A 135,571-nucleotide genomic window follows, 5' to 3' on the forward strand; every position below is an offset into this window, starting at 1 on the left:
GTGGAATTAACGCTTGCTTTAGCTGTGCTCTCCAGCCACGAGCAAGCGTCCCTTGCGCACCGTCTCCAAGGGGGTTTGCTCCCTGAGAACCGTATGTATCTGAACCAGCAGAAAGCAGGAGGAGGAGAGACCTTGCTGCGTGCACAGCACCAAGGGGAGCACCATGGGAACAGGAGCCCGTTTTGGCCCTAGTGCCTCAGACATCCTGGTCCTGGGTCTGAAAAGCAAGGTTTGAGACCACCTGTGAGGCAGTGGCTTGTGTTTGGTTTTTTCCTAGGAGGTGGGTGAAGAGAAGCTGCCTGGGAAGGAGGTTCAGAAAGTTGAAGGGGAGATCAGGCATCGGAAGCAGCAGCCATGCTCCATCAGAAGAGAGGTAAGTGAGTGTTCCCCACCACAGTGGGATTTTTAAAGCCCAAGTTGACACTTAATGAAAAAAAACCCTCGCTCCGCCTCAAATGACACAAGATCTGGGCGTGATTTGATTTGCTGGCTCGCAACGTGCAGAAGACCTGACGTTGGAAAGAGGCCTCCAGCTTTGACATCTCTGAAACAGAGCAGCAGGAGAGCTCCAGGGTGGCGGCACAGGCCAGGCAGTCCCTGACACCCTCCCTCCTGTCACAGGCCACCCATGGGGCACTCAGGCCAGGTTTTGTGCCTGAAATGATGAAGGAGGCAGAATCAGAGAAGGGGGACAGGTCAAAACAGCTGGGGTTCCCAGGCATGTGGACTGTTTTGCAAGGAGTGAGGAGACCATTGGCTTGAGCTGGAGCACAAGAAATACATCTCCACCCTGAGATTGGAAAAAGAAAGTGCAGGAAGGGACACAGAGCTCCTAAAGTACGAGGCACTGGGAGCCAGCGTAGATTTATGAGGCTGCCTGTGCAAGTGTAATGCCGGTCCCTCTGTCCAGGGGATGTGCTGTTCCTTGCAAGGTTCAAGAACAGAAGTTCCCAGATGAAGTACAAAATGTATGGGAAATTGTTTTAAGAAGTAACCTTAACAGCTCTTTTTTTCTTTCAAATGTTTCACAAAGCTGGACTGGCCCAAGTGCAGATGGTCGTTTCTGGTAGAGTCTGGAGTAAGAGAGCCGAGTGGGAGACAGAGGGTGGAGAATGAGAGAAGCCCCCTTTTCTGCAGAGGATTCCTACCTAGCGCTTGGTAAAGCTTTCAGGAAGAATCCTGCTTGCCTTCAGTATTGCAGGTCAGAAGCTGTTCCGTGCGCAGGCTGGTGAGGACAAGGACAAGGTGGTGCTGTAGCCCCTCTGCAAGGGGTCTGCCTGACCCCTCTTTCTGGTGGGGAGGGGTACAAGACTTGGCATGTAATGGAGCTGCAGGGAGTTTTGTAAATCTGTTTCCTGCTTTGTATCCAGGAACATGTCTTTTTTTTTCCTGGAATACATCAGTTTTCGTTCTCGGCTTGTCCCTGGGAGCAATGTCAGTCTTGTCTCTGAAAACCATGGGGTGGATCTGTGGCACATGATGGTGAAGGCCTGCGTCTCTCCATCCGGGTGCTGGGATTCCTCCCATCAGCGGAGAGGGTCAGACAGTGCAGGGGAATGTCCAGCAGATGAGCAGCACCTAAGCAAGCTTGCTTTCCCACTGGCTTTTAAAGGGTTGCAGGGGATTTGCTCAGAGCCTTGATCCCACCCTACACATCAGGCCGAAGGGAGTGCGTTCCTTTGTCGGTAAAGGCTGACGAGAGAGCCTGTGGCTCTTTACAGCTGAGACAAGTTTAGGGGTCTCAGGAATTGGTGTGTTTCCACTGCCCAGTGGGAGGCAGCGAGCGGCACCGATGACCAGGACAAGGTAAGATGCCTCTGGTGGCTTCAGCCCCGGTCAGTCCGCTCCGTTGAAGTGAAGTGGGTTTGGGCAACCCCACTGGTACAAGCAGGTATCTTGAGGTCAGTGGCACCTGACTGGGGCATGTCCCAAAGGCAGTACGGGCAGGAGCTGGTCCTCTCTACCATGGGACAGGGTGTGCAGTCTCCATGTTAACCCATGAAGCTGTCCCCCTGCAGATGCTAATGCAACATGAAGCCTATTCCAGGCTTTTGCTAAAAACCTCTGCCTAATTTACAGCCTAAATGTATTCATCAGCTCATTTGGTTTTGCTCTGAAACATTTTTCACATTTGATATTTGAAGGATCCTGTGTATAAGGCACCTGCTTAACTTCAGGCAGTGTAAGAAGCACCAATACATTTGATAATTAAATGTTTGCTGCCACCTAATTGTCCCTTATTACACATATTCTTTGAGCCGAAAGCCTGTCTACTGGCACTCTCCCCAGAGTGCTGAGCTTCAAAGAGAGCTGGAGAAGAGTTTCTTTTCTTAAAGCACAGTATATATTTAAAACGGAGCCAGCTCCAAAACTGTCAGGAAACAGATAAAGAAATTGAGAGAATAGCAAACCCAGCGGGCTAATTATAAACAGTCAAATATAGAAAAAAAGCAGATTGCAGCAAGCTGATAAAATGTTAACAGCAATAACCCTGAAAGAGCTAGCACTTACCTACAAAATACCAGAGCACTCGGATGAGCATGGTCTCAGCTCTAATCATAATTTTTGTCTGCAGATCTGAAAATCTGGCCTCTTTGTGCTGGCAGGATGATACGGATCTGTGTCCAGAGATCAGCTGCAGTCATCAGCTTAACTTCAGCCTAAAACCAGAGGAAATCTGGCCTCATGAATGAGTTTCCAACCACCTCTGTGCCTCAGGCTGGCTTTTCCCTGGATTTGAAAGTCCACCTCTGGGCTCTTCTCTGAGTGCTGTCCCCTCTAGGGTTGGATACAACCCGTCCGCCTTTGCTGCTGCTCAGGTCTGTATCTTGCCCGCTTGCAGAAATCCCAGGAGGAATGCAGAGGGCTGAATGAACTCTACGTGCTGGCAAGGCTGCAGCCACCTGGTGGGTTCGCGCTTCTCCATCACACGTACTGAGCAAACGGTTGCATTTACACAGGCTTTCAGCAAGGGAAGCAGTGTTTTCTCAGCTATAAATACAAATACATTCAAGGCAGTTAAGATTTTTTTAAAGCACGAGTAGCCTGTGTGTGCAAGCAACTCTATTTTCTGCTGCACCAACTAAGAAAGGTTTTGTAGTACTTTTAGCTGAACTTTCTGGTCGTTATCTTTTCTCCTCAGTTTTTAGCCTGTCTTGAGAAAATGCGGTTTATGCACAAATATGGGGTGTGCGATTGGGGAAGCTCATCCGAGCGGGTCACGGAGGGCAAATTAAGCCCTGGTTATGGGGTCAGTGGGGTGTCTGTAGGGCTGTCCTGAGACCCCACAGAAAGCATGTGAGCCGTCAGCAATCCCGGGACGTGTTGCTCCAGGGAATGGGCTACATCTGCTTTAATTTCAGCATCCAAATCTTGGAGATCAGTGTCTGAGCAGTGCGGGGTGGTGGAGAGCCAGGGGCACCTCCTGAAGGCGAGTCAGCTCACGCTGGGAGAGGTGTCTACTGCTCTGTGAGTCATTCCTTGCCACTGGCTATAAGGGGACCAAAAACTGATGAGCTCATTGGAGACATCTACTTTGCGGTTGTCTAAATTTGGATAGATGACTCTCACCAGTGGGCTTGACAGCCCTAGTGATGAGAGCTCAGTAGAGCTTCTGCATCCCTACAGGAGGGGTGGCAGGAGGCATTGAGGCTCTGAAATTGGCTCTACACAGACTGGGAGTCACAATGTTCCTGAGGATGGGCGCTGGGATGCAGTGGGATTAGCACATCTGTATTAGAAAATTAAACATGCCTGGGACCACCCTCAGGTATGGAGGCCAAATGGTAATGGGTGGGGGTTGTATCTGCGCCACTAAACTCTCTTCAGAATAGGATGTGCCCAACCAGAGCCTCTGGGGAACCAGACCCCTCCCCTGTGCCTGGAAATTGTTTGAGACAGAGCTGCCTTGCATGGCGTGGCGTGGCATGGCATGGCCAAAGACATCCTGGAAACTGTTCAGATGATGTAGTACTGAGAATGACAGAGCCCCTGTGCCAAGGAACACCTGACACTCCTTAATTTACTAGTGGAGATGGAAGCACAAGGCTGCACTTCAAGCAGGGGCCTGGTATTTGCCAGGCTGGGAGCTGTGATCTCCCTCTGGCCCCTGAAACACGAGCGTCACCTGCATCACATCTTCTAAAGGGCCCAATTTTGGGGAGCATCTGGTGGGAGCAGATTCACGGTCTGGGGCTCTGCTTGAGACATTTTGGTTGCAGTAAGCCTTCTTATAAGAGCAACAGAAATTGATTCTGGCTTAAATTTTTCACAGCAAACAGCAAAACATCCCCAAATGGAGACCTCACGCTCTTCTTCCTACCTGCTTCCCCTTCCTTCAAAAGGAGCGTTTTGCTGCCCTCCCCTGTCCAAAGGCAGGCAGAAAAGGTGTTGGACCGTTTGTAAATACGCTTTCGGGTCTCTGGGTGGCGAGGGAAAAATCGCAGTGTAACGTTTGAGGGCCCCAGCGGCCCCCGGCAACCGGAGGGTGCCCAGGGATTTCCGCCGCTGCCTCCCCGCATCCCCGTGAGGCGTCCCCAGGCCGGCTGGGCTGGCGGCCTCAGCCTGCCGGATCAGTGGCACACCACGGAGCTAAAATCTGGCAGTGACAGCATGCAGCCGGGATGTGACTGCACCTACAAAACCCACCTTTGGGTGGAAAAATCCAGCTTCCTCTGGCTGTAGCGAATGATGTGGTAAAGCTCTTCCCTTGGTGCCTGCCCCTGCTGTGCTCCGAGAATGAGACTGAAGCATCATATTGACTTGAGAAACAGCCAGATAAGGGCTTTATCTGGGATGTCTCGGTCTGAGAAGAGAAATTGAAGCATGTTTCTGTCTGGACATCCCACTCTGGTCTTCAGGGGCTGCCTGCCTGGATCCTTAACCAGCTTGCACTGTTATCGGCCCTGCCTTGCTATCATGTTCCTTAGGTGACAATCTCCTCCAACCGCAAGAGAAGAAGAAAGCAATTGCTTATCAGTTCAAACCTGTCGCATCACGCCTCTGTTCAAGGGACTTTCGATTGCTTTGGCAATTCCAGTAGTAAGGGACGTTGCAATGACGCATCCTGAGGATATTCAATTTGTATTAAATGCTAGGTGGTGAATGGGAGATTGATGCTCTCCAAAAGGTCTTTAGGAAAAACAGGTGGATTTTTCTAGGCACTGACAGACACTGCTGCATCTGTGACATCTGGACTCTGGCAACAGAATGAGAGACTCCAGGGAAAGGTGGACAAATGCAGGAAAATGACCCTGTTGTAAACACCAAATTACTGCCCTCCAGCACTGGAGATGAGCTGGGTGCCTGCAGAGACATCAGGTATTAAACACAAGATCATGCGGTCTGGCCACAAGTATAAAACAAGCCATAGAATTTTACAGATTTATTAATAAGCCCATTGGCTTTATGTGGCAAGGTTTTGGTAGTGGGGGAGCTGCACGGGTGGCTTCTGTGAGAAGATGCCAGAAGCTGCCCCCATGGTGGACAGAGCCAATTCTAGCCACCTCCAAGATGGACCCACCACTGGCCAAAGCTGAGCCCATCACGATGTTGGTAGCGCCTCTGTGATAACATATTTAAGGGGGAAAAAAAACCTGCTGCGCAACAGCAGCTGGAGAGAGGAGTGAGAATATGTGAGAGAAAGAGCCCTGCAAACACCAAGGTCCGGGAAGAAGGAGGGGGAGGAGGTGCGCCAGGCAGAGATTCCCCTGCAGCATGGAGGAGACCATGGTGAGGCAGGCTGTCCCCCTGCAGCCCATGGAGGTCCATGGTGGAGCAGATATCCACCTGCAGTCCATGGAGAACCCCACTCCAGAGCAGGGGGATGCCCGGAGGAGGTTGTGACCCCTTGGAGAGCCTGTGCTGGAGCAGGCTCCTGGCAGGACCTGCAGCCCCATGGAGAGGAGCCCACACTGGAGCAGGTTTTTGTGGCAGGACCTGTAGCCTCACAGGGGACCCGCACTGGAGCAGTTCGTTCCTGAAGGACTGCACCCCATGGAAGGGACCCACGCTGGAGCAGTTCGTGAAGAACTGCAGCTCATGGGAAGGACCCACATTGGAGAACTTTGTGGAGGACTGTCTCCCGTGAGTGAGACCCCACGCTGGAGCAGGGGAAGAGCGTGAGGAGGAAGGAGCGGCAGAGACAATGCATTATGAACCCCCCGTTCCCTGTCCCCCTGCACTGCTCATGGGGAGGAGGTAGAGAAGTCGGGAGTGAAGTTGAGCCTGGGAGGAAGGAATGCACCAGTGTTGCAGGATTGTTCAGACATTAGACTTCCATCTGATACCTTTCAAAGACGCAAGAAAAGATGCCCTTTCATATGTCAGGTTGCCAGGAAACTCCATCACATTGCTCATGGGCTGGGATGTAGCTTGTTGGTATCTGCTATCACGACAACATTTCATTCCAACTCCACAACAGAAATAGACTATTCAGCAGTAACTAAATCATCCCTGTGTTATCAACACTGTTCTGGTCACAAATCCAAAACATAGCACCTACCAGCTACGGTGAAGAAAATTAACTCTATCCCAGCCAAAACCAGTACACTGGAAAAAGCTTGAAGAAACAAGATCTAACTTCTTAGTAAGTGTCTGTAAGTTACTGTCATTTCATTGCTTTGCAATATTGGCAGCAGTTTAGGACAGAAACATCTTTTCCCTAAGAAAATTCTTCACAAGAAATTCTTCAAACTCCGCCCTTGAGTCTTTTCTGAGAGAGATGGTAGAGAAAGAAGAGATCCATTTGCCTAAAAATAATCTTTGTTTTTCTGTTTTATCTCAGATCTCTGAAAAGTGACTGCATTTGTGAATGCTCCTTGATAAGGTAGCTTTTCTTTGACACTCTGAAATCTGTTCTCACGTCTATTAGCTTTTAGCAGTTAAAGTTCACATGCTGACCAGGATAAATGAGCCTTGTCCCTCCAGGTGTTTCTAAATTAAGCACCAGCTACTCTTTGGGTCCTTGGGGAGCCCCTCTGATCCCGGGCACGGAAAGGGCTGAGAGAGGCAAGCTTCTTTCACTTCATTTTCTCTGGATTAGAGACATTTTTATACCAAGAGAGGAGTGATGTCAGAGACGACCATGCCTCCTGCTCCTGTGAGGCTTTCCTTGTGCTCCATCCCTTTCAGATCGATGCCTTGTACACACATAAAAAGGGTTACACAGCCCGTTAGCAAGAAACTTTTGGTGAAGTTGCACTAATCTCCAGTTTCCCTGTGACAGTGATATAGATGGACAAGTGAGATCGCATGTCCTAACACACTCATTTCAGAAACTCCAGCCTCTGTGCAACAACTTTTTCTGGCAAACTTTGAGGAGAGCTCTGTTTCAGGTGCCAATCACACATGCAAAAAGCTGCTATCTCATACTCTCAGTGAAGCCAGAATCAGACTCTGTCTGGCCAGAAGTACTTTTTGATGGGTGCTGGCTGCAATGGAGACACCGTCCCACTTTAACAGCTGGAAGCTGAAGCAAGATTGGCGAAAAGGAGCATGGCTTTACCAGTGAAGCTAATATGCTACTTGAAAAATGACCTTACGGATTAAATGAGTTCTCCATCATCTGGAGAGAAGAGTTCACTGTCTTTCGAGAAGTGCTCTGATTTAATTTTTGATGACTGAGTATGGTATAAGAGTCTCTGAAGGAGGTGCTGCAGCCCATGTTACTGTCAGACTTTATCCTTTTAATCCATTCTGACCAAAAATGTCTGTCTCCAGAGACGGTTAATGCCTTGGAAGTGATGAGTGTGTTCAGAGCACCTTCTCATTCCTGGAGGACAAAGCAGACAGGAACTGCTTGCAAGCTTTCAGGATCCCAGAGCAGTTGGTGGACCTAGAGCTGCTCATTCTACAAACTTGTCTGAGGTGAGATAAGGGCTTGCCACCCAACACGGTCAAGGAGGAACCCATGAGGCCAGAGTGGGGGAGCAGCCAGCAGCCACAGGGACCTTGCCACGAATTAAAGGAGTAATTGGGCATTGCCATTATACCTTTTGCATCCTTCAAGTTTCATCTCAGTCAGAAACACCTCCGTTGCTCCTGGGAAAATGGTACTTGCTCCAGTGGAAGATCCTTCTAGATCTACCATGCACAGCTGTATGTGTGTCTAGCCTCCATGCCATCCCAGGATATAAACTCCCTACCCCAATCAACCCTTTCTGCCCATTAATAACCTTACTGCGGATAATGTTGTTATAACCGTGAGTTATGACGTTGTCCTCTGAAGCCACTTGGTTCTCCCCTGTTATATCATAATTGTTCAAAGTACTGGCTAATTTGTCCATTATTATGGCGTTTATCAATTCCCCTGTTGCTGATTTGACATGCTGTGCTCAGCTCTGGCTGTTCTCACTCTTGGCTCTCTGGCAGTTTGCCAGAGCTGATGGAATCTGTGCAAGGCACAACAAGGATTTTCGGCCGGCCTTTGCCTGAGACCTCCCTTGGTATGTTTTCCACCTGACTGATGCTGTCCCTGGATCTTCATGACTGCAAAATTCCTTCTTTAAATAGGTTCCTGGTCCTCTCTGAAGTGATATGCACAGCAGTGGATTTGTTTGGATTTTTTTGTTCATGCTTTTGAGAGCAAATTCCCATCAGAAAACCCCATGCCCATCATTCATAATAAAGCTCTGCAGTCCCCTGCCAGGCAGTATGGTTCTGCATCATCCAGTGACAGCCAGCCCTTTGGCTTGTAAGAGATTTATTCCCTAGGAGATAGAGCAGTAATCAACCATCTCAAGACTTGAGTCTCTAGCATGTGGGTCAGGTTTGACTGGCTGGCTCCTTTTGGTGAGTTCACCAGTTCTGCACTGATTTATAATATCTCGCAGACTCCCAGCTCCCATCGGTCTCTATGGTACTGTTCACACCTTGCGTAGACCTTCCATGGTACTAATGTGGATTAAGCACACGGGGATTAGAGTCGAAGTGATGTGGCAGAAAAGGCTATTTCTGTCTTGGCTCAGCTTAGCGATCTGTTGAGAGCCTGATATCAAGCTGTTATACGTTGTCTTAGCTGATGATTGTGGGTGTACAGGGAACAGGCACTAGAAGAGTTAATTGATGTGGGTTATTATTTTTAATAAGGCAGGAACCAGTGTCGTATGCATGGACAAGGGCAGGGATTGTGCACTGCAAGGCACAGCCTGGTGTGAACCCGTTTCAGGGCTGGCTGCTGCTAGCAACAGACACATGCATCCATCTTCCTTCCTCTGCTGCTCACTCCCGTATCGTGTGAGTCCCCACTGGTGTATTTGAGATTTGCTTTAGCTACAGGCACAGTGGGGAAGCACAGGAACCTGCTGGATTGAGCAGCCAGGGGCTGAATTCAAGGGGCTTCTAGTGCCAAGGTGAAAACAGGCACATCTGCCCCCCCCCCCCCGACACCCTCCCACTGCCAAATCTTAGGCACACTCAAACTGTCAGGACACCATGGGCATGCCAAAAACCTCTTAAGCCTTTGCCACAGTGGGAAAAAATGCAAATGCTTCATGGCACTGAGCTCAGGGACTTGCCTGGCCTGAAGGTGTAGCATCCCAGCAGCATTAGCACAAGCCCCTGATCTACAGCATCAGTCGCAGCCCCAGAAGGGACTGACAAGAGCTGGGTTTCTTCTCAGCCCTTGATCCTGTGGTGCCTCCTCTTGCCCCCACCTCCTAAGACAGGGCAGGCTTTCACTGTGCAGGCCACAGATGGTACTCTATCTCATTCTGCCTTTGTGCTTTCCCTCACAGCTGCTCCCTCGTTTACTGAGCAAAGTCTTTCGAAGTGGCAGAAGGACACTATTTTGCCTTAATGCCATCCTTAGGGCTTGGCAAAGGTGCTCAGTCATGCAGTACCAAGGAAAGATGTGATGTTGGGCTGTCCGTGAGGACTGAGGAGACTGGGAACCTGCTTCCTGGAAGATGCCCTGATATTTCTACTGAAGAGGACTGGGAGCTGACTGTGAGGCTTGCGAGATCTCTACCCACACCACAAAGGTGGAGCATTGCCTCCTCTCTGAAATGGCCAAGCCCTGCTGCTTCAGGACAGCAAACCTCAGCTCTACATGCACCAGAAATGATGACAAATGTGGCATTTGAATCGGGTCAATAATCGGGTCAATAATATCAGAATGTGCCAAAGGAAATGACAAAGACACTTGGTGAGCTGCACGCACCCCATTCTACTGGGCAGCAGGCTCCTCTCCCTGCACTTTGATATCTGGCCTCAAGATGCCACAAAAACATCTCGTTCTTCTAATCAGCATCAAAAATGGTGTGACTGAGGAGAGCAAAATGGCGGTGCCCTTGTGATCACCCACCAACAGCAGATGTTGATAGAAATGCTGCAGTCCCAACCCAGAGGTTGCTTTCCTGCTGCAGTGCAGAATGACTGTTTTCCTCTGGAGTTTGGTCAAGGCTAGCCCAAACAGTACTGCTGCTCCTTGTGAACAGACTGTTGATCTCCAGTAAATTTTAAAATTTTCCAAAATTTACAATTTCCAGTACAATACTCTATCAGGTCTTTCTGCTAATGATAAATAGGAAAAAAAAAGAAAAAAAAAAAGGACTTGGAGAGGAACTTGAAGTAAAAAGCTATGAAGTTGCCTCATTTCAAAGAGTAGATAATATACTGAATCTTGGAGACAGAAAGGCTGGGGACATATAAGGCTGGAAAGCTTTGGTTTGCAGAATAAACTCACCCTCAGAAGTCAGGGCACTGCTATTTAAACAACAAACAGCTCACTTGCAATCCTATGCTCCCCTCATCAATAGTGGCCATGGGCTTGCAAGGGCTGCCTCGCCTCCTCTGTGCTGTCAGCGTGGAAGAGTATCAGCCCTGAAATGCCATTGCTGGAAAGGCAAAACTAGGAGAGTGCAGCAATGAACTTGCAAGAGCCTTGCTGGATGCTGTCCCCAGGCTATGAGGCACGTAGACGGCACAGCAGGGAAGGCAGCCTGGAAGGCGCATGTGGAAGCCGAGGGCACAGTCAGCGAAGGGTCTGGATGCAGCAGAGCTGCGTCTTTGCCACGGGCGGATGCCCCCGGGCAGAGGCGGGGGCGCCGCTGCCGAGCACGGTACAGCCCGGCCGGGAACCGGTTTCAGCCCCCGTCCGGCGGTGAGGAGGTCTCGGTCCGTCCTCTGGGCTGCGACTCCGCTTGCCCACGGCGGTGCCTGGGCGCAGGTCCCTCCGCGCACGGACGGGCGGCTTTTTCCCGCCGAACGCCACGTCCCTCGGGCAGCGCCCGCCCGCGATCCGCCCCGGGGGTCTGCACCGCCGCCGCCTGCCCTTCCCTCCCAGGGATGCTCTCCCCGCTGCCGCATTGGCAATTTCGTGTGCCCGCTCGGCCGCCGCGAACCGCAGCGCGGCCCGCGAGCGCGGTGCCGGGGGCTCCCGCACCGCGCGAAGCCCCGGGCGGCGGAGGGAACCGCCCGCAGCTATCGCGAGAGCGGCTGACGAGATCTGGGCGGGGCCAAGAGCAACGGCAGGAGATTTAAACGCGGTGTAACGGATGCCAGTGCTCGGTCGCCGCGGCGAGCAGCTCTGGCGTGGGGCTGGGGCCGGGGCCGGGGCCGGGGCCGGGGCCGGGGCCGGGGCCGGGGCCGGGGCCGGGGCCGGGGCCGGGGCCGGGGCCGGGGCCGGGGCCGGGGCCGGGGCCGGGGCCGGGGCCGGGGCCGGGGCCGGGGCCGGGGCCGGGGCCGGGGCCGGGGCCGGGGCCGGGGCCGGGGCCGGTCTGTCGTCTCCTGTAACTTCCGGCTCGATGAAGGAGCCATGGCCTCCGCCCGGCAGAGGCTGTGTCCGCGGCTGGCGCAGCTTTGCAGCAGCTCCGGAGGGATCGTGCTGCTACCCCGGTGCCAGGCCGCAGGCCGCGCCCTGCTCCTAGACCGGCCCCGGCCGGCAGCAGTGGGCACCCCTGTGGGAGCTGCGCCCCGGGAGAGGAGCTTTGTGGCAGAGCCCCGGGAGGAGGTGAGTAGGTGGGGGGGTGTCTGAGAAGGAGGTTGACTCCTGGAGCTGCACCCTGCCCTCCCCGGGACGGGCCTGTCCGGCAGACAGGACGCACGGTACGGAGCATTGCCTGTCCTCTCTCCACCCTGCAGAACGCGGTGACTTAAGGGACAGGGGGGAATGGCAGCAAGTCCTGCCCGGTGCAGCAGGCGCATCTCCTCTGTGACCACCCCGCCTTCCCGGGTGCCCTTGTGGAGTAGGTGTGAGGCTCTGAAAGTGGAACCAAACAACAATGAGGATGATGGTCCATCGAGGTTGGAGGTGTTGCTGAGGCTAAGTTGGCCTGTGCCCCATATGAAAACTGCTTCCATTAAGAAAAAAAGACGAGCTGTTGTCATAGGGGACTCTGTTCTGATGGGAACAGAAGGCCCAATGCGCTTGTCTAAGAACACGTACAGTACATGATTTCTCCTCAGATGTTTGTAGGTGGTTAATAATAATAAAAGTCATGTTGGCTTTCCACTTCCGAAGTCACAAAACAGATGGCTTATTTCATAAGGTTTATTTAAACACTATTTCTTGAAGGGAGTAAGAAAAGGCACTTGAAGAAGGAAAGAAAGGAGAGGAGGAACTGGCTGGAAGAGAATTTGGATGAGGAAGATGAAGAAAGGAAGGGAGCTGAGTATGTGATCCAGGAGAGTGTAAATATAAAACGACCATAGGAATTAGCACAGACAAGAAGGAGCTGCAGGGCCTAATGCACAGGGAGAGCGACAGCCAGTCCTGGAAAAAAAAAGACCTCACAAACAGCAAGGTATAACAGTGTCCAACTGTTTCCTAAAAAAAAAAGTTGGGGTGGGAAACACTAGAGGAAGGTGCTTAAGCTGGAGGACTATGCTCCCAAATGTGGACATATTACAAAGCAGTCAGGGTCCATTTGCACTGAAAATTGAATTCACTTTTCTAGTATCAGAAGTGGGATGCTGTGAAGCAGCTTCTGGGGGGCATAGGAGATGTGGCTGATGTGAAGGCAAAGACTGACAAGTTATGAAATTAATTATTTGATGTGGAGTCTGTGATGGCCAAGGACTTGACGTGGTGGGAGATGGGTATCCAAAATGGAGCATCCTCATCTGAGCTCATGTTTCCAAAAGAGGCACTAACCTTGCACAGAGCAGCAAGGGACCAGTTTGAGTGTCTGAACGCACCACAGTAGGCACTGGGTTTCCCCTAGGTCCTCTGAGTACATCTCATGTCATGTTGGACATCTGATCTGGTGTTAGGACTTGCTCCCTTATGACAGCAGGCTCCAGCTGTGCTCCGTGACCCCAATGTGCTCCTGTCCAGATGCTGAAACTCCCAAAGTCCAGGTGTTGCACCCATGCCCTGAGAGCTGTGCGATAATACTGCCCGTGTTTGCAGCCCCTGCTGCTCATGTGCTGTTTTGTGGTTTTCCTGACATTCTCCCTGTTCCTTTGTTTCTGTTTTTGTCTGAGCTTTTGTATGTGAATGTTTGAGCTTGTTTATCTGTTTCAGCTGAAAAACTCCACGGGCTCCAGCAAAATGCTAATAAGAAGCATTAGCTGCAGCTAATTGAACTGCTTCTATGATCCTCCATGATTATCTCCTGGTACAACACCTACCCTGAGAAAGGCTGTCTAAGAAAGGCAGAACGGATGCCAGAGATAATCAGATACAAGATCTGGGAAAAGCATTTAATTTTCTTATCCAAATTAAGATTTTTTGGATTGATTACCTCACTAAATATTTGCTGTTGAGAGCAAACTAAGCTGGTGCTGGCGGGGACTGCACAGGGAATGACGGGTGCTCAATTATTTACAGACTTGCTTGGCTAGCTGAGTGTGCGCCAGGAATGCAAAGAGAGCCGTCGCTGGGAATCTCATCGGAGATTTTTCATTGGGAGTAAAAAGCAAGCAATGACAAGGGGGAATGTTCTCCTCAGTCAAAATGCTGAAACTTGCCCTGTGATAAATTGAGCTGTCACCAGGGCTTGATTATCACATCCAGAGCATGCCTTCCCCCAATCTTTCCCCAAACTCCTTGAGTTTGCAGACAAGGAGCATATATTAGGTTGTCCCAGACCTTCGAGGTCAGCAGGTGCAATTGCTTGCAGTGCCTTTAGAAATCACCATTAATAAATGCATCAGCTTTGTCCTAACCTAGCTTGTAGGTCTTTTATTGGTGCAGCCCTTAGTTGGGTTGGATGTACTGCACGCTCAGCATGTGTGGCTGACGCCTTGCTGAGCAGTCAACGCCTTGTTTGTCCTGAACTTTCATGGATCTCTATAACTCACAGAGATAGAGACAGCTCATAACAATTAAAACCAGATTTATAAGCTGTGCAGAGGTGAAGCAAATTGTCACAACATTTTATGGGTGTGGTCCAGGAGAACTGCAGTCACAAACCATACAATAGGCTTGCAAGTGAAGCAAAATTCATGTATTCTTCAAAATCGGAGAGGGAGAATTTGGCAGCAGTAGCTATTAATAAGCTATGAAATATGGGTTGCTGTTTAGGAAGCTCAAATATCAATGAAAAGCTATACAGCCAAGCAGAGCTAGCAGTGCGAATGGTTTTCTACGCACATATCTATCTATCTCAAAAAGAAAAGGGATCTTTGCAGTGGCATTGCGTATCTCACTGGTTGCAGATGCTAAAACTGTTGTTAGAGATCTAGAAAATTTTAGATGGGTTGAAGTTGTGTATTTAGGAAGAAGCAGGATAATGTCATCTTACATCCACAGTAAAATAGGAGTCTCATGAACTCTAGGCTGCAGTTTGGGAGGGCTGTGGGGAGATCATTCCCCTTTTCACTGAACTGGGGCTGGCACGTAATGGTCCAGTCTGTTAAAAGCTGCTGATCAGGACAATGCCCTGTGAGGATTTGGACTTCTTCCCGTCTGTGCTTGTAGGTGCCTGACTGCACTGGCCCATGCCAGTTCCCGCTGTGGAGTCAAGCCTGGGACTGCCGCTGAGACCTTACCAACAAAGAGGTGAACTGTTTCATCCCTGTTACTTCATGCTGCTACAGACATTGCTCATGTTTATTCATCCCATTATGGTGTTTCTATTTGTTCAATTGTAACATTAACTAGGCAAGATGCCCAAAAGCATCTGCTAATATTAAGCATATAATTATAACAACGATATGATTGCAAGTTCAGCTTCACTTGCTGTTGTGAGATGGTGCTAGTTTGTCTGATACAGGGAACTGCATTGACATACTATATGCGCAAGCTTCTTTTAGGCCTTATTTACGCTGTATTTCAAGTTACTGAAGGGATCTATATGTTTATATGTATATGTATTTTCCACTAATGAGCTTTCATCCTGATCAGCTGGAGAGAGGAACAGCATGAGGCCATTGGTGCTGTTTGTGTTTGTGGAGTACTGCGTTTTTTGCCTGTGTTGATTACTGTGGCTGGCTGTTTGTGTGTGTGTGTTGTGTATGTGCCTGTTGGCAATACATGCTCAGTCTCACCACTTGCACAGCCTGGGATACGGAGCCCTGCCTCTCTCAGGCTGCAGGATGCAGTAAATCCTAACTCACACTTGTGTTCCCCTCTGACGCTTCTGCTGGACTTGAGGAATACAAGGGACAGTGAAGAGCAAAGGATCAGATGGGTGCATGTCCTGCAAGGCCTTGGGAAATTAATGTTTCTTGTGGATAAACTTTGCTTGCCCCTGCAGGACTGTCTCTGGGCCAGTTTGCACCTACTCCCTATGTCCTTGAAGATCTTCTGTAAACTGCCCCGAAAAGGGTTTCAGAGATGCTGTCTATCTGCAAGACCCCTACCTTACTGCAGTGTTGGACTATGCAGGCAGGAAGCACCTTGACCTACGCTGGACTCCTTCAGCTGCCTGATCCAGCTTGGCCCTGGCTAAGGAGGTGAGCCTCATCCTTTTGGTCCTGAACCTACCAGGACATCCCCTCCAAAGTACCAGCTCCTGAGCCCAAAGCCTTGCTCAGACCCCTTTCTTTAACGCACACCATTTTGAACAGATCAGAGGGGACCTCTCCAACAAGGTTCAGGGACAATCCCTTCATTTTGATTGAAGGAATGGCCCCATGAGGTCCTTGGCCTGCAGATGTGAAGGCAGAAGTTGGTAGCACACTACTTTGGTACTGATATCGTGCTTAGCTTAGATGAAAGGGCCAGAAGGTGCCCGCTGAGTTTGCTTTTTATCCCACCACAATGGCAGTGGCCTTTAAGGCACTAATAGGCCTTAATGACCCTGACCAGCCTCCTCCCACACCATCTGCCCATGGGCCCAGGAATCCCATTTCAGCTCAGCTAGGGGCACGGAGTCCCTGCCTGAGCTACCTCAGAGAGTGCTCTTGCTCAGCCACCAGCTGCCTGTCCCTAGGGTGTTCAAGCACTCTGAGAATACCCTAAACAGCTAGTAGAGTAGTTAGATTTGATGTTGTCTTAGTGCTTGAGTTCCCATGGCCAGGGAGGTTAGCTAGAGGACCAGCACCCCTCTACCTCTCCATTCTCCGTGAAGAAACAGTCTTGCTGTAGGAAAACTTTGCAGTACTGTCTCCATGGGTTTTGTGACAACCCTATTTTGTTTCTCAAACTTCCTCCTGTTTGGCTTGCCCTGGACATTTTTTTTTCCTGCTCTACTACAGGCTCTCACACCTGCTGCTTTGCTATTGAGGAGAAACATGGAGTAACAGTGGCACCAAGTGGGCATATATGGGAACAGAACAACTAAAGCACAGCATAAATGTGAGTAAGACTCGCTATAAAGCTCATTATGGTCAGGGCATCCCACAATATGATCTAGTACTGGTGGAAGTCCAGTCCTGAACAGGAGGTTGGGTTGTGGACCTCCAAAGACTCTTCCTCCAACATGGCTTGGGTGTACCAGGAAAGGTAAAGAGGGGATGTAAAAGACCAGTTCAGCCTCTTCTGATACAGCATCGTCTACAGAGATCCTTTCCACCAGCAGCAGAAAGGACAGAGCCCCAGTAAAATGGGGACCTGGCAGAGGGGATGCCCAGCACCCATGCAGACTCCTGTGGCCTCTTGTCCATCCATGAGTCCTGGCAGGGCATCAGTGGGCAGCACCCTCTGGTTCTGCACACCAGCCACAAGAGCTTTTGGAGACCTGTGAGTACCCCCTTTCAAGTCTCTTTAGCCTCAGTATTTAAATACATCACCTTTCTCCTGAAGTTGGTGTCTTCCAGAGTCATTTCATTCGCCAGTTATGGGATCCGCTCTGGATGAGAGGAGAAAGCAATCTTGCTGTTCCTGTTCAGCATCAGCAGGGTTGTGCCTATTCCTGCTAGCCAGATAAATGCCCAGGGCTGAAGACCTTTGGGCCCACCGCTGTTCTGCAGCAATGAGTTTCACAGGTGAAACCCATGTGAAGTTTGCAGTGTGTTGCTGCTACTTACCGATGTGTCTCCCTGTTGCTTTCTCCATCCTCAGAAATCTGCTGGCCGCCCTCCGAATCCTTTTTGGCAGAGGCATGACTGAAGGCAGCTGCTATACTTGCATCCGTGTTGCTCCCCAACAGTTTGCTTTCCTGGTATTTGGAAATGGAGACATTGGTCTCCTGGGACCTGGCCACAGTGCAATTGCGGACGTAACAGATGCATTCAGCTTATGTGGAGGGAGGATGAATTTTTCATGCTGTCCCTGTTACTGCAACAGCCACACTCAAAGTGAGCCATCAGGCTTGGGAAGATGCTGAGCTGCGGATGCTCCTCAGGGAAACATCAGGTAGGCACCTCTCCCAGGAACAGGATGGGATGAGCCACATGGCTTTGCCCTGGGTTTTGGTCCTCCCCTCCCCTTGAGGTGTGTCTCCCAGCCTGAGGTCTAACCTTCCGTAGCATCACTGAGCAGCCTGTGTTGGTCTGGAGATCACCTAGCCCAACCCCATCCAAAGCAGGTGCTCCTTGTCTGGCTTTTAACTACTGTTGACTGGGAGGGTGTCGAGTCTGATGTGGAGAGACACTGCTGCAGCTGCAGGTGGGTTGACTAGTTGATAAAGAGCTGCTTCCACCCACAGATGCTTTCTTCCCATACTCCTGTGAGAGTACTGGTAGGAGCCACCTGTGAGCCCTTGCCTAGCAGGACGGAGCTACCTGGCTGTAGCAGGTGACATGAGCCATTGGAAGATTGAGCCCAAGGGAAGTGAGGTGAGACTCTAGGATGGGAGGAAGTGGGAATGGAAGAGAGAAGACAAGGCATTAGGACAGCTGGGCAGGACTGTAGAAGTCCTTGCTATGTTGAGTGCTAAAAGTTCCTGTGAGTGACTGGGAACATTAAAGGAAGAAAAACCCTAAAAAAAAAATGCTAAAATGCACCTTCTGACTCAGAAGGTCCCTAAAAACCAGCTGGAGAAATGGCATGCCATACTTGCTGGGATTTATAGCCTTTTTTCAACAGCTGTTGGTGGCAGTGAGACACTGGGCTGAGTGTGCCTTGCTCTGACCATGTGCACCAATCCTTGTATTTGCCCATATTGAAACAAACTGTTTTGAGTTTACCAGTACATAGAGTGGCCCACCTAGGGGTCCATCCTCGCCACTACCCCCCACCCTCCAGCCTTCATGCCCTCTGCAAGCCTTATAAGCGGTTAATCAGGTTTTACGTTTAAATAACTGATAGAAAAGTTAAATGCTGAAAGATTAAAATAACCACTGTGAAGTGTTGATAGAGTCAAGCGTTAATTGACAATCTTCTATTTATAATTACTCTTTGCTTCATTTTTATCCAATTTTGATGCATTCTAGTGTCTTGATATAAATGTTGTGCATTTCCAGATTAAAAGCCTTACTTGTTACAGACATGCAGCCTTGCAGGGTGTAATTCAGATTCCCCTCCCATGTCAGTGCCTCCCTGCAAGGAGTGTGTGCATGCAAGTGGAGAGCTAAAGGACTGGGGCAGAGGACAAGGCTATTGCAGGCAAGGATGAAATGCAGCTGACATGAGCAGGCTGAAAGAGAGAGAGGGAAAAATCTGTAGTTAATCACCTTTATAAACAAACTCACACCCTGATAAAAATTATCCCCAGTTAGTCACAGATAATATAGTTAATCTGCATGCGGGAGGTGTGATATGGACAGGCTTGTGACTGAGAATCCTATTAAGTCTCCAGAAATATTGGCCTCATATAAGCTTTCTTCTTTGCTTTTCAATGTCCCAGGAATTAGTGAAACTTGAATCCTCTTGATGTTCTGTTGGCCAGTTATTTGTTATCGCTTGGATGTGATTGATCTGGATGTGCTGACAAAAAGCAGTTTGGCCTTAGGAGCATCTTTGACACTCTCTTTGCTTGCGCTGGGTGGAAAAAAAATACATTTCTTCATCTTCACCATCCTCTGGTGTAAGTGCATCACGCAGAGCAGAAATAGCTGCATCTTTCTGGTTAATTTAAAAATTTTCTCATTTCTATTGGAAATAGAAGCCTTTTCTGTAACTATCTTGTTCTACCTGGATAGAGATGTGTATATACGTTTAATTTCTATGTAGGCCTCTAAAGTAAAGGAACTTTTCTGTGAGGAGGAGGAAGGGCAGGACTCCCAGAGCCCCAGCTGTAGAGGCAGAGGAACTGTTTGCAGACAGATTTGAGAGCTGTAATGCTAAGAAGGGTAAGGGCTGTGGAGATGAGATGTGGCCACTTGGTCCTTTCTGCTTAGGTAGAGCTCAGCGATGCCAGGTGACAGCCGTGAATGGGATCTGCAGAGGCAGTTTGGTCCTGCTGCCTGACTAAACATCCTTAGAGACCCCCCCTTTTACCTTTCCTTTGTGTTAGATACTGCTTAATTTTTATTCTTTCATTCCTCAAGAAAAAGAGCCATAAATTAAAGCAAAACCCCAGCTCACGGCCGTAATGGAGGGTGCCACTTATTATGCCCCAGCATTTATTCCACCTGTCTGTTGTGCATCTGCATGGCAAACCGCGCCAGGCAGAGACAGTCGCTGTTCTCCTGGAAGCTGCAGAACCGCTCCGCTGCCTCCATCGCGGCGGCGAGGGGCTCCTCGCCTCCGGCCGCAGGCGCAGCCACGCCGGGCACCAGGACTTTCCACGTCGTATTTTGCTTCATTGCCTTTGTTACTTTTCCCTTCCAGTGGAGGAAAAAAAACCCCAAGCCCCCCCAAGTAGATCCCAGTGAGTAAGCAGCCTGCGAGACGCTGCCTGCCCGCCGAGGCCCCGGCCGGCAGCCGCGGGAAGGGGGCACGCCCCGGCCCTGCGCCTCCGTCCTCCGCTCCCCCCGCGGCCTCCCCCGCCGCGGAGGACCCCGGCCGCCGCCTCCATTCCCATGGAAACCCCGGCGGCCCGGGCGGAAAGGGCAGTCCGAGAGGGGACAAAGGGAGCGCGGGGAAGGGGGGAAGCGCCGGAAAGGCGGGAGGAATCCGAGGAGAGGAGGCACAGGCGAGCCCCGCCGAGGAGAGCCGGGGCGAGAGGGGACAGGACGGGGGCCGGAGACGCGGGGGCCGTCGCGGCAGGGCCCGGGGCTCTGTGCGTGGCCTGAGGCGCGGGACGAGGGCCCGGGAGAGCCCTCGCCCGTCCGGCGGGGAGGCCTGTGCCCGCCGGAGCCAGCGGGGCCTGGCGGGTACGGCAGGGGAAGCGCGGCGGGGGCTGCCGCAGGAGCCCTCTGAGCGGGCCGAAGCGGTGTCCCGGGCGGGTGTGGAGGGGACACAGGCAGCGAGAAAACACCAAGTTGCTGGAAGGAAAAGAGAGCTGAAAGCAAGCCTTGGGAGCAGGAGAGGTGGCTGCAGTTCCTGCAGAGGTGAATACGTCAGGCTGAGTGACAAGCGTAAGTGATAGACAGGATTTGGGTCACCAGACAAATCCTGTGAGTGTGTTTGGTGTTTTTGTTTTGCTGCTTTTTCTTTTTTTTTTTTTTTTTTTTTTTGAGAAAAGAGACAAAACCAGAAACACTGAGATTAGAGAGAGCCTGGGGGTGGAAGGGACTTGGCAGAGCATGGGCAAGCAGCCGGCACAGCGCTGCCTGCTCTGGTGCTGGGAGATGCTGGTGGCTGTCACCGCCATGCCCTGCTCTGGGAGTGACCAGTTGCACGTGGAGAAATTGGGCAGGTTGTGCCCGTGCTGTCCTGACCAGGGTATCCATGGTAAACTGATGCACTGTGTGTTCACCACAATTGAAGCATAGCACTGGGGGAGGATGGCAATTTGCAGCTAAATAAGTCATTTTAGGGGTAAAATACTATTTTTTTTTTTTTTTTTTTTTTTAGTGAAAATAACATGATGCTTTGTTAGAATTAGGTGGATCTACATTCCTTGGAAGAAAGACATTCCAGTCCCTTGACCCTAAAATCTGCCCTGAATATATACATCATGAATGGCTCTGTCTGGCCAGAGATATCCATCATACCTAAAAGCTTTTTGGGTCTCATGATGCTAGCAGCATGTACAGATTGCTAATACCAGTTTTCTGTGAAGAATAAAGAGGGACTGGTTTTGCCTTCCGGATGCTTCAAATCATTGTTGCTATAGATTCTGGGGCAGATATTTCTCAGAAACACCATCTTGCTGATGAAATTTGCATATGAAATTCAGTTATGTGTCTTCAATCATACGTGTGTTCCTGGAAGGTGGCATTTCTTGATGGGTAGCGGTGGGAGTGCACCTAACCTGCTTTCTAGCAGACTCTGTGAGTGTTTCTAAAGGCGCGTTGTCACAGTCTCTGCTAGTTTGGATCCCTCATGATGGATCTGTTTTGCAGGCTGAGGAACACTGGGGTCACAGCATCCTCTCCGCTTAAGCATGTGCCTGAGTAGCATGTTATTGATATTGCCACTAAAAGCAAAATATTAAGTTTTGGAAAGTCCTTGTAGGATAGTGAGGGGGAGGATTTTATCCTTGGTTTTTTGTGGTAGAGGTTTCCAGGCCTGGGGTCTGGAAGGTCCCATCTCCTCTGTTCGTAGGGCTGTGGTGCCACGAACTGCACGGTTGGGAGGAAAGGGTTTTTTTGTCCAGTTCCTGACTTGATCTCCATCTGCTGATGTGGGGTAGCGTCTCCAAAGGCTGTTGAGCTCTGCACAGGCTGTTTGCTGCTTTGCAGGTGGCTTCACTTCTGAGTACAATGCCCAAGTGAGAGTCAAAACTAGGTGTTCCACGGTTATGTCAAGCCAGTAGGGATGGGGTGCCAACCAGATCTCATTGTCATTAGTTGTCCCTGAAGAGCTGGTGGTGTGGATGACCCCAGGTGCTGCCAGGCTGAAGCTCAGCCAGATAGAGGATGGCGTTTCCTCTGCACTACCCTGAGTGGGGAACGTGGTCTGTCTTGGACACCCGGCTTGGGGTGTCCCTCCCTCCTGCAGCCATTTTGAGGATCCCAGCTGAGGACGTGTTCTCAACCTCTTGGGTAAATCCACCCATGCTGGACACCCCTGTTGTGCCAAGCATCCCCTGGCTGCTTGCTGCTGACTGCTTGCTCGAGATCCCCATCGGGGATGTGCTGCTGTGGGTGGTGACATCACAAGGGAGACCCAGGTAATGCTCCTAATTTCCAGTGTCTAGTCTCAGCCAACTCACTCTGCTCCATCCGAAAAACAGGCTAAAAGGGGACACTCTGGTCCACAACTTTTAAATCGGTGCTCTGTAGACAAAGGGTGTTAGAGCTGGGGCTTCTACTGGGATCTTCCTTTTCTATCACTGCCTTGGCATCTTTTAGTCTGTGTTTATGCTCTTCTTTGTTGGTGTGGCATCAGTGTCTCAGTCCTGCAATGATTTCACAACAGCAATTACAAGTATAGGCCATAGGTATCTTTGCTTGGGCCCTCATATGGGCCAGTGTCGGTTTTAATTTTCCACTTTGTGGATGGGATCCAACCTGCTCCCTAGAAATGTCAGCTCCTCTCCTCTTTTTTACCCTGGTGGTTATTGCTTCAGCCTCCCGACAGGAGCTAGTCATGCCCTCTTGCTTCATCTGTCTTACCTGGGATGCGAAAATAACTCCTGTGGGGATTAACTCAGCAAATTGCAAATCAAACAGTTGCATATATCTTAGTCAGATACTAAGATGACAGCTGAGCTGCTTTTTAAAAGAGCATCCGCTGTAATTTAACTGTAAGCTTGTAGAAAATCAGCCACTTGCTGAGTTGTGCCCTTGCCCAGCAAGCTTCAGTACAGCCACCATCGCCAGCCCGTGGCACCAAAGGCAAAAGCTTCCGAAAGTGGCTCTGTGTCTCATGATGGCATGTTAATTATCAGGGGGAGCAATATGCAGGAGTCACTGATGAACGTCTTTTAGATGAGTCCAGTCACAGTCTCGCAGACAAAGTGAGGCTCAGAAAGGCACTGGAGGGTTTGAAGACGCATGTGATGTGGTGGTCAAATCAAGTGCAAGGTACCTGGCTGAATTTTGGGTGCTTCTGACATGGCTGGCAAAAGAATAAAAAAGCAATAAAGAAGGGATTACAAGTTTAGGAAAAAGACAAGAATATACCTTGCAAATTGTAAGGATTTCGGGGAAAACACTTCCCTATTGTGGATATATGGGTTAATGGGCTTTGTGGCCTGCAAGTGCACAGCTTCTAAAGTTTTATCCTTAGCTTGGTGGAACTGGCTCTTTGGTGACTCTTGGAGAAGGTTTTATTAGGTAATAAGGTAGTTGTGTATAGTATAAAACCTTTAGCCATGGATACCACAAAACAGTCCCAGCTCTGATATGGATTTTCTATTGCTGTTTATTTAGGTGTGCTAAGACATTTTTTTTTTTTTAATCTCAACACAGACGATGCTGCCTTAGAGCAACTTGACATGAGGTGGTATCTTACTGCTCAAGTAAGACATGCTTCAGCAGCCATCTTACTGCTTAGGTCTTTGTCTTGCAAAAGGCCCTTCCCAGCTGTTTATAAGGCAGTAAATTATCTTGGTTCACCCTGGTCCACTGCATCCTTGCTCATGTTCTTCCCATCTGCAGCAAATGATTTGATGCTGGAAGGCGACTGGGGATGAGCTGCGGGCCAATTCATGCCTTGCTTGGACCCCCTGCAACTTTTTCACTCCCATCACACTTCTATGTGCTGGGGACACTCATATTATAAACATGTCCCACTCTGTATCTAAAGAAGGATAGTGCTCTTGTCACAAAACATGCTGCCCAGCTTACTGAATTTCATTGTCATCTCTTTGCACAGAAATGGGTGTATGGGCATCCCCCAGCACCAAAAACAACCTGCCTGCATCTATGCTGCTCACTCCAGTCTCTGCTTTCCATGTGTGTCACATATGGAGATAACAGAGGGACAATCAGTACCTTGGGGAAGACTGGCCAAATTGTTGAAGGTACAAAGATGCCTGGCAGGTGGCCTGAGGATTTGAAAGTTGTGTGTTGCTTTCTAGCATTCAGCGAGGAGCATTTGGTACTGTGTGGCCTGTGGCCGTGTCCTTCTGCCAGCACGGGCGTGTGCTGGGACGAGGACGGGGAGAAGGTGAGAGGGCTCTGGTGGCACTCCTAGCAGTGCTGCTGATCAGGGGGTGCTCTTGGGGGTGCAGACTGTGGCACATCTGTTTCCCTGCAGCAGGTGGTTCTCCCCATACTTTATCTGTCAGAAATATGTCATTTCCACCAGGACCTGCTCAAACTCCTGGACCTTTCCTGTTTCTGGTGCAATTAGGGCTGATTGGAGCAGGCTTTCCTCCAGGTGTTGAATGCTGGTTGGCTGGTAAAAATTTGGCCATGCACACTGCTGAGCTATGTGTTACCGGATGATGTATGAGCATAGGCAGTCAGAAGAGAAAGGCAGGTTGCAGAGCTGCAACAAGCCCCAGTCCAACTCCAGTCAGGAGGAATGGGGGTTCTTTTGAAATCTGTCTGCCCTGCGACTCCTGGGATGCAGCTGCCCATAAAGCCACAGTCATTCTTTGGAGGTTTATGCAATTTAATACTTCATCTCCAGATTTTCTACTTGCTGACGACACTGTTAATGACTTCAAAATAGGCACTGCTTTTGAGGTGCAGCCTCCCAAAGTAATATTAAAAGAGTTGGTGTCATCTTCTCCCCTAAGGAATGCACATACTGCAGCCACAGGCTGTGTGAGATTTTTTTCTTCCTTTCTGTTCTATATTGGTGCTTTATAACTTTGTTTAAAATTTATTATATGATTTTTTTTAAGCGCAGCCTTTGTTCACGATGTAGATGGGTGGTTTTTAGACTTCGAGTTTTCTCGAGGTACTGGTGGGATTACAGCGCTACACTGGCACTACACTTGGTTCACAGAGTAATTTATTTCAAGGATTATCAATTTACTGGGTATCTCTTGCCGCAGGAAGGGTTTTGTCTGATAGAAGCTAAACCCCTGCCTTCTTTCCCACCACTTCTAGCTGGATTTTACTTGTCAAGACAACCATAAACCTTTTCAAAGCCCCAAAATCAGTAAAAGGAAAACCAAATTCTTTGGTTTTGCCTCAGATGTGCTGAGGTTGTTAGTGCTGTGCTTCTTCACAGCCCAATTTGTGTAAAAGTCAGTTCTTTGCCAGCCGAGGAGGGAGGCAAGGGTGCTTAGCATAGAATTACCAAGGGAATTTATTCTTTTATATTTTAACTATGCACATAGTGGTGCCCCAGCCTAGTGCATGGAGGACACAGATACAGAGGAAAGCAGGGGTTATATATGTGACAATACAGTTGTATAGACCAGTCAAATTTTTCATGTTAAGGGGTGGGCTAATTGGTTACTGTTGCTCACACAATCGGTATGTACTTGTCCCATGCAGGATCAGTATGTGCTTGTCCCGTGCAGGTGGCACACAGGTATGGTCAGTGGTGTGATCTTTGGTCTAAACCGATATCCTGTACAGGTGGTGGTGGGGGTTATCCTGGATTCTGGTCGGTTGCGGTTCTGGCCATGGTTATACACCTGGTTCCACTGAAGGGTAAATCTGTTGTTTTATCATTGGTATGGGGTGTTCTAAGCCAGTAAGAGCTGGCTTAGGTTGGGTCTTCAGGTCACATCGACCCTGAGGTAAAAGCTCATAGTCTCGGGTAGTGTTCATTCTCCTAAGCAAGTTGTATTGCAGTTAGCATCCTGCCTTTCGTGTTTATCCCTAATTAAGAGCATGTTTGGGAGTAAACAACGCTCTAAAATTCATGCAGTTTAGAAGTGCAAAATGTGTTTGTTCACAGCAAGGAACCATGTCACAGAGTTTGATCAATTGTTCAATAGCTCAGCGGATGTAAAAGGATATTTCCTGTTTTGATGTTTTAATTTTTTTCCAATGGAATATGCACATAGAGAAACATTAAACCCTTGACTGACAGCTTGCTTAAAATAAAAACATGATAGCTGCTTTTTCTTTTATTTCTCTGCTCAAACCACAGGTTTCTGCATTTTTCATCATGACAAACAGCTTGCTTCATCACTGTCAGTGTTCAGTGTTGTAAGCTAAATCCTCTTTCATCTTTATCTCTCTTGGCTTCTGCAGTGAGGATGCTGTGATGATGCTGAGGGAGATGCAGCAATTAACTCTACTCCAGGATTTAGCTCTGTCCTCAGTAGAGCTAGGGATGCTGCGGAAAGGTTGCCAGAGACGCAGATACGAGCCTGCATCCAGGTTTTTGCTGCATCCCTGCTGCTGTGTGAGATATACATCATACCCAGAATTATTGCCCATCCCTGTGGAAGAAGGGGATGCCTAGAGATGTTGATTTGCAAGGGAGATCAATCATAGGTTTTCACGCTGCCTCAGTGCCATGCCATGAGAGTGGGGTGTTGAGACCCCTCCAGTGCTGCAGGACGTGCGGGATTTTTCAGTTCTGGTGCCGATGCTGCACTCATGGTGAGGTCTCTGTGGCGCAATGGACGAGCGCGCTGGACTTCTAATCCAGAGGTTCCGGGTTCGAGTCCCGGCAGAGATGATCTCCAGGCAGGTGTCTCTTTTCTTTTAATGCATGTTCCTTTATAGGTCCCTATCCGTTACATTTATAACACCCCTGAGGGCTTCAGATGGGAAGATAATGACTTTTCACGACACCCTCTCTACAGCTGATGCACGTAAGTCGTGTGCTCCCCTTGTAAGGCATCTCTCTTTCATCATATTCCCCTTTCCTCATTCCTTTTGGTATCTCCTGAATAGCTAGGTGTTTTAACCCCACTTGTTCCCCCAATACTGCTCATGGGTCCCATCTTTGATACCCTTAAGAAAAGTACTGTGCTTTCTAGTAGAAATCAGGTGGTTAGGCAGTGGTTTAGAGCCTTCTGTTGATATTTCTTGTGATAAATGTGGTCATTTTTTTTCAAATGTGTGGCAAAAAATGCACATCTATATTCTGAATTTCCACCTTATAGAAATTCTTTGCAAATGCTCTTACTTTTCACGTTTTTACTTAGAAGATGCATGTTTGCTGGCAACCACCTCCACATCCCCATAGAGGTTCATCTTCCTAAGTAGCAAATTGACTCTTCTTTTTCTTTCATAGGTGTTCTAAGTTATTAGTATGTAACTTCCTACGTGATCTCATTGCTATCAGTAGTGAGAAAGGAAAGAGGGAAGCTGCAGGTGAGTGCAGCTGTGATTGGTGGGTGAATGGGTTTCAGTGGGGGCTGCTGGAGGGCTTTTCCAGACTGCTGCAGCTGTTAGTTGTGGTGGAGAAGTGCTGAAGGTTGGAGGAAGGGTGCTCAACCTGGACGCTTCATATACTCTTCAGAGAGAAGTTCCTATGTGGCTTGTTGGAGATGGCTGATGTACACTCGGCTCTGGAGAGCCAGGCGTGCTGCTTGGACCAGTGAAGATTGTGAATAAACACAGAAGGTGTCCTTGGATCAGCCAGGTCCATTCAGATCTGGGTCATCATAGGAACTGCTGATTTGTTTCCTTGGAGTTTCTAGGGTTGCTCCGCACTAGAGAAGCGGAGAGCACTAGAGAGCCCACTAGAAGGGGACTTCTCCTTTCCTCAGTTGCCACCTCAATCATCCGGGTACCATTTGCCATTGGTGGGGGTGGTGGGGAAGGGTCCTTCTGAAGGATAGGTCATCCCTTTCAGAGATCTGCATTAGGATGAGAAAAATAATGTCCTAGGAACACTTTCTTCCCTTCCTGGTCTATGGTTAGGTGAATCTCTCCCACATATGGAATATGTCAAGGGATGCAACCTAAACCAGGGCTGACCAGGGTAGCGGCATCTGTCTGGTTGCCTCCTTAAAATGCAAGATAGTGGGAAGCTTGACCCCATTACTGGGCCATGTGACCCCACAATTCCACTTCTTCCCAGCTGCATGACCTTCAGCGGCCACCGGCTGTTCTCCTGGCCCTTGTCTATTGAGGAGTGGGGTTTTTTGGGTTTTGAGGTGCAGTGCAAAAAATAATTTGACCAAGTTGATGCATCTTCCTTCCTTGGTGTCTCCTCACCAGCTCCTGCCCTCAGCTGTCATGTTTGTCAGTGACTGCCTGTGCTCACACATATCTCCACAGGGACCCATGTCTCCATCCATCTCTCTGCACTCCCAGAGTGCACTCCACTCTTGTATACCTCCGTGGAGAGAAGGTTACCTTCAATGCTCAAGCCTCATCCCAGAACCAGGACATGTCATGATTTCAGTTCATCAGGAGCAGAGAAATACGTTCTCATTTGGGTAACCCAGCACTCCCCTCCTGAACCTTTCAGAGTGCAAGCGTGCTGCACTGCACACTTGCCAACACGGGATGCGCTCCCATTGACAGGATTTCTAGTCTCTGGTGGAAAACCAATCCATCTCTGTCATGGTAGCTGGTGAGCTTGGCTTGTTGTTTCTTTTTCTTCTTGTGGTGTCTGTGCAAATGCTGGAGTTCAGCCTGTTTGGAAGACCAGACCCTGGTGGTGCTAGAAGTTCTGCACCCATGTTCATCATGACGCGGGTGTCATGTCCGTGACATCCAGGGGAGTCCTGAAAGGCCAGAAGGAGATTGTTCTGAGAAAGAGAAAATATGCGGACAGTGAGCATGGGTGCACACACACCCAAAGTAAAATTTGGTAGGAATGAGGGGAGAAAGGACAGATTCTGCAGAGATTTCTTGTACCCTTCAACAAATGAGGCCAACTGTATGAGGTTCAACAAGGCCAAGTGCTGGGTCCTGCACTTCGGCCACAACAACCCCAGGCAACGCTACAGGCTTGGGGAAGAGTGGCTGGAAAGCTGCCCGGAGGAAAAGGACTTGGGGGTGCTGGTTGACAGCCGGCTGAACAGGAGCCGGCAGTGTGCTCAGGTGGCCAAGAAGGCCAATGGCATCCTGGCCTGTATCGAAATAGTGTGGCCAGCAGGAGTAGGGAGGTGATCGTGCCCCTGTACTCGGCACTGGTGAGGCCGCACCTCGAATCCTGTGTTCAGTTTTGGGCCCCTCACTACAAGAAGGACATGGAGGTGCTGGAGCGTGTCCAGAGGAGGGCAACGAAGCTGGTGAAGGGCCTGGAGCACAAGCCTTATGAGGAGCGGCTGAGGGAACTGGGGTTGTTTAGCCTGGAGAAGAGGAGGCTGAGGGGAGACCTCATCGCGCTCTACAACTACCTGAAAGGAGGTTGTAGCGAGGTGGGTGTTGGTCTCTTCTGCCAAGTAACTAGTGATAGGACAAGAGGAAATGGCCTCAAGTTGCACCAAGGGAGGTTTAGATTGAACATTAGGAGAAATTTCTTTACTGAAAGAGTGGTCAGGCCTTGGAACAGGCTGCCCAGGGAAGTGGTGGAGTCACCATCCCTGGAGGTATTTAAAAGACGTGTAGATGAGGCGCTTAGGGACATGGTGTAGTGGGCATGGTGTGTTGGGTTGATGGTTGGCCTTGATGATCTTAGAGGTCTTTTCCAACCTGTATGATTCTATGAAATGGAGAATGAAATGTGCATTTTCTTTTTAGGACAGAGGCAGCAATATGGCTGTGATTCTAGTTTAGCTGCTGTAACACTAGGAAGGCTTGGGTTTCCTCGCCCCTAAATATGAGTATATAAGAGCTTGGGAGCAGGATCCTTGGCATTACCAGACGTGGTCTCCTCCTGCTTCTGTGTCTCCTTCTCCTCACACCTTCTGTGTCACAACCCTCACGCTGAACCTCCTGATTCAATTACCCCAGGGCATCCCATGTTTGGACAGGTGAGCAGGTGAGTCTTGTGACCCCCTGAATTTAGGCATGCAGAGTTAGTAGTTGCTTATGTGGGATGAGCTCTGTTGATCACCTCACCTGTGTGAGAAGGACCCAAAACTTTCTTACTTAAAGCTGATGAGAATGCATAGCTTGAGTTACCCACTGTGAATCCCCATGATGGAAAAGGAAAGCCTGGTGTAGGGGAAAGGGCTGTGCTAGTGAGATGCCATGTGACCATGCCCTTCATGCAGCCTCAGATCACCCATATCCATTCCTCATTAATAAGAACACCTGAAAACAGTCCCTGCTAGTGGCATGTCCTGATCTTTCTTGGCTGCATTTTTGGTCTCCCTTGGTTTCTTTCTCAGAAGTTCCTGCAGCTCCTTTTTGTCTTTTCCAAAAGTTCCTTCAGTTCATACTTCTTCCCAAACCTTCGGCTCCCCACTTATCTCTCCAGGGAGAACGTTGCCCTCATGTGCTCTGCTCATGAGATGAGGAAGTGTGGGGATTCCTGTTCTCCCTAGAAGAAGAAAAGAAGTTCTCATTTGGGGATATCTGCAGAAAAAGCAAACAACTAATCATGCATAGGTGGGTGAGGAAGAATGAGGAACGTGCATAATATCTGTGCAAGCAGTGAAGTGAATTATTGCCATTTCCTGTAGGGCACAAATACTAAAATTAACCTGAGTAAGACTGCTGGTTTTGGCTGGGATAGAATTAATTTTCTTCATTGTAGCTAGTATGGGGCTATGTTTTGGATTTGTGCTGAAAACAGTGTTGATAATAGAGGTGTTTTCATTATTGCTGAGCAGTGCTTACACAGTCAGGCCTTTTCTGCTCCTCACCCCACCAGTGAGCAGACTGGGGGTGCAGAAGAAGCTGGGAGGGGACACAGCTGGGACAGCTGACCCCAGCTGACCAAAGGGATATTCCATACCGTATGATGTCATGCTCAGCACATAAAACTGGGGGAAGAAGGAAGGGGGGGACATTCGGAGTGATGGTGTTTGTCTTCCCAAGTAACCACTATGCATGGTGGAGCCCTGCTTTCCTGGAGATGGCTGAACACCTGCCTGCCAATCGAAAGTAGTGAATGAATTCCTTGTTTTGCTTTGCTTGTGTGTGCGGCTTTTGCTTTACTTATTCAACTGTCTTTATCTCAACCCACAAGTTTTCTCGCTTTCACTCTTCCGATTCTCTCCCTCATCCCACCGGGGGGGAGTGAGCGAGCGGCTGAGTTGCTGGCTGGGGTTAAACCACGATAAAGACCTATCGTGTTTATGTTGCAGAATCTTCTTCCTAATAAGGGTACTCTTTTTGGTGGATTTTTGTTAGATGGCTATGCATGGGGCTCCAGTTTTTGTAGAGCATTTTGATTTCTGTCTGTTCAATGGTAAGCAAATATGACAAGAAACCATCCTCAGCTGGTACTTTTTGCCAGCCTGAATGAGGAAAACTCATCTTAGGAATGATCAAAACGAAGTGATAAATTTGTAAGCAAAAAAAAAACTTCAAAGCCGTGTGAACAGTATCACTGTAAAGTATGAATGGTTTCCACAACAGGCTTGTGATACAAGTCTGTTTAGGCAGCGATACTAGAATTTTACAGCTGGGAAGACAGAGTTGGAGTGCCGAAGTCACATAGTCTTGATGGTATCAAGACCAGATTTTAGAAAGCCCAGGGTTTCCTAGATGTTTAGAAAGTCCTGCTAAAATGCATGTATAACATCTTAGGCTCTGAAAATGTGGACCCTGGGGAAAAAAGCTGAGTTCATAAATTATGCGTAGTAAATCAAATCTGAATCTTTTTTCTGTGAATATAATGTGTATTGGAGAAGAGCTTAATGCATGTCTTCACGTCATGAAGGAGGAGTCGGCTGACACATTAACTCAGTCTTGCTAGTGTGGTAACCTCAGGAGTGTTTAGTAAAAAGAACACCAAAAAAATTCCTCAAAGGCATACAGTTACTTGGCTAGAGATGAGTCTCCCTCTTCAGACCTTAGGAGGTCTCAAGAAGAGGAGGTGGCTGAATGGATTTTGGCCTTGCTTTCCGTGGTCGTGTAAGGTCAGATGTTTGTATTTCAGGTAATTTCTGTGCAGTGTTATTAAATGGGGTGATTTAAAGACTTTTCACTAGTCCTCTGGCCATGGAAGTACAACTGAGGATTTTGTATCAGATTGTTTTCAATTTTTAACAGAAAGCAAGTGTTTGTATCAAACTGACACAGCGTATGCAAAGGACCGTGATATTTTTTGGTCACTGAATAGAAAAACCTGCCTCCCTGAAGCACCTGCCTTTGCACATGATTTGTACCACAGCGTTGTTTCAATATTTGATAATTGTAACAAGATTGAAGTAACTGTTGATAATGAGTTTAAAAAAAAAACCACACTGAGGATGCAGTACTTCTTGTAGCATGGCAAAGAGAAGATTTTAAATTGAACAGGAACAGATCCTGTACTGGAATGAATAAGGTTAGTTATAAAGGAGGCACTCGGAGCAAAAATTCAGTTTGACTTACAATAACAGGAGGCAGCTTTACAAAGGCAAAGCTCTCTAAAGCAGAGATTCATGGATGTGTTAATAGAATCAAGGAAATTAATTCCTGAAGGCAAAGGAAGGGCAAGAAAAGGGCTTTGTGAAATTAATAATCCAAAAGCCTGATAATATTTTTAGGTAGTGCTAAACTATTTTGAAGATAAACAGCCTAAATCATCAGTCTGAGCCATCTCATGTGGATTCAGAGCTGCCCTTCTACAGGATTTACTAGTGGCATACATCTCTAAATCATGAGCAAAACAAATGGTGGCTGAACTGAAGAATCAGTGCAAGCATTTATTTTGGCATTTTGTGCGCTTCCACTAAAGTGTATTGGGGGAAATAATCTATGTAACAACTGTGGGCAGTGGAAACCAAATTACAAAAAATATTTATATAAAACACCACCTCAATTTCAGAAGATGTTAGGTTTCAACAGGAGTTAGTAAATAGAGACTAAAAGCCTGCTGAGATGCTTCTTGTTGAAGAAGGTCTTTCAAAAGCACCTTTAAATATCGAAGGCAGGGAGCTCTATGAAGGAAACTTTGAAGCATGTGTGATTTCATTTCTAGCATTTAAACCATAATATTTGGCAAGCTCAAATCAGAAATTGAAAGTGATAGTCCTTCTATCTATTTTAAGAGGAATGAGGGAGGTTTTCGATGAGAGGCTGCCAGAAAAACCCAGAGACAGGAGACATGAAGTCGTCTTACATCTGGTGGGATGGAATTGCTGCAGAAGGAGATTCTGTACAAAGGAGGCGGTGTCATCGTAATACACCGTGTTCAGGCAGACTGAAAAAACAGCTATAACTTCTGATTGAAGGCAGGTCTCCTAGCACATCAGAAAAGTTCCTCTCTGTCCATTTATGACTTGTGGTGCTGAAGGCAAACTATTTAAGAAGAAAGTCTTCTCCAGAGCAGAAAGCAGAATGTAAAAGAACCCAGAGTGTCCTTATCTCTTTAAGTTCAATGGAAAAAAGTATCTTTTGGCAGGGTTATTCACTACCCCCCCTGCCCACCCCCCCCAATGAATGCCTGTAAAACCCATCAGTTAACATGAAAGAGCTTGGTAGAATACTTGAGTGAAAGTGATTATTGCAGATGATGGTCTAATTTCTTTCATCTAGTGTTGTAAGGAGAGTTCTTGAGAGAATTCCACACAATGAGGTCCTGAATTAAATTTCAGACCGTAGCAATGGCATTAAAATTAAATAGGCAACCAGTCCATCATATTAAGACTAACTGCTGGTGATGAGTCCCTTCATAGTTTCCTTTTCTTTTTTATTTGGGAAAGAGGAAGAATGAGCAAATCTGAGTCTTGGCTATTTCAACCACATAAACAGGCTGTTTGTCTGTTAGAATTATTTGCAGATGTGCTGTTCTTGTGGAGCAGGTGGGCGTAAGTGTTCTGTGTGCTTAGAATTTGTGGGAAATTATTACAAATTGTGTGTCCATGCTTGTTACGGCCTTGAGCTAATTTTCTCTCAGGTAGACGCATTCTAGGTATAATATAAGTACATGTATTGCGGTGCAACTTTGTGGTTGCAGTGACATTGAGGAAAGGATAGTGTGTTTTGACATCCTGTTAAAATGGTCCAAACTAAAAATAAAAAACAATTCTGCTCTGTAGGGCTACTGGCAGGTTTGGGGAGAGATTAAGTATAAATCTCTGTCCAGTTACTCTGTGTATCATTTTTATTGTAATTGTGACCAGATGCTGGAAGTTCCCTACCTGGTGCACGTGGGGGCTTCAACATACCCACAGCTTTTCCTGCATGGTACAATGTTTTGCAGTGATCGGGTACCCTGGGAGAATGAATTGTCCTTTCAAGTTCCCGGTTTCTTGATCACTGATGAACTTGAGAGTTAACGGATTCTCTCAATATTGTAGAGGTTGCAGTGTGATTTACAGAATTGTTTATTTCTCTCTTGAAGCACACTGATGATGTCTGAAAAATCAGTCTTTGAGGTTCAAAAAACAGCAGAATGCACGGTGGTGTCGGAAACAGGCATTACCAGCATCGCTGATGGGCTCAGCTTTGGTCGGCGGCAGGTCCTCCTTGGAGCCAGCAGGAACTGGCTCTGTCCGACATGGAGCAGCTTCTGGCATCTTCTCACAGAACCCACCCCTTGCATCCCTCCCTACAAAACCTTGCCTATGCGTAAACCTCATATACATGCTGAGCTGGACTGACGCTGTGGGGAGTCCAAAGTGTGGCCGTTGCCTTTGCAGGAGCCTTCAGAAATGATCTTTATTTTATGATTTTCTGCAGAAGCTGCTTGGGAAAATGATGGTCGGGAAACATCTTGATCTCTGCCCCTTTGTAGCTGCGCCCTCCGGAACTTGGTGATGAAGGGAGGCTGTCAGTTCCTGGACTACCCAAGGTATAACTCTTCTGCTGTCCTGAAATGTCTAAAAAGTGAGTGGAGCCAGTGAGTTTCTCCAAGATGGAAAGTAAAGTCTGGAGAAATTGTCTGGGAGAAGGGCAGTTAGCTGACCTTGGCTGTTTTGTGGGAATTTCACCTTCGGACATAACCTAATTTTGTTGCACTGAGTTGAAGGGCAGCTTAAGTGGGGTAGAAAGTTAAAATTTTCTCCAACATTTCGCACGCTTCATGCGCTTATAGGGAAACTAATGGAGAAATCTGAAACACTTGCAAGCCCTGTGGCTTGCTTTAAGAAACTGCACCGCTTTCTGCGTGGCATATTTAGCTCTATCAGTGTCACATTCTTCTGGCAGTGGTGGTAGAAAGGATGGACTTCTATAAAAGGCTTATTTCTCAAACTCCCATCAAATTATTGTGACTGTATTAGTTAAAAACAAAAAAGTAATCCTGATGAGCCTGGAATGAGGCAGAGATGCTACCCAGAAACATGTACAAGTGACGCAGAATTAGATAGTTGCATATTAATAAAATACAGTCCTCATTTCTGAATGTGCTGGCTCTGAAAATATAAAATCTGCCTCTCGACAGTGTGGACAGTATTCTGCAATTCTTTCTTTTTCTTTTTACTTATTTTATTTTGTTTAATATTTTTGCCTTCTAAATTAATAATCAAGTCTTCCTTCTAATGCTGGCTCTAATCTTAAACTTTCTCAGCAAAAGAGTGTTTGAAATGGTAGTTCTTATGTATTACTTGGTGGCATTTGGCACTGAACTGCTCCTTGTTTATCTCAACGTCGTGGCTGTTTTGATGTTTTCTCTAATGGATGTTTTCCATGCCCTCAGCTTCCCGGGTCTCACGCGGCCTCACGCCCAAGTTGCCATCTGCCACGCACGAATCGTTACGGGTAAACGGGTCGTAAAACACCCCGGCCTCCATGACTGAGATTAAAATTTGTCTGTCCAGCAAACCCACGTTTCTTTCCGAGTCTTTGTGTATGAGCATGAGCCACAAAAGCTGCCAGCGCGAGGATGGTGTATTTGTGCATATGAGAAGTGGGGGGGTTAGTAAAGCACCGAAGACCAAGTCCACTTCTGGTGGTTTTGAAGTACAGTGATCTCTCATAGCGGCTCTGCCAGGGATTGTGCCGACACAGGAAAACCTTTTCAGTCTCCTCAGCCACGTGCACGAGGTGCCCCGGCGAGGACAGAGGTGACTCTGGATCGCTGTTTGGTCCCTTCTTTACCAGGGGACATGTATTCACCCGCCGGGCAGGCGACAGCTGCAGGGGCCCTGTGCTATAGAGCAAGACAAGGGGCCCCATCCTGCCTTCTGGTGGAGCCGTCCAGGGACTGCAAGGCAGTCCGGGCTCCTGGCACGGCCTGTGGGTGGCAGCCTGCTTCCTCCACCCCAGTGGGAGCTAAGCCTGGGAGCCGCAGGCTGAGGGGAGCGCGCATGCTCGCTGCGAGGCCCTAGCTGCCGAAAGACCTTGTCCATCCCCTGTGGGTGCCCGAAGGCCCCTCCGCATGCATGGTCTCCCCATGGTGACAGCTGAAAAGAGATATTTTAACATCACAGACAACAACCCTCACGTCATTGACTCCTGATCAGCATGCTGGAGAACAAGCACAGGAGAGATGTGGGGTTAGGTATATGAAGGCTCGAGAGAAGGATCATGGCATACTCCAGCTGAACAGGGACAGAGACAGCTTATCCAAACGTTAACCCTGCCTGTAACGCGTGACTACTGATGCTGTCAAACCAGCATTGCTTTCAAGGGTTTCAAACAAACAAAAAATAAGAGAATGTTGAAAAATGTTGCATAAATACAAGAACTTCTAAATTCAGTTAAAGTATCAGGTTTATGTGTTTCAAAAGAAGGAAGGCAACCCCGTGGATAAGAGCCAGGACAGGGGACTGGAGAACAGTCGCTGAAAAAGGCGAGCTAGGCAGTGGGTTAAAGTACAGGAACAAACATGCCATTCGTAGGCCTCATCGTAACCCAGGACACCTACAGAGAGGTAAGGTAAATCACTGCTGCTCCGGCTGCCTTCTGTTGCACATAGGTCATCGTCTGTGCCAGCCCTGCGGAGCCGGCAGCTCTGCGGTGCTCAGCCGCTCCGCTTGTCTTGTCCTGGATGAAATAGGAAAGGGAATGCATGTGATCTGGAACATGAAAAGGGACAAGTATAACGCTTCCCTCCTCTTTTTTTTTAATAGATGAACTGCCATGGCTGTGAGCCCAACTTAAAGATGAGAAAATGTTGATCAACCAAGGTGATGAACACAAGATCCAAGGTATTTCTGCCTCCCAAGAAGAGAAGTGCCATTTCCTTCGGCAGGGAGGTTCTTACAGACTATCCTTGTGAAAGCAGCGAGCTGGGCAATATAAAGAATTAATGGGATCAATCACTGGGACAACTTCTGCGTTAGGGTGCCAGGAGCGATGCCGAGATGCTCAGCGCCGGGGGGAGAATCAGCCTGTGGGGAAAAAAGGGAAACAAACATCAGCATTGCCTTCCCCTCCCGCGGCTCCCCACCCTCCTCTCATCTCTCCCGGCGCAGCCCCCTACCCGGGGCAGCCCCGTGGTACCGTGCATGCGCCCACCGCGCGGGGCAGGGGGTGGTCGGGGGGGCGGGAAAGGAGGCAGCAGCGGGATGGGACCGTCGGTGGGACTGGGGCAACCCCTGCCCCGAGGCTCCACGCTCGTACCCGGCTCTCTCCAGTTCGGGAGGGGACGAGACAGGGCTGGACACACCGAGGAAGCCCCGGGATGGCTTCTCGCGGCCGGGCGGAGAACAGCACGCGGCCCCAGTGGGCAGGGCCCAGCACCGAGCAGCAGCGGGCACCACCGGTAGCCCGGAGGAGCGGGACTGGCTCGAGACGTCAGAGCGAAACGGGACGAGAACGGCCCCGGACAGTCGGCGAGGGAACAGACCGCCCGGGGGCCGGGGAGAGCACGGCTGCCCCGCCCGGGCGGGGCTCGCCTGGGGGCGGGGCGCAGAAGAGCGGCAGCTGGTGGGTTTCGCTCCGCTCCGGCCATCTGGCCGCTGGAGCCGGGACGGCTGACGGGCTGCGGGGCCGGGCGCCGTATGGGGCTATGGGCGCGGCGGCCGGAGCCTCCGCGGGCGGGGCCGGGCCCCGTTCTCCTGGGGCTGGCGGGGGCAGAAGCGGCCACGGGCCCAGCGCTGTCCTGGGGTTCGTCGGGGGTTTTGGGGCCGAGCCCGTGTCCGGCCGGGGGGAGCGGGGGCCGCCCCATCCGGCTCTCGGCTGCTCCTCGCTGGGGCCGGGCACCTTCTGCCGCCCCCGGCGCGGGGCGGGCAGCGGCGGCCCGGGGGGCTCCTGCCGCGCCGGGTGAGCCCTGGTGCCCGCACGGGCGGGGACGGGCCCCAGCTGCTGCCGCCGGCGTTCCTGGAGGCGGGCTGGGCCCGGCTCCCCGCGGGGGAGCGGGCCCGGCGGTGCTGGTGTTGCCAGAGAAATGAAGCCCGACACAGCAAAGCGGTGCCCGGCCTGTGCTGGGGCTGCCCCGCAGGGGCGCGGGGCCGGGCCTTCCGCAGCTCCCAAGCACTCCCCAAAACCACATGTGGGCCCTGGGGGTGCAGGGCTGTGGGGAGGCTTCACTCCCCCACCCCTCAGCATCACACGCGGGGACTGCGAAGGGGGTTGGAAGGCAGACAGGGTGAGCTGGTTTGGGGCCCTGTCGTGGTTTAACCTGGCAGGCAGCCAAATACCACGCAGCCGCTCACTCACTCCCCCCACCCCCCCCAGTGGGACGGGGAGAGAATCGGAAGGGTAAGAGTGAGAAAAACTCGTGGGTTGAGATAAAGACAGTTTAATAGAACAGAAAAGGGAAAATAATGATAATAAATAATGATAGAACATACAAAATGAGTGATGCACAATGCAATTGCTCACCACCCGCGCTGACCGATAACCAAGTAGCGATCGGTACTTCCTGGATCACGCCTACCCTTCATATACTGAGCATGACGTCACATGGTATGGAATACGCCATTAGCCAGCTGGGCTGGCTGTCCTGATTATGTTCCCTCCCATCTTGTGTACCTAGCTCAGTCAGTAGGCACGGGAGCTGTCCTTGGACTAGGAGGGCACTTAGCAACAACTGAAAACATCGGTGTGTTATCAACATTCTTCTCGTACTAAATCCAAAACACAGCACTAGGAAGAAATTTAACCCTATCCCAGCCGAAACCAGGACAGTATCCACCCCTTATTCCATACCATTTACGTTATGCTTAGGTCTCACATTTTTCGATACATTTCAATTAATCACCACTATCTTTTATATATATATACATAATAATACATATACATACATATATATACATATAATACATATACATACATATATATACATAAATATATATACAAATGTCCATTGAGTTCTTTTAGTCCACAACTTTGGGCTCCATCTGTCATAACAGTCTTTCAGGGCCAGAAGGATGGTGTGTGGTGTTGGGCTGTTGCATCCTGAAGCCAGTTCTCATTTCGGTACTGCTGCACTCGTTCAGTTCTATCATCGTTGCACTTTGCTCGGTTTCATCGGAGTCAGCTCATTCTTCATTAATCTGGGTGATTTTCACTGCTATACCATTGATAGCAACCATAGAAATAATGATATACAATATCATATAACAATTGACATCATAAAATTCAGTTCATTGGCTATTTTCACCCAAAATCAAATCCCCTTGAGGTACACACCGGACTTGCCCATCCTTTCGCATCACCCACCAAGTGTACCCAGGTCCTTGAGCAAAAGCAATCCCACGGATGGGTTTTCCCTTGCCAGAGGCAGGAGTAACCCAGACTGTCTTCCCCAGCATATTTCTTATGTGCACGACAGGGACTTTATCTCCATCTACAGTACGTAAGAGTCTTGATTGGGCAGGGCCAGCTCGATTAACAGACCCCCTAGTGTTGACTAACCAGGTGGCTTTTGCTAAATGTGTGTCCCAATGCTTGAATGTCCCACCACCCATTGCCCTCAGTGTTGTCTTTAGCAGCCCATTGTATCGTTCGATTTTCCCGGAGGCTGGTGCATGGTAGGGGATGTGATAGACCCACTCAGTGCCGTGCTCTTTGGCCCAGGCGTCTATGAGGGTGTTTCGGAAATGAGTCCCGTTGTCTGACTCAATTCTTTCTGGGGTGCCATGTCGCCATAGGACTTGTTTTTCAAGGCCCAGGATGGTGTTCCAGGCAGTGGCATGGGGCACAGGGTATGTCTCCAGCCAGCCGGTGGTTGCTTCCACCATGGTGAGCACATAGCGCTTGCCGTGGCGGGTTTGTGGGAGTGTGATATAATCAATCTGCCAGGCCTCCCCATACTTGTATTTCAACCATCGTCCCCCATACCAAAGAGGCTTTACTCTCTTGGCTTGTTTGATTGCAGCGCACGTTTCACATTCATGGATAACCTGTGCAATAGCGTCCATGGTTAAGTCCACCCCTCGATCACGAGCCCATCTGTATGTTGCATCTCTTCCTTGATGGCCTGAGGCATCATGGGCCCACCGAGCTATAAATAATTCACCCTTATGTTGCCAGTCCAGATCCACCTGAGCCACTTCAATCTTAGCAGCCTGGTCCACCTGCTGGTTGTTTTGATGTTCTTCAGTGGCCCGACTCTTGGGCACGTGAGCATCTACATGACGTACTTTTACAACCAGGTTCTCTACTCAGGCAGCAATATCTTGCCACAACGCGGCAGCCCAGATGGGTTTACCTCTGCGCTGCCACTTGTTCTGCTTCCACTGCTGCAACCACCCCCACAGGGCATTTGCCACCATCCATGAGTCAGTATAGAGATAGAGTACTGGCCATTTTTCTCGTTCGGCAATGTCCAAGGCCAGCTGGATGGCTTTCACCTCTGCAAACTGGCTCGATTCACCTTCTCCTTCAGCAGTTTCTGCAACTTGGCGTATAGGACTCCATACAGCAGCTTTCCACCTCCGATGCTTTCCCACAAGGCGACAGGACCCATCAGTGAACAGGGCATATTGCTTCTCGCTTTCTGGTAGTTTATTATACAGTGGGGCTTCTTCAGCACGTGTCACCTCCTCCTCTGGGGATATTCCAAAATCTTTGCCTTCTGGCCAGTTCGTGATCACCTCCAAGATTCCTGGGCGACTGGGGTTTCCTATTCGGGCCCGTTGTGTGATCAGCGTGACCCACTTACTCCACGTTGCATCGGTTGCATGATGTGTAGAGGGGATGCTCCCTTTGAACATCCAGCCCAGCACCGGCAGTCGGGGTGCCAGGAGGAGCTGTGCTTCAGTACCAACCAGTTCCGAAGCAGCTCAAATCCCTTCATATGCTGCCAATATCTCCTTCTCAGTTGGAGTGTAGCGGGCCTCCGATCCTCTGTATCCCTGACTCCAGAACCCTAAGGGTCGACCTCGAGTCTCCCCTGGTGCTTTCTGCCAGAGGCTCCAGGTAGGACCATTCTCCCCGGCTGCGGTGTAGAGCACATTCTTCACATCTTGTCCTGCCCGGACTGGCCCAAGGGCTACTGCATGAACTATTTCCCGTTTAATTTGTTCAAAGGCTTGTTGTTGCTCAGGGCCCCATTTGAAATCGTTCTTCTTCCGAGTCACTTGATAGAGGGGGCTTACAATCAGGCTGTAATCTGGAATATGCATTCTCCAAAAGCCCACAATGCCTAAGAAAGCTTGTGTTTCCCTTTTGCTAGTCGGTGGGGACATGGCTGTTATTTTGTTGATCACATCCATTGGGATCTGACGACGTCCATCTTGCCATTTTATTCCTAAAAACTGGATCTCCTGTGCAGGTCCCTTGACCTTACTTGGTTTTATGGCAAAGCCGGCTTTCAGAAGGATTTGAATTATTCTCTCCCCTTTCTCAAAAACTTCTTCTGCTGTGTTGCCCCACGTTGGGCGCCAAAAAAGGACTGTCGTGGTTTAACCTGGCAGGCAGCCAAATACCACGCAGCCACTCACTCACTCCCCCCACCCCCCCCAGTGGGACGGGGAGAGAATCGGAAGGGTAAGAGTGAGAAAAACTCGTGGGTTGAGATAAAGACAGTTTAATAGAACAGAAAAGGGAAAATAATGATAATAAATAATGATAGAACATACAAAATGAGTGATGCACAATGCAATTGCTCACCACCCGCGCTGACCGATAACCAAGTAGCGATCGGTACTTCCTGGATCACGCCTACCCTTCATATACTGAGCATGACGTCACATGGTATGGAATACGCCATTAGCCAGCTGGGCTGGCTGTCCTGATTATGTTCCCTCCCATCTTGTGTACCTAGCTCAGTCAGTAGGCACGGGAGCTGTCCTTGGACTAGGAGGGCACTTAGCAACAACTGAAAACATCGGTGTGTTATCAACATTCTTCTCGTACTAAATCCAAAACACAGCACTAGGAAGAAATTTAACCCTATCCCAGCCGAAACCAGGACAGGCCCGAAAATGGAGAGTGGGTGTTCTGTTCCTGGGGCTTGAAAACAGGCTCACGTGGCTGATTTTGGGGCTCAGAAACAGGTTGAGTCGTGCGTTTTCAGGACTTGACAGAGGGGACTGAGTCATGTAGTTCTGGGCCCAGGAACAGAGGTCAAGTGTTGCATCTTTGGGACTTGAGAACAGGCTCAGCAGCTGGGTTTTTGGGCTCAGAAATGGGCACTAAGTGAGCTGGTTTGGGGGCCAAAAGCAGCAGCCAGTTTGTGCAGGGGAGTGGGAGGGCATTGGGGGCTGTGGGGGAAAGCAGGGGGTGGGCAGGGTGCGTGGGCCCTCCCTGGAGGTGGGGGTCTGGTCCTCTTGGACCCCAAAGTTCAAGAGGCCAGCATGCAGCAGGCCAAACCCAGCGCCTGAGGTGGTCTCTGGGGGAAGAGTGCTTTTCAGACCCCCGCACGCCCTCTTCGAGTCCAGATTTTCTTTGTACACTGCTTAGAATAGTTAAGTAATTAATAATACAAGCTAATTAATCAATATTTATACAACATACAGCTACGACCTTTAATAGTAATACTCAAGTTATGACAGCAATTGATTTATGACCTTGTCAAAAGCCCAGGCTGCTGCAAATAGCTGGAGCTTGTAAGGAGAAGGAGCTGAAATCAACGGGAGCTTCAGTGCAGAGCTGGAGCTTCAATGAGCCAGAACCGTAGCAAGCAGGGGCTGGAACGAGACGGGGTGTCCACTGTCTGGGGCATGCCTTAGCCAGAGGCAAAATTACCTGCAGCTGTAACGAGCAGGAGCTGCGATTCGCTGCAGTGTCTGTTTGCCGGAGCATCCGTCGGCCACACTGCACTCCCAGCACGACTGAAGAGCAGCCAGGCGCAGGCAGGGCTGTCCCCAGCAAGGCGCTCCGAGCGGCAGGGAGGCGAGTTGTCCTTCTGCCAGCGGGGAGCCCGGCCTCTTCCCTCGGGGATTAAATCCACGCCACGTGCCTCTCTCTGCGTGGAGGGTCTCTCCCAGTCCCGTTCCTGAGGGCTGAAGTGAGGTGGGGGTCCCCCGGCTCTCCCGGGAGGCAGGCGGCAGCATGAGGCAGCGGTGTCTCCCCGGTACCCGGCAAAGGGGAGCGAAACCGGCCGGCTGGAGCTCCCGGGGTGCACAGCCCGGCCCCGCATGGCAGAATCCTTCCCTGGGTTTTCACCATTGGCTGGGTGTGACAAACAGGTTCATCTTTTACCTCTTCTTTCCCCAGCATCACCTTCTGCGTCACGTGAAGAAAATCCTGCGTGGTTGATTTCACTCGCTGCTCAGGTAATTGCACGTACGGGGCTGGGGGAGCAGGGAGAAACATTTGCGAGTTCAGGGACACTACAGTTGTTTTTTTTTTTCTGTTTGTCCTCTTGCCAGTTGGTTTTGAAATTTTCTTTCTATATTTACGTTGATCAAACTCCCTATTATTATTTTTTAATAAGTTTCTGTCTTGGTCACCCTTTTTTATTTTTTAGATTTTTCTTGTCTTTCCTAAAAGATGTGGCTTTTTAGTTTTTCCATGTGTAATTTTATCCCATCCAATGTGTTAATTTAATTCTTTCCTGTCTGTCCGCAGCCTGCGCTCCACTTAATAAATTTTCTTTGTATGTCTCTGTTTAGATCACTGTCTCTATTTTTTTTACTTTTTCCCTCTCTTAATCCCTTGGCTTTTAAAATTTTGTTTCTATATGTACCGGCACTCTAGTTTGCTGTCCCTATTTTTAGTTGTCTGCTGACTGTCCTGTACCTCTTTGCATTTTCAAGTTTCCTTCTATGTGTACTTCCATCAAGCTCCCAATCCCTACTTTATTTTTTTTCCTGTCTCTTATGTATCCCATTACTTTTGAAATTTTTTTCTTTCTCATCTTTTATTCGGTTTCCTCTCCCTGTTTTAAATTTTTTTTCCCATTTTCCTTACCCTGTTATTTTTAAAATGTTCTTTTTATGCCTTTGTTCATCTCATTGCCTTTCCCTTGTTTTTAATTCTTTCTTGTTGTGTACCATGTTGCTTTTAAAATTTTATTTGTATATCTCCATTTATCTAGTTCCCTGTCCATTTTTTTCCTTGCTGTGTTTCCGGTAGCCTATCGCTTTTTATTTTCTCTTTTGAACCCCCCTCTGTAAAGCTTCCTTGAACAATTGTTTAAATTTTCTGCCTCTCTGTCCTGTTCCCTTTCTAGTTCTCAGTCTATCCATCTTATGTGCTCTCTTTTTTAATTCTTTCCTGTGTTTGTCACTTTTTAATTTCTCTATGACTGCCTCTATCCAGCTTCCTGTCCCTCTTTTTTGTTGTTGTTGGTGTTTTTTTTTTTAAAATTCTTTCTGCTTTGTTCCCCTTTTGTAGTTTTCTACATGTCTCGCTCTATCCAGTTCTCCATCATTGTAAAATGACATCCCCACCGTCCCCCTGTCTCCTGTCTGTGTCTGTCTCATTTTCTGTCCCTCTCTGTTGTTTCTGTTGTCCCGCTCGGTTCCTCCCCTCTCTCTCCCCTGCTCTCTGACCCACCCCCCCCGCCCTTATTTATTGCTCCATCTCCTCATCCTCCTCCTTGCTGCGCTCCATTTCTGTCTCTCTCATCACCCTTGTGCGGTTCCCCGTCCCTCTCTTGTTCCCTGTATCCCATTTTTTGGCTCCCTGTCCCATACCTGTTGTCTACCTTCCTCTGTCCTTCCTCCTGCTTTCTTCTTCCCTCTTTTCCCTCTGTCCTGCTGCCTTTGGGCTCTGAGATTTGGAGCCAACTCACTACCGAAATTTTTGATGCGTGTAAAGAAACAAACCTTTGCTGCCTCCTTTGTGCTCCTGGGTGTGTTTCCAGCCGCTGGGCTCTGGGCAAGTGGCTGTGGTTGGGTCCAGGGGAAGGGTGATGTGCTGTGGGACTGGGGTCATGGCCCCTCTTCCCAATGGGCTCCAGCTGTGGGCTGGGGCAGCCCAGGTAGGACCCATGAGGTGAGGATGGGGCTGGGCCAGGGGTTTAAAAAGGCTGCAGGTGGGGATGGGTTAGGGCAGCCCCCTGTGGTCCCTGTGAGGCTGAGGATGGGGCTGGCCCTGCTATGCTAAGGGACTCTAGCTGGGGAGGGGGCTGCCTGGGCACGCTTGCCTGCAGCACCCGGCTGAAGAGTGAAACGAAGAGGCTCCCGCAGGCAGTTGTCTCTGGCAAGGAACAGCCCATCCCCACAGCAAGGAAGGATCTCTCCCAGCGATCCCCGACAGAGCACACCACCAGCACACGGTGCCAGGAGCTCGGTGCCTCTATTGGCCGCATGTGTGAGCTGCCATGAGTCTGGGAAGCCTCATGGGGGAGGAGTGCTCCAGCCCCTGCTCTTAGGTGGGTGAGGGTCAGGCAGCCGGCACTGTGGAGGAGGAAGGGGCAAGGGCAGAGAGAGAAGCCTCGGGGCAGTAAAGGTCTCCTGCCGGTCTCCAGCAGCTGCGGTGAGTTGTGTGTCCCATCTCTTGTGTCCAGGTCTGTCCCTGCGGTGCTTCTCCTGACCTCTGCCTACCTCCTTGCTCGTCCCTGCCTCCATCTACCTTTCCAGCTGCCCGGCTCCCTAAAGCTTTTTGCTCTTTTGTCAGCACTGTTCTGTACACCGTCACCTTCTACGTTTCCAGCTCCCCACCTACTATTATTTCATTTTTCCCGCGCTGCCTTCTTCCCCATTGTTTGTGCAAATTGCATTTCTAGGTCTCCCTCTATTCAGCATGACCCCTCTCTGTTTTCAGTGACTCCCTGTGCTCTGTACCCTGTTGCTCTTCCAACGTCTTTTCCTTGTGGCTCCCTCTCCTGATATTTAACTCCTTACCCATACGGCCAGTATCCTGTTGCTTTCTAAATTTTCTCTCTCTGACTCCAGTTATCCAGTTTCCTGTTTGTGTTTTTAATTTCTTCCTGCCTATCCTCTACTTCATCACTTTTAAAATTTTGTTTCAATGTCTCCATTTATTTAGTTTGCTGACCCTATTTTTTTTTTCCCCTCTCTGTTCTTAATTTCTTTGCTTTATATTTCTATGTCTCTGTTTTAGTTTGCCATCGCTACTTTCTAATTTTTTCTTATTTTCTTAATCTCCGTTGCTTTTAAAATTTTCTGTCTGCTTTTATTCCATTTGCTGTCTTTATTTTTTAATTATTTCTTGTGTTTTCTTAGTGCGGTTACTTTTAAAATTTTCTTTTCATGTCTCTGTTTCAGTTTGGTGCCCCTATTTCATAATTTTTTTCTTGATTTCCCTAATGCCTATCACTTCTTAAATGTTCTTTCTATGCCTAATTTTATTCCCTTTGTTGTTTTCTTTCTTTTGTGCCGTCGCTTTTTATATTTTCTTTCTATGGCTCCGTTTTAGTTGGCTGTCACAATTTATTAATTTTTTCCTGTGGAGAAGAATTGTGGAATCGGGAGTTTCAGTCAAGATCAGATAGGACTTTGGCCTGTGCGCTGAGAACTAGCAGGTGCGTACATACGCCTGAGAAAAGACCTGAACACCTGGCTTAGTTGTCCCTTCTGTAAGGAAACTGTAAACATCAAAATGTAAAAGCTCTCAGTTAGGAATGCTGCTTGTGGTTACCTTGAGGTGTGGCCTAATGAGTACCAGCTGATTCAAGAGCCAATGAGTACCAGCTGATTCAAGAGCCAAAACAGGTGAAGGGAATTGTGAGCAGACATGTGATCGTTGCCGGAAGGAAGATTTAAGAGAGGCAACGGAGAGCAACAGGAGGGTGAAGCAATGGAGAGAGACAGAAGGGTGAAGCAATGGAGAGAGAGAGACTGTGGGACTGCCCTGTTATGATAAAGGCTCCAGTATTGTAACAATAAAGGATTCTGTGCATGTATATGTCAGGGTCTGTGCAATCATACACCACAAATGGCGCCCGAACAGGGACTGAAAGAGGAAAGCCTAAAGAAAGAAGGTCTTGAAGAAAGGAAATAGAAATATCCGGTGGTGTACCCCTGTTGAGCTGGACGGAGGATAAACAGAGGATCAACATATCGAGCTCAATTCATCACCGGTCGCAGGACGATTCAGGTGAGCAGCCACAGGGAAGTTATATGAACTTTATACATTAGTCATGGGGCAGTTGGCACCTCAGTCACAGAAGCTTCAACTTGCCGAGAACATTGTCCTTGGTTTCTTTCTGAGGGAACCATAGGGTGTTATGATTTAGCCCTATGGTAAAAGGTGGGAGAAGAACTGCAGATGAGGAAAACTTTGCAGTTGGAAGTTCCAGAAGGAATATTGATTACCTGGCGAGTTGTGTATATGGCTCTGCAGAAGTTGTGTCCTGCAGAGCAGGTGTTGCAAAATGTGACTGATTCAGCAATACTGGAGGGAGAATCAAAAGATAGGAAAGATTTGTTTGAACTTGCGCCAACGGCAGATGAAATTTTACAGCGACAGAGACTAAAGACACTTTTTCGGTCTTCCATTGTGAAACCAGCACCATTTGTTCCCCCCCAAGAAAATCTGCTGCAGGGATTTGCAGCCCCCCCTCCCCCCCCTTATCAGCCTTTGGGTATGGTAAAAAAAAAAAGAATGACTACACCATTGCTTCTGTTCTAAAAAGCTAAAAGAGCCCTGCAGGAAACCACTTCCCCCTCAGTTGCGATGAGATGTGTCTGTATTTTTTTGTGTTCTGTTTCAGTGATGTAGAGTGATCCTAAATCTAACACTTGATCTTCCTTGACATTGTTGTTATTTTTTGGTTAGAGTCTGATGTTCTAGAGGAAAGCGAACTGTGTGATGGAGAACAGGAAAGGTCTTTGTATTAGAAGTGTTAAGTTTTGTATCTCTGTATTAGAAGTGTTAAGTTTGTATAAAATCTATAAAAGAAAATAGGTTTAGTAAGTTGAGATTAATATTTGTAAGTTTGTGTAAAAGAAAATAGGTTTAGTAAGTTAAGCCTTGTATTAGAAGTGTTAAGTTTGTATGCCGTTTTGTCATGTAGAATTGATCTTTGTATTGTAGTGTAAATAATTTTTCTAGACTGTAACGTTATATGATAAAAGAAGATAGGTTTAGTAAGTTAAGATTAATATTTGTCTGGTTAAAATGGAAATAGGTCTTTGTATTAGAAGTGTTAAGTTTGTTTTTGTATTACAAGTGTTAAATTAAGATTAATATTTGTAAGTTTACACATTGTTGAAAAACTGTTGTTTTGAAGATGATTCACTTTAATTTTCTGAATGCTACCAAACTTTCTGTTTCTTTTTTGTGGAAAGTATTCTGGCCAACTCTGATCAAAAAAAAAAAAAAAAAAAAAAAAAAAAAAAAAAAACAAACCCCACTTTCAAATCTGCTTTGTCATCTGGGGGGATGGATAAATCAGATGTGAGTTAAACTTCATGAAGAATAATCCGAAATAAAACAGGAAAATGCAAAAAATAAGTAAAAAAAAAAAAAAAAAGGGGGAATGTAATGCTTCTCCAGGCCATGCCTGTAATTTATTGACCTGGCAGAGTGCCAGAGTGTCATTTACTATATGAGGTGATTAAGGAGGTATGCAAATTGATAAAGGAGTATGGGTTACAGGCTTCATTTACTAAAAACTTATTGTAAGCAATAGGGGAATCATATACGATGACTCCTTTAGATTGGAAGTCTATACTATGCCCTGTTTTGTTAGTGGTGCAGTATTCTGTGTGGTTTTCTGAGTATTGTGAACTTGTTCTTGTGAAGGTAATGGACAATTTGCAACTACCCTATGAACTCTTAGGTGAAGGGAATTGGATGTCACCTGCTGCACAAGCTGCCTTGCCTTGCGAAGTGCTTACACAGGTGGCTGATTTGGTTATGAAAGTGTTAAGATGAGTGTCAGATTTTGGCAAGCAAGTATCATCATTCGCTATGATCTGGCAAGGGACGCAAGAGCCCTATGTGTGATTCTTGGATGGATTACAAACTACTAGACAATGTCAAATAGAGTCTCCTGAAGCTGCTGAGTTGTTGCTTTTTCAGCTTGCAATTGAGAATAAACAAAAAAGGGGGAGATGTGGAGAAGAATTGTGGAATTGGGAGTTTCAGTCAAGATCAGATAGGACTTTGGCCTGTGCGCTGAGAACTAGCAGGTGCGTACATACGCCTGAGAAAAGACCTGAACACCTGGCTTAGTTGTCCCTTCTGTAAGGAAACTGTAAACATCAAAATGTAAAAGCTCTCAGTTAGGAATGCTGCTTGTGGTTACCTTGAGGTGTGGCCTAATGAGTACCAGCTGATTCAAGAGCCAATGAGTACCAGCTGATTCAAGAGCCAAAACAGGTGAAGGGAATTGTGAGCAGACGTGATTGTTGCCGGAAGGAAGATTTAAGAGAGGCAACGGAGAGCAACAGGAGGGTGAAGCAATGGAGAGAGACAGAAGGGTGAAGCAATGGAGAGAGAGAGACTGTGGGACTGCCCTGTTATGATAAAGGCTCCAGTATTGTAACAATAAAGGATTCTGTGCATGTATATGTCAGGGTCTGTGCAATCATACACCACATTTTCCTTATTTTTTTAATCAACCTCGCTTTTCAAATTTTCTGTCTGCTTTTATTTGGGTCGCTGTATTTATTTTTTAATGATTTCTTGTCTTTAGTAGTGCCTTTGCTTTGTAAATTATCTTTCTGCATCTCTGGCTTACTTAGGTGTCGCTATTTTTTAATTTTTCCCTTTATTTCCCTAACACCCCTCGCTTTTTAAATGTTCTATGTCTACCTTTTTCCCTTTGATGTATTTATTTTTAATTATTTCTTGTCTTTCCTTAGTGCCCTCGGTTTTATATTTTCTTTCTACATCTGTTTTAGTTTGCTGTCCCTATTTCATAATTTTTTCCCTTTATTTCCCTAATGCTTGTTGTTTTTTAAGTTTTCTTTCTATGTCTACTTTTATGCTGTTCCCTGTCTTGAATTTTTAATGATTTCTTGTCTTTTCTTAGTGCTGTCGCTTTGAAAAGTTTTTGTCTATGTATGTCTTTTAGTTCACTGTCGCTATTTTTTAGTTCTTTCCTCTCTTAATCCATCAGCTTGAAAAATCTTCTACTTTTGTCTCGTTTGTTGTCTTGATTTTCAAATTGTTTTCTCTTGCTTTACTTATTGCCATGAGTTTTAAAATTTTCTTTCTACGTCTCTGTTTTAGTTTGCTGTTGCTATTTTAAAATTTTTTTCCTCATCTCCTTAATTTTTCTTTCTTTGTACCCCTATTCCGTTCGCTGTTTTACTTTCTTCATTATTTCTTGTCTTTCCCTAGTGCTTTCGCTTTTAAAATTCTTTCTATCTCTGCATTTTCATTTGCTACCAATATTGTTTAATTCTTTCCTCCCTTAATCCCTTGGCTTTTAAAATGTTGATTCAATGTCTACTGTTATCTACTTTGCTGTCTCTGTTTTCAGTTTTTTCCTATCTGTCCTGTACCTCATCGTTTTTAAAATTTTCCTTCTATGCCTGCTTTTGTGAAGCTTTCTATCCCTGTTTTTTATGTTTCCTGCCTGTCATGTACCCTGTCATTTTAAAAATTTACTTTTTACGTCTCTGTTTATTTAGTTCATTCTCCCTGTTGTTTAATATTCTTTTTTGGTTTTGTTTGGTGTTTTTTTGTGTTTTTTTTTTTTTTTTTTTTACTTCTCATAGTCCTTGTTGCTTTTAAAATGTTCCATGTCTACTTTTATGCCATTTGATGTCTTTAGTTTTGAATTACTTCTTGTCCTTCCTTAGTGCTGCCTTATTTAAAATTTTGGTTTATGTCTCTGTTCTAGTTCAGTGTCCCTATTTTTTCATCTTTTCATTTCTTAATCCTTGGCTTGTAAACCTTTGTTTCTATGTCTACTTTTATCTACTTTGGTGATCCTATTTGAAAGTTTTTCCTCTGTCCTGTATGTCATTGCTTTTTATTGCATTTTTATTGCAGTTTTGTCCCCCCCGCGGGCCCCTGGTTTTGTCCCCCCCGCGGGCCCCGGTTTTGTTCCTTGTATGCATCTGTAGACGGAGTTCTAGCATTGTTCAAGAAAGTAGCAGGGACATATAAGGCATAGTACCTTTCAGCGTATGGAACGGCTCATGGCCTTTCCTGTTCGCCCACAGAGTATCATGTTGTCCCTAGAACGGATGCAGCTTGCGGCCAGCCCCTCGTAGATGATAAGCGTCAGGACTTTGCTTATTTCGTGGGGCTGTAGCAGAGGTGAGAGTGTGTGGGAAGGTGGAAGATAGGAGGTGCTCGCAGAAGCCTGGGCATAGCTGGGAAGAGCAGCTCCCGGGGAGCGGGCGACACAGGGGGTTCAGGGGTGCAAATCCAGGGCAGGAGCTGTCAGGAAGGAGCGGGGTTCCTTCCCTGACGGTTGAGGAGAAGAGAAGGGGTTTCTAAACTTTTGGGACCAGGGGACCTTTTGGTTGGGAAAGGGAGGTGTGTTCACGAGCCTTACTGAGGTGGGTTTTGCAGTTGGATTTGGGTATCGATGAGGTCTGTTCTGTTTTAGTCTGTCCGCAGCTGACGGGAGATACACATGTATACGGAAGGGTTAAAAATGGGCTTTTGGTCCGTGGCTGGACGCTGGGTGAGAAATAGATAGCTGAGAAAACGTCAGTCAGCATAGAAAACAGACGGTTTATGGTCTATTGTGTGAAAATGCTGAATACAGAAGGAGAAGGAAGGTTGAGAAAATGTTAGGGGAGGACGTGAAGGACGTGGAAGACGTGCCGTAACGAAGAAATATAAAGTACAAGGTATAATTTTGCTTGCTTTGTTACCTTTTGCTGTTGGCTTGAGTATAGGTTAATACGTAAATGCTGGACTATGGTAATATGTTGCGTGAACAAGGCCTAGGAACCAATAGACGGGGTGGCTGTGGCTCGTGCAGCGCGCTCGATCGGCGAGCGCATGCGCCGTAGGCTCCCTATGTTGAGAGTTGCCAATTGAGGCGTGTTTCGGCACCCGCTGGCCACGTGTGTCGAAACCCGTTTCCTTGGCAAATGTATAAATACCGGGATTTTCCCGAAGAACAGTGGGCCGGTGTACAGCGAGGTCACCGTTGCCTCCGTGGGGACGCCCACGTAAAGCTGGCACCTACCGACTGCTGGGGCTGAGTTTGCGGCGCAAGACGATCCGAGAATGTAGGGATGGTTCGTCTTTCTGCTGGTCGTCGGGTTGGTAAGACACTGGCTTTGCAAAATACCCTTAGCGTAAGGCATGATTGTAGTGACTGAAGTGCTTGCTTTTCCCCTTGCTTATAGTCTGTGTAGCCTATGTGTGCTCCCCTGCTAAAGGAATCCTCGAAAGCCAGTCTAAAGGAACCCCAAAGTGACGGGAGACGCAGAGTAAACGGCCCGGGCCCGCGCATCACAAGATAGAGGGCTGAAGGTGAGAGAAGTCTCCTGTGGGAAAGGATGAGGTCTGTTAAGGTCGATCCAAATAGATGGTGCAGAACTCTGAGGTCTGTACCGGCTGCCTTTGGGGTGCTGCCGGGGGTTCTTGGTGTGGTCCCGTGGGTGTCTGGGTGCCCAGAGGATGGTCCTGAGGGTCTTGGGGTGCTTCTGGGGGTTCTTGTTGTGCTCTGGGGGGGTCTCTGGATGCCCACGGGGTGCTCGTGGGGGTCTTGGGGTGCTTGTGGGGGTTCTGGATGCTGTGGGAGTCCCTGTGTGCCCACGGGGTGCTCCTGGGGTTGTCGGGGCGGCCAGAGGATGCTTCTGGGCGTCTTGGGGTGCTTCTGGGCCTTCTTGCGGTGCTGCTGGGGGTCCCGGTGTGCCCAGAGCACGCTCCTGGGTTTCTAGGCGCCGGTTCTAGGCGCCGGTTCTAGGCGCCGGTTCTGCTGCTCATGGGGCACCACTTCCGCTGTTCGGAGCTCAGGTGACGCGCCTCGGGCCCCGGTTGTGTCCCGGGGGCCCCGGTTGTGTCCCGGGGGCCCCGGTTGTGTCCCGGGGGCCCCGGTTGTGTCCCGGGGGCCCCGGTTGTGTCCCGGGGGCCCCGGTTGTGTCCCGGGGGCCCCGGTTGTGTCCCGGGGGCCCCGGTTGTGTCCCGGGGCCCCGGTTTTGTCCCCCGGGCCCCGGTTTTGTCCCCCGGGGCCCCGGTGGTGTCCCCCCGCGCCCCGGTGGTGTCCCCCCGCGCCCCGGTGGTGTCCCCCCGCGCCCCGGTGGTGTTCCCCGCGCCCCGGTTTTGTTCCCCGCGCCCCGGTTTTGTTCCCCGGGCCCCTGGTTTTCTCCCCGGGCCCCTGGTTTTCTCCCCGGGGTGCTAGTTTTGTCCCCCGGGCCCTGGTTTTGTCCCCCGGGCCCTGGTTTTGTCCCGGGGGCCCTGGTTTCGTCCCCGGGGCCCTGGTTTCGTCCCCGGGGCCCTGGTTTCGTCCCCCGGGGCCCTGGTTTCGTCCCCCGGGGCCCTGGTTTCGTCCCCCGGGGCCCTGGTTTCGTCCCCCGGGGCCCTGGTTTCGTCCCCCGGGGCCCTGGTTTCGTCCCCCGGGGCCCTGGTTTCGTCCCCCGGGGCCCTGGTTTCGTCCCCCGGGGCCCTGGTTTCGTCCCCCGGGGCCCTGGTTTCGTCCCCCGGGGCCCTGGTTTCGTCCCCCGGGGCCCTGGTTTCGTCCCCCGGGGCCCTGGTTTCGTCCCCCGGGGCCCTGGTTTCGTCCCCCGGGGCCCTGGTTTCGTCCCCCGGGGCCCTGGTTTCGTCCCCCGGGGCCCTGGTTTCGTCCCCCGGGGCCCTGGTTTCGTCCCCCGGGGCCCTGGTTTCGTCCCCCGGGGCCCTGGTTTCGTCCCCCGGGGCCCTGGTTTCGTCCCCCGGGGCCCTGGTTTCGTCCCCCGGGGCCCTGGTTTCGTCCCCCGGGGCCCTGGTTTCGTCCCCCGGGGCCCTGGTTTCGTCCCCCGGGGCCCTGGTTTCGTCCCCCGGGGCCCTGGTTTCGTCCCCCGGGGCCCTGGTTTCGTCCCCCGGGGCCCTGGTTTCGTCCCCCGGGGCCCTGGTTTCGTCCCCCGGGGCCCTGGTTTCGTCCCCCGGGGCCCTGGTTTCGTCCCCCGGGGCCCTGGTTTCGTCCCCCGGGGCCCTGGTTTCGTCCCCCGGGGCCCTGGTTTCGTCCCCCGGGGCCCTGGTTTCGTCCCCCGGGGCCCTGGTTTCGTCCCCCGGGGCCCTGGTTTCGTCCCCCGGGGCCCTGGTTTCGTCCCCCGGGGCCCTGGTTTCGTCCCCCGGGGCCCTGGTTTCGTCCCCCGGGGCCCTGGTTTCGTCCCCCGGGGCCCTGGTTTCGTCCCCCGGGGCCCTGGTTTCGTCCCCCGGGGCCCTGGTTTCGTCCCCCGGGGCCCTGGTTTCGTCCCCCGGGGCCCTGGTTTCGTCCCCCGGGGCCCTGGTTTCGTCCCCCGGGGCCCTGGTTTCGTCCCCCGGGGCCCTGGTTTCGTCCCCCGGGGCCCTGGTTTCGTCCCCCGGGGCCCTGGTTTCGTCCCCCGGGGCCCTGGTTTCGTCCCCCGGGGCCCTGGTTTCGTCCCCCGGGGCCCTGGTTTCGTCCCCCGGGGCCCTGGTTTCGTCCCCCGGGGCCCTGGTTTCGTCCCCCGGGGCCCTGGTTTCGTCCCCCGGGGCCCTGGTTTCGTCCCCCGGGGCCCTGGTTTCGTCCCCCGGGGCCCTGGTTTCGTCCCCCGGGGCCCTGGTTTCGTCCCCCGGGGCCCTGGTTTCGTCCCCCGGGGCCCTGGTTTCGTCCCCCGGGGCCCTGGTTTCGTCCCCCGGGGCCCTGGTTTCGTCCCCCGGGGCCCTGGTTTCGTCCCCCGGGGCCCTGGTTTCGTCCCCCGGGGCCCTGGTTTCGTCCCCCGTGCTTCTGGTCGTTCACTTCTCTCCTTTGCCAGGGGATTGTGGGAAGGGTGGTGGGCGGGGCCCAGACCATATGAGCTACAGCCTCTCCTCAGGCAGCTCATTCTGCTGCTGGGCTTCTCTGGAGGTGGTGGTCTGCTGTTCCTGCAGCTGACTGCAGCTTTTGAGCTGCCTAAGCTCTTTGGGTAGTCTTGTTTTGATATTTAGAGAAGCAGAGGGGTCTGGTTAAGGTAAGGGCTTCCGGACCAGTCAAGGTTCAGCTGCATGTGTAGAAGAAAGCACACTTGTATGCAGCTTTTTTTTTTTTCCCCCCAAGGTCAGTAAATTTGTATTGGGTGTTCAGAGGTGGCAAGATGTATGGTTTTGGTTAATAATATGGTTTTGGTTTTTATTTTATTCCAGGTGCATTGTATTGTTTTGGAATTCCTGACTTTATTGAAGATGGAACCTTGTTGTGTTTTTTTTTTCCACCAGACTTGCTGTATATTGCAGAAGCTGTTGACATCGTCTCTGGATAGGAGCAATGGTGAGAGTATTTAGCAGGGGTTGAGATGAGCATCTTGTACGCATCTGTAGACGGAGTTCTAGCATTGTTCAAGAAAGTAGCAGGGACATATAAGGCATAGTACCTTTCAGCGTATGGAACGGCTCATGGCCTTTCCCATTCGCCCACAGAGTATCATGTTGTCCCTAGAACGGATGCAGCTTGCGGCCAGCCCCTCGTAGATGATAAGCGTCAGGACTTTGCTTATTTCGTGGGGCTGTAGCAGAGGTGAGAGTGTGTGGGAAGGTGGAAGATAGGAGGTGCTCGCGGAAGCCTGGGCATAGCTGGGAAGAGCAGCTCCCGGGGAGCGGGCGACACAGGGGGTTCAGGGGTGCAAATCCAGGGCAGGAGCTGTCAGGAAGGAGCGGGGTTCCTTCCCTGACGGTTGAGGAGAAGAGAAGGGGTTTCTAAACTTTTGGGACCAGGGGACCTTTTGGTTGGGAAAGGGAGGTGTGTTCACGAGCCTTACTGAGGTGGGTTTTGCAGTTGGATTTGGGTGTCGATGAGGTCTGTTCTGTTTTAGTCTGTCCGCAGCTGACGGGAGATACACATGCATACGGAAGGGTTAAAAGATGGGCTTTTGGTCCGTGGCTGGACGCTGGGTGAGAAATAGATAGCTAAGAAAACGGCAGTCAGCGTAGAAAACAGACGGTTTATGGTCTATTGTGTGAAAATGCTGAATACAGAAGGAGAAGGAAGGTTGAGAAAATGTTAGGGGAGGACGTGAAGGACGTGGAAGACGTGCCGTAACGAAGAAATATAAAGTACAAGGTATAATTTTGCTTGCTTTGTTACCTTTTGCTGTTGGCTTGAGTATAGGTTAATACGTAAATGCTGGACTATGGTAATATGTTGCGTGAACAAGGCCTAGGAACCAATAGACGGGGTGGCTGTGGCTCGTGCAGCGCGCTCGATCGGCGAGCGCATGCGCCGTAGGCTCCCTATGTTGAGAGTTGCCAATTGAGGCGTGTTTCGGCACCCGCTGGCCACGTGTGTCGAAACCCGTTTCCTTGGCAAATGTATAAATACCGGGATTTTCCCGAAGAACAGTGGGCCGGTGTACAGCGAGGTCACCGTTGCCTCCGTGGGGACGCCCACGTAAAGCTGGCACCTACCGACTGCTGGGGCTGAGTTTGCGGCGCAAGACGATCCGAGAATGTAGGGATGGTTCGTCTTTCTGCTGGTCGTCGGGTTGGTAAGACACTGGCTTTGCAAAATCCCCTTAGCGTAAGGCATGATTGTAGTGACTGAAGTGCTTGCTTTTCCCCTTGCTTATAGTCTGTGTAGCCTATGTGTGCTCCCCTTGTAAAGGAATCCTCGAAAGCCAGTCTAAAGGAACCCCAAAGTGACGGGAGACGCAGAGTAAACGGCCCGGGCCTGCGCATCACAAGATAGAGGGCTGAAGGTGAGAGAAGTCTCCTGTGGGAAAGGATGAGGTCTGTTAAGGTCCATCGAAATAGATGGTGCAGAACTCTGAGGTCTGTACCGGCTGCCTTTGGGGTGCTGCCGGGGGTTCTTGGTGTGGTCCCGTGGGTGTCTGGGTGCCCAGAGGATGGTCCTGAGGGTCTTGGGGTGCTTCTGGGGGTTCTTGTTGTGCTCCGGGGGGTCTCTGGATGCCCACGGGGTGCTCGTGGGGGTCTTGGGGTGCTTGTGGGGGTTCTGGATGCTGTGGGAGTCCCTGTGTGCCCACGGGGTGCTCCTGGGGTTGTCGGGGCGGCCAGAGGATGCTTCTGGGCGTCTTGGGGTGCTTCTGGGCCTTCTTGCGGTGCTGCTGGGGGTCCCGGTGTGCCCAGAGCACGCTCCTGGGGTTCTAGGTGCGGGTTCTAGGTGCGGGTTCTAGGCGCGGGTTCTAGGCGCGGGTTCTAGGCGCGGGTTCTAGGCGCGGGTTCTAGGCGCGGGTTCTAGGCGCGGGTTCTAGGCGCGGGTTCTAGGCGCGGGTTCTAGGCGCGGGTTCTAGGCGCGGGTTCTAGGCGCGGGTTCTAGGCGCGGGTTCTAGGCGCGGGTTCTAGGCGCGGGTTCTAGGCGCGGGTTCTAGGCGCGGGTTCTGCTGCTCATGGGGCGCCACTTCCGCTGTTCGGAGCTCAGGTGACGCGCCTCGGGCCCAGCTTGTGATGCCGGGGCTCTGGTTTTGTTCCCCAGGGCTCTGGTTTTGTTCCCGGGGCGTTGGTTTTGTTCCCGGGGCTCTGGTTTTGTCCCCCGGGCCCTGGTTTTGTCCCCCGGGCCCTGGTTTTGTCCCCCGGGCCCTGGTTTTGTCCCCCGGGCCCTGGTTTTGTCCCCCGGGGCCCTGGTTTTGTCCCCCGGGGCCCTGGTTTTGTCCCCCGGGCCCCTGGTTTTGTCCCCCGGGCCCCTGGTTTTGTCCCCCGGGCCCCGGTTTCCTTCCCGGGGCCCTGGTTTTGTCCCCCGGGGCCCTGGTTTTGTCCCCCGGGGCCCTGGTTTTGTCCCCCGGGGCCCTGGTTTTGTCCCCCGGGGCCCTGGTTTTGTCCCCCGGGGCCCTGGTTTTGTCCCCCGGGGCCCTGGTTTTGTCCCCCGGGGCCCTGGTTTTGTCCCCCGGGGCCCTGGTTTTGTCCCCCGGGGCCCTGGTTTTGTCCCCCGGGGCCCTGGTTTTGTCCCCCGGGGCCCTGGTTTTGTCCGCCGGGGCCCTGGTTTTGTCCCCCGGGGCCCTGGTTTTGTCCCCCGGGCGCTAGTTGTGTTCCCGGGGCCCTGGTGTTGTCCCCCGGGCCCTGGTGTTGTCCCCCGGGCCCTGGTTTTCTCCCGCTTGCTCTCGTTTTGTTCCCCGGGGCGCTGGTTTTGTTCCCCGGGGCGCTGGTTTTGTTCCCCGGGGCGCTGGTTTTCTCCCCGGGGCTTTGGTTTTCTTACAGGGGCTTTGGTTTTGTTCCCCGGGCTCTGGTTTTCTCCCGCGGGCCGCGGTTTTGTTCCCGGGGCGCTGGTTTTGTTCCCGGGGCCCTGGTTTTGTTCCCGGGGCCCTGGTTTTCTCCCGCGGGCCTCGGTTTTTTTCCCAGGGAGCTGGTTTTGTTCCCAGGGCTCTGGTTTTGTTCCCCGGGGCCTCTGGTTTTCTCCCGCTTGCTCTCATTTTCTCCCCGGGGCTTTGGTTTTGTTCCAGAGGCTTTGGTTTTGTTCCCCGGGCCCTGGTTTTCTCCCGCGGGCCACGGTTTTGTTCCCGGGGCGCTGGTTTTGTTCCCGGGGACCTGGTTTTGTTCCCGGGGCACTGGTTTTGTTCCCCGGGCCCTGGTTTTCTCCCGCGGGCCTCAGTTTTGTTTCCGGGGCTCTGGTTTTGTTCCCCGGGCTCTGGTTTTGTTCCCCGGGCTCTGGTTTTGTTCCCCGGGCTCTGGTTTTGTTCCCCGGGCTCTGGTTTTCTCCCGCTTGCTCTCGTTTTCTCCCCGGGGCTTTGGTTTTTTTCCAGGGGCTTTGGTTTTGTTCCCCGGGCCCTGGTTTTCTCCCATGGACCGCGGTTTTGTTCCCGGGGCGCTGGTTTTGTTCCCGGGGCGCTGGTTTTGTTCCCGGGGCGCTGGTTTTGTTCCCGGGGCGCTGGTTTTGTTCCCGGGGCGCTGGTTTTGTTCCCGGGGCGCTGGTTTTGTTCCCGGGGCGCTGGTTTTGTTCCCGGGGCGCTGGTTTTGTTCCCGGGGCGCTGGTTTTGTTCCCGGGGCGCTGGTTTTGTTCCCGGGGCGCTGGTTTTGTTCCCGGGGCGCTGGTTTTGTTCCCGGGGCGCTGGTTTTGTTCCCGGGGCGCTGGTTTTCTCCCACGGGCCTCGGTTTTGTTCCCGGGGCGCTGGTTTTGTTCCCGGGGCGCTGGTTTTGTTCCCGGGGCCCTGGTTTTGTTCCCCGGGCCCTGGTTTTCTCCCACGGGCCTCGGTTTTCTCCCACGGGCCTCGGTTTTGTTCCTCGGGCCCTGGTTTTGTTCCTCGGGCCCTGGTTTTGTTCCTCGGGCCCTGGTTTTGTTCCTCGGGCCCTGGTTTTGTCCCCGGGGCCCTGGTTTTGTCCCCGGGGCCCTGGTTTTGTCCCCGGGGCCCTGGTTTTGTCCCCGGGGCCCTGGTTTTGTCCCCGGGGCCCTGGTTTTGTCCCCGGGGCCCTGGTTTTGTCCCCGGGGCCCTGGTTTTGTCCCCGGGGCCCTGGTTTTGTCCCCGGGGCCCTGGTTTTGTCCCCGGGGCCCTGGTTTTGTCCCCGGGGCCCTGGTTTTGTCCCCGGGGCCCTGGTTTTGTCCCCGGGGCCCTGGTTTTGTCCCCGGGGCCCTGGTTTTGTCCCCGGGGCCCTGGTTTTGTCCCCGGGGCCCTGGTTTTGTCCCCGGGGCCCTGGTTTTGTCCCCGGGGCCCTGGTTTTGTCCCCGGGGCCCTGGTTTTGTCCCCGGGGCCCTGGTTTTGTCCCCGGGGCCCTGGTTTTGTCCCCGGGGCCCTGGTTTTGTCCCCGGGGCCCTGGTTTTGTCCCCGGGGCCCTGGTTTTGTCCCCGGGGCCCTGGTTTTGTCCCCCGGGGCCCTGGTTTTGTCCCCCGGGGCCCTGGTTTTGTCCCCCGGGGCCCTGGTTTTGTCCCCGGGGCCCTGGTTTTGTCCCCGGGGCCTCTGGTTTTGTTCCCCGGGGCCCTGGTTTTGTCCCCGGGGCCCTGGTTTTCTCCCCGGGGTTCTGGTTTTTTCCCCCGGCCCTGGTTTTGTCCCCGGGGCTCTGATTTTGTCCCCCGGGCCCTGGTTTTGTTCCCCGTGCTTCTGGTCGTTCACTCCTCTCCTTTGCCAGGGGATTGTGGGAAGGGTGGTGGGCGGGGCCCAGACCATATGAGCTACAGCCTCTCCTCAGGCAGCTCATTCTGCTGCTGGGCTTCTCTGGAGGTGGTGGTCTGCTGTTCCTGCAGCTGACTGCAGCTTTTGAGCTGCCTAAGCTCTTTGGGTAGTCTTGTTTTGATATTTAGAGAAGCAGAGGGGTCTGGTTAAGGTAAGGGCTTCCGGACCAGTCAAGGTTCAGCTGCATGTGTAGAAGAAAGCACACTTGTATGCAGCTTTTTTTTTTTTCCCCCCAAGGTCAGTAAATTTGTATTGGGTGTTCAGAGGTGGCAAGATGTATGGTTTTGGTTAATAATATGGTTTTGGTTTTTATTTTATTCCAGGTGCATTGTATTGTTTTGGAATTCCTGACTTTATTGAAGATGGAACCTTGTTGTGTTTTTTTTTTCCACCAGACTTGCTGTATATTGCAGAAGCTGTTGACATCGTCTCTGGATAGGAGCAATGGTGAGAGTATTTAGCAGGGGTTGAGGTGAGCATCTTGTACGCATCTGTAGACGGAGTTCTAGCATTGTTCAAGAAAGTAGCAGGGACATATAAGGCATAGTACCTTTCAGCGTATGGAACGGCTCATGGCCTTTCCCATTCGCCCACAGAGTATCATGTTGTCCCTAGAACGGATGCAGCTTGCGGCCAGCCCCTCGTAGATGATAAGCGTCAGGACTTTGCTTATTTCGTGGGGCTGTAGCAGAGGTGAGAGTGTGTGGGAAGGTGGAAGATAGGAGGTGCTCGCGGAAGCCTGGGCATAGCTGGGAAGAGCAGCTCCCGGGGAGCGGGCGACACAGGGGGTTCAGGGGTGCAAATCCAGGGCAGGAGCTGTCAGGAAGGAGCAGGGTTCCTTCCCTGACGGTTGAGGAGAAGAGAAGGGGTTTCTAAACTTTTGGGACCAGGGGACCTTTTGGTTGGGAAAGGGAGGTGTGTTCACGAGCCTTACTGAGGTGGGTTTTGCAGTTGGATTTGGGTGTCGATGAGGTCTGTTCTGTTTTAGTCTGTCCGCAGCTGACGGGAGATACACATGCATACGGAAGGGTTAAAAGATGGGCTTTTGGTCCGTGGCTGGACGCTGGGTGAGAAATAGATAGCTAAGAAAACGGCAGTCAGCATAGAAAACAGACGGTTTATGGTCTATTGTGTGAAAATGCTGAATACAGAAGGAGAAGGAAGGTTGAGAAAATGTTAGGGGAGGACGTGAAGGACGTGGAAGACGTGCCGTAACGAAGAAATATAAAGTACAAGGTATAATTTTGCTTGCTTTGTTACCTTTTGCTGTTGGCTTGAGTGTAGGTTAATACGTAAATGCTGGACTATGGTAATATGTTGCGTGAACAAGGCCTAGGAACCAATAGACGGGGTGGCTGTGGCTCGTGCAGCGCGCTCGATCGGCGAGCGCATGCGCCGTAGGCTCCCTATGTTGAGAGTTGCCAATTGAGGCGTGTTTCGGCACCCGCTGGCCACGTGTGTCGAAACCCGTTTCCTTGGCAAATGTATAAATACCGGGATTTTCCCGAAGAACAGTGGGCCGGTGTACAGCGAGGTCACCGTTGCCTCCGTGGGGACGCCCACATAAAGCTGGCACCTACCGACTGCTGGGGCTGAGTTTGCGGCGCAAGACGATCCGAGAATGTAGGGATGGTTCGTCTTTCTGCTGGTCGTCGGGTTGGTAAGACACTGGCTTTGCAAAATCCCCTTAGCGTAAGGCATGATTGTAGTGACTGAAGTGCTTGCTTTTCCCCTTGCTTATAGTCTGTGTAGCCTATGTGTGCTCCCCTTGTAAAGGAATCCTCGAAAGCCAGTCTAAAGGAACCCCAAAGTGACGGGAGACGCCGAGTAAACGGCCCGGGCCTGCGCATCACAAGATAGAGGGCTGAAGGTGAGAGAAGTCTCCTGTGGGAAAGCATGAGGTCTGTTAAGGTCCATGCAAATAGATGGTGCAGAACTCTGAGGTCTGTACCGGCTGCCTTTGGGGTGCTGCCGGGGGTTCTTGGGGTGGTCCCGTGGGTGTCTGGGTGCCCAGAGGATGGTCCTGAGGGTCTTGGGGTGCTTCTGGGGGTTCTTGTTGTGCTCCGGGGGGGTCTCTGGATGCCCACGGGGTGCTCGTGGGGGTCTTGGGGTGCTTGTGGGGGTTCTGGATGCTCTGGGAGTCCCTGTGTGCCCACGGGGTGCTCCTGGGGTTGTCGGGGTGGCCAGAGGATGCTTCTGGGCATCTTGGCGTGCTTCTGGGCCTTCTTGCGGTGCTGCTGGGGGTCCCGGTGTGCCCAGAGCACGCTCCTGGGGTTCTAGGCGCGGGTTCTAGGCGCGGGTTCTAGGCGCGGGTTCTAGGCGCGGGTTCTAGGCGCGGGTTCTAGGCGCCGGTTCTAGGCGCCGGTTCTAGGCGCCGGTTCTAGGCGCCGGTTCTAGGCGCCGGTTCTAGGCGCCGGTTCTGCTGCTCATGGGGCGCCACTTCCGCTGTTCGGAGCTCAGGTGACGCGCCTCGGGCCCAGCTTGTGATGCCGGGGCTCTGGTTTTGTTCCCCAGGGCTCTGGTTTTGTTCCCGGGGCTCTGGTTTTGTCCCCCGGGCCCTCATTTTGTTCCCGGGGTTCTGGTTTTGTCCCCCGGGCCCTGGTTTTGTCCCCCGGGCCCTGGTTTTGTCCCCCGGGCCCTGGTTTTGTCCCCGGGGCCCTGGTTTTGTCCCCGGGGCCCTGGTTTTGTCCCCGGGGCCCTGGTTTTGTCCCCGGGGCCCTGGTTTTGTCCCCCGGGCCCTGGTTTTGTCCCCCGGGCCCTGGTTTTGTCCCCGGGGCCCTGGTTTTGTCCCCCGGGGCCCTGGTTTTGTCCCCCGGGGCCCTGGTTTTGTCCCCCGGGGCCCTGGTTTTGTCCCCCGCGCCCCGGTTTTGTCCCCCGCGCCCCGGTTTTGTCCCCCGCGCCCCGGTTTTGTCCCCCGCGCCCCGGTTTTCTTCCCGGGGCCCCGGTTTTCTTCCCGGGGCCCCGGTTTTCTTCCCGGGGCCCCGGTTTTGTCCCCCGGGGCCCCGGTTTTGTCCCCCGGGGCCCCGGTTTTGTCCCCCGGGGCCCCGGTTTTGTCCCCCGGGGCCCCGGTTTTGTCCCCCGGGGCCCCGGTTTTGTCCCCCGGGGCCCCGGTTTTGTCCCCCGGGGCCCCGGTTTTGTCCCCCGGGGCCCCGGTTTTGTCCCCCGGGGCCCCGGTTTTGTCCCCCGGGGCCCCGGTTTTGTCCCCCGGGGCCCCGGTTTTGTCCCCCGGGGCCCCGGTTTTGTCCCCCGGGGCCCCGGTTTTGTCCCCCGGGGCCCCGGTTTTGTCCCCCGGGGCCCCGGTTTTGTCCCCCGGGGCCCCGGTTTTGTCCCCCGGGGCCCCGGTTTTCTTCCCCGGGGCCCCGGTTTTCTTCCCCGGGGCCCCGGTTTTCTTCCCCGGGGCCCCGGTTTTCTTCCCCGCGCCCTGGTTTTGTTCCCGGGGCCCTGGTTTTGTTCCCGGGGTTCTTTTTTTGTTCCCGGGGCCCTGGTTGTGTCGCCGGGGCCCTGGTTGTGTCGCCGGGGCCCTGGTTGTGTCGCCGGGGCCCTGGTTGTGTCGCCGGGGCCCTGGTTGTGTCGCCGGGGCCCTGGTTGTGTCGCCGGGGCCCTGGTTGTGTCGCCGGGGCCCTGGTTGTGTCGCCGGGGCCCTGGTTGTGTCGCCGGGGCCCTGGTTGTGTCGCCGGGGCCCTGGTTGTGTCGCCGGGGCCCTGGTTGTGTCGCCGGGGCCCTGGTTGTGTCGCCGGGGCCCTGGTTGTGTCGCCGGGGCCCTGGTTGTGTCGCCGGGGCCCTGGTTGTGTCGCCGGGGCCCTGGTTGTGTCGCCGGGGCCCTGGTTGTGTCGCCGGGGCCCTGGTTGTGTCGCCGGGGCCCTGGTTGTGTCGCCGGGGCCCTGGTTTTCTCCCGCTTGCTCTCGTTTTCTCCCCGGGGCGCTGGTTTTGTTCCCCGGGGCGCTGGTTTTGTTCCCCGGGGCGCTGGTTTTGTTCCCCGGGGCGCTGGTTTTGTTCCCCGGGGCGCTGGTTTTGTTCCCCGGGGCGCTGGTTTTGTTCCCCGGGGCGCTGGTTTTCTCCCCGGGGCGCTGGTTTTCTCCCCGGGGCTTTGGTTTTGTTACAGGGGCTTTGGTTTTGTTCCCCGGGCCCTGGTTTTCTCCCGCGGGCCGCGGTTTTGTTCCCGGGGCGCTGGTTTTGTTCCCGGGGCCCTGGTTTTGTTCCCGGGGCCCTGGTTTTGTCCCACGGGGCTCTGGTTTTGTCCCACGGGGCTCTGGTTTTGTTCCCCGGGCCCTGGTTTTCTCCCGCGGGCCTCGGTTTTTTTCCCAGGGAGCTGGTTTTGTTCCCAGGGCTCTGGTTTTGTTCCCCGGGGCCTCTGGTTTTCTCCCGCTTGCTCTCATTTTCTCCCCGGGGCTTTGGTTTTGTTCCAGAGACTTTGGTTTTGTTCCCCGGGCCCTGGTTTTCTCCCGCGGGCCACGGTTTTGTTCCCGGGGCGCTGGTTTTGTTCCCGGGGACCTGGTTTTGTTCCCGGGGCACTGGTTTTGTTCCCCGGGCCCTGGTTTTCTCCCGCGGGCCTCAGTTTTGTTTCCGGGGCTCTGGTTTTATTCCTGGGGGTCTGTTTTTGTTCCCCGGGCTCTGGTTTTGTTCCCCGGGCTCTGGTTTTCTCCCGCTTGCTCTCGTTTTCTCCCCGGCGCGCTGGTTTTGTTCCCCGGGGCCTCTGGGTTTGTTCCCCGGGGCCTCTGGGTTTGTTCCCCGGGGCCTCTGGGTTTGTTCCCCGGGGCCTCTGGGTTTGTTCCCCGGGGCCTCTGGGTTTGTTCCCCGGGGCCTCTGGGTTTGTTCCCCGGGACCTCTGGGTTTGTTCCCCGGGGCCTCTGGGTTTGTTCCCCGGGGCCTCTGGGTTTGTTCCCCGGGGCCTCTGGGTTTGTTCCCCGGGGCCTCTGGGTTTGTTCCCCGGGGCCTCTGGGTTTGTTCCCCGGGTCCTGGTATTGTTCCCATGGTCCTTTGTTTTCTCTCACGGGCTCTGGTTTTGTTCCCGGGGCTCTGGTTTTGTTCCTCGGGCTTCTGGTGGTTCGCTCCTCCCCTTTGCCAGGGGATTGTCGGAAGGGTGGTGGGCGGGGCCCTGGGTATATGAGCTACAACCTCTCCTCAGGCAGCTCATTCTGCTGCTGGGCTTGTCTGGAGGTGGTGGTCTGCTGTTCCTGCAGCTGACTGCAGCTTTTGAGCTGCCTAAGCTCTTTGAGTAGTCTTGTTTTGATATTTAGAGAAGCAGAGGGGTCTGGTTAAGGTAAGGGCTTCAGGACCAGTCAAGGTTCAGCTGCATGTGTAGAAGAAAGCACACTTGTATGCAGCTTTTTTTTTTCCCCCCCCAAGGTCAGTAAATTTGTATTGGGTGTTCAGAGGTGGCAAGATGTATGGTTTTGGTTAATAATATGGTTTTAGTTTTTATTTTATTCCAGGTGCATTGTATTGTTTTGGAATTCCTGACTTTATTGAAGATGGAACCTTGTTGGTTTTTTTTTTTTCCACCAGACTTGCTGTATATTGCAGAAACTGTTGACATCGTCTCTGGATGGGAGCAATGGTGAGAGTATTTAGCAGGGGTTGAGGTGAGCATCTTGTATGCATCTGTAGACGGAGTTCTAGCATTGTTCAAGAAAGTAGCAGGGACATATAAGGCATAGTACCTTTCAGCGTATGGAACGGCTCATGGCCTTTCCCGTTCGCCCACAGAGTATCATGTTGTCCCTAGAACGGATGCAGCTTGCGGCCAGCCCCTCGTAGATGACAAGCGTCAGGACTTTGCTTATTTCGTGGGGCTGTAGCAGAGGTGAGAGTGTGTGGGAAGGTGGAAGATAGGAGGTGCTCGCAGAAGCCTGGGCATAGCTGGGAAGAGCAGCTCCCGGGGAGCGGGCGACACAGGGGGTTCAGGGGTGCAAATCCAGGGCAGGAGCTGTCAGGAAGGAGCGGGGTTCCTTCCCTGACGGTTGAGGAGAAGAGAAGGGGTTTCTAAACTTTTGGGACCAGGGGACCTTTTGGTTGGGAAAGGGAGGTGTGTTCACGAGCCTTACTGAGGTGGGTTTTGCAGTTGGATTTGGGTATCGATGAGGTCTGTTCTGTTTTAGTCTGTCCGCAGCTGACGGGAGATACACATGTATACGGAAGGGTTAAAAGATGGGCTTTTGGTCCGTGGCTGGACGCTGGGTGAGAGATAGCTAAGAAAACGGCAGTTAGCATAGAAAACAGACGGTTCATGGTCTATTGTGTGAAAATGCTGAATACAGAAGGAGAAGGAAGGTTGAGAAAATGTTAGGGGAGGACGTGAAGGACGTGGAAGACGTGCCGTAACGAAGAAATATAAAGTACAAGGTATAATTTTGCTTGCTTTGTTACCTTTTGCTGTTGGCTTGAGTGTAGGTTAATACGTAAATGCTGGACTATGGTAATATGTCGCGTGAACAAGGCCTAGGAACCAATAGACGGGGTGGCTGTGGCTCGTGCAGCGCGCTCGATCGGCGAGCGCATGCGCCGTAGGCTCCCTATGTTGAGAGTTGCCAATTGAGGCGTGTTTCGGCACCCGCTGGCCACGTGTGTCGAAACCCGTTTCCTTGGCAAATGTATAAATACCGGGATTTTCCCGAAGAACAGTGGGCCGGTGTACAGCGAGGTCACCGTTGCCTCCGTGGGGACGCCCACGTAAAGCTGGCACCTACCGACTGCTGGGGCTGAGTTTGCGGCGCAAGACGATCCGAGAATGTAGGGATGGTTCGTCTTTCTGCTGGTCGTCGGGTTGGTAAGACACTGGCTTTGCAAAATCCCCTTAGCGTAAGGCATGATTGTAGTGACTGAAGTGCTTGCTTTTCCCCTTGCTTATAGTCTGTGTAGCCTATGTGTGCTCCCCTTGTAAAGGAATCCTCGAAAGCCAGTCTAAAGGAACCCCAAAGTGACGGGAGACGCCGAGTAAACGGCCCGGGCCTGCGCATCACAAGATAGAGGGCTGAAGGTGAGAGAAGTCTCCTGTGGGAAAGCATGAGGTCTGTTAAGGTCCATGCAAATAGATGGTGCAGAACTCTGAGGTCTGTACCGGCTGCCTTTGGGGTGCTGCCGGGGGTTCTTGGGGTGGTCCCGTGGGTGTCTGGGTGCCCAGAGGATGGTCCTGAGGGTCTTGGGGTGCTTCTGGGGGTTCTTGTGCTCCGGGGGGTCTCTGGATGCCCACGGGGTGCTCGTGGGGGTCTTGGGGTGCTTGTGGGGGTTCTGGATGCTCTGGGAGTCCCTGTGTGCCCACGGGGTGCTCCTGGGGTTGGGGGGGGGGCCAGAGGATGCTTCTGGGCGTCTTGGGGTGCTTCTGGGCCTTCTTGCGGTGCTGCTGGGGGTCCCGGTGTGCCCACAGCACGCTCCTGGTTTTCTAGGTGCGGGTTCTAGGTGCGGGTTCTAGGTGCGGGTTCTAGGTGCGGGTTCTAGGTGCCGGTTCTAGGTGCCGGTTCTAGGTGCCGGTTCTAGGTGCCGGTTCTAGGTGCCGGTTCTAGGTGCCGGTTCTGCTGCTCACGGGGTGCCACTTCCGCTGTTCGGAGCTCGGGTAACGAGCCTCGGGCCTGGCTTTTGACGCTGGGCCCCTGGTTTTCTCCCCGGGCCCTGGGTTTTGTTCCCGGGGCCCTGGGTTTTGTTCCCGGGGCCCTGGGTTTTGTTCCCGGGGCCCTGGGTTTTGTTCCCGGGGCCCTGGGTTTTGTTCCCGGGGCCCTGGGTTTTGTTCCCGGGGCCCTGGGTTTTGTTCCCGGGGCCCTGGGTTTTGTTCCCGGGGCCCTGGGTTTTGTTCCCGGGGCCCTGGGTTTTGTTCCCGGGGCCCTGGGTTTTGTTCCCGGGGCCCTGGGTTTTGTTCCCGGGGCCCTGGGTTTTGTTCCCGGGGCCCTGGGTTTTGTTCCCGGGGCCCTGGGTTTTGTTCCCGGGGCCCTGGGTTTTGTTCCCGGGGCCCTGGGTTTTGTTCCCGGGGCCCTGGGTTTTGTTCCCGGGGCCCTGGGTTTTGTTCCCGGGGCCCTGGGTTTTGTTCCCGGGGCCCTGGGTTTTGTTCCCGGGGCCCTGGGTTTTGTTCCCGGGGCCTCTGGTTTTGTTCCCGGGGCCTCTGGTTTTGTTCCCGGGGCCTCTGGTTTTGTTCCCGGGGCCCTGGTTTTCTCCCGCGGGCCTCGGTTTTGTTCCCGGGGCGCTGGTTTTGTTCCCGGGGCGCTGGTTTTGTTCCCGGGGCGCTGGTTTTGTTCCCCGGGCCCTGGTTTTCTCCCGCGGGCCTCAGTTTTGTTCCCCGGGCTCTGGTTTTGTTCCCCGGGCTCTGGTTTTGTTCCCCGGGCTCTGGTTTTGTTCCCCGGGCTCTGGTTTTGTTCCCCGGGCTCTGGTTTTGTTCCCCGGGCTCTGGTTTTGTTCCCCGGGCTCTGGTTTTGTTCCCCGGGCTCTGGTTTTGTTCCCCGGGCTCTGGTTTTCTCCCGCTTGCTCTCGTTTTCTCCCCGGGGCTTTGGGTTTGTTCCAGGGGCTTTGGTTTTGTTCCCCGGGCCCTGGTTTTCTCCCATGGACCGCGGTTTTGTTCCCGGGGCGCTGGTTTTGTTCCCGGGGCGCTGGTTTTGTTCCCGGGGCGCTGGTTTTGTTCCCCGGGCCCTGGTTTTCTCCCACGGGCCTCGGTTTTGTTCCCGGGGCGCTGGTTTTGTTCCCGGGGCGCTGGTTTTTTTCCCGCGGGCTGCGGTTTTCTCCCCGGGGCGCTGGTTTTGTTCCCCGGGGCCTCTGGTTTTGTTCCCCGGGGCCTCTGGTTTTGTTCCCCGGGGCCTCTGGTTTTGTTCCCCGGGGCCTCTGGTTTTGTTCCCCGGGGCCTCTGGGTTTGTTCCCCGGGGCCTCTGGGTTTGTTCCCCGGGGCCTCTGGGTTTGTTCCCCGGGGCCTCTGGGTTTGTTCCCCGGGTCCTGGTATTGTTCCCATGGTCCTTTGTTTTCTCTCACGGGCTCTGGTTTTGTTCCCGGGGCTCTGGTTTTGTTCCTCGGGCTTCTGGTGGTTCGCTCCTCCCCTTTGCCAGGGGATTGTGGGAAGGGTGGTGGGCGGGGCCCTGGGTATATGAGCTACAGCCTCTCCTCAGGCAGCTCATTCTGCTGCTGGGCTTCTCTGGAGGTGGTGGTCTGCTGTTCCTGCAGCTGACTGCAGCTTTTGAGCTGCCTAAGCTCTTTGGGTAGTCTTGTTTTGATATTTAGAGAAGCAGAGGGGTCTGGTTAAAGTAAGGGCTTCAGGACCAGTCAAGGTTCAGCTGCATGTGTAGAAGAAAGCACACTTGTATGCAGCTTTTTTTTTTTTCCCCCCAAGGTCAGTAAATTTGTATTGGGTGTTCAGAGGTGGCAAGATGTATGGTTTTGGTTAATAATATGGTTTTGGTTTTTATTTTATTCCAGGTGCATTGTATTGTTTTGGAATTCCTGACTTTATTGAAGATGGAACCTTGTTGGTTTTTTTTTTTTCCACCAGACTTGCTGTATATTGCAGAAACTGTTGACATCGTCTCTGGATGGGAGCAATGGTGAGAGTATTTAGCAGGGGTTGAGGTGAGCATCTTGTATGCATCTGTAGACGGAGTTCTAGCATTGTTCAAGAAAGTAGCAGGGACATATAAGGCATAGTACCTTTCAGCATATGGAACGGCTCATGGCCTTTCCCGTTCGCCCACAGAGTATCATGTTGTCCCTAGAACAGATGCAGCTTGCGGCCAGCCCCTCGTAGATGACAAGCGTCAGGACTTTGCTTATTTCGTGGGGCTGTAGCAGAGGTGAGAGTGTGTGGGAAGGTGGAAGATAGGAGGTGCTCGCGGAAGCCTGGGCATAGCTGGGAAGAGCAGCTCCCGGGGAGCGGGTGACACAGGGGGTTCAGGGGTGCAAATCCAGGGCAGGAGCTGTCAGGAAGGAGCGGGGTTCCTTCCCTGACGGTTGAGGAGAAGAGAAGGGGTTTCTAAACTTTTGGGACCAGGGCACCTTTTGGTTGGGAAAGGGAGGTGTGTTCACGAGCCTTACTGAGGTGGGTTTTGCAGTTGGATTTGGGTATCGATGAGGTCTGTTCTGTTTTAGTCTGTCCGCAGCTGACGGGAGATACACATGTATACGGAAGGGTTAAAAGATGGGCTTTTGGTCCGTGGCTGGACGCTGGGTGAGAAATAGCTAAGAAAACGGCAGTTAGCATAGAAAACAGACGGTTCATGGTCTATTGTGTAAAAATGCTGAATACAGAAGGAGAAGGAAGGTTGAGAAAATGTTAGGGGAGGACGTGAAGGACGTGGAAGACGTGCCGTAACGAAGAAATATAAAGTACAAGGTATAATTTTGCTTGCTTTGTTACCTTTTGCTGTTGGCTTGAGTGTAGGTTAATACGTAAATGCTGGACTATGGTAATATGTTGCGTGAACAAGGCCTAGGAACCAATAGACGGGGTGGCTGTGGCTCGTGCAGCGCGCTCGATCGGCGAGCGCATGCGCCGTAGGCTCCCTATGTTGAGAGTTGCCAATTGAGGCGTGTTTCGGCACCCGCTGGCCACGTGTGTCGAAACCCGTTTCCTTGGCAAATGTATAAATACCGGGATTTTCCCGAAGAACAGTGGGCCGGTGTACAGCGAGGTCACCGTTGCCTCCGTGGGGACGCCCACGTAAAGCTGGCACCTACCGACTGCTGGGGCTGAGTTTGCGGCGCAAGACGATCCGAGAATGTAGGGATGGTTCGTCTTTCTGCTGGTCGTCGGGTTGGTAAGACACTGGCTTTGCAAAATACCCTTAGCGTAAGGCATGATTGTAGTGACTGAAGTGCTTGCTTTTCCCCTTGCTTATAGTCTGTGTAGCCTATGTGTGCTCCCCTTGTAAAGGAATCCTCGAAAGCTAGTCTAAACGAACCCCAAAGTGACGGGAGACGCAGAGTAAACGGCCCGGGCCTGCGCATCACAAGATAGAGGGCTGAAGGTGAGAGAAGTCTCCTGTGGGAAAGCATGAGGTCTGTTAAGGTCCATGCAAATAGATGGTGCAGAACTCTGAGGTCTGTACCGGCTGCCTTTGGGGTGCTGCCGGGGGTTCTTGGTGTGGTCCCGTGGGTGTCTGGGTGCCCAGAGGATGGTCCTGAGGGTCTTGGGGTGCTTCTGGGGGTTCTTGTGCTCCGGGGGGTCTCTGGATGCCCACGGGGTGCTCGTGGGGGTCTTGGGGTGCTTGTGGGGGTTCTGGATGCTGTGGGAGTCCCTGTGTGCCCACGGGGTGCTCCTGGGGTTGTCGGGGCGGCCAGAGGATGCTTCTGGGCGTCTTGGGGTGCTTCTGGGCCTTCTTGCGGTGCTGCTGGGGGTCCCGGTGTGCCCACAGCACGCTCCTGGTTTTCTAGGTGCGGGTTCTAGGTGCCGGTTCTAGGTGCCGGTTCTAGGTGCCGGTTCTGCTGCTCACGGGGTGCCACTTCCGCTGTTCGGAGCTCGGGTAACGAGCCTCGGGCCTGGCTTTTGACGCTGGGGCTCTGGTTTTGTTCCCCGGGGCTCTGGTTTTGTTCCCCGGGGCTCTGGTTTTGTTCCCCGGGGCTCTGGTTTTGTTCCCCGGTGCTCTGGTTTTGTTCCCCGGTGCTCTGGTTTTGTTCCCCGGGGCTCTGGTTTTGTTTCCGGGGCTCTGGTTTTGTTTCCGGGGCTCTGGTTTTGTTTCCGGGGCTCTGGTTTTGTTTCCGGGGCTCTGGTTTTGTTTCCGGGGCTCTGGTTTTCTCCTGCTTGCTCTGGTTTTGTTCCCCGGGCCCTGGTTTTGTTCCCCGGGCCCTGGTTTTGTTCCCCGGGCCCTGGTTTTGTTCCCCGGGCCCTGGTTTTGTTCCCCGGGCCCTGGTTTTGTTCCCCGGGCCCTGGTTTTGTTCCCCGGGCCCTGGTTTTGTTCCCCGGGCTCTGGTTTTCTCCCGCGGGCTTTGGTTTTCTTCCCGGGGCTCTGGTTTTGTTCCCGGGGCCCTGGTTTTGTTCCCGGGGCCCTGGGTTTTGTTCCCGGGGCCCTGGGTTTTGATCCCGGGGCCCTGGGTTTTGATCCCGGGGCCCTGGGTTTTGATCCCGGGGCCCTGGTTTTGATCCCGGGGCCCTGGTTTTGATCCCGGGGCCCTGGTTTTGTTCCCGGGGCCCTGGTTTTCTCCCGCGGGCCTCGGTTTTGTTCCCGGGCCCTGGTTTTGTTCCCAGGGACCTGGTTTTATTCCCGGGGCTCTGGTTTTGTTCCCCGGGTTCTGGTTTTCTCCCGCTTGCTCTGGTTTTGTTCCCCGGATCCCTGGTTTTTTTCCCGGGGCCCTGGTTTTGTTCCCCGGATCCCTGGTTTTGTTCCCCGGATCCCTGGTTTTGTTCCCCGGATCCCTGGTTTTGTTCCCCGGATCCCTGGTTTTGTTCCCGGGGCTCTGGTTTTGTTCCCGGGGCTCTGGTTTTGTTCCCGGGGCTCTGGTTTTGTTCCCGGGGCTCTTGTTTTCTCCCTGGGGTTCTGGTTTTCTCCCGCTTGCTCTGGTTTTGTTCCCCGGGGCCCTGGTTTTGTTCCCGGGGCTCTGGTTTTGTTCCCGGGGCTCTGGTTTTGTTCCCGGGGCTCTGGTTTTGTTCCCGGGGCTCTGGTTTTCTCCCCGGGGCTCTGGTTTTGTTCCCCGGGGCTCTGGTTTTGTTCCCCGGGGCCCTGGGTTTTGTTCCCGGGGCCCTGGGTTTTGTTCCCGGGGCCCTGGGTTTTGTTCCCGGGGCCCTGGGTTTTGTTCCCGGGGCCCTGGGTTTTGTTCCCGGGGCCCTGGGTTTTGTTCCCAGGGCGCTGGTTTTGTTCCCCGAATTCTGGTTTTCTCCCGCTTGCTCTGGTTTTCTCCCCGGGGCCCTGGTTTTGTTCCCCGGGGCCCTGGTTTTGTTCCCCGGGGCCCTGGTTTTGTTCCCCGGGGCTCTGGTTTTGTTCCCGGGGCTCTGGTTTTGTTCCCGGGGCTCTGGTTTTGTTCCCGGGGCCCTGGTTTTGTTCCCGGGGCCCTGGTTTTGTTCCCGGGGCCCTGGTTTTGTTCCCGGGGCCCTGGTTTTGTTCCCGGGGCCCTGGTTTTGTTCCCGGGGCCCTGGTTTTGTTCCCGGGGCCCTGGTTTTGTTCCCGGGGCCCTGGTTTTGTTCCCGGGGCCCTGGTTTTGTTCCCGGGGCCCTGGTTTTGTTCCCGGGGCCCTGGTTTTGTTCCCGGGGCCCTGGTTTTGTTCCCGGGGCCCTGGTTTTGTTCCCGGGGCCCTGGTTTTGTTCCCGGGGCCCTGGTTTTGTTCCCGGGGCCCTGGTTTTGTTCCCGGGGCCCTGGTTTTGTTCCCGGGGCCCTGGTTTTGTTCCCGGGGCCCTGGTTTTGTTCCCGGGGCCCTGGTTTTGTTCCCGGGGCCCTGGTTTTGTTCCCGGGGCCCTGGTTTTGTTCCCGGGGCCCTGGTTTTGTTCCCGGGGCCCTGGTTTTGTTCCCGGGGCTCTGGTTTTGTTCCCGGGGCTCTGGTTTTCTCCCGCTTGCCCTGGTTTTGTTCCCCGGGGCCCTGGTTTTGTTCCCCGGGGCCCTGGTTTTGTTCCCCGGGGCCCTGGTTTTGTTCCCCGGGGCCCTGGTTTTGTTCCCCGGGGCCCTGGTTTTGTTCCCCGGGGCCCTGGTTTTGTTCCCCGGGGCCCTGGTTTTGTTCCCCGGGGCCCTGGTTTTGTTCCCCGGGGCCCTGGTTTTGTTCCCCGGGGCCCTGGTTTTGTTCCCCGGGGCCCTGGTTTTGTTCCCCGGGGCCCTGGTTTTGTTCCCCGGGGCCCTGGTTTTGTTCCCCGGGGCCCTGGTTTTGTTCCCCGGGGCCCTGGTTTTGTTCCCCGGGGCCCTGGTTTTGTTCCCCGGGGCCCTGGTTTTGTTCCCCGGGGCCCTGGTTTTGTTCCCCGGGGCCCTGGTTTTGTTCCCCGGGGCCCTGGTTTTGTTCCCCGGGGCCCTGGTTTTGTTCCCCGGGGCCCTGGTTTTGTTCCCCGGGGCCCTGGTTTTGTTCCCCGGGGCCCTGGTTTTGTTCCCCGGGGCCCTGGTTTTGTTCCCCGGGGCCCTGGTTTTGTTCCCCGGGGCCCTGGTTTTGTTCCCCGGGGCCCTGGTTTTGTTCCCCGGGGCCCTGGTTTTGTTCCCCGGGGCCCTGGTTTTGTTCCCCGGGGCCCTGGTTTTGTTCCCCGGGGCCCTGGTTTTGTTCCCCGGGGCCCTGGTTTTGTTCCCCGGGGCCCTGGTTTTGTTCCCCGGGGCCCTGGTTTTGTTCCCCGGGGCCCTGGTTTTGTTCCCCGGGGCCCTGGTTTTGTTCCCCGGGCCCTGGTTTTGTTCCCGGGGCTCTGGTTTTGTTCCCGGGGCTCTGGTTTTCTCCCGCTTGCTGTGGTTTTGTTCCCCGGAGCCCTGGTTTTGTTCCCCGGGGCTCTGGTTTTGTTCCCGGGGCTCTGGTTTTGTTCCCGGGGCTCTGGTTTTGTTCCCGGGGCTCTGGTTTTGTTTCCGGGGCTCTGGTTTTGTTTCCGGGGCTCTGGTTTTGTTTCCGGGGCTCTGGTTTTGTTTCTGGGGTTCTGGTTTTCTCCCGCTTGTTCTGGTTTTGTTCCCCGGGGCCCTGGTTTTGTTCCCCGGGGCCCTGGTTTTGTTCCCCGGGGCCCTGGTTTTGTTCCCCGGGGCCCTGGTTTTGTTCCCCGGGCCCTGGTTTTGTTCCCCGGGCTCTGGTTTTGTTCCCCGGGCTCTGGTTTTGTTCCCTGGGCTCTGGTTTTCTCCCGCGGGCCGCGGTTTTGTTCCCCGGGCTCTGGTTTTGTTCCCGCGGCTCTGATTTTGTTCCCGGGGCTCTGATTGTGTTCCCGGGCCTCTGGTTTTGTTCCCCGGGCTCTGGTTTTCTCCCGCTTGCTCTGCTTTTGTTCCCCGGGGCCCTGCTTTTGTTCCCCGGGGCCCTGGTTTTGTCCCCCGGGGCCCTGGTTTTGTCCCCCGGGGCGCTGGTTTTGTTCCCGGGGCGCTGGTTTTGTTCCCGGGGCGCTGGTTTTGTTCCCGGGGCGCTGGTTTTGTTCCCGGGGCGCTGGTTTTGTTCCCGGGGCGCTGGTTTTCTCCCACGGGCTCTGGTTTTGTTCCCGGGGCTCTGGTTTTGTTCCCGGGGCGCTGGTATTGTTCCCGGGGCCCTGGTTTTCTCCCGCGGGCCGCGGTTTTGTTCCCGGAGCGCTGGTTTTGTTGCCGGGGTCCTGGTTTTGTTCCCGGGGCGCTGGTTTTCTTCGCCGGGCTTTATTGACAAGGTATTTATTGACAAGCAGGTATTTATTGACAAGCAGGATGTAGAGTCGCTTCTGTCGTGTTTTGCTGGTGCCCCGGCGCGATTTGGATTTCGGGAGGAAATACTCTGGGGAGTCTTGCCATAGTATCCAATTTGAAGCGAAGAAGGAGTAGGACCGGCCCATCTAGCGAAGAGTTTTCCTCAGCTCGCCGTTATGATGGCCGAAACTTGGTTTTGTACGGAACGGTGATGTTTTGAGGCGTGCGGTGAGACGGCGTCAGGGATAGCCGTATAACTTGGGTGGTAAGCCATTGTGGTGTGTGGATGGTGAAACAACTGTGGTTTTAATGATGGGTGGAGCGAGCGGTTGTTGAATGAGTGTTACTTTCTGAATGTGCCTAACCCTTGTATGTGTGAAAAATTTTACTGCAGATTGTATCGAATGTTGAGAGTTGTGTTTTTTTTTTTTTAAAGAAATAGTTTTTAAAAAAAAATCCCAGCTGGGGGATTTTTTTTTTTCTTCCCCCAGCTGGGTTTTTTTTCCCCAGGTTCCGGCCGCTCTGCGAGGCGATGTTCATCGCCAATGTTTGGACAGAGGTCGGGCTTCGGCTGGGGTTTTTGCCGTTGGGGTGCTTTTTGAGGCATCTGGGAACATCTTTCCCAGGGAGCGCTGCAGATTAGGGGCCACGTTCCATTGTGGCAGGCCAGTGGCAGAAAGGGTTGGTAAGAGTGTTTTGAATGTGTCTAAGCTTGCGAGGTGGTTTTTTCATGTCTCTTTGCAGGTTGTGTGTGGAATGTTGTTGTTGGTTTTTTTTTTTTGACATTTACCAAAAAAAAAAAATGTTTAGGGAAAAAAACCACTTGCCTGGGGATTTGTTTCCGTCCAGCTGGGCATGAGCGTGTTATGTTCCTGCTGCCCGGTCTCAGTAACTCTGTGAGGGAGTTCATTGTCAGCGTTTGGGGGGACGTCAAGTTTGGCTGTGGTTTTTGCAGGGAGGGTTGTTTTTCAAGGCCCTTTGTAACACTCTTCCTGGGGAGCGCTGTCCCAGAATGTTTGTTTTGCCTGTCATTGCAGGGAGGTATGTTGTATAGCAAACGGTTACAGGCAGACGATGGAGGATGTTGCAGTTGAAGGGTGTGGGGAATTGGAGCAGGTTGTCGGTATTCAAGAGGACCCCCTTGGGAGTCAGGGGGTTTCAACTTCATTTTTTATTGACAGGATTGTAAATTGTTTTGAGGGGCTTTGTCGTTTCTGATCTAATGATGGTTTTTGATGTAATTTTTTTTTTTGTGCGCAGGTGTGGATATAAGGGGCCTGTCGAGATGCGATCGATCGCTTTCTGTCCAGGAATATAAGTTGTGGAGACGATGTTACCTCGCGGAGGCGACATTATAGGTCTAAATGGATAGAGAGAGTACGTAACGGGAGGGAGAAATGTGGAAAAGGTGGAGAGTCGCAAGTACTAAATAATGGCTCTGATTTCAGCTGTACTGATGAATTTTTAGAGGCGCAATGTATTTTCTAAAATAATGAGTGAGAAGCGAGTAAATGTAATTGTTGCAAGTATTTGGTCAACTAGAGAGTAATTTTTATCTCGGAAATGAAAGTACATTGTACATTTGAAATGTAAAAAATGATATTGAAAATTTTACTGGGAGTCAGCAACGGACCAAATTACACGTAAAACTTACTTTTAGAAAAATTACAGGCAGAAATTTTTCTTGATTGGAATCACAGTAAGAACTGAAAAAACAAATGAAAGTACCTAGCCAAGTGGGCGTTGTTAATGTCTGTGGGTAAAGATAGCTGTTGGGGGGGGGAATTGTTACAAGTGTTCACAGCTCTTTCTGAGGGACTGTTGTGCTAATAACTTTTGCAAATGACGATTTAAATGAGAATTAGTCAACAGAGGGAGAGTTGTCAATATCTATAGATAAATTTAGCTACGGACCGGTTAAAAGAATGCCTGTGTGTTACTGGCTCCTAAGTATATTTCAAGTATTTGTAGTTGTGTAAAGGTTGTAGTAGCTTTGAATGGTTTTAAAGAAATGTAGATTACTACTTGGGTTAGGGTTGGGGTCAGGGGTCGGGGTCAGGGGTCGGGGTCAGGGGTCGGGGTCAGGGGTCGGGGTCAGGGGTCAGGGGTCGGGGTCAGGGGTTAGGGTCAGGGGTTAGGGTTGGGGTTAGGGTCGGGGTCAGGGGTCAGGGGTCAGGGTCAGGGTTAGGGTTAGGGTCAGGGGTTAGGGTCAGGGGTCAGGGGTCGGGGTCAGGGGTTTTGTTCCCGGGGCCCTGGTTTTGTTCCCGGGGCCCTGGTTTTGTTCCCGGGGCTCTGGTTTTGTTCCCGGGGCTCTGGTTTTCTCCCCGGGGTTCTGGTTTTGTTTCCCGGGCCCTGGTTTTGTCCCCCGGGCTCTGTTTTTGTTTCCCGTGCTCTGGTTTTGTCCCCGGGGCTCTGGTTTTGTTCCCCGGGCCCTGGTTTTGTTTCCGGGGCTCTGGTTTTGTTTCCGGGGCTCTGGTTTTGTTTCCGGGGCTCTGGTTTTGTTTCCGGGGCTCTGGTTTTGTTTCCGGGGCTCTGGTTTTGTTTCCGGGGCTCTGGTTTTGTTTCCGGGGCTCTGGTTTTGTTCCTGGAGCTCTGGTTCTCTCCCGCTGGCTCTGGTTCTCTCCCGCGGGCCGCGGTTTTGTTCCCGGGACTCTGGTTTTGTCCCCGGGGCTCTGGTTTTGTTCCCGGGGCCCTGGTTTTGTGCCCCGGGCCCTGGTTTTGTCCCCCGGGCCCTGGTTTTGTCCCCCGGGCCCTGGTTTTGTCCCCCCGGGCCCTGGTTTTGTCCCCCCGGCCCTGGTTTTGTTCCCGGGGCCCTGGTTTTGTTCCCGGGGCCCTGGTTTTGTTCCCGGGGCCCTGGTTTTGTCCCCCGGGCCCTGGTTTTGTCCCCCGGGCCCTGGTTTTGTCCCCCGGGCCCTGGTTTTGTCCCCCGGGCCCTGGTTTTGTCCCCCGGGCCCTGGTTTTGTTCCCGCGGCCCTTGTTTTGTTCCCGCGGCCCTGGTTTTGTTCCCGGGGCCCTGGTTTTGTTCCCGGGGCCCTGGTTTTGTTCCCGGGGCCCTGGTTTTGTTCCCGGGGCCCTGGTTTTGTTCCCAGGGCTCTGGTTTTCTCCCCGGCGCTCTGGTTTTCTCCCCGGCGCTCTGGTTTTCTCCCCGGCGCTCTGGTTTTCTCCCTGGGGCTCTGGTTTTCTCCCTGGGGCCCTTGTTTTCTTCCCCGGGCCCTGGTTTTCTTCCCCGGGCCCTGGTTTTCTTCCCCGGGCCCTGGTTTTCTTCCCCGGGCCCTGGTTTTGTCCCCCGGGCCCTGGTTTTGTCCCCCGGGCCCTGGTTTTGTCCCCCGGGCCCTGGTTTTGTCCCCCCGGCCATGGTTTTGTTCCCGGGGCCCTGGTTTTGTTCCCGGGGCCCTGGTTTTGTTCCCGGGGCCCTGGTTTTGTTCCCGGGGCCCTGGTTTTGTCCCCCGGGCCCTGGTTTTGTCCCCCGGGCCCTGGTTTTGTCCCCCGGGCCCTGGTTTTGTCCCCCGGGCCCTGGTTTTGTCCCCCGGGCCCTGGTTTTGTCCCCCGGGCCCTGGTTTTGTCCCCCGGGCCCTGGTTTTGTTCCCGAGGCCCCTGTTTTGTTCCCGCGGCCCTGGTTGTTTCCCCCGGGCCCTGGTTTTGTTCCCGGGGCCCTGGTTTTGTTCCCGGGGCCCTGGTTTTGTTCCCAGGGCTCTGGTTTTCTCCCCGGCGCTCTGGTTTTCTCCCCGGCGCTCTGGTTTTCTCCCCGGGGCTCTGGTTTTCTCCCTGGGGCCCTGGTTTTCTTCCCCGGGCCCTGGTTTTCTTCCCCGGGCCCTGGTTTTGTCCCCCGGGCCCTGGTTTTCTCCCCCGGGCCCTGGTTTTGTTCCCGGGGCCCTGGTTTTGTTCCCGGGGCCCTGGTTTTGTTCCCGGGGCCCTGGTTTTGTTCCCGGGGCCCTGGTTTTGTTCCCGGGGCCCTGGTTTTGTTCCCGGGGCCCTGGTTTTCTTCCCCGGGCCCTGGTTTTGTTCCCGGGGCCCTGGTTTTGTTCCCGGGGCCCTGGTTTTGTTCCCGGGGCCCTGGTTTTGTTCCCGGGGTTCTGGTTTTCTCCCCGGGGTTCTGGTTTTCTCCCCCGGGCTCTGGTTTTGTTCCCGGGGCCCTGGTTTTCTCCCCGGGGTTCTGGTTTTCTCCCCCGGGCTCTGGTTGTGTTCCCGGGGCCCTGGTTGTGTTCCCGGGGCCCTGGTTGTGTTCCCGGGGCCCTGGTTGTGTTCCCGGGGCCCTGGTTGTGTTCCCGGGGCCCTGGTTGTGTTCCCGGGGCCCTGGTTGTGTTCCCGGGGCCCTGGTTGTGTTCCCGGGGCCCTGGTTGTGTTCCCGGGGCCCTGGTTGTGTTCCCGGGGCCCTGGTTGTGTTCCCGGGGCCCTGGTTGTGTTCCAGGGGCCCTGGTTGTGTTCCCGGGGCTCTGGTTTTGTTCCCGGGGCTCTGGTTTTCTCCCCGGGGCTCTGGTTTTGTTCCCGGGGCTCTGGTTTTGTTCCCGGGGCTCTGGTTTTGTTCCCGGGGCTCTGGTTTTGTTCCCGGGGCTCTGGTTTTCTCCCCGGGGCTCTGGTTTTGTTCCCCGGGCCCTGGTTTTGTCCCCCGGGCTCTGGTTTTGTTTCCCGCGCTCTGGTTTTGTCCCTCGGGCCCTGGTTTTGTTCCCGGGGCCCTGGTTTTGTTCCCGGGGCCCTGGTTTTGTTCCCGGGGCCCTGGTTTTGTTCCCGGGGCCCTGGTTTTGTTCCCGGGGCTCTGGTTTTGTTCCCGGGGCCCTGGTTTTGTTCCCGGGGCCCTGGTTTTGTTCCCGGGGCCCTGGTTTTGTCCCCCGGGCCCTGGTTTTGTTCCCGAGGTCCTGGTTTTGTTCCCGGGGCTCTGGTTTTCTCTCCGGGGCTCTGGTTTTCTCCCCGGGCCCTGTTTTTTTTCCCGCAGCTCTGGTTTTGTCCCCCGGGCCCTGGTTTTTTTCCCGGGGCCCTGGTTTTTTTCCCGGGGCCCTGGTTTTGTCCCCCGGGCCCTGGTTTTGTCCCCCGGGCACTGGTTTTGTTCCCGGGATCCTGGTTTTGTCCCCCGCGCCCTGGTTTTGTCCCCCGGGCCCTGGTTTTTTTCCCGGGGCCCTTGTTTTTTTCCCGGGGCTCTGGTTTTGTTCCCGGGGCTCTGGTTTTGTTCCCGGGGCCCTGGTTTTTTTCCCGGGGCTCTGGTTTTGTTCCCGGGGCTCTGGTTTTGTTCCCGGGGCCCTGGTTTTTTTCCCGGGGCCGTGTTTTTTTTCCCGCGGGCCGCGGTTTTATTCCCGGGGCTCTTGTTTTGTTCCCGGGGCCCTGGTTTTGTTCCCGGGGCCCTGGTTTTGTTCCCGGGGCCCTGGTTTTGTTCCCGGGGCCCTGGTTTTGTTCCCGGGGCCCTGGTTTTGTTCCCGGGGCCCTGGTTTTGTTCCCGGGGTCCTGGTTTTGTTCCCCAGGTCATGGTTGTGTTCCCGGGGCCCTGGTTGTGTTCCCGGGGCCCTGGTTGTGTTCCCGGGGCACTGGTTTTGTCCCCCGCGCCCTGGTTTTGTCCCCCAGGCCCTGGTTTTGTCCCCCGGGCCCTGGTTGTGTTCCCGGGGCCCTGGTTTTGTTCCCGCGGCCCTGGTTTTGTTCCCGCGGCCCTGGTTTTGTTCCCGCGGCCCTGGTTTTGTTCCCGCGGCCCTGGTTTTCTTTCCCGGGCCCTGGTTTTGTTCCCGGGGCCCTGGTTTTGTTCCCGGGGCCCTGGTTTTGTTCCCGGGGCCTTGGTTTTGTTCCCGAGGCCCTGGTTTTGTTCCCGGGGCCCTGGTTTTCTCCCCTGGGCCCTGGTTTTGTTCCCGGGGCTCTGGTTTTCTCCCCGGGGTTCTGGTTTTCTCTCCCGGGCTGTGGTTTTGTTCCCGGGGCCCTGGTTTTGTTCCCGGGGCCCTGGTTTTGTTCCCGGGGCCCTGGTTGTGTTCCCGGGGCCCTGGTTGTGTTCCCGGGGCCCTGGTTGTGTTCCCGGGGCCCTGGTTGTGTTCCCGGGGCCCTGGTTGTGTTCCCGGGGCCCTGGTTGTGTTCCCGGGGCCCTGGTTGTGTTCCCGGGGCCCTGGTTGTGTTCCCGGGGCCCTGGTTGTGTTCCCGGGGCCCTGGTTGTGTTCCCGGGGCCCTGGTTGTGTTCCCGGGGCCCTGGTTGTGTTCCCGGGGCCCTGGTTGTGTTCCCGGGGCTCTGGTTTTGTTCCCGGGGCTCTGGTTTTGTTCCCGGGGCTCTGGTTTTGTTCCCGGGGCTCTGGTTTTGTTCCCGGGGCTCTGGTTTTGTCCCCGGGGCCCTGGTTTTGTCCCCCGTGGTCTGGTTTTGTTTCCCGTGCTCTGGTTTTGTTTCCCGTGCTCTGGTTTTTTTCCCGGGGCTCTGGTTTTTTTCCCGGGGCTCTGGTTTTGTTCCCGGGGCTCTGGTTTTTTTCCCGGGGTTCTGGTTTTGTTTCCCGGGCCCTGGTTTTGTCCTCCGGGCTCTGTTTTTGTTTCCAGCGCTCTGGTTTTGTCCCCGGGGCCCTGGTTTTGTTCCCCGGGCTCTGGTTTTGTTTCCGGGGCTCTGGTTTTGTTTCCGGGTCTCTGGTTTTGTTCCCGGAGCTCTGGTTCTCTCCCGCTGGCTCTGGTTCTCTCCCGCTGGCTCTGGTTCTCTCCCGCTGGCTCTGGTTCTCTTCCGCGGGCCGCGGTTTTGTTCCCGGGACTCTGGTTTTGTTCCCCGGGCCCTGGTTCTGTTCCCCGGGCTCTGGTTTTGTTCCCGGGGCTCTGGTTTTGTTCCCGGGGCTCTGGTTTTCTCCCCGGGGCTGTGGTTTTCTCCCCGGGGTTCTGGTTTTCTCTCCCGGGCCCTGGTTTTGTTCCCGGGGCACTGGTTTTGTCCCCCGGGCTCTTGTTTTGTTCCCGGGGCTCTGGTTTTGTTCCCGGGGCTCTGGTTTTGTTCCCGGGGCTCTTGTTTTGTTCTCCGGGCTCTTGTTTTGTTCCCGGGGCTCTGGTTTTGTCCCCCGGGCCCTGGTTTTTTTCCCGGGGCTCTGGTTTTGTTCCCCGTGCTTCTGGTCGTTCTCTCCTCCCCTTTGCCAGGGGATTGTGGGAAGGGTGGTGGGTGGGGCCCGGAGCATATGAGCTACAGCCTCTCCTCAGGCAGCTCATTCTGCTGCTGGGCTTCTCTGGAGGTGGTGGTCTGCTGTTCCTGCAGCTGACTGCAGCTTTTGAGCTGCCTAAGCTCTTTGGGTAGTCTTGTTTTGATATTTAGAGAAGCAGAGGGGTCTGGTTAAGGTAAGGGCTTCCGGACCAGTCAAGGTTCAGCTGCATGTGTAGAAGAAAGCACACTTGTATGCAGCTTTTTTTTTTTCCCCCCCAAGGTCAGTAAATTTGTATTGGGTGTTCAGAGGTGGCAAGATGTATGGTTTTGGTTAATAATATGGTTTTGGTTTTTATTTTATTCCAGGTGCATTGTATTGTTTTGGAATTCCTGACTTTATTGAAGATGGAACCTTGTTGTGTTTTTTTTTTCCACCAGACTTGCTGTATATTGCAGAAGCTGTTGACATCGTCTCTGGATAGGAGCAATGGTGAGAGTATTTAGCAGGGGTTGAGGTGAGCATCTTGTATGCATCTGTAGACGGAGTTCTAGCATTGTTCAAGAAAGTAGCAGGGACATATAAGGCATAGTACCTTTCAGCGTATGGAACGGCTCATGGCCTTTCCCGTTCGCCCACAGAGTATCATGTTGTCCCTAGAACGGATGCAGCTTGCGGCCAGCCCCTCGTAGATGACAAGCGTCAGGACTTGGCTTATTTTGTGGGGCTGTAGCAGAGGTGAGAGTGTGTGGGAAGGTGGAAGATAGGAGGTGCTCGCGGAAGCCTGGGCATAGCTGGGAAGAGCAGCTCCCGGGGAGCGGGCGACACAGGGGGTTCAGGGGTGCAAATCCAGGGCAGGAGCTGTCAGGAAGGAGCGGGGTTCCTTCCCTGACGGTTGAGGAGAAGAGAAGGGGTTTCTAAACTTTTGGGACCAGGGCACCTTTTGGTTGGGAAAGGGAGGTGTGTTCACGAGCCTTACTGAGGTGGGTTTTGCAGTTGGATTTGGGTGTCGATGAGGTCTGTTCTGTTTTAGTCTGTCCGCAGCTGACGGGAGATACACACGCATACGGAAGGGTTAAAAGATGGGCTTTTGGTCCGTGGCTGGACGCTGGGTGAGAAATAGATAGCTAAGAAAACGGCAGTCAGCATAGAAAACAGACGGTTTATGGTCTATTGTGTGAAAATGCTGAATACAGAAGGAGAAGGAAGGTTGAGAAAATATTAGGGGAGGACGTGAAGGACGTGGAAGACGTGCCGTAACAAAGAAATATAAAGTACAAGGTATAATTTTGCTTGCTTTGTTACCTTTTGCTGTTGGCTTGAGTGTAGGTTAATACGTAAATGCTGGACTATGGTAATATGTTGCGTGAACAAGGCCTAGGAACCAATAGACGGGGTGGCTGTGGCTCGTGCAGCGCGCTCGATCGGCGAGCGCATGCGCCGTAGGCTCCCTATGTTGAGAGTTGCCAATTGAGGCGTGTTTCGGCACCCGCTGGCCACGTGTGTCGAAACCCGTTTCCTTGGCAAATGTATAAATACCGGGATTTTCCCGAAGAACAGTGGGCCGGTGTACAGCGAGGTCACCGTTGCCTCCGTGGGGACGCCCACGTAAAGCTGGCACCTACCGACTGCTGGGGCTGAGTTTGCGGCGCAAGACGATCCGAGAATGTAGGGATGGTTCGTCTTTCTGCTGGTCGTCGGGTTGGTAAGACACTGGCTTTGCAAAATACCCTTAGCGTAAGGCATGATTGTAGTGACTGAAGTGCTTGCTTTTCCCCTTGCTTATAGTCTGTGTAGCCTATGTGTGCTCCCCTTGTAAAGGAATCCTCGAAAGCCAGTCTAAAGGAACCCCAAAGTGACGGGAGACGCCGAGTAAACGGCCCGGGCCTGCGCATCACAAGATAGAGGGCTGAAGGTGAGAGAAGTCTCCTGTGGGAAAGCATGAGGTCTGTTAAGGTCCATGCAAATAGATGGTGCAGAACTCTGAGGTCTGTACCGGCTGCCTTTGGGGTGCTGCCGGGGGTTCTTGGGGTGGTCCCGTGGGTGTCTGGGTGCCCAGAGGATGGTCCTGAGGGTCTTGGGGTGCTTCTGGGGGTTCTTGTTGTGCTCCGGGGGGGTCTCTGGATGCCCACGGGGTGCTCGTGGGGGTCTTGGGGTGCTTGTGGGGGTTCTGGATGCTCTGGGAGTCCCTGTGTGCCCACGGGGTGCTCCTGGGGTTGTCGGGGTGGCCAGAGGATGCTTCTGGGCATCTTGGCGTGCTTCTGGGCCTATTTGCGGTGCTGCTGGGGGTCCCGGTGTGCCCACAGCAGGCTCCTGGGTTTCTAGGTGCGGGTTCTAGGTGCCGGTTCTAGGTGCCGGTTCTGCTGCTCACGGGGCGCCACTTCCACTGTTCGGAGCTCGGGTAACGCGCCTCGGGCCCGGCTTTTGAGGCCGGGGCTCTGGTTTTATTCCCCGGGGCTCTGGTTTTGTTTCCCGGCTCTGGTTTTCTCCTGCGGGCTGCGGTTTTGTTGCCGGGGCGCTGGTTTTGTTGCCGGGGCGTTGGTTTTGTTGCCGGGGTGCTGGTTTTGTTCCCGGGGCGCTGGTTTTTAGAGGCGCAATGTATTTTCTAAAATAATGAGTGAGAAGCGAGTAAATGTAATTGTTGCAAGTATTTGGTCAACTAGAGAGTAATTTTTATCTCGGAAATGAAAGTACATTGTACATTTGAAATGTAAAAAATGATATTGAAAATTTTACTGGGAGTCAGCAACGGACCAAATTACACGTAAAACTTACTTTTAGAAAAATTACAGGCAGAAATTTTTCTTGATTGGAATCACAGTAAGAACTGAAAAAACAAATGAAAGTACCTAGCCAAGTGGGCGTTGTTAATGTCTGTGGGTAAAGATAGCTGTTGGGGGGGGGAATTGTTACAAGTGTTCACAGCTCTTTCTGAGGGACTGTTGTGCTAATAACTTTTGCAAATGACGATTTAAATGAGAATTAGTCAACAGAGGGAGAGTTGTCAATATCTATAGATAAATTTAGCTACGGACCGGTTAAAAGAATGCCTGTGTGTTACTGGCTCCTAAGTATATTTCAAGAATTTGTAGTTGTGTAAAGGTTGTAGTAGCTTTGAATAGTTTTAAAGAAATGTAGATTACTACTTGGGTCAGGGTCGGGGTCAGGGGTCAGGGTCAGGGTCAGGGGTCAGGGTCAGGGTCAGGGGTCAGGGTTAGGGTTAGGGGTTAGGGTTGGGGTTAGGGTTGGGGTCAGGGGTCGGGGTCAGGGGTTTTGTTCCCGGGGCCCTGGTTTTGTTCCCGGGGCTCTGGTTTTGTTCCCGGGGCTCTGGTTTTGTTCCCGGGGCTCTGGTTTTGTTCCCGGGGCTCTGGTTTTCTCCCCGGGGTTCTGGTTTTGTTTCCCGGGCCCTGGTTTTGTCCCCCGGGCTCTGTTTTTGTTTCCCGTGCTCTGGTTTTGTCCCCGGGGCCCTGGTTTTGTTCCCCGGGCTCTGGTTTTGTTTCCGGGGCCCTGGTTTTGTTTCCGGGGCTCTGGTTTTGTTTCCGGGGCTCTGGTTTTGTTCCCGGAGCTCTGGTTCTCTCCCGCTTGCTCTGGTTCTCTCCCGCTGGCTCTGGTTCTCTCCCGCGGGCCGCGGTTTTGTTCCCGGGACTCTGGTTTTGTTCCCGGGGCCCTGGTTTTGTCCCCCGGGCCCTGGTTTTGTTCCCGGGGCACTGGTTTTGTCCCCCGGGCTCTTGTTTTGTTCCCGGGGCCCTGGTTTTGTTCCCGGGGCCCTGGTTTTGTTCCCGGGGCCCTGGTTTTGTTCCCGGGGCCCTGGTTTTGTTCCCGGGGCCCTGGTTTTGTTCCCGGGGCCCTGGTTTTGTTCCCGGGGCCCTGGTTTTGTTCCCGGGGCCCTGGTTTTGTTCCCGGGGCCCTGGTTTTGTTCCCGGGGCCCTGGTTTTGTTCCCGGGGCCCTGGTTTTGTTCCCGGGGCCCTGGTTTTGTTCCCGGGGCCCTGGTTTTGTTCCCGGGGCCCTGGTTTTGTTCCCGGGGCCCTGGTTTTGTTCCCGGGGCCCTGGTTTTGTTCCCGGGGCCCTGGTTTTGTTCCCGGGGCCCTGGTTTTGTTCCCGGGGCCCTGGTTTTGTTCCCGGGGCCCTGGTTTTGTTCCCGGGGCCCTGGTTTTGTTCCCGGGGCCCTGGTTTTGTTCCCGGGGCCCTGGTTTTGTTCCCGGGGCCCTGGTTTTGTTCCCGGGGCCCTGGTTTTGTTCCCGGGGCCCTGGTTTTGTTCCCGGGGCCCTGGTTTTGTTCCCGGGGCCCTGGTTTTGTTCCCGGGGCCCTGGTTTTGTTCCCGGGGCCCTGGTTTTGTTCCCGGGGCCCTGGTTTTGTTCCCGGGGCCCTGGTTTTGTTCCCGGGGCCCTGGTTTTGTTCCCGGGGCCCTGGTTTTGTTCCCGGGGCCCTGGTTTTGTTCCCGGGGCCCTGGTTTTGTTCCCGGGGCCCTGGTTTTGTTCCCGGGGCCCTGGTTTTGTTCCCGGGGCCCTGGTTTTGTTCCCGGGGCCCTGGTTTTGTTCCCGGGGCCCTGGTTTTGTTCCCGGGGCCCTGGTTTTGTTCCCGGGGCCCTGGTTTTGTTCCCGGGGCCCTGGTTTTGTTCCCGGGGCTCTGGTTTTCTCCCCGGGGCTCTGGTTTTCTCCCCGGGGCTCTGGTTTTCTCCCCGGGGCTCTGGTTTTCTCCCCGGGGCTCTGGTTTTCTCCCCGGGGCTCTGGTTTTCTCCCCGGGGCTCTGGTTTTCTCCCCGGGGCTCTGGTTTTCTCCCCGGGGCTCTGGTTTTCTCCCCGGGGCTCTGGTTTTCTCCCCGGGGTTTTGGTTTTGTTCCCGGGGCTCTGGTTTTCTCCCCGGGGCTCTGGTTTTCTCCCCGGGGTTTTGGTTTTGTCCCCCGGGCTCTGGTTTTGTTTCCCGCGCTCTGGTTTTGTTTCCCGCGCTCTGGTTTTGTTTCCCGGGCCCTGGTTTTGTTCCCGGGGCTCTGGTTTTCTCCCTGGGGTTTTGGTTTTCTCCCCGGGGTTCTGGTTTTCTTCCCGGTGCTCTGGTTTTCTCCCCGGGGCCCTGGTTTTCTCCCCGGGGTTTTGGTTTTGTCCCCCGGGCTCTGCTTTTGTTTCCCGCGCTCTGGTTTTGTTTCCCGGGCCCTGGTTTTGTTCCCGGGGCTCTGGTTTTGTTCCCGGGGCCCTGGTTTTGTTCCCGGGGCCCTGGTTTTGTTCCCGGGGCCCTGGTTTTGTTCCCGGGGCCCTGGTTTTGTTCCCGGGGCCCTGGTTTTGTTCCCGGGGCCCTGGTTTTGTTCCCGGGGCCCTGGTTTTGTTCCCGGGGCCCTGGTTTTGTTCCCGGGGCCCTGGTTTTGTTCCCGGGGCCCTGGTTTTGTTCCCGGGGCCCTGGTTTTGTTCCCGGGGCCCTGGTTTTGTTCCCGGGGCCCTGGTTTTGTTCCCGGGGCCCTGGTTTTGTTCCCGGGGCCCTGGTTTTGTTCCCGGGGCCCTGGTTTTGTTCCCGGGGCCCTGGTTTTGTTCCCGGGGCCCTGGTTTTGTTCCCGGGGCCCTGGTTTTGTTCCCGGGGCCCTGGTTTTGTTCCCGGGGCCCTGGTTTTGTTCCCGGGGCCCTGGTTTTGTTCCCGGGGCCCTGGTTTTGTTCCCGGGGCCCTGGTTTTGTTCCCGGGGCCCTGGTTTTGTTCCCGGGGCCCTGGTTTTCTTCCCCGGGCCCTGGTTTTGTTCCCGGGGCCCTGGTTTTCTTCCCCGGGCCCTGGTTTTGTTCCCGGGGCCCTGGTTTTGTTCCCGGGGCCCTGGTTTTGTTCCCGGGGCCCTGGTTGTGTTCCAGGTTCCTGGTTGTGTTCCCGGGGCCCTGGTTGTGTTCCCGGGGCCCTGGTTGTGTTCCCGGGGCCCTGGTTGTGTTCCAGGGTCCTGGTTTTGTCCCCCGGGCCCTGGTTTTGTCCCCCGGGCTCTGGTTTTGTTTCCCGCGCTCTGGTTTTGTTTCCCGGGCCCTGGTTTTGTTCCCGGGGCCCTGGTTTTGTTCCCGGGGCCCTGGTTTTTTTTCCGGGGCTCTGGTTTTGTTCCCGGGGCTCGGTTTTGTTCTGGGGCTCTGGTTTTTTTCCCGGGGCCCTGGTTTTGTCCCCCGGGCCCTGGTTTTGTCCCCCGGGCCCTGGTTTTGTTCCCGGGGCTCTGGTTTTGTTCCCGGGGCCCTGGTTTTGTCCCCGGGGCTCTGGTTTTGTTCCCGGGGCCCTGGTTTTGTCCCCCGGGCCCTGGTTTTGTTTCCCAGGCCCTGGTTTTGTTCCCGGGGCTCTGGTTTTCTCCCCGGGGTTCTGGTTTTCTCCCCGGGGTTCTGGTTTTCTCCCCGGGGTTCTGGTTTTGTCCCCCGGGCTCTGCTTTTGTTTCCCGCGCTCTGGTTTTGTTTCCCGGGCCCTGGTTTTGTTCCCGGGGCCCTGGTTTTGTTCCCGGGGCCCTGGTTTTGTCCCCCGGGCTCTGGTTTTGTTTCCCGCGCTCTGGTTTTGTTTCCCGGGCCCTGGCTTTGTTCCCGGGGCCCTGGCTTTGTTCCCGGGGCCCTGGTTTTTTTCCCGGGGCTCTGGTTTTGTTCCCGGGGCTCGGTTTTGTTCTGGGGCTCTGGTTTTTTTCCCGGGGCTCTGGTTTTGTCCCCCGGGCCCTGGTTTTGTCCCCCGGGCCCTGGTTTTGTCCCCCGGGCCCTGGTTTTGTTCCCGGGGTTCTGGTTTTGTCCCCGGGGCTCTGGTTTTGTCCCCGGGGCTCTGGTTTTGTTCCCGGGGCCCTGGTTTTGTCCCCCGGGCCCTGGTTTTGTCCCCCGGGCCCTGGTTTTGTCCCCTGGGCCCTGGTTTTGTCCCCCCAGCCATGGTTTTGTTCCCGGGGCCCTGGTTTTGTTCCAGGGGCCCTGGTTTTGTTCCAGGGGCCCTGGTTTTGTTCCAGGGGCCCTGGTTTTGTTCCCCGGGCCCTGGTTTTGTTCCCGGGGCCCTGGTTTTGTTCCCGGGGCCCTGGTTTTGTCCCCCGGGCCCTGGTTTTGTCCCCCGGGCCCTGGTTTTGTTCCCGAGGCCCTTGTTTTGTTCCCGCGGCCCTGGTTGTTTCCCCCGGGCCCTGGTTTTGTTCCCGGGGCCCTGGTTTTGTTCCCGGGGCCCTGGTTTTGTTCCCAGGGCTCTGGTTTTCTCCCCGGGGCTCTGGTTTTCTCCCTGGGGCCCTGGTTTTGTTCCCGGGGCCCTGGTTTTGTCCCCCCGGCCCTGGTTTTGTTCCCCGGGCCCTGGTTTTGTTCCCCGGGCCCTGGTTTTGTTCCCCGGGCCCTGGTTTTGTTCCCCGGGCCCTGGTTTTGTTCCCCGGGCCCTGGTTTTGTTCCCCGGGCTCTGGTTTTCTCCCGCGGGCCTTGGTTTTGTTCCCCGGGCTTTGGTTTTGTTCCCCGGGCTTTGGTTTTGTTCCCCGGGCTTTGGTTTTGTTCCCGGGGCTTTGGTTTTGTTCCCGGGGCTTTGGTTTTGTTCCCGGGGCTTTGGTTTTGTTCCTCGGGCTCTGGTTTTCTCCCCGGGCTCTGGGTTTTGTTCCCGGGGCCCTGGTTTTTGTTCCCGGGGCCCTGGTTTTTGTTCCCGGGGCCCTGGTTTTTGTTCCCGGGGCCCTGGGTTTTGTTCCCGGGCCCTGGTTTTGATCCCGGGGCCCTGGTTTTGTTCCCGGGGCCCTGGTTTTGTTCCCGGGGCCCTGGTTTTCTCCCGCGGGCCTCGGTTTTGTTCCCGGGGCCCTGGTTTTGTTCCCGGGGACCTGGTTTTATTCCCGGGGCTCTGGTTTTGTTCCCCGGGTTCTGGTTTTCTCCCGCTTGCTCTGGTTTTGTTCCCGGGGCTTTGGTTTTGTTCTCCGGATCCCTGGTTTTGTTCCCCGGATCCCTGGTTTTGTTCCCTGGATCCCTGGTTTTGTTCCCTGGATCCCTGGTTTTGTTCCCCGGATCCCTGGTTTTGTTCCCGGGGCTCTGGTTTTGTTCCCGGGGCTCTGGTTTTGTTTCCGGGGCTCTTGTTTTGTTCCTGGGGTTCTGGTTTTCTCCCGCTTGCTCTGGTTTTGTTCCCCGGGCCCTGGTTTTGTTCCCAGGGCTCTGGTTTTGTTCCCGGGGCTCTGGTTTTGTTCCCGGGGCTCTGGTTTTCTCCCCGGGGCTCTGGTTTTCTCCCCGGGGCTGTGGTTTTGTTCCCCGGGGCTCTGGTTTTGTTCCCGGGGCCCTGGGTTTTGTTCCCGGGGCCCTGGTTTTTGTTCCCGGGGCCCTGGTTTTTGTTCCCGGGGCCCTGGGTTTTGTTCCCGGTGTCCTGGGTTTTGTTCCCGGGGCCCTGGTTTTGTCCCCCGGGCCCTGGTCTTGTTCCCGGGGCCCTGGTTTTGTTCCCGGGGCCCTGTTTTTCTCCCGCGGGCCTCTGGTTTTGTTCCCGGGGCCCTGGTTTTGTTCCCCGGGCCCTGGTTTTATTCCCAAGGCGCTGGTTTTGTTCTCCGAATTCTGGTTTTCTCCCGCTTGCTCTGGTTTTCTCCCCGGATCCCTGGTTTTGTTCCCCGGATCCCTGGTTTTGTTCCCCGGATCCCTGGTTTTGTTCCCCGGATCCCTGGTTTTGTTCCCCGGGGCCCTGGTTTTGTTCCTAGGGGCCTGGTTTTGTTCCCGGGGCTCTGGTTTTGTTCCCGGGGCTCTGGTTTTGTTCCCGGGGCTCTGGTTTTGTTCCCGGGGCTCTGGTTTTGTTCCCGGGGCCCTGGTTTTGTTCCCGGGGCCCTGGTTTTGTTCCCGGGGCCCTGGTTTTGTTCCCGGGGCCCTGGTTTTGTTCCCGGGGCCCTGGTTGTGTTCCCGGGGCCCTGGTTGTGTTCCCGGGGCCCTGGTTTTGTTCCCGGGGCCCTGGTTTTGTTCCCGGGGCTCTGGTTTTGTTCCCGGGGCTCTGGTTTTGTTTCCGGGGCTCTGGTTTTGTTCCTGGTGTTCTGGTTTTCTCCCGCTTGCCCTGGTTTTGTTCCCCGGGGCCCTGGTTTTGTTCCCCGGGGCCCTGGTTTTGTTCCCCGGGGCCCTGGTTTTGTTCCCCGGGGCCCTGGTTTTGTTCCCCGGGGCCCTGGTTTTGTTCCCCGGCCCCTGGTTTTGTTCCCCGGGCCCTGGTTTTGTTCCCCGGGTTCTGGTTTTGTTCCCGGGGCTCTGGTTTTGTTCCCGGGCCTCTGGTTTTGTTCCCGGGGTTCTGGTTTTCTCCCGCTTGCTGTGGTTTTGTTCCCCGGGGCCCTGGTTTTGTTCCCCGGAGCCCTGGTTTTGTTCCCCGGGGCTCTGGTTTTGTTCCCGGGGCTCTGGTTTTGTTCCCGGGGCTCTGGTTTTGTTCCCGGGGCTCTGGTTTTGTTCCCGGGGCTCTGGTTTTGTTTCCGGGGCTCTGGTTTTGTTTCCGGGGCTCTGGTTTTGTTTCCGGGGCTCTGGTTTTGTTTCTGGGGTTCTGGTTTTCTCCCGCTTGCTCTGGTTTTGTTCCCCGGGGCCCTGGTTTTGTTCCCCGGGGCCCTGGTTTTGTTCCCCGGGCCCTGGTTTTGTTCCCCGGGCTCTGGTTTTGTTCCCTGGGCTCTGGTTTTCTCCCGCGGGCCGCGGTTTTGTTCCCCGGGCTCTGGTTTTGTTCCCGCGGCTCTGATTTTGTTCCCGGGGCTCTGATTGTGTTCCCGGGCCTCTGGTTTTGTTCCCCGGGCTCTGGTTTTCTCCCGCTTGCTCTGCTTTTGTTCCCCGGGGCCCTGCTTTTGTTCCCCGGGGCCCTGCTTTTGTTCCCCGGGGCCCTGCTTTTGTTCCCCGGGGCCCTGCTTTTGTTCCCCGGGGCCCTGCTTTTGTTCCCCGGGGCCCTGCTTTTGTTCCCCAGGGCCCTGCTTTTGTTCCCGGGGCGCTGGTTTTGTTCCCGGGGCGCTGGTTTTCTCCCACGGGCTCTGGTTTTGTTCCCGGGGCTCTGGTTTTGTTCCCGGGGCGCTGGTATTGTTCCCGGGGCCCTGGTTTTCTCCCGCGGGCCGCGGTTTTGTTCCCGGAGCGCTGGTTTTGTTGCCGGGGTCCTGGTTTTGTTCCCGGGGCGCTGGTTTTCTTCGCCGGGCTTTATTGACAAGGTATTTATTGACAAGCAGGTATTTATTGACAAGCAGGATGTAGAGTCGCTTCTGTCGTGTTTTGCTGGTGCCCCGGCGCGATTTGGATTTCGGGAGGAAATACTCTGGGGAGTCTTGCCATAGTATCCAATTTGAAGCGAAGAAGGAGCAGGACCGGCCCATCTAGCGAAGAGTTTTCCTCAGCTCGCCGTTATGATGGCCGAAACTTGGTTTTGTACGGAACGGTGATGTTTTGAGGCGTGCGGTGAGACGGCGTCAGGGATAGCCGTATAACTTGGGTGGTAAGCCATTGTGGTGTGTGGATGGTGAAACAACTGTGGTTTTAATGATGGGTGGAGCGAGCGGTTGTTGAATGAGTGTTACTTTCTGAATGTGCCTAACCCTTGTATGTGTGAAAAATTTTACTGCAGATTGTATCGAATGTTGAGAGTTGTGTTTTTTTTTTTTTAAAGAAATAGTTTTTAAAAAAAAATCCCAGCTGGGGGATTTTTTTTTTTCTTCCCCCAGCTGGGTTTTTTTTCCCCAGGTTCCGGCCGCTCTGCGAGGCGATGTTCATCGCCAATGTTTGGACAGAGGTCGGGCTTCGGCTGGGGTTTTTGCCGTTGGGGTGCTTTTTGAGGCATCTGGGAACATCTTTCCCAGGGAGCGCTGCAGATTAGGGGCCACGTTCCATTGTGGCAGGCCAGTGGCAGAAAGGGTTGGTAAGAGTGTTTTGAATGTGTCTAAGCTTGCGAGGTGGTTTTTTCATGTCTCTTTGCAGGTTGTGTGTGGAATGTTGTTGTTGGTTTTTTTTTTTTGACATTTACCAAAAAAAAAAAATGTTTAGGGAAAAAAACCACTTGCCTGGGGATTTGTTTCCGTCCAGCTGGGCATGAGCGTGATATGTTCCTGCTGCCCGGTCTCAGTAACTCTGTGAGGGAGTTCATTGTCAGCGTTTGGGGGGACGTCAAGTTTGGCTGTGGTTTTTGCAGGGAGGGTTGTTTTTCAAGGCCCTTTGTAACACTCTTCCTGGGGAGCGCTGTCCCAGAATGTTTGTTTTGCCTGTCATTGCAGGGAGGTATGTTGTATAGCAAACGGTTACAGGCAGACGATGGAGGATGTTGCAGTTGAAGGGTGTGGGGAATTGGAGCAGGTTGTCGGTATTCAAGAGGACCCCCTTGGGAGTCAGGGGGTTTCAACTTCATTTTTTATTGACAGGATTGTAAATTGTTTTGAGGGGCTTTGTCGTTTCTGATCTAATGATGGTTTTTGATGTAGTTTTTTTTTTTGTGCGCAGGTGTGGATATAAGGGGCCTGTCGAGATGCGATCGATCGCTTTCTGTCCAGGAATATAAGTTGTGGAGACGATGTTACCTCGCGGAGGCGACATTATAGGTCTAAATGGATAGAGAGAGTACGTAACGGGAGGGAGAAATGTGGAAAAGGTGGAGAGTCGCAAGTACTAAATAATGGCTCTGATTTCAGCTGTACTGATGAATTTTTAGAGGCGCAATGTATTTTCTAAAATAATGAGTGAGAAGCGAGTAAATGTAATTGTTGCAAGTATTTGGTCAACTAGAGAGTAATTTTTATCTCGGAAATGAAAGTACATTGTACATTTGAAATGTAAAAAATGATATTGAAAATTTTACTGGGAGTCAGCAACGGACCAAATTACACGTAAAACTTACTTTTAGAAAAATTACAGGCAGAAATTTTTCTTGATTGGAATCACAGTAAGAACTGAAAAAACAAATGAAAGTACCTAGCCAAGTGGGCGTTGTTAATGTCTGTGGGTAAAGATAGCTGTTGGGGGGGGGAATTGTTACAAGTGTTCACAGCTCTTTCTGAGGGACTGTTGTGCTAATAACTTTTGCAAATGACGATTTAAATGAGAATTAGTCAACAGAGGGAGAGTTGTCAATATCTATAGATAAATTTAGCTACGGACCGGTTAAAAGAATGCCTGTGTGTTACTGGCTCCTAAGTATATTTCAAGTATTTGTAGTTGTGTAAAGGTTGTAGTAGCTTTGAATAGTTTTAAAGAAATGTAGATTACTACTTGGGTTAGGGTTGGGGTCAGGGGTCAGGGGTCAGGGTCAGGGGTCAGGGTCGGGTCGGGGTCAGGGGTCGGGGTCAGGGGTCAGGGTCAGGGGTCAGGGTCAGGGTTAGGGTTAGGGTCAGGGGTTAGGGTTGGGGTTAGGGTTGGGGTCAGGGGTCAGGGGTCAGGGGTCAGGGTCAGGGGTTTTGTTCCCGGGGCCCTGGTTTTGTTCCCGGGGCTCTGGTTTTGTTCCCGGGGCTCTGGTTTTCTCCCCGGGGTTCTGGTTTTGTTTCCCGGGCCCTGGTTTTGTCCCCCGGGCTCTGTTTTTGTTTCCCATGCTCTGGTTTTGTCCCCGGGGCCCTGGTTTTGTTCCCCGGGCTCTGGTTTTGTTCCCCGGGCCCTGGTTTTGTTTCCGGGGCTCTGGTTTTGTTTCCAGGGCTCTGGTTTTGTTCCCGGAGCTCTGGTTCTCTCCCGCTGGCTCTGGTTCTCTCCCGCTGGCTCTGGTTCTCTCCCGCTGGCTCTGGTTCTCTCCCGCGGGCCGCGGTTTTGTTCCCGGGACTCTGGTTTTGTTCCCCGGGCCCTGGTTTTGTTCCCCAGGCTCTGGTTTTCTCCCCGGGGTTCTGGTTTTCTCCCCGGGCCCTGGTTTTGTTCCCGGGGCACTGGTTTTCTCCCCCGGGCCCTGGTTTTGTTCCCGGGGCCCTGGTTTTGTCCCCCGGGCCCTGGTTTTGTTCCCGGGGCCCTGGTTTTGTTCCCGGGGCCCTGGTTTTGTTCCCGGGGCTCTGGTTTTGTTCCCGGGGCCCTGGTTTTGTTCCCGGGGCCCTGGTTTTGTTCCCGGGGCCCTGGTTTTGTTCCCGGGGCCCTGGTTTTGTTCCCGGGGCCCTGGTTTTGTTCCCGGGGCCCTGGTTTTGTTCCCGGGGCCCTGGTTTTGTTCCCGGGGCCCTGGTTTTTTTCCCGGGGCCCTGGTTTTTTTCCCGGGGCCCTGGTTGTGTTCCAGGCACCCTGGTTGTGTTCCCGGGGCTCTGGTTTTCTCCCCGGGGCTCTGGTTTTCTCCCCGGGGCTCTGGTTTTCTCCCCGGGGCTCTGGTTTTCTCCCCGGGGCTCTGGTTTTCTCCCCGGGGTTTTGGTTTTCTTCCCGGGGCTCTGGTTTTCTCCCCGGGGCTCTGGTTTTCTCCCCGGGGTTTTGGTTTTGTCCCCCGGGCTCTGGTTTTGTTTCCCGCGCTCTGGTTTTGTTTCCCGGGCCCTGGTTTTCTCCCCGGGGCTCTGGTTTTCTCCCCGGGGCTCTGGTTTTCTCCCCGGGGCTCTGGTTTTCTCCCCGGGGTTCTGGTTTTCTTCCCGGGGCTCTGGTTTTCTCCCCGGGGCTCTGGTTTTCTCCCCGGGGTTTTGGTTTTGTCCCCCGCGCTCTGGTTTTGTTTCCCGGGCCCTGGTTTTGTTTCCCGGGGCCCTGGTTTTGTTCCCGGGGCCCTGGTTTTGTTCCCGGGGCCCTGGTTTTGTTCCCGGGGCCCTGGTTTTGTTCCCGGGGCCCTGGTTTTGTTCCCGGGGCCCTGGTTTTGTTCCCGGGGCCCTGGTTTTGTTCCCGGGGCCCTGGTTTTGTTCCCGGGGCCCTGGTTTTGTTCCCGGGGCCCTGGTTTTGTTCCCGGGGCCCTGGTTTTGTTCCCGGGGCCCTGGTTTTGTTCCCGGGGCCCTGGTTTTGTTCCCGGGGCCCTGGTTGTGTTCCCGGGGCCCTGGTTGTGTTCCCGGGGCCCTGGTTGTGTTCCCGGGGCCCTGGTTGTGTTCCCGGGGCCCTGGTTGTGTTCCCGGGGCCCTGGTTGTGTTCCCGGGGCCCTGGTTGTGTTCCCGGGGCCCTGGTTGTGTTCCCGGGGCCCTGGTTGTGTTCCCGGGGCCCTGGTTGTGTTCCCGGGGCCCTGGTTGTGTTCCCGGGGCCCTGGTTGTGTTCCCGGGGCCCTGGTTGTGTTCCCGGGGCCCTGGTTGTGTTCCCGGGGCCCTGGTTGTGTTCCCGGGGCCCTGGTTGTGTTCCCGGGGCCCTGGTTGTGTTCCCGGGGCCCTGGTTGTGTTCCCGGGGCCCTGGTTGTGTTCCAGGGCCCTGGTTGTGTTCCCCGGGCCCTGGTTTTGTCCCCCGGGCTCTGGTTTTGTTTCCCGCGCTCTGGTTTTGTTTCCCGGGCCCTGGTTTTGTTCCCGGGGCCCTGGTTTTGTTCCCGGGGCCCTGGTTTTGTTCCCGGGGCTCTGGTTTTGTTCCCGGGGCTCGGTTTTGTTCTGGGGCTCTGGTTTTTTTCCCGGGGCTCTGGTTTTGTCCCCCGGGCCCTGGTTTTGTTCCCGGGGCCCTGGTTTTGTCCCCGGGGCTCTGGTTTTGTCCCCGGGGCTCTGGTTTTGTCCCCGGGGCTCTGGTTTTGTTCCCGGGGCCCTGGTTTTGTCCCCCGGGCCCTGGTTCTGTCCCCCGGGCCCTGGTTTTGTCCCCCCGGGCCCTGGTTTTGTCCCCCCGGCCCTGGTTTTGTTCCCGGGGCCCTGGTTTTGTTCCCCGGGCCCTGGTTTTGTTCCCCGGGCCCTGGTTTTGTTCCCGGGGCCCTGGTTTTGTCCCCCGGGCCCTGGTTTTGTCCCCCGGGCCCTGGTTTTGTCCCCCGGGCCCTGGTTTTGTCCCCCGGGCCCTGGTTTTGTCCCCCGGGCCCTGGTTTTGTCCCCCGGGCCCTGGTTTTGTTCCCGAGGCCCTTGTTTTGTTCCCGCGGCCCTGGTTGTTTCCCCCGGGCCCTGGTTTTGTTCCCGGGGCCCTGGTTTTGTTCCCCGGGGCCCTGGTTTTGTTCCCCGGGGCCCTGGTTTTGTTCCCCGGGCCCTGGTTTTGTTCCCCGGGCCCTGGTTTTGTTCCCCGGGCCCTGGTTTTGTTCCCCGGGTTCTGGTTTTGTTCCCGGGGCTCTGGTTTTGTTCCCGGGGCTCTGGTTTTGTTCCCGGGGCTCTGGTTTTGTTCCCGGGGTTCTGGTTTTCTCCCGCTTGCTGTGGTTTTGTTCCCCGGGGCCCTGGTTTTGTTCCCCGGGGCCCTGGTTTTGTTCCCCGGGGCTCTGGTTTTGTTCCCGGGGCTCTGGTTTTGTTCCCGGGGCTCTGGTTTTGTTTCCGGGGCTCTGGTTTTGTTCCCCGGGCTCTGGTTTTCTCCCGCTTGCTCTGCTTTTGTTCCCCGGGGCCCTGCTTTTGTTCCCCGGGGCCCTGCTTTTGTTCCCCGGGGCCCTGCTTTTGTTCCCCGGGGCCCTGCTTTTGTTCCCCGGGGCCCTGCTTTTGTTCCCCGGGGCCCTGCTTTTGTTCCCGGGGCGCTGGTTTTGTTCCCGGGGCGCTGGTTTTGTTCCCGGGGCGCTGGTTTTCTCCCACGGGCTCTGGTTTTGTTCCCGGGGCTCTGGTATTGTTTCCGGGGCCCTGGTTTTCTCCCGCGGGCCGCGGTTTTGTTCCCGGAGCGCTGGTTTTGTTGCCGGGGTCCTGGTTTTGTTCCCGGGGCGCTGGTTTTCTTCGCCGGGCTTTATTGTCAAGGTATTTATTGACAAGCAGGTATTTATTGACAAGCAGGATGTAGAGTCGCTTCTGTCGTGTTTTGCTGGTGCCCCGGCGCGATTTGGATTTCGGGAGGAAATACTCTGGGGAGTCTTGCCATAGTATCCAATTTGAAGCGAAGAAGGAGCAGGACCGGCCCATCTAGCGAAGAGTTTTCCTCAGCTCGCCGTTATGATGGCCGAAACTTGGTTTTGTACGGAACGGTGATGTTTTGAGGCGTGCGGTGAGACGGCGTCAGGGATAGCCGTATAACTTGGGTGGTAAGCCATTGTGGTGTGTGGATGGTGAAACAACTGTGGTTTTAATGATGGGTGGAGCGAGCGGTTGTTGAATGAGTGTTACTTTCTGAATGTGCCTAACCCTTGTATGTGTGAAAAATTTTACTGCAGATTGTATCGAATGTTGAGAGTTGTGTTTTTTTTTTTTTAAAGAAATAGTTTTTAAAAAAAAATCCCAGCTGGGGGATTTTTTTTTTTCTTCCCCCAGCTGGGTTTTTTTTCCCCAGGTTCCGGCCGCTCTGCGAGGCGATGTTCATCGCCAATGTTTGGACAGAGGTCGGGCTTCGGCTGGGGTTTTTGCCGTTGGGGTGCTTTTTGAGGCATCTGGGAACATCTTTCCCAGGGAGCGCTGCAGATTAGGGGCCACGTTCCATTGTGGCAGGCCAGTGGCAGAAAGGGTTGGTAAGAGTGTTTTGAATGTGTCTAAGCTTGCGAGGTGGTTTTTTCATGTCTCTTTGCAGGTTGTGTGTGGAATGTTGTTGTTGGTTTTTTTTTTTTGACATTTACCAAAAAAAAAAAATGTTTAGGGAAAAAAACCACTTGCCTGGGGATTTGTTTCCGTCTAGCTGGGCATGAGCGTGTTATGTTCCTGCTGCCCGGTCTCAGTAACTCTGTGAGGGAGTTCATTGTCAGCGTTTGGGGGGACGTCAAGTTTGGCTGTGGTTTTTGCAGGGAGGGTTGTTTTTCAAGGCCCTTTGTAACACTCTTCCTGGGGAGCGCTGTCCCAGAATGTTTGTTTTGCCTGTCATTGCAGGGAGGTATGTTGTATAGCAAACGGTTACAGGCAGACGATGGAGGATGTTGCAGTTGAAGGGTGTGGGGAATTGGAGCAGGTTGTCGGTATTCAAGAGGACCCCCTTGGGAGTCAGGGGGTTTCAACTTCATTTTTTATTGACAGGATTGTAAATTGTTTTGAGGGGCTTTGTCGTTTCTGATCTAATGATGGTTTTTGATGTAATTTTTTTTTTTGTGCGCAGGTGTGGATATAAGGGGCCTGTCGAGATGCGATCGATCGCTTTCTGTCCAGGAATATAAGTTGTGGAGACGATGTTACCTCGCGGAGGCGACATTATAGGTCTAAATGGATAGAGAGAGTACGTAACGGGAGGGAGAAATGTGGAAAAGGTGGAGAGTCGCAAGTACTAAATAATGGCTCTGATTTCAGCTGTACTGATGAATTTTTAGAGGCGCAATGTATTTTCTAAAATAATGAGTGAGAAGCGAGTAAATGTAATTGTTGCAAGTATTTGGTCAACTAGAGAGTAATTTTTATCTCGGAAATGAAAGTACATTGTACATTTGAAATGTAAAAAATGATATTGAAAATTTTACTGGGAGTCAGCAACGGACCAAATTACACGTAAAACTTACTTTTAGAAAAATTACAGGCAGAAATTTTTCTTGATTGGAATCACAGTAAGAACTGAAAAAACAAATGAAAGTACCTAGCCAAGTGGGCGTTGTTAATGTCTGTGGGTAAAGATAGCTGTTGGGGGGGGGAATTGTTACAAGTGTTCACAGCTCTTTCTGAGGGACTGTTGTGCTAATAACTTTTGCAAATGACGATTTAAATGAGAATTAGTCAACAGAGGGAGAGTTGTCAATATCTATAGATAAATAATATAGATAAATAATATCTATATAGATATAAATAATATAGATAAATAATATCTATAGATTCGGTTAAAAGAATGCCTGTGTGTTACTGGCTCCTAAGTATATTTCAAGTATTTGTAGTTGTGTAAAGGTTGTAGTAGCTTTGAATAGTTTTAAAGAAATGTAGATTACTACTTGGGTTAGGGTTAGGGTTGGGGTTAGGGGTCAGGGGTCGGGGTCAGGGGTCGGGGTCAGGGGTCGGGGTCAGGGGTCAGGGGTCAGGGGTCAGGGGTCAGGGTCAGGGGTCAGGGTCAGGGGTTAGGGGTCGGGGTCAGGGGTCAGGGTCAGGGGTCAGGGGTCAGGGTTAGGGTCAGGGGTCGGGGTCAGGGGTCGGGGTCAGGGGTCGGGGTCAGGGGTCGGGGTCAGGGGTCAGGGTCAGGGGTTAGGGTTAGGGTCAGGGGTTAGGGTTGGGGTCTGGGGTCAGGGGTCAGGGGTCGGGGTCAGGGGTTTTGTTCCCGGGGCTCTGGTTTTCTCCCCGGGGTTCTGGTTTTGTCCCCGGGGCCCTGGTTTTGTTCCCCGGGCTCTGTTTTTGTTTCCCGTGCTCTGGTTTTGTCCCCGGGGCCCTGGTTTTGTTCCCCGGGCTCTGGTTTTGTTCCCCGGGCCCTGGTTTTGTTTTGTTTCCGGGGCTCTGGTTTTGTTTCCGGGGCTCTGGTTTTGTTTCCGGGGCTCTGGTTTTGTTCCCGGAGCTCTGGTTCTCTCCCGCTGGCTCTGGTTCTCTCCCGCTGGCTCTGGTTCTCTCCCGCGGGCCGCGGTTTTGTTCCCGGGACTCTGGTTTTGTTCCCCAGGCTCTGGTTTTTTCCCCGGGGTTCTGGTTTTCTCCCCCGGGCCCTGGTTTTGTTCCCGGGGCACTGGTTTTGTCCCCCGGGCTCTTGTTTTGTTCCCGGGGCCCTGGTTTTGTTCCCGGGGCTCTGGTTTTCTCCCCGGGGTTCTGGTTTTGTTTCCCGGGCCCTGGTTTTGTCCCCCGGGCTCTGTTTTTGTTTCCCGTGCTCTGGTTTTGTCCCCGGGGCCCTGGTTTTGTTCCCCGGGGCCCTGGTTTTGTTCCCCGGGCTCTGGTTTTGTTCCCCGGGCCCTGGTTTTGTTTCCGGGGCTCTGGTTTTGTTTCCGGGGCTCTGGTTTTGTTCCCGGAGCTCTGGTTCTCTCCCGCTGGCTCTGGTTCTCTCCCGCGGGCCGCGGTTTTCTCCCCGGGGTTCTGGTTTTGTTTCCCGGGCCCTGGTTTTGTCCCCCGGGCTCTGTTTTTGTTTCCCGTGCTCTGGTTTTGTCCCCGGGGCCCTGGTTTTGTTCCCCGGGCTCTGGTTTTGTTCCCCGGGCCCTGGTTTTGTTTCCGGGGCTCTGGTTTTGTTTCCGGGGCTCTGGTTCTCTCCCGCTGGCTCTGGTTCTCTCCCGCGGGCCGTGGTTTTGTTCCCGGGACTCTGGTTTTGTTCCCCGGGCCCTGGTTTTGTTCCCCAGGCTCTGGTTTTCTCCCCGGGGTTCTGGTTTTCTCCCCCGGGCCCTGGTTTTGTTCCCGGGGCACTGGTTTTGTCCCCCGGGCTCTTGTTTTGTTCCCGGGGCCCTGGTTTTGTTCCCGGGGCTCTGGTTTTCTCCCCGGGGTTCTGGTTTTGTTTCCCGGGCCCTGGTTTTGTCCCCCGGGCTCTGTTTTTGTTTCCCGTGCTCTGGTTTTGTCCCCCGCGCCCTGGTTTTCTTCCCCGGGCCCTGGTTTTGTTCCCGGGGCCCTGGTTTTGTCCCCCGGGCTCTGGTTTTGTTTCCCGTGCTCTGGTTTTGTTTCCCGGGGCCCTGGTTTTGTTCCCGGGGCTCTGGTTTTCTCCCCGGGGCTCTGGTTTTCTCCCCGGGGTTCTGGTTTTGTTCCCAGGGCTCTGGTTTTCTCCCCGGGGCTCTGGTTTTCTCCCCGGGGTTTTGGTTTTGTCCCCCGGGCTCTGGTTTTGTTTCCCGGGCCCTGGTTTTGTTCCCGGAGCCCTGGTTTTGTTCCCGGGGCTCTGGTTTTGTTCCCGGGGCTCTGGTTTTGTTCCCGGGGCTCTGGTTTTGTTCCCGGGGCTCTGGTTTTGTTCCCGGGGCCCTGGTTTTGTTCCCGGGGCCCTGGTTTTGTTCCCGGGGCCCTGGTTTTGTTCCCGGGGCCCTGGTTTTGTTCCCGGGGCCCTGGTTTTGTTCCCGGGGCCCTGGTTTTGTTCCCGGGGCCCTGGTTTTGTTCCCGGGGCCCTGGTTTTGTTCCCGGGGCCCTGGTTTTGTTCCCGGGGCCCTGGTTTTGTTCCCGGGGCCCTGGTTTTCTTCCCCGGGCCCTGGTTTTCTTCCCCGGGCCCTGGTTTTGTTCCCGAGGCCCTGGTTTTGTTCCCGGGGCCCTGGTTTTGTTTCCGGGGCCCTGGTTGTGTTCCAGGGTCCTGGTTGTGTTCCCGGGGCCCTGGTTGTGTTCCCGGGGCCCTGGTTGTGTTCCCCGGGCCCTGGTTTTGTCCCCCGGGCTCTGGTTTTGTTTCCCGCGCTCTGGTTTTGTTTCCCGGGCCCTGGTTTTGTTCCCGGGGCCCTGGCTTTGTTCCCGGGGCCCTGGTTTTTTTTCCGGGGCTCTGGTTTTGTTCCCGGGGCTCGGTTTTGTTCTGGGGCTCTGGTTTTTTTCCCGGGGCCCTGGTTTTGTCCCCCGGGCCCTGGTTTTGTCCCCCGGGCCCTGGTTTTGTTCCCGGGGTTCTGGTTTTGTTCCCGGGGTTCTGGTTTTGTCCCCGGGGCTCTGGTTTTGTCCCCGGGGCCCTGGTTCTGTCCCCCGGGCCCTGGTTCTGTCCCCCGGGCCCTGGTTCTGTCCCCCGGGCCCTGGTTTTGTCCCCCGGGCCCTGGTTTTGTCCCCCCGGCCATGGTTTTGTTCCGGGGTCCTGGTTTTGTTCCAGGGGCCCTGGTTTTGTTCCAGGGGCCCTGGTTTTGTTCCCCGGGCCCTGGTTTTGTTCCCGGGGCCCTGGTTTTGTGCCCGGGGCCCTGGTTTTGTCCCCCGGGCCCTGGTTTTGTCCCCCGGGCCCTGGTTTTGTTCCCGAGGCCCTTGTTTTGTTCCCGCGGCCCTGGTTGTTTCCCCCGGGCCCTGGTTTTGTTCCCGGGGTTCTGGTTTTGTTCCCGGGGCCCTGGTTTTGTTCCCAGGGCTCTGGTTTTCTCCCCGGCGCTCTGGTTTTCTCCCTGGGGCTCTGGTTTTCTCCCTGGGGCCCTGGTTTTGTTCCCGCGGCCCTGGTTTTGTCCCCCGGGCCCTGGTTTTGTCCCCCGGGCCCTGGTTTTCTTCCCCGGGCCCTGGTTTTGTCCCCCGGGCCCTGGTTTTGTTCCCGGGGCTCTGGTTTTGTTCCCGGGGCTCTGGTTTTGTTCCCGGGGCCCCGATTTTTTTCCCGCGGCCCTGGTTTTTTTCCCGCGGCCCTGTTTTTTTGCCGCGGGCCGTGTTTTTTTCCTGGGGCTCTTGTTTTGTTCCCGGGGCCCTGGTTTTGTTCCCGGGGCCCTGGTTTTGTTCCCGGGGCCCTGGTTTTGTTCCCGGGGCCCTGGTATTTTTCCCGGGGCCCTGGTATTTTTCCCGGGGCCCTGGTTGTGTTCCCGGGGCCCTGGTTGTGTTCCCGGGGCCCTGGTTGTGTTCCCGGGGCCCTGGTTGTGTTCCCGGGGCCCTGGTTGTGTTCCCGGGGCCCTGGTTTTGTCCCCCGCGCCCTGGTTTTGTCCCCCGCGCCCTGGTTTTGTCCCCCGGGCCCTGGTTTTGTCCCCCGGGCCCTGGTTTTGTCCCCCGGGCCCTGGTTGTGTTCCCGGGGCCCTGGTTTTGTTCCCGGGGCCCTGGTTTTGTTCCCGGGGCCCTGGTTTTGTTCCCGGGGCCCTGGTTTTGTTCCCGGGGCCCTGGTTGTGTTCCAGGGGCCCTGATTGTGTTCCCGGGGCTCTGGTTTTGTTCCCGGGGCTCTGGTTTTGTTCCCGGGGCTCTGGTTTTGTTCCCGGGGCTCTGGTTTTCTCCCCGGGGTTCTGGTTTTGTTTCCCGGGCCCTGGTTTTGTCCTCCGGGCTCTGTTTTTGTTTCCAGCGCTCTGGTTTTGTCCCCGGGGCCCTGGTTTTGTTCCCCGGGCTCTGGTTTTGTTCCCCGGGCTCTGGTTTTGTTTCCGGGGCTCTGGTTTTGTTTCCGGGTCTCTGGTTTTGTTCCCGGAGCTCTGGTTCTCTCCCGCTGGCTCTGGTTCTCTCCCGCTGGCTCTGGTTCTCTCCCGCGGGCCGCGGTTTTGTTCCCGGGACTCTGGTTTTGTTCCCCGGGCCCTGGTTTTGTTCCCCGGGCTCTGGTTTTGTTGCCGGGGCTCTGGTTTTGTTCCCGGGGCTCTGGTTTTCTCCCCGGGGCTGTGGTTTTCTCCCCGGGGTTCTGGTTTTCTCCCCCGGGCCCTGGTTTTGTTCCCGGGGCACTGGTTTTGTCCCCCGGGCTCTTGTTTTGTTCCCGGGGCCCTGGTTTTGTTCCCGGGGCCCTGGTTTTGTTCCCGGGGCCCTGGTTTTGTTCCCGGGGCTCTGGTTTTGTTCCCCGGGCTCTGGTTTTGTTCCCGGGGCTCTGGTTTTGTTTCCAGGGCCCTGGTTTTGTCCCCCGGGCTCTGGTTTTGTCCCCCGGGCTCTGGTTTTGTCCCCCGGGCCCTGGTTTTGTCCCCCGGGCCCTGGTTTTGTCCCCCGGGCCCTGGTTTTGTCCCCCGGGCTCTGGTTTTGTTCCCGGGGCTCTGGTTTTGTTCCCGGGGCTCTGGTTTTGTTCCCGGGGCTCTGGTTTTGTTCTCCGGGCTCTTGTTTTGTTCCCGGGGCTCTGGTTTTGTCCCCCGGGCCCTGGTTTTGTTCCCGGGGCTCTGGTTTTGTTCCCCGTGCTTCTGGTAGTTCTCTCCTCCCCTTTGCCAGGGGATTGTGGGAAGGGTGGTGGGTGGGGCCCGGAGCATATGAGCTACAGCCTCTCCTCAGGCAGCTCATTCTGCTGCTGGGCTTCTCTGGAGGTGGTGGTCTGCTGTTCCTGCAGCTGACTGCAGCTTTTGAGCTGCCTAAGCTCTTTGCATAGTCTTGTTTTGATATTTAGAGAAGCAGAGGTGTCTGTTTAAGGTAAGGGCTTCCGGACCAGTCAAGGTTCAGCTGCATGTGTAGAAGAAAGCACACTTGTATGCAGCTTTTTTTTTTTTCCCCCCAAGGTCAGTAAATTTGTATTGGGTGTTCAGAGGTGGCAAGATGTATGGTTTTGGTTAATAATATGGTTTTGGTTTTTATTTTATTCCAGGTGCATTGTATTGTTTTGGAATTCCTGACTTTATTGAAGATGGAACCTTGTTGTGTTTTTTTTTTCCACCAGACTTGCTGTATATTGCAGAAGCTGTTGACATCGTCTCTGGATAGGAGCAATGGTGAGAGTATTTAGCAGGGGTTGAGGTGAGCATCTTGTATGCATCTGTAGACGGAGTTCTAGCATTGTTCAAGAAAGTAGCAGGGACATATAAGGCATAGTACCTTTCAGCGTATGGAACGGCTCATGGCCTTTCCCGTTCGCCCACAGAGTATCATGTTGTCCCTAGAACGGATGCAGCTTGCGGCCAGCCCCTCGTAGATGACAAGCGTCAGGACTTTGCTTATTTTGTGGGGCTGTAGCAGAGGTGAGAGTGTGTGGGAAGGTGGAAGATAGGAGGTGCTCGCGGAAGCCTGGGCATAGCTGGGAAGAGCAGCTCCCGGGGAGCGGGCGACACAGGGGGTTCAGGGGTGCAAATCCAGGGCAGGAGCTGTCAGGAAGGAGCGGGGTTCCTTCCCTGACGGTTGAGGAGAAGAGAAGGGGTTTCTAAACTTTTGGGACCAGGGCACCTTTTGGTTGGGAAAGGGAGGTGTGTTCACGAGCCTTACTGAGGTGGGTTTTGCAGTTGGATTTGGGTGTCGATGAGGTCTGTTCTGTTTTAGTCTGTCCGCAGCTGACGGGAGATACACACGCATACGGAAGGGTTAAAAGATGGGCTTTTGGTCCGTGGCTGGACGCTGGGTGAGAAATAGATAGCTAAGAAAACGGCAGTCAGCATAGAAAACAGACGGTTCATGGTCTATTGTGTGAAAATGCTGAATACAGAAGGAGAAGGAAGGTTGAGAAAATGTTAGGGGAGGACGTGAAGGACGTGGAAGACGTGCCGTAACGAAGAAATATAAAGTACAAGGTATAATTTTGCTTGCTTTGTTACCTTTTGCTGTTGGCTTGAGTGTAGGTTAATACGTAAATGCTGGACTATGGTAATATGTTGCGTGAACAAGGCCTAGGAACCAATAGACGGGGTGGCTGTGGCTCGTGCAGCGCGCTCGATCGGCGAGCGCATGCGCCGTAGGCTCCCTATGTTGAGAGTTGCCAATTGAGGCGTGTTTCGGCACCCGCTGGCCACGTGTGTCGAAACCCGTTTCCTTGGCAAATGTATAAATACCGGGATTTTCCCGAAGAACAGTGGGCCGGTGTACAGCGAGGTCACCGTTGCCTCCGTGGGGACGCCCACGTAAAGCTGGCACCTACCGACTGCTGGGGCTGAGTTTGCGGCGCAAGACGATCCGAGAATGTAGGGATGGTTCGTCTTTCTGCTGGTCGTCGGGTTGGTAAGACACTGGCTTTGCAAAATCCCCTTAGCGTAAGGCATGATTGTAGTGACTGAAGTGCTTGCTTTTCCCCTTGCTTATAGTCTGTGTAGCCTATGTGTGCTCCCCTTGTAAAGGAATCCTCGAAAGCCAGTCTAAAGGAACCCCAAAGTGACGGGAGACGCCGAGTAAACGGCCCGGGCCTGCGCATCACAAGATAGAGGGCTGAAGGTGAGAGAAGTCTCCTGTGGGAAAGCATGAGGTCTGTTAAGGTCCATGCAAATAGATGGTGCAGAACTCTGAGGTCTGTACCGGCTGCCTTTGGGGTGCTGCCGGGGGTTCTTGGGGTGGTCCCGTGGGTGTCTGGGTGCCCAGAGGATGGTCCTGAGGGTCTTGGGGTGCTTCTGGGGGTTCTTGTTGTGCTCCGGGGGGGTCTCTGGATGCCCACGGGGTGCTCGTGGGGGTCTTGGGGTGCTTGTGGGGGTTCTGGATGCTCTGGGAGTCCCTGTGTGCCCACGGGGTGCTCCTGGGGTTGTCGGGGTGGCCAGAGGATGCTTCTGGGCATCTTGGCGTGCTTCTGGGCCTATTTGCGGTGCTGCTGGGGGTCCCGGTGTGCCCACAGCAGGCTCCTGGGTTTCTAGGTGCGGGTTCTAGGTGCCGGTTCTAGGTGCCGGTTCTGCTGCTCACGGGGCGCCACTTCCACTGTTCGGAGCTCGGGTAACGCGCCTCGGGCCCGGCTTTTGAGGCCGGGGCTCTGGTTTTATTCCCCGGGGCTCTGGTTTTGTTCCCCGGGGCTCTGGTTTTGTTTCCCGGCTCTGGTTTTCTCCCGCGGGCTGCGGTTTTGTTGCCGGGGCGTTGGTTTTGTTGCCGGGGCGTTGGTTTTGTTGCCGGGGCGTTGGTTTTGTTGCCGGGGTGCTGGTTTTGTTCCCGGGGCGCTGGTTTTTAGAGGCGCAATGTATTTTCTAAAATAATGAGTGAGAAGCGAGTAAATGTAATTGTTGCAAGTATTTGGTCAACTAGAGAGTAATTTTTATCTCGGAAATGAAAGTACATTGTACATTTGAAATGTAAAAAATGATATTGAAAATTTTACTGGGAGTCAGCAACGGACCAAATTACACGTAAAACTTACTTTTAGAAAAATTACAGGCAGAAATTTTTCTTGATTGGAATCACAGTAAGAACTGAAAAAACAAATGAAAGTACCTAGCCAAGTGGGCGTTGTTAATGTCTGTGGGTAAAGATAGCTGTTGGGGGGGGGAATTGTTACAAGTGTTCACAGCTCTTTCTGAGGGACTGTTGTGCTAATAACTTTTGCAAATGACGATTTAAATGAGAATTAGTCAACAGAGGGAGAGTTGTCAATATCTATAGATAAATTTAGCTACGGACCGGTTAAAAGAATGCCTGTGTGTTACTGGCTCCTAAGTATATTTCAAGTATTTGTAGTTGTGTAAAGGTTGTAGTAGCTTTGAATAGTTTTAAAGAAATGTAGATTACTACTTGGGTTAGGGTTGGGGTTAGGGGTCAGGGGTCAGGGGTCAGGGGTCAGGGTCAGGGGTTAGGGTCAGGGTCAGGGGTTAGGGTCAGGGGTCAGGGTCAGGGGTTAGGGTTGGGGTCAGGGGTCAGGGGTCGGGGTCAGGGGTTTTGTTCCCGGGGCCCTGGTTTTGTTCCCGGGGCTCTGGTTTTGTTCCCGGGGCTCTGGTTTTCTCCCCGGGGTTCTGGTTTTGTTTCCCGGGCCCTGGTTTTGTCCCCCGGGCTCTGTTTTTGTTTCCCGTGCTCTGGTTTTGTCCCCGGGGCTCTGGTTTTGTTCCCCGGGCTCTGGTTTTGTTCCCCGGGCCCTGGTTTTGTTTCCGGGGCTCTGGTTTTGTTTCCGGGGCTCTGGTTTTGTTCCCGGAGCTCTGGTTCTCTCCCGCTGGCTCTGGTTCTCTCCCGCGGGCCGCGGTTTTGTTCCCCGGGCCCTGGTTTTGTTCCCCGGGCTCTGGTTTTCTCCCCGGGGTTCTGGTTTTCTCCCCCGGGCCCTGGTTTTGTTCCCGGGGCTCTGGTTTTGTTCCCCGGGCCCTGGTTTTGTTCCCGGGGCCCTGGTTTTGTTCCCGGGGCCCTGGTTTTGTTCCCGGGGCCCTGGTTTTGTTCCCGAGGCCCTGGTTTTGTTCCCGGGGCCCTGGTTTTGTTCCCAGGGCCCTGGTTGTGTTCCAGGGTCCTCGTTGTGTTCCCGGGGCCCTGGTTTTGTTCCCGGGGCCCTGGTTGTGTTCCAGGGTCCTGGTTGTGTTCCCCGGGCCCTGGTTTTGTCCCCCGGGCTCTGGTTTTGTTTCCCGCGCTCTGGTTTTGTTTCCCGGGCCCTGGTTTTGTTCCTGGGGCCCTGGCTTTGTTCCCGGGGCCCTGGTTTTTTTCCCGGGGCTCTGGTTTTGTTCCCGGGGCTCGGTTTTGTTCTGGGGCTCTGGTTTTTTTCCCGGGGCCCTGGTTTTGTCCCCCGGGCCCTGGTTTTGTCCCCCGGGCCCTGGTTTTGTTCCCGGGGTTCTGGTTTTGTCCCCGGGGCTCTGGTTTTGTCCCCGGGGCTCTGGTTTTGTCCCCGGGGCTCTGGTTTTGTCCCCCGGGCCCTGGTTCTGTCTCCCGGGCCCTGGTTCTGTCCCCCGGGCCCTGGTTTTGTCCCCCGGGCCCTGGTTTTGTCCCCCGGGCCCTGGTTTTGTCCCCCGGGCCCTGGTTTTGTCCCCCCGGCCATGGTTTTGTCCCCCGGGCCCTGGTTTTGTCCCCCGGGCCCTGGTTTTTTTCCCGGGGCCCTGGTTTTGTCCCCCGGGCCCTGGTTTTGTCCCCCGGGCCCTGGTTTTGTCCCCCGGGCTCTGGTTTTGTTCCCGGGGCCCTGGTTTTGTTCCCCGGGTCATGGTTGTGTTCCCGGGGCCCTGGTTGTGTTCCCGGGGCCCTGGTTGTGTTCCCGGGGCACTGGTTTTGTCCCCCGCGCCCTGGTTTTGTCCCCCGGGCCCTGGTTTTGTCCCCCGGGCCCTGGTTTTGTTCCCGGGGTTCTGGTTTTGTCCCCGGGGCTCTGGTTTTGTCCCCGGGGCTCTGGTTTTGTCCCCCGGGCCCTGGTTCTGTCTCCCGGGCCCTGGTTCTGTTTCCCGGGCCCTGGTTCTGTCTCCCGGGCCCTGGTTCTGTCCCCCGGGCCCTGGTTTTCTTCCCCGGGCCCTGGTTTTGTTCCCCGGGCTCTGGTTTTGTTCCCGGGGTCCTTGTTTTGTTCCCGCGGCCCTGGTTGTTTCCCCCGGGCCCTGGTTTTGTTCCCGGGGCCCTGGTTTTGTTCCCGGGGCCCTGGTTTTGTTCCCAGGGCTCTGGTTTTCTCCCCGGCGCTCTGGTTTTCTCCCCGGGGCTCTGGTTTTCTCCCTGGGGCCCTGGTTTTGTTCCCGCGGCCCTGGTTTTGTCCCCCGGGCCCTGGTTGTGTCCCCCCGGCCATGGTTTTGTTCCCGGGGCCCTGGTTTTGTTCCAGGGGCCCTGGTTTTGTTCCAGGGGCCCTGGTTTTGTTCCCCGGGCCCTGGTTTTGTTCCCCGGGCCCTGGTTTTGTTCCCCGGGCCCTGGTTTTGTTCCCCGGGCCCTGGTTTTGTTCCCCGGGCTTTGGTTTTCTGCCGCGGGCCTTGGTTTTGTTCCCCGGGCTTTGGTTTTCTTCCCGGGGCTTTGGTTTTGTTCCCGGGGCTTTGGTTTTGTTCCCCGGGCTCTGGTTTTCTCCCCGGGCCCTGGGTTTTGTTCCCGGGGCCCTGGTTTTTGTTCCCGGGGCCCTGGTTTTTGTTCCCGGGGCCCTGGGTTTTGTTCCCGGGCCCTGGTTTTGTTCCCGGGGCCCTGGTTTTGTTCCCGGGGCCCTGGTTTTGTTCCCGGGGCCCTGGTTTTGTTCCCGGGGCCCTGGTTTTCTCCCGCGGGCCTCGGTTTTGTTCCCGGGGCCCTGGTTTTGTTCCCGGGGACCTGGTTTTATTCCCGGGGCTCTGGTTTTGTTCCCCGGGTTCTGGTTTTCTCCCGCTTGCTCTGGTTTTGTTCCCCGGATCCCTGGTTTTGTTCCCCGGATCCCTGGTTTTGTTCCCCGGATCCCTGGTTTTGTTCCCTGGATCCCTGGTTTTGTTCCCGGGGCTCTGGTTTTGTTCCCGGGGCTCTGGTTTTGTTCCCGGGGCTCTGGTTTTGTTTCCGGGGCTCTTGTTTTGTTCCTGGGGTTCTGGTTTTCTCCCGCTTGCTCTGGTTTTGTTCCCCGGGGCCCTAGTTTTGTTCCCCGGGCCCTGGTTTTGTTCCCGGGGCTCTGGTTTTGTTCCCGGGGCTCTGGTTTTGTTCCCGGGGCTCTGGTTTTCTCCCCGGGGCTCTGGTTTTGTTCCCCGGGGCTCTGGTTTTGTTCCCCGGGGCTCTGGTTTTGTTCCCGGGGCCCTGGGTTTTGTTCCCGGGGCCCTGGTTTTTGTTCCCGGGGCCCTGGTTTTTGTTCCCGGGGCCCTGGGTTTTGTTCCCGGTGTCCTGGGTTTTGTTCCCGGGGCCCTGGGTTTGTTCCCGGGGCCCTTGTTTTGTCCCCCGGGCCCTGGTCTTGTTCCCGGGGCCCTGGTTTTGTTCCCGGGGCCCTGTTTTTCTCCCGCGGGCCTCGGTTTTGTTCCCGGGGCCCTGGTTTTGTTCCCCGAGCCCTGGTTTTATTCCCAGGGCGCTGGTTTTGTTCCCCGAATTCTGGTTTTCTCCCGCTTGCTCTGGTTTTCTCCCCGGATCCCTGGTTTTGTTCCCCGGATCCCTGGTTTTGTTCCCCGGGGCCCTGGTTTTGTTCCCAGGGGCCTGGTTTTGTTCCCGGGGCTCTGGTTTTGTTCCCGGGGCTCTGGTTTTGTTCCCGGGGCCCTGGTTTTGTTCCCGGGGCCCTGGTTTTGTTCCCGGGGCCCTGGTTTTGTTCCCGGGGCCCTGGTTTTGTTCCCGGGGCCCTGGTTTTGTTCCCGGGGCCCTGGTTTTGTTCCCGGGGCCCTGGTTTTGTTCCCGGGGCCCTGGTTTTGTTCCCGGGGCCCTGGTTTTGTTCCCGGGGCCCTGGTTTTGTTCCCGGGGCCCTGGTTTTGTTCCCGGGGCCCTGGTTTTGTTCCCGGGGCCCTGGTTTTGTTCCTGGGGTTCTGGTTTTCTCCCGCTTGACCTGGTTTTGTTCCCCGGGGCCCTGGTTTTGTTCCCCGGGGCCCTGGTTTTGTTCCCCGGGGCCCTGGTTTTGTTCCCCGGGCCCTGGTTTTGTTCCCCGGGCCCTGGTTTTGTTCCCCGGGCCCTGGTTTTGTTCCCCGGGCTCTGGTTTTGTTCCCGGGGCTCTGGTTTTGTTTCCGGGGCTCTGGTTTTGTTCCCGGGGTTCTGGTTTTCTCCCGCTTGCTGTGGTTTTGTTCCCCGGGGCCCTGGTTTTGTTCCCCGGAGCCCTGGTTTTGTTCCCCGGGGCTCTGGTTTTGTTCCCGGGGCTCTGGTTTTGTTCCCGGGGCTCTGGTTTTGTTTCCGGGGCTCTGGTTTTGTTTCCGGGGCTCTGGTTTTGTTTCTGGGGTTCTGGTTTTCTCCCGCTTGCTCTGGTTTTGTTCCCCGGGGCCCTAGTTTTGTTCCCCGGGCCCTGGTTTTGTTCCCCGGGCTCTGGTTTTGTTCCCTGGGCTCTGGTTTTCTCCCGCGGGCCGCGGTTTTGTTCCCCGGGCTCTGGTTTTGTTCCCGCGGCTCTGATTTTGTTCCCGGGGCTCTGATTGTGTTCCCGGTCCTCTGGTTTTGTTCCCCGGGCTCTGGTTTTCTCCCGCTTGCTCTGCTTTTGTTCCCCGGGGCCCTGCTTTTGTTCCCCGGGGCCCTGCTTTTGTTCCCCGGGGCCCTGCTTTTGTTCCCCGGGGCCCTGCTTTTGTTCCCCGGGGCGCTGGTTTTGTTCCCGGGGCGCTGGTTTTGTTCCCGGGGCGCTGGTTTTGTTCCCGGGGCGCTGGTTTTGTTCCCGGGGCGCTGGTTTTCTCCCACGGGCTCTGGTTTTGTTCCCGGGGCTCTGGTTTTGTTCCCGGGGCGCTGGTATTGTTCCCGGGGCCCTGGTTTTCTCCCGCGGGCCGCGGTTTTGTTCCCGGAGCGCTGGTTTTGTTGCCGGGGTCCTGGTTTTGTTCCCGGGGCGCTGGTTTTCTTCGCCGGGCTTTATTGACAAGGTATTTATTGACAAGCAGGTATTTATTGACAAGCAGGATGTAGAGTCGCTTCTGTCGTGTTTTGCTGGTGCCCCGGCGCGATTTGGATTTCGGGAGGAAATACTCTGGGGAGTCTTGCCATAGTATCCAATTTGAAGCGAAGAAGGAGCAGGACCGGCCCATCTAGCGAAGAGTTTTCCTCAGCTCGCCGTTATGATGGCCGAAACTTGGTTTTGTACGGAACGGTGATGTTTTGAGGCGTGCGGTGAGACGGCGTCAGGGATAGCCGTATAACTTGGGTGGTAAGCCATTGTGGTGTGTGGATGGTGAAACAACTGTGGTTTTAATGATGGGTGGAGCGAGCGGTTGTTGAATGAGTGTTACTTTCTGAATGTGCCTAACCCTTGTATGTGTGAAAAATTTTACTGCAGATTGTATCGAATGTTGAGAGTTGTGTTTTTTTTTTTTTAAAGAAATAGTTTTTAAAAAAAAATCCCAGCTGGGGGATTTTTTTTTTTCTTCCCCCAGCTGGGTTTTTTTTCCCCAGGTTCCGGCCGCTCTGCGAGGCGATGTTCATCGCCAATGTTTGGACAGAGGTCGGGCTTCGGCTGGGGTTTTTGCCGTTGGGGTGCTTTTTGAGGCATCTGGGAACATCTTTCCCAGGGAGCGCTGCAGATTAGGGGCCACGTTCCATTGTGGCAGGCCAGTGGCAGAAAGGGTTGGTAAGAGTGTTTTGAATGTGTCTAAGCTTGCGAGGTGGTTTTTTCATGTCTCTTTGCAGGTTGTGTGTGGAATGTTGTTGTTGGTTTTTTTTTTTTGACATTTACCAAAAAAAAAAAATGTTTAGGGAAAAAAACCACTTGCCTGGGGATTTGTTTCCGTCCAGCTGGGCATGAGCGTGTTATGTTCCTGCTGCCCGGTCTCAGTAACTCTGTGAGGGAGTTCATTGTCAGCGTTTGGGGGGACGTCAAGTTTGGCTGTGGTTTTTGCAGGGAGGGTTGTTTTTCAAGGCCCTTTGTAACACTCTTCCTGGGGAGCGCTGTCCCAGAATGTTTGTTTTGCCTGTCATTGCAGGGAGGTATGTTGTATAGCAAACGGTTACAGGCAGATGATGGAGGATGTTGCAGTTGAAGGGTGTGGGGAATTGGAGCAGGTTGTCGGTATTCAAGAGGACCCCCTTGGGAGTCAGGGGGTTTCAACTTCATTTTTTATTGACAGGATTGTAAATTGTTTTGAGGGGCTTTGTCGTTTCTGATCTAATGATGGTTTTTGATGTAATTTTTTTTTTTGTGCGCAGGTGTGGATATAAGGGGCCTGTCGAGATGCGATCGATCGCTTTCTGTCCAGGAATATAAGTTGTGGAGACGATGTTACCTCGCGGAGGCGACATTATAGGTCTAAATGGATAGAGAGAGTATGTAACGGGAGGGAGAAATGTGGAAAAGGTGGAGAGTCGCAAGTACTAAATAATGGCTCTGATTTCAGCTGTACTGATGAATTTTTAGAGGCGCAATGTATTTTCTAAAATAATGAGTGAGAAGCGAGTAAATGTAATTGTTGCAAGTATTTGGTCAACTAGAGAGTAATTTTTATCTCGGAAATGAAAGTACATTGTACATTTGAAATGTAAAAAATGATATTGAAAATTTTACTGGGAGTCAGCAACGGACCAAATTACACGTAAAACTTACTTTTAGAAAAATTACAGGCAGAAATTTTTCTTGATTGGAATCACAGTAAGAACTGAAAAAACAAATGAAAGTACCTAGCCAAGTGGGCGTTGTTAATGTCTGTGGGTAAAGATAGCTGTTGGGGGGGGGAATTGTTACAAGTGTTCACAGCTCTTTCTGAGGGACTGTTGTGCTAATAACTTTTGCAAATGACGATTTAAATGAGAATTAGTCAACAGAGGGAGAGTTGTCAATATCTATAGATAAATTTAGCTACGGACCGGTTAAAAGAATGCCTGTGTGTTACTGGCTCCTAAGTATATTTCAAGTATTTGTAGTTGTGTAAAGGTTGTAGTAGCTTTGAATAGTTTTAAAGAAATGTAGATTACTACTTGGGATAGGGTTGGGGTCAGGGGTCAGGGTCAGGGGTCAGGGGTCGGGGTCAGGGGTCGGGGTCAGGGGTCGGGGTCAGGGGTCAGGGTCAGGGGTCAGGAGTCAGGGTCAGGGGTTAGGGTCAGGGGTTAGGGTCAGGGGTCAGGGTCAGGGTTAGGGTCAGGGGTTAGGGTTAGGGTTGGGGTTAGGGTTGGGGTCAGGGATCGGGGTCAGGGGTCGGGGTCAGGGGTTTTGTTCCCGGGGCCCTGGTTTTATTCCCGGGGCTCTGGTTTTGTTCCCGGGGCTCTGGTTTTCTCCCCGGGGTTCTGGTTTTGTTTCCCGGGCCCTGTTTTTGTCCCCCGGGCTCTGTTTTTGTTTCCCGTGCTCTGGTTTTGTCCCCGGGGCCCTGGTTTTGTTCCCGGGACTCTGGTTTTGTTCCCCAGGCTCTGGTTTTGTCCCCGGGGTTCTGGTTTTCTCCCCCGGGCCCTGGTTTTGTTCCCGGGGCACTGGTTTTGTCCCCCGGGCTCTTGTTTTGTTCCCGGGGCCCTGGTTTTGTTCCCGGGGCCCTGGTTTTGTTCCCGGGGCTCTGGTTTTGTTCCCGGGGCCCTGGTTTTGTTCCCGGGGCCCTGGTTTTGTTCCCGGGGCCCTGGTTTTGTTCCCGGGGCTCTGGTTTTGTTCCCGGGGCCCTGGTTTTGTTCCCGGGGCCCTGGTTTTGTTCCCGGGGCCCTGGTTTTGTTCCCGGGGCCCTGGTTTTGTTCCCGGGGCCCTGGTTTTGTTCCCGGGGCCCTGGTTTTGTTCCCGGGGCCCTGGTTTTGTTCCCGGGGCTCTGGTTTTGTTCCCGGGGCCCTGGCTTTTTTCCCGGGGCCCTGGTTGTGTTCCAGGGACCCTGATTGTGTTCCCGGGGCTCTGGTTTTCTCCCCGGGGCTCTGGTTTTCTCCCCGGGGCTCTGGTTTTCTCCCCGGGGCTCTGGTTTTCTCCCCGGGGTTCTGGTTTTCTTCCCGGGGCTCTGGTTTTCTTCCCGGGGCTCTGGTTTTCTCCCCGGGGTTCTGGTTTTCTCCCCGGGGTTCTGGTTTTCTCTCCGGGGCTCTGGTTTTCTCCCCCGGGCTCTGGTTTTGTTTCCCACGCTCTGGTTTTGTTTCCCAGGCCCTGGTTTTGTTCCCGGGGCTCTGGTTTTCTCCCCGGGGCTCTGGTTTTCTCCCCGGGGTTCTGGTTTTCTTCCCGGGGCTCTGGTTTTCTCCCCGGGGCTCTGGTTTTCTCCCCGGGGTTTTGGTTTTGTCCCCCGGGCTCTGGTTTTGTTTCCCGCGCTCTGGTTTTGTTTCCCGCGCTCTGGTTTTGTTTCCCGGGCCCTGGTTTTGTTCCCGGGGCTCTGGTTTTGTTCCCGGGGCCCTGGTTTTTTTCCCGGGGCTCTGGCTTTGTTCCCGGGGCTCTGGTTTTGTTCCCGGGGCTCTGGTTTTGTTCCCGGGGCTCTGGTTTTGTTCCCGGGGCTCTGGTTTTGTTCCCGGGGCCCTGGTTTTGTTCCCGGGGCCCTGGTTTTGTTCCCGGGGCCCTGGTTTTGTTCCCGGGGCCCTGGTTTTGTTCCCGGGGCCCTGGTTTTCTTCCCCGGGCCCTGGTTTTGTTCCCGGGGCCCTGGTTTTCTTCCCCGGGCCCTGGTTTTGTTCCCGAGGCCCTGGTTTTGTTCCCGGGGCCCTGGTTGTGTTCCCGGGGCCCTGGTTGTGTTCCAGGGTCCTGGTTGTGTTCCCGGGGCCCTGGTTTTGTTCCCGGGGCCCTGGTTGTGTTCCAGGGTCCTGGTTGTGTTCCCCGGGCCCTGGTTTTGTCCCCCGGGCTCTGGTTTTGTTTCCCGCGCTCTGGTTTTGTTTCCCGGGCCCTGGTTATGTTCCCGGGGCCCTGGCTTTGTTCCCGGGGCCCTGGCTTTGTTCCCGGGGCCCTGGTTTTTTTCCCGGGGCTCGGTTTTGTTCTGGGGCTCTGGTTTTGTTCCCGGGGCTCTGGTTTTGTCCCCCGGGCCCTGGTTTTGTCCCCCGGGCCCTGGTTTTGTCCCCCGCGCCCTGGTTTTGTCCCCGGGGCCCTGGTTTTGTCCCCGGGGCTCTGGTTTTGTTCCCGGGGCTCTGGTTTTGTTCCCGGGGCCCTGGTTCTGTCCCCCGGGCCCTGGTTCTGTCCCCCGGGCCCTGGTTTTGTCCCCCGGGCCCTGGTTTTGTCCCCCCGGCCATGGTTTTGTTCCCGGGGCCCTGGTTTTGTTCCCGGGGCCCTGGTTTTGTTCCCGGGGCCCTGGTTTTGTTCCCGGGGCCCTGGTTTTGTTCCCGGGGCCCTGGTTTTGTTCCCGGGGCCCTGGTTTTGTCCCCCGGGCCCTGGTTTTGTCCCCCGGGCCCTGGTTTTGTCCCCCGGGCCCTGGTTTTGTTCCCGAGGCCCTTGTTTTGTTCCCGCGGCTCTGGTTGTTTCCCCCGGGCCCTGGTTGTGTTCCCGGGGCCCTGGTTTTGTTCCCGGGGCCCTGGTTTTGTTCCCAGGGCTCTGGTTTTCTCCCCGGGGCTCTGGTTTTCTCCCTGGGGCCCTGGTTTTGTTCCCGCGGCCCTGGTTTTGTCCCCCGGGCCCTTGTTTTGTCCCCCGGGCCCTTCTTTTGTCCCCCGGGCCCTGGTTTTCTTCCCCGGGCCCTGGTTTTGTCCCCCGGGCCCTGGTTTTGTTCCCGGGGCTCTGGTTTTGTTCCCGGGGCTCTGGTTTTGTTCCCGGGGCCCTGATTTTTTTCCAGGGGCCCTGGTTTTTTTCCCGCGGCCCTGGTTTTTTTCCCGCGGGCCGTGTATTTTTCCTGGGGCTCTTGTTTTGTTCCCGGGGCCCTGGTTTTGTTCCCGGGGCCCTGGTTTTGTTCCCGGGGCCCTGGTTTTGTTCCCGGGGCCCTGGTTTTGTTCCCGGGGCCCTGGTTTTTTTCCCGGGGCCCTGGTTTTGTTCCCGGGGCTCTGGTTTTGTTCCCGGGGCCCTGGTTGTGTTCCCGGGGCCCTGGTTGTGTTCTCGGGGCCCTGGTTGTGTTCCCGGGGCCCTGGTTGTGTTCCCGGGGCCCTGGTTGTGTTCCCGGGGCCCTGGTTTTGTCCCCCGCGCCCTGGTTTTGTCCCCCGCGCCCTGGTTTTGTCCCCCGCGCCCTGGTTTTGTCCCCCGGGCCCTGGTTTTGTCCCCCGGGCCCTGGTTTTGTTCCCGGGGCCCTGGTTGTGTTCCAGGTGCCCTGGTTGTGTTCCCGGGGCTCTGGTTTTTTTTCCCGGGGCTCTGGTTTTGTTCCCGGGGCTGTGGTTTTGTTCCCGGGGCTCTGGTTTTGTTCCCGGGGCTCTGGTTTTGTTCCCGGGGCTCTGGTTTTCTCCCCGGGGCTCTGGTTTTGTTCCCCGGGCCCTGGTTTTGTCCCCCGGGCTCTGGTTTTGTTTCCCGCGCTCTGGTTTTGTTCCCCGGGCCCTGGTTTTGTTCCCGGGGCTCTGGTTTTGTTCCCGGGGCTCTGGTTTTGTTCCCGGGGCTCTGGTTTTGTTCCCGGGACCCTGGTTTTGTCCCCCGGGCCCTGGTTTTGTCCCCCGGGCCCTGGTTTTGTCCCCCGAGGCCCTGGTTTTGTTCCCGGGGCCCTGGTTTTGTTCCCGAGGCCCTGGTTTTGTTCCCGGGGCTCTGGTTTTCTCTCCGGGGCTCTGGTTTTCTCCCCGGGCCCTGTTTTTTTTCCCGCGGACCTGGTTTTGTCCCCCAGGCCCTGGTTTTTTCCCCGGGCCCTGGTTTTGTCCCCCGGGCCCTGGTTTTGTCCCCCGGGCACTGGTTTTGTTCCCGGGATCCTGGTTTTGTCCCCCGCGCCCTGGTTTTGTCCCCCGGGCCCTGGTTTTGTTCCCGGGGCCCTTGTTTTTTTCCCGGGGCTCTGGTTTTGTTCCCGGGGCTCTGGTTTTGTTCCCGGGGCTCTGGTTTTGTTCCTGGGGCTCTGGTTTTGTTCCCGGGGCCCTGGTTTTTTTCCCGGGGCTGTGGTTTTGTTCCCGGGGCTCTGGTTTTGTTCCCGGGGCCCTGGTTTTTTTCCCGCGGGCCGCGGTTTTATTCCCGGGGCTCTGGTTTTGTTCCCGGGGCTCTGGTTTTGTTCCCGGGGCTCTGGTTTTGTTCCCGGGGCTCTGGTTTTGTTCCCGGGGCCCTGGTTTTGTTCCCGGGGCCCTGGTTTTGTTCCCGGGGCCCTGGTTTTGTTCCCGGGGCTCTGGTTTTGTTCCCGGGGCCCTGGTTTTGTTCCCGGGGCCCTGGTTTTGTTCCCGGGGCTCTGGTTTTGTTCCCGGGGCCCTGGTTTTTTTCCCGGGGCTCTGGTTTTGTTCCCGGGGCTCTGGTTTTGTTCCCGGGGCCCTGGTTTTTTTCCCGCGGGCCGCGGTTTTATTCCCGGGGCTCTTGTTTTGTTCCCGGGGCTCTGGTTTTGTTCCCGGGGCCCTGGTTTTGTTCCCGGGGCCCTGGTTTTGTTCCCGGGGCTCTGGTTTTGTTCCCGGGGCTCTGGTTTTGTTCCCGGGGCCCTGGTTTTTTTCCCGCGGGCCGCGGTTTTATTCCCGGGGCCCTTGTTTTTATTCCCGGGGCACTGGTTTTGTCCCCCGGGCTCTTGTTTTGTTCCCGGGGCCCTGGTTTTGTTCCCGGGGCCCTGGTTTTGTTCCCGGGGCCCTGGTTTTGTTCCCGGGGCCCTGGTTTTGTTCCCGGGGCCCTGGTTTTGTTCCCGGGGCTCTGGTTTTGTTCCCCGGGCTCTGGTTTTGTTTCCAGGGCCCTGGTTTTGTCCCCCGGGCCCTGGTTTTGTCCCCCGGGCCCTGGTTTTGTCCCCCGGGCCCTGGTTTTGTCCCCCGGGCTCTGGTTTTGTTCCCGGGGCTCTGGTTTTGTTCCCGGGGCTCTTGTTTTGTTCTCCGGGCTCTTGTTTTGTTCCCGGGGCTCTGGTTTTGTCCCCCGGGCCCTGGTTTTGTTCCCGGGGCTCTGGTTTTGTTCCCCGTGCTTCTGGTAGTTCTCTCCTCCCCTTTGCCAGGGGATTGTGGGAAGGGTGGTGGGTGGGGCCCGGAGCATATGAGCTACAGCCTCTCCTCAGGCAGCTCATTCTGCTGCTGGGCTTCTCTGGAGGTGGTGGTCTGCTGTTCCTGCAGCTGACTGCAGCTTTTGAGCTGCCTAAGCTCTTTGCATAGTCTTGTTTTGATATTTAGAGAAGCAGAGGTGTCTGTTTAAGGTAAGGGCTTCCGGACCAGTCAAGGTTCAGCTGCATGTGTAGAAGAAAGCACACTTGTATGCAGCTTTTTTTTTTTTCCCCCCAAGGTCAGTAAATTTGTATTGGGTGTTCAGAGGTGGCAAGATGTATGGTTTTGGTTAATAATATGGTTTTGGTTTTTATTTTATTCCAGGTGCATTGTATTGTTTTGGAATTCCTGACTTTATTGAAGATGGAACCTTGTTGTGTTTTTTTTTTCCACCAGACTTGCTGTATATTGCAGAAGCTGTTGACATCGTCTCTGGATAGGAGCAATGGTGAGAGTATTTAGCAGGGGTTGAGGTGAGCATCTTGTATGCATCTGTAGACGGAGTTCTAGCATTGTTCAAGAAAGTAGCAGGGACATATAAGGCATAGTACCTTTCAGCGTATGGAACGGCTCATGGCCTTTCCCGTTCGCCCACAGAGTATCATGTTGTCCCTAGAACGGATGCAGCTTGCGGCCAGCCCCTCGTAGATGACAAGCGTCAGGACTTTGCTTATTTTGTGGGGCTGTAGCAGAGGTGAGAGTGTGTGGGAAGGTGGAAGATAGGAGGTGCTCGCGGAAGCCTGGGCATAGCTGGGAAGAGCAGCTCCCGGGGAGCGGGCGACACAGGGGGTTCAGGGGTGCAAATCCAGGGCAGGAGCTGTCAGGAAGGAGCGGGGTTCCTTCCCTGACGGTTGAGGAGAAGAGAAGGGGTTTCTAAACTTTTGGGACCAGGGCACCTTTTGGTTGGGAAAGGGAGGTGTGTTCACGAGCCTTACTGAGGTGGGTTTTGCAGTTGGATTTGGGTGTCGATGAGGTCTGTTCTGTTTTAGTCTGTCCGCAGCTGACGGGAGATACACACGCATACGGAAGGGTTAAAAGATGGGCTTTTGGTCCGTGGCTGGACGCTGGGTGAGAAATAGATAGCTAAGAAAACGGCAGTCAGCATAGAAAACAGACGGTTCATGGTCTATTGTGTGAAAATGCTGAATACAGAAGGAGAAGGAAGGTTGAGAAAATGTTAGGGGAGGACGTGAAGGACGTGGAAGACGTGCCGTAACGAAGAAATATAAAGTACAAGGTATAATTTTGCTTGCTTTGTTACCTTTTGCTGTTGGCTTGAGTGTAGGTTAATACGTAAATGCTGGACTATGGTAATATGTTGCGTGAACAAGGCCTAGGAACCAATAGACGGGGTGGCTGTGGCTCGTGCAGCGCGCTCGATCGGCGAGCGCATGCGCCGTAGGCTCCCTATGTTGAGAGTTGCCAATTGAGGCGTGTTTCGGCACCCGCTGGCCACGTGTGTCGAAACCCGTTTCCTTGGCAAATGTATAAATACCGGGATTTTCCCGAAGAACAGTGGGCCGGTGTACAGCGAGGTCACCGTTGCCTCCGTGGGGACGCCCACGTAAAGCTGGCACCTACCGACTGCTGGGGCTGAGTTTGCGGCGCAAGACGATCCGAGAATGTAGGGATGGTTCGTCTTTCTGCTGGTCGTCGGGTTGGTAAGACACTGGCTTTGCAAAATCCCCTTAGCGTAAGGCATGATTGTAGTGACTGAAGTGCTTGCTTTTCCCCTTGCTTATAGTCTGTGTAGCCTATGTGTGCTCCCCTTGTAAAGGAATCCTCGAAAGCCAGTCTAAAGGAACCCCAAAGTGACGGGAGACGCCGAGTAAACGGCCCGGGCCTGCGCATCACAAGATAGAGGGCTGAAGGTGAGAGAAGTCTCCTGTGGGAAAGCATGAGGTCTGTTAAGGTCCATGCAAATAGATGGTGCAGAACTCTGAGGTCTGTACCGGCTGCCTTTGGGGTGCTGCCGGGGGTTCTTGGGGTGGTCCCGTGGGTGTCTGGGTGCCCAGAGGATGGTCCTGAGGGTCTTGGGGTGCTTCTGGGGGTTCTTGTTGTGCTCCGGGGGGGTCTCTGGATGCCCACGGGGTGCTCGTGGGGGTCTTGGGGTGCTTGTGGGGGTTCTGGATGCTCTGGGAGTCCCTGTGTGCCCACGGGGTGCTCCTGGGGTTGTCGGGGTGGCCAGAGGATGCTTCTGGGCATCTTGGCGTGCTTCTGGGCCTATTTGCGGTGCTGCTGGGGGTCCCGGTGTGCCCACAGCAGGCTCCTGGGTTTCTAGGTGCGGGTTCTAGGTGCCGGTTCTAGGTGCCGGTTCTGCTGCTCACGGGGCGCCACTTCCACTGTTCGGAGCTCGGGTAACGCGCCTCGGGCCCGGCTTTTGAGGCCGGGGCTCTGGTTTTATTCCCCGGGGCTCTGGTTTTGTTCCCCGGGGCTCTGGTTTTGTTTCCCGGCTCTGGTTTTCTCCCGCGGGCTGCGGTTTTGTTGCCGGGGCGCTGGTTTTGTTGCCGGGGCGTTGGTTTTGTTGCCGGGGCGTTGGTTTTGTTGCCGGGGTGCTGGTTTTGTTCCCGGGGCGCTGGTTTTTAGAGGCGCAATGTATTTTCTAAAATAATGAGTGAGAAGCGAGTAAATGTAATTGTTGCAAGTATTTGGTCAACTAGAGAGTAATTTTTATCTCGGAAATGAAAGTACATTGTACATTTGAAATGTAAAAAATGATATTGAAAATTTTACTGGGAGTCAGCAACGGACCAAATTACACGTAAAACTTACTTTTAGAAAAATTACAGGCAGAAATTTTTCTTGATTGGAATCACAGTAAGAACTGAAAAAACAAATGAAAGTACCTAGCCAAGTGGGCGTTGTTAATGTCTGTGGGTAAAGATAGCTGTTGGGGGGGGGAATTGTTACAAGTGTTCACAGCTCTTTCTGAGGGACTGTTGTGCTAATAACTTTTGCAAATGACGATTTAAATGAGAATTAGTCAACAGAGGGAGAGTTGTCAATATCTATAGATAAATTTAGCTACGGACCGGTTAAAAGAATGCCTGTGTGTTACTGGCTCCTAAGTATATTTCAAGTATTTGTAGTTGTGTAAAGGTTGTAGTAGCTTTGAATAGTTTTAAAGAAATGTAGATTACTACTTGGGTTAGGGTTGGGGTCAGGGGTCAGGGTCAGGGGTCGGGGTCAGGGGTCGGGGTCGGGGTCAGGGGTCGGGGTCAGGGGTCGGGGTCAGGGGTCGGGGTCAGGGGTCAGGGGTCAGGGTCAGGGGTCAGGGGTCAGGGGTCAGGGTCAGGGTTTAGGGTCAGGGGTCAGGGTTTAGGGTCAGGGGTCAGGGGTCAGGGTCAGGGGTCAGGGTCAGGGGTCAGGGTCAGGGGTTAGGGTCAGGGGTCAGGGGTCAGGGTTAGGGTTAGGGTCAGGGGTTAGGGTTAGGGTTCGGTTAGGGTTGGGGGTTAGGGTTAGGGTTAGGGTTAGGGTTTAGGGTTAGGGTTAGGGTTAGGGTTAGGGTTAGGGTGTTCCAGGTGCCCTGGTTGTGTTCCCGGGGGTCTGGTTTTGTTCCCGGGGCTCTGGTTTTCTCCCCGGGGCTCTGGTTTTGTTCCCCGGGCCCTGGTTTTGTCCCCCGGGCTCTGGTTTTGTTTCCCGCGCTCTGGTTTTGTTCCCGGGGCCCTGGTTTTGTTCCCGGGGCTCGGTTTTGTTCTGGGGCTCTGGTTTTTTTCCCGAGGCCCTGGTTTTGTCCCCCGGGCCCTGGTTTTGTCCCCCGGGCCCTGGTTTTGTCCCCCGGGCTCTGGTTTTGTCCCCGGGGCTCTGGTTTTGTCCCCCGGGCCCTGGTTCTGTCCCCCGGGCCCTGGTTTTGTCCCCCGGGCCCTGGTTTTGTCCCCCGGGCCCTGGTTTTGTCCCCCGGGCCCTGGTTTTGTCCCCCGGGCCCTGGTTTTGTTCCCGAGGCCCTTGTTTTGTTCCCGCGGCCCTGGTTGTTTCCCCCGGGCCCTGGTTTTGTTCCCGGGGCCCTGGTTTTGTTCCCGGGGCCCTGGTTTTGTTCCCAGGGCTCTGGTTTTCTCCCCGGCGCTCTGGTTTTCTCCCCGGGGCTCTGGTTTTCTCCCTGGGGCCCTGGTTTTGTCCCCGCGGCCCTGGTTTTGTCCCCCGGGCCCTGGTTTTGTCCCCCGGGCCCTGGTTTTGTCCCCCGGGCCCTGGTTTTGTTCCCGGGGCTCTGGTTTTGTTCCCGGGGCTCTGGTTTTGTTCCCGGTGCCCTGATTTTTTTCCAGGGGCCCTGGTTTTTTTCCCGCGGCCCTGGTTTTTTTCCCGCGGGCCGCGTTTTTTTCCTGGGGCTCTTGTTTTGTTCCCGGGGCCCTGGTTTTGTTCCCGGGGCCCTGGTTTTGTTCCCGGGGCCCTGGTTTTTTTCCCGGGGCCCTGGTTTTGTTCCCGGGGCTCTGGTTTTGTTCCCGGGGCTCTGGTTTTGTTTCTGGGGCCCTGGTTGTGTTCCCGGGGCCCTGGTTGTGTTCCCGGGACCCTGGTTGTGTTCCCGGGGCCCTGGTTGTGTTCCCGGGGCCCTGGTTGTGTTCCCGGGGCCCTGGTTGTGTTCCCGGGGCCCTGGTTGTGTTCCCGGGGCCCTGGTTGTGTTCCCGGGGCCCTGGTTGTGTTCCCGGGGCCCTGGTTGTGTTCCCGGGGCCCTGGTTGTGTTCCCGGGGCCCTGGTTGTGTTCCCGGGGCCCTGGTTGTGTTCCCGGGGCCCTGGTTTTTTCCCCCGGGCCCTGGTTTTGTCCCCCGGGCCCTGGTTTTGTCCCCCGGGCCCTGGTTTTGTTCCCGGGGCCCTGGTTTTGTTCCCGGGGCTCTGGTTTTGTTCCCGGGGCCCTGGTTTTGTCCCCCGGGCCCTGGTTTTGTTCCCGGGGCCCTGGTTTTGTTCCCGGGGCCCTGGTTTTGTTCCCGGGGCTCTGGTTTTGTTCCCGGGGCTCTGGTTTTCTCCCCGGGGCTCTGGTTTTCTCCCCCGGGCTCTGGTTTTGTTCCCGGGGCCCTGGTTTTGTTCCCGGGGCTCTGGTTTTGTTCCCGGGGCCCTGCTTTTGTTCCCGGGGCCCTGGTTTTGTTCCCGGGGCCCTGGTTTTGTTCCCGGGGCCCTGGTTTTGTTCCCGGGGCCCTGGTTTTGTTCCCGGGGCCCTGGTTTTGTTCCCGGGGCCCTGGTTTTCTTCCCGGGGCCCTGGTTTTCTTCCCGGGGCCCTGGTTTTCTTCCCGGGGCCCTGGTTTTCTTCCCGGGGCCCTGGTTGTGTTCCAGGTGCCCTGGTTGTGTTCCCGGGGGTCTGGTTTTGTTCCCGGGGCTCTGGTTTTCTCCCCGGGGCTCTGGTTTTGTTCCCCGGGCCCTGGTTTTGTCCCCCGGGCTCTGGTTTTGTTTCCCGCGCTCTGGTTTTGTTCCCGGGGCCCTGGTTTTGTTCCCGGGGCTCTGGTTTTGTTCCCGGGGCTCTGGTTTTGTTCCCGGGGCTCTGGTTTTGTTCCCGGGGCTCTGGTTTTGTTCCCGGGACCCTGGTTTTGTTCCCGGGGCCCTGGTTTTGTCCCCCGGGCCCTGGTTTTGTTCCCGGGGCCCTGGTTTTCTCCCCGGGGTTCTGGTTTTCTCTCCCGGGCTGTGGTTTTGTTCCCGGGGCTCTGGTTTTGTTCCCGGGGCTCTGGTTTTGTTTCTGGGGCCCTGGTTTTGTTCCCGGGGCCCTGGTTGTGTTCCAGGGGCCCTGATTGTGTTCCCGGGGCCCTGGTTTTGTTCCCGGGGCCCTGGTTTTGTTCCCGGGGCCCTGGTTTTGTTCCCGGGGCCCTGGTTTTGTTCCCGGGGCCCTGGTTGTGTTCTAGGGGCCCTGATTGTGTTCCCGGGGCTCTGGTTTTGTTCCCGGGGCTCTGGTTTTGTTCCCGGGGCCCTGGTTTTGTTCCCGGGGCCCTGGTTTTGTTCCCGGGGCCCTGGTTTTGTTCCCGGGGCCCTGGTTGTGTTCTAGGGGCCCTGATTGTGTTCCCGGGGCTCTGGTTTTGTTCCCGGGGCTCTGGTTTTGTTCCCGGGGCTCTGGTTTTGTTCCCGGGGCTCTGGTTTTCTCCCCGGGGCCCTGGTTTTGTCCCCCGTGCTCTGGTTTTGTTTCCCGGGGCTCTGGTTTTGTTCCCGGGGCTCTGGTTTTGTTCCCGGGGCTCTGGTTTTGTTCCCGGGGCTCTGGTTTTGTTCCCGGGGCTCTGGTTTTCTCCCCGGGGTTCTGGTTTTGTTTCCCGGGCCCTGGTTTTGTCCTCCGGGCTCTGTTTTTGTTTCCAGCGCTCTGGTTTTGTCCCCGGGGCCCTGGTTTTGTCCCCCGGGCTCTGGTTTTGTTTCCCGCGCTCTGGTTTTGTTCCCGGGGCCCTGGTTTTGTTCCCGGGGCTCTGGTTTTGTTCCCGGGGCTCTGGTTTTGTTCCCGGGGCTCTGGTTTTGTTCCCGGGACCCTGGTTTTGTTCCCGGGGCCCTGGTTTTGTCCCCCGGGCCCTGGTTTTGTCCCCCGGGCCCTGGTTTTGTCCCCGGGGCTCTGGTTTTGTCCCCGGGGCTCTGGTTTTGTCCCCGGGGCTCTGGTTTTGTTCCCGGGGCCCTGGTTTTGTTCCCCGGGCCCTGGTTTTGTTCCCGGGGCCCTGGTTTTGTTCCTGGGGCCCTGGTTTTTTTCCCCGGGCCCTGGTTTTGTTCCCCGCGCCCTGGTTTTGTCCCCCGCGCCCTGGTTTTGTCCCCCGCGCCCTGGTTTTGTCCCCCGGGCCCTGGTTATGTTTCCGGGGCCCTTGTTTTGTTCACGGGGCCCTGGTTTTGTCCCCCGAGGTCCTGGTTTTGTTCCCGGGGCCCTGGTTTTGTTCCCGAGGCCCTGGTTTTGTTCCCGGGGCTCTGGTTTTCTCTCCGGGGCTCTGGTTTTCTCCCCGGGCCCTGTTTTTTTTCCCGCGGCCCTGGTTTTGTCCCCCGGGCCATGGTTTTGTCCCCCGGGCCCTGGTTTTTTCCCCGGGCCCTGGTTTTGTCCCCCGGGCCCTGGTTTTGTCCCCCGGGCACTGGTTTTGTTCCCGGGATCCTGGTTTTGTCCCCCGCGCCCTGGTTTTGTCCCCCAGGCCCTGGTTTTGTCCCCCGGGCCCTGGTTTTGTTCCCGGGGCCCTGGTTTTGTTCCCGGGGCCCTGGTTTTGTTCCCGGGGCCCTGGTTTTGTTCCCGGGGCCCTGGTTTTCTTTCCCGGGTCCTGGTTTTCTTCCCGGGGCCCTGGTTTTCTTCCCGGTGCCCTGGTTTTGTTCCCGGGGCCCTGGTTTTGTTCCCGGGGCCCTGGTTTTGTCCCCCGGGCCCTGGTTTTGTTCCCGGGGCTCTGGTTTTCTCCCCGGGGTTCTGGTTTTCTCCCCCGGGCTGTGGTTTTGTTCCCGGGGCTCTGGTTTTGTTCCCGGGGCTCTGGTTTTGTTCCCGGGGCTCTGGTTTTGTTCCCGGGGCCCTGGTTTTGTTCCCAGGGCCCTGGTTTTGTTCCCGGGGCCCTGGTTTTGTTCCCGGGGCCCTGGTTTTGTTCCCGGGGCTCTGGTTTTGTTCCCCGGGCTCTGGTTTTGTTCCCGGGGCTCTGGTTTTGTTTCCAGGGCCCTGGTTTTGTCCCCCGGGCTCTGGTTTTGTCCCCCGGGCTCTGGTTTTGTCCCCCGGGCTCTGGTTTTGTCCCCCGGGCCCTGGTTTTGTCCCCCGGGCTCTGGTTTTGTTCCCGGGGCTCTGGTTTTGTTCCCGGGGCTCTGGTTTTGTTCTCCGGGCTCTGGTTTTGTCCCCGGGGCTCTGGTTTTGTCCCCGGGGCCCTGGTTTTGTTCCCGGGGCCCTGATTTTTTTCCAGGGGCCCTGGTTTTTTTCCCGCGGCCCTGGTTTTTTTCCCGCGGGCCGTGTATTTTTCCTGGGGCTCTTGTTTTGTTCCCGGGGCCCTGGTTTTGTTCCCGGGGCCCTGGTTTTGTTCCCGGGGCCCTGGTTTTGTTCCCGGGGCCCTGGTTTTGTTCCCGGGGCCCTGGTTTTGTTCCCGGGGCCCTGGTTTTTTTCCCGGGGCCCTGGTTTTGTTCCCGGGGCTCTGGTTTTGTTTCTGGGGCCCTGGTTGTGTTCCCGGGGCCCTGGTTGTGTTCCCGGGGCCCTGGTTGTGTTCCCGGGGCCCTGGTTGTGTTCCCGGGGCCCTGGTTTTGTCCCCCGCGCCCTGGTTTTGTCCCCCGCGCCCTGGTTTTGTCCCCCGCGCCCTGGTTTTGTCCCCCGGGCCCTGGTTTTGTCCCCCGGGCCCTGGTTTTGTTCCCGGGGCCCTGGTTTTGTTCCCGGGGCCCTGGTTTTGTTCCCGGGGCTCTGGTTTTGTTCCCGGGGCCCTGGTTTTGTCCCCCGGGCCCTGGTTTTGTTCCCAGGGCCCTGGTTTTCTTCCCCGGGCCCTGGTTTTATTCCCGGGGCCCTGGTTTTGTTCCCGGGGCCCTGGTTTTGTTCCCGGGGCTCTGGTTTTCTCCCTGGGGTTCTGGTTTTCTCCTCCGGGCTCTGGTTTTGTTTCTGGGTCCCTGGTTTTGTTCCCGGGGCTCTGGTTTTGTTCCCGGGGCCCTGGTTTTGTTCCCGGGGCCCTGGTTTTGTTCCCGGGGCCCTGGTTTTGTTCCCGGGGCCCTGGTTTTGTTCCCGGGGCCCTGGTTTTGTTCCCGGGGCCCTGGTTTTGTTCCCGGGGCCCTGGTTTTGTTCCCGGGGCCCTGGTTTTCTTCCCGGGGCCCTGGTTGTGTTCCAGGTGCCCTGGTTGTGTTCCCAGGGCTCTGGTTTTTTTTCCCGGGGCTCTGGTTTTGTTCCCGGGGCTCTGGTTTTGTTCCCGGGGCTCTGGTTTTGTTCCCGGGGCTCTGGTTTTCTCCCTGGGGCTCTGGTTTTGTTCCCCGGGCCCTGGTTTTGTCCCCCGGGCTCTGGTTTTGTTTCCCGCGCTCTGGTTTTGTTCCCGGGGCCCTGGTTTTGTTCCCGGGGCTCTGGTTTTGTTCCCGGGGCTCTGGTTTTGTTCCCGGGGCTCTGGTTTTGTTCCCGGGACCCTGGTTTTGTTCCCGGGGCCCTGGTTTTGTCCCCCGGGCCCTGGTTTTGTCCCCCGGGCCCTGGTTTTGTCCCCGGGGCTCTGGTTTTGTCCCCGGGGCTCTGGTTTTGTCCCCGGGGCTCTGGTTTTGTCCCCGGGGCTCTGGTTTTGTTCCCGGGGCCCTGGTTTTGTTCCCCGGGCCCTGGTTTTGTTCCCGGGGCCCTGGTTTTGTTCCTGGGGCTCTGGTTTTTTTCCCCGGGCCCTGGTTTTGTTCCCCGCGCCCTGGTTTTGTCCCCCGCGCCCTGGTTTTGTCCCCCGCGCCCTGGTTTTGTCCCCCGGGCCCTGGTTATGTTTCCGGGGCCCTTGTTTTGTTCACGGGGCCCTGGTTTTGTCCCCCGAGGCCCTGGTTTTGTTCCCGGGGCCCTGGTTTTGTTCCCGAGGCCCTGGTTTTGTTCCCGGGGCTCTGGTTTTCTCTCCGGGGCTCTGGTTTTCTCCCCGGGCCCTGTTTTTTTTCCCGCGGCCCTGGTTTTGTCCCCCGGGCCCTGGTTTTGTCCCCCGGGCCCTGGTTTTGTCCCCCGGGCCCTGGTTTTTTCCCCGGGCCCTGGTTTTGTCCCCCGGGCCCTGGTTTTGTCCTCCGGGCACTGGTTTTGTTCCCGGGATCCTGGTTTTGTCCCCCGCGCCCTGGTTTTGTCCCCCGGGCCCTGATTGTGTTCCCGGGGCTCTGGTTTTTTTCCCGGGGCTCTGGTTTTGTTCCCGGGGCTCTGGTTTTGTTCCCGGGGCTCTGGTTTTGTTCCCGGGGCTCTGGTTTTGTTCCCGGGGCTCTGGTTTTGTTCCCGGGGCTCTGGTTTTGTTCCCGGGGCCCTGGTTTTTTTCCCGCGGGCCGCGGTTTTGTTCCCGGGGCTCTTGTTTTGTTCCCGGGGCTCTGGTTTTGTTCCCGGGGCTCTGGTTTTGTTCCCGGGGCCCTGGTTTTGTTCCCGGGGCCCTGGTTTTGTTCCCGGGGCTCTGGTTTTGTTCCCGGGGCCCTGGTTGTGTTCCCCGGGTCATGGTTGTGTTCCCGGGGCCCTGGTTGTGTTCCCGGGGCCCTGGTTGTGTTCCCGGGGCACTGGTTTTGTGCCCCGGGCCCTGGTTTTGTCCCCCGCGCCCTGGTTTTGTCCCCCAGGCCCTGGTTTTGTCCCCCGGGCCCTGGTTTTGTTCCCGGGGCCCTGGTTTTGTTCCCGGGGCCCTGGTTTTGTTCCCGGGGCCCTGGTTTTCTTTCCCGGGTCCTGGTTTTCTTCCCGGGGCCCTGGTTTTCTTCCCGGTGCCCTGGTTTTGTTCCCGGGGCCCTGGTTTTGTTCCCGGGGCCCTGGTTTTGTCCCCCGGGCCCTGGTGTTGTTCCCGGGGCTCTGGTTTTCTCCCCGGGGTTCTGGTTTTCTCCCCCGGGCTGTGGTTTTGTTCCCGGGGCTCTGGTTTTGTTCCCGGGGCTCTGGTTTTGTTCCCGGGGCTCTGGTTTTGTTTCTGGGGCCCTGGTTTTGTTCCCGGGGCCCTGGTTTTGTTCCCGGGGCCCTGGTTGTGTTCCAGGGGCCCTGATTGTGTTCCCGGTGCTCTGGTTTTGTTCCCAGGGCCCTGGTTTTGTTCCCGGGGCCCTGGTTTTGTTTCTGGGGCCCTGGTTTTGTTCCCGGGGCCCTGGTTTTGTTCCCGGGGCCCTGGTTTTGTTCCCGGGGCCCTGGTTGTGTTCCAGGGGCCCTGATTGTGTTCCCGGGGCTCTGGTTTTGTTCCCGGGGCTCTGGTTTTGTTCCCAGGGCTCTGGTTTTGTTCCCGGGGCTCTGGTTTTCTCCCCGGGGCCCTGGTTTTGTCCCCCGTGCTCTGGTTTTGTTTCCCGTGCTCTGGTTTTGTTCCCGGGGTTCTGGTTTTTTTCCCGGGGCTCTGGTTTTGTTCCCGGGGCTCTGGTTTTGTTCCCGGGGCTCTGGTTTTCTCCCCGGGGTTCTGGTTTTGTTTTCCGGGCCCTGGTTTTGTCCTCCGGGCTCTGTTTTTCTTTCCAGCGCTCTGGTTTTGTCCCCGGGGCCCTGGTTTTGTTCCCCGGGCTGTGGTTTTGTTCCCCGGGCCCTGGTTTTGTTTCCGGGGCTCTGGTTTTGTTTCCGGGGCTCTGGTTTTGTTCCCGGAGCTCTGGTTCTCTCCCGCTGGCTCTGGTTCTCTCCCGCTGGCTCTGGTTCTCTCCCGCGGGCCGCGGTTTTGTTCCCGGGACTCTGGTTTTGTTCCCCGGGCCCTGGTTTTGTTCCCCGGGCTCTGGTTTTGTTGCCGGGGCTCTGGTTTTGTTCCCGGGGCTCCGGTTTTCTCCCGGGGCTGTGGTTTTCTCCCCGGGGTTCTGGTTTTCTCCCCTGGGCCCTGGTTTTGTTCCCGGGGCACTGGTTTTGTTCCCGGGGCCCTGGTTTTGTTCCCGGGGCCCTGGTTTTGTTCCCGGGGCCCTGGTTTTGTTCCCGGGGCCCTGGTTTTGTTCCCGGGGCTCTGGTTTTGTTCCCCGGGCTCTGGTTTTGTCCCCCGGGCTCTGGTTTTGTCCCCCGGGCCCTGGTTTTGTCCCCCGGGCCCTGGTTTTGTCCCCCGGGCTCTGGTTTTGTTCCCGGGGCTCTGGTTTTGTTCCCGGGGCTCTTGTTTTGTTCTCCGGGCTCTTGTTTTGTTCCCGGGGCTCTGGTTTTGTCCCCCGGGCCCTGGTTTTGTTCCCGGGGCTCTGGTTTTGTTCCCCGTGCTTCTGGTAGTTCTCTCCTCCTCTTTGCCAGGGGATTGTGGGAAGGGTGGTGGGTGGGGCCCGGAGCATATGAGCTACAGCCTCTCCTCAGGCAGCTCATTCTGCTGCTGGGCTTCTCTGGAGGTGGTGGTCTGCTGTTCCTGCAGCTGACTGCAGCTTTTGAGCTGCCTAAGCTCTTTGCATAGTCTTGTTTTGATATTTAGAGAAGCAGAGGGGTCTGGTTAAGGTAAGGGCTTCCGGACCAGTCAAGGTTCAGCTGCATGTGTAGAAGAAAGCACACTTGTATGCAGCTTTTTTTTTTTTCCCCCCAAGGTCAGTAAATTTGTATTGGGTGTTCAGAGGTGGCAAGATGTATGGTTTTGGTTAATAATATGGTTTTGGTTTTTATTTTATTCCAGGTGCATTGTATTGTTTTGGAATTCCTGACTTTATTGAAGATGGAACCTTGTTGTGTTTTTTTTTTCCACCAGACTTGCTGTATATTGCAGAAGCTGTTGACATCGTCTCTGGATAGGAGCAATGGTGAGAGTATTTAGCAGGGGTTGAGGTGAGCATCTTGTATGCATCTGTAGACGGAGTTCTAGCATTGTTCAAGAAAGTAGCAGGGACATATAAGGCATAGTACCTTTCAGCGTATGGAACGGCTCATGGCCTTTCCTGTTCGCCCATAGAGTATCATGTTGTCCCTAGAACGGATGCAGCTTGCGGCCAGCCCCTCGTAGATGACAAGCGTCAGGACTTTGCTTATTTTGTGGGGCTGTAGCAGAGGTGAGAGTGTGTGGGAAGGTGGAAGATAGGAGGTGCTCGCGGAAGCCTGGGCATAGCTGGGAAGAGCAGCTCCCGGGGAGCGGGCGACACAGGGGGTTCAGGGGTGCAAATCCAGGGCAGGAGCTGTCAGGAAGGAGCGGGGTTCCTTCCCTGACGGTTGAGGAGAAGAGAAGGGGTTTCTAAACTTTTGGGACCAGGGCACCTTTTGGTTGGGAAAGGGAGGTGTGTTCACGAGCCTTACTGAGGTGGGTTTTGCAGTTGGATTTGGGTGTCGATGAGGTCTGTTCTGTTTTAGTCTGTCCGCAGCTGACGGGAGATACACACGCATACGGAAGGGTTAAAAGATGGGCTTTTGGTCCGTGGCTGGACGCTGGGTGAGAAATAGATAGCTAAGAAAACGGCAGTCAGCATAGAAAACAGACGGTTCATGGTCTATTGTGTGAAAATGCTGAATACAGAAGGAGAAGGAAGGTTGAGAAAATGTTAGGGGAGGACGTGAAGGACGTGGAAGACGTGCCGTAACGAAGAAATATAAAGTACAAGGTATAATTTTGCTTGCTTTGTTACCTTTTGCTGTTGGCTTGAGTGTAGGTTAATACGTAAATGCTGGACTATGGTAATATGTTGCGTGAACAAGGCCTAGGAACCAATAGACGGGGTGGCTGTGGCTCGTGCAGCGCGCTCGATCGGCGAGCGCATGCGCCGTAGGCTCCCTATGTTGAGAGTTGCCAATTGAGGCGTGTTTCGGCACCCGCTGGCCACGTGTGTCGAAACCCGTTTCCTTGGCAAATGTATAAATACCGGGATTTTCCCGAAGAACAGTGGGCCGGTGTACAGCGAGGTCACCGTTGCCTCCGTGGGGACGCCCACGTAAAGCTGGCACCTACCGACTGCTGGGGCTGAGTTTGCGGCGCAAGACGATCCGAGAATGTAGGGATGGTTCGTCTTTCTGCTGGTCGTCGGGTTGGTAAGACACTGGCTTTGCAAAATACCCTTAGCGTAAGGCATGATTGTAGTGACTGAAGTGCTTGCTTTTCCCCTTGCTTATAGTCTGTGTAGCCTATGTGTGCTCCCCTTGTAAAGGAATCCTCGAAAGCCAGTCTAAAGGAACCCCAAAGTGACGGGAGACGCCGAGTAAACGGCCCGGGCCTGCGCATCACAAGATAGAGGGCTGAAGGTGAGAGAAGTCTCCTGTGGGAAAGCATGAGGTCTGTTAAGGTCCATGCAAATAGATGGTGCAGAACTCTGAGGTCTGTACCGGCTGCCTTTGGGGTGCTGCCGGGGGTTCTTGGGGTGGTCCCGTGGGTGTCTGGGTGCCCAGAGGATGGTCCTGAGGGTCTTGGGGTGCTTCTGGGGGTTCTTGTTGTGCTCCGGGGGGGTCTCTGGATGCCCACGGGGTGCTCGTGGGGGTCTTGGGGTGCTTGTGGGGGTTCTGGATGCTCTGGGAGTCCCTGTGTGCCCACGGGGTGCTCCTGGGGTTGTCGGGGTGGCCAGAGGATGCTTCTGGGCATCTTGGCGTGCTTCTGGGCCTATTTGCGGTGCTGCTGGGGGTCCCGGTGTGCCCACAGCAGGCTCCTGGGTTTCTAGGTGCGGGTTCTAGGTGCCGGTTCTAGGTGCCGGTTCTGCTGCTCACGGGGCGCCACTTCCACTGTTCGGAGCTCGGGTAACGCGCCTCGGGCCCGGCTTTTGAGGCCGGGGCTCTGGTTTTATTCCCCGGGGCTCTGGTTTTGTTCCCCGGGGCTCTGGTTTTGTTTCCCGGCTCTGGTTTTCTCCCGCGGGCTGCGGTTTTGTTGCCGGGGCGCTGGTTTTGTTGCCGGGGCGTTGGTTTTGTTGCCGGGGTGCTGGTTTTGTTCCCGGGGCGCTGGTTTTTAGAGGCGCAATGTATTTTCTAAAATAATGAGTGAGAAGCGAGTAAATGTAATTGTTGCAAGTATTTGGTCAAGCAGAGAGTAATTTTTATCTCGGAAATGAAAGTACATTGTACATTTGAAATGTAAAAAATGATATTGAAAATTTTACTGGGAGTCAGCAACGGACCAAATTACACGTAAAACTTACTTTTAGAAAAATTACAGGCAGAAATTTTTCTTGATTGGAATCACAGTAAGAACTGAAAAAACAAATGAAAGTACCTAGCCAAGTGGGCGTTGTTAATGTCTGTGGGTAAAGATAGCTGTTGGGGGGGGGAATTGTTACAAGTGTTCACAGCTCTTTCTGAGGGACTGTTGTGCTAATAACTTTTGCAAATGACGATTTAAATGAGAATTAGTCAACAGAGGGAGAGTTGTCAATATCTATAGATAAATTTAGCTACGGACCGGTTAGAAGAATGCCTGTGTGTTACTGGCTCCTAAGTATATTTCAAGTATTTGTAGTTGTGTAAAGGTTGTAGTAGCTTTGAATAGTTTTAAAGAAATGTAGATTACTACTTGGGTCAGGGGTCAGGGGTCGGGGTCAGGGGTCGGGGTCAGGGGTCGGGGTCAGGGTCAGGGGTCAGGGGTCAGGGTCAGGGGTCGGGGTCAGGGTCAGGGGTCGGGGTCAGGGGTCGGGGTCAGGGTCAGGGGTTAGGGTCAGGGGTCGTGGTCAGGGGTCAGGGGTCAGGGTCAGGGGTCAGGGTCAGGGTTTAGGGTCAGGGTCAGGGTTTAGGGTCAGGGGTCAGGGTCAGGGGTCAGGGGTCAGGGGTCAGGGTTAGGGTCAGGGTCAGGGGTTAGGGTTAGGGTCAGGGGTTAGGGTTGGGGTCAGGGGTCAGGGGTCAGGGATCGGGGTCAGGGGTCGGGGTCAGGGGTTTTGTTCCCGGGGCTCTGGTTTTGTTCCCGGGGCTCTGGTTTTGTTCCCGGGGCTCTGGTTTTCTCCCCGGGGTTCTGGTTTTGTTTCCCGGGCCCTGGTTTTGTACCCCGGGCTCTGTTTTTGTTTCCCGTGCTCTGGTTTTGTCCCCGGGGCCCTGGTTTTGTTCCCCGGGCTCTGGTTTTGTTCCCCGGGCCCTGGTTTTGTTTCCGGGGCTCTGGTTTTGTTTCCGGGGCTCTGGTTTTGTTCCTGGAGCTCTGGTTCTCTCCCGCTGGCTCTGGTTCTCTCCCGCGGGCCGCGGTTTTGTTCCCGGGACTCTGGTTTTGTTCCCCGGGCCCTGGTTTTGTTCCCCAGGCTCTGGTTTTCTCCCCGGGGTTCTGGTTTTCTCCCCCGGGCCCTGGTTTTGTTCCCGGGGCCCTGGTTTTGTCCCCCGGGCTCTGGTTTTGTTTCCCGCGCTCT

The 135,571-nt window shown here is 54.5% G+C and overlaps 5 long non-coding RNA genes and 1 other non-coding gene across 6 annotated transcripts; all 6 read left to right on the plus strand.

Moving 5' to 3' along the window:
• The first annotated feature begins 12,558 nt into the window (after positions 1-12,558).
• LOC142094160 (uncharacterized) lies at positions 12,559-17,506 on the plus strand. The gene is made up of 5 exons (XR_012677614.1): positions 12,559-12,743; positions 14,864-14,944; positions 15,642-15,840; positions 16,585-16,684; positions 17,390-17,506. It is a non-coding gene; the product is annotated as an uncharacterized LOC142094160 (long non-coding RNA).
• A 2,613-nt stretch (positions 17,507-20,119) lies between these two features.
• On the plus strand, positions 20,120-37,324 carry LOC142094159 (uncharacterized). Its single transcript, XR_012677613.1, has 4 exons — positions 20,120-20,730; positions 34,807-34,918; positions 35,765-36,940; positions 37,140-37,324. It is a non-coding gene; the product is annotated as an uncharacterized LOC142094159 (long non-coding RNA).
• On the plus strand, positions 26,727-26,800 carry TRNAR-UCU (transfer RNA arginine (anticodon UCU)). Its single transcript has one exon. It is a non-coding gene; the product is annotated as a tRNA-Arg (tRNA).
• Positions 37,325-37,750: 426 nt separating the features above from the next.
• On the plus strand, positions 37,751-48,662 carry LOC142094174 (uncharacterized). The gene is made up of 3 exons (XR_012677616.1): positions 37,751-37,938; positions 43,618-43,676; positions 46,729-48,662. It is a non-coding gene; the product is annotated as an uncharacterized LOC142094174 (long non-coding RNA).
• A 44,047-nt stretch (positions 48,663-92,709) lies between these two features.
• LOC142094216 (uncharacterized) lies at positions 92,710-94,276 on the plus strand. The gene is made up of 2 exons (XR_012677618.1): positions 92,710-93,012; positions 94,008-94,276. It is a non-coding gene; the product is annotated as an uncharacterized LOC142094216 (long non-coding RNA).
• A 4,007-nt stretch (positions 94,277-98,283) lies between these two features.
• LOC142094195 (uncharacterized) lies at positions 98,284-99,796 on the plus strand. The gene is made up of 2 exons (XR_012677617.1): positions 98,284-98,532; positions 99,528-99,796. It is a non-coding gene; the product is annotated as an uncharacterized LOC142094195 (long non-coding RNA).
• Positions 99,797-135,571: the final 35,775 nt, after the last annotated feature.

This window comes from Calonectris borealis, chromosome 29 (genome assembly GCF_964195595.1).
Source record: "Calonectris borealis chromosome 29, bCalBor7.hap1.2, whole genome shotgun sequence".
Classification (NCBI taxonomy): domain Eukaryota; kingdom Metazoa; phylum Chordata; class Aves; order Procellariiformes; family Procellariidae; genus Calonectris; species Calonectris borealis.